The sequence below is a fragment of the Periplaneta americana genome, chromosome 15 (assembly GCF_040183065.1).
Source record: "Periplaneta americana isolate PAMFEO1 chromosome 15, P.americana_PAMFEO1_priV1, whole genome shotgun sequence".
Lineage (NCBI taxonomy): Eukaryota > Metazoa > Arthropoda > Insecta > Blattodea > Blattidae > Periplaneta > Periplaneta americana.
The window spans coordinates 146,975,142-147,093,372 of record NC_091131.1 but is presented as its reverse complement, the minus strand read 5'-3'; the positions used below and the strand labels follow the sequence as shown (position 1 = coordinate 147,093,372).

At 35.1% G+C, this 118,231-nt stretch overlaps 1 pseudogene; it reads left to right on the top strand.

Moving 5' to 3' along the window:
• The first annotated feature begins 12,375 nt into the window (after window positions 1-12,375).
• On the top strand, window positions 12,376-99,647 carry LOC138715747 (uncharacterized protein CG3556-like; annotated as a pseudogene).
• The last annotated feature ends 18,584 nt before the right edge of the window (window positions 99,648-118,231 follow it).

Here is a 118,231-nt window from a genome sequence, read left to right as displayed (position 1 = left end):
AATAGTGTATATTGGAAATCAATGAATGTGGAGTGTTTTAAAACCCTTTTATTACATATCTGTGCATGCGTGCATGCGTGCGTGCGTGCGTGTGTGTGTGTGCGTGCGTGCGCGTGTGTGCGTGCGTGTGTGTGATGTAGTCAATTTCTCTTTAATTTCCTGTCCAGTTTCAGCGTTATTGTTTCTTCACCTATTCTTTCTAGCACTGCTTCATTTCTTATTTTGTCTGCTGTCTCATACAAAGTCACATTCCACCCAAAACTCTTCACTGGTCTCATAGTTCTTCTTCCAAAGTTTCGTAGAAAATGCTCCTTTTTCTATTAGAAACTTCCTTTGTCATTGCTATTCTCCTTTTGACTTCCTGGTAACAGCTCATGTTCCTACACTCCAAGTATCTGAAGCTGTCTACTTGTTACTGACTCATTTCGAATTCGCATATTTATCACCTTTATTTTTCTACCAGTAACCATGGTCTTCGTTATCTTCATTCCATACTGCTCTCAGCTCTCATTTAGCTCCATTAGCATATTCCTTATTATCATCTTCTTTTTCTACTAACAATGCCATGTCATCAGCAAATCTTATGCACTTTATTCTCATGTCAGCTGCTGTGTTGCTGTGAAGAATATTCAGAGAAGAATTTACTTGCTACCTCGAGAGAAGGTGGGTTCATTTTGCCATGTACAATTCTCATTTTGTAGTACAAAGAAAGAACATTGAGAGTTCATATTTAATACATATTTGTACTTTTACCCCATAAAGTACTATAATCAACCGCGAATAATTTGGGTTCTTGGTGCATCCTGAAGTTTGTGGTTTAGAGAGGTTCCTTACAATTGAGACACAGAAATCAAAAACTCCCTAATTCCAATAAGCCAAATTTTACAGGAGAGACAAAAAACTTATCATCTGTCATACTAACTTTCAATATTATACATTTATCTATTAATATTGTGCAAAATTACATTTTTTATCACTTAAATACTTCAAAACCTAATTTTTTTAGATTATCTTACGCTACAATTTGAAATAAACATTGCTGGAATTAGTGATTTTCTGATTTCCACAGTGTATGAATTAAGAAAAGTGAATAAATATGAGCCATGTGAAGTAAAAAGATAAGTATATCATAATTCCCTGATGATACAATGGAATATATGAGAAAATGGAAGTTTATTATTAAGATTAACATTGCTACATTTTTTTTAAATTTCAAATATATGAGACAGAAAATCACAAATTACCATAAAGCACATCAAAATCACAAATAAAACCACAAAAAATATTAAAATGTTAACACAGTCTGATTCGTGTTACAGATTCTGCTCTCTCTCTCTCTCTCTCTCTCTCTCTCTCTCTCTCTCTCTCTCTCTCTCTCTCTCTCTCTCTCTCATGTTCTTCGTGTGCATCTAGATTCTAGATTGTTACTGTCCACAAACAGAGTTTGGTAATTCATCCTACTTTGCTCAGAAATAAACTGCATTAAATTTTGCAAGTCCTTTAGCTTTCTTCTTTCAATGGCAGTGCTGAATTGTACTTTAGTTGACTGGAGAATAATGCATCTGTATTGCATTTCTGGAAGTTAAATCGACTCCATATTGTGCCTTTCATAGTCTTACATGGATTTCATAGATTTCTGTGAGATTCTGAATTCCGTATCACTTTACTTAGCTGGTTGAGCGATAGTGTTGCCACCTACCGGGAAGTTAAGCTTGGAATGCAAAAACTCTTTTATTCCATGGAATAAGTGGAGTTCTGACTTCCACGAGTTTTAAAACAGCCCCCAGAATGCAGATGAATGTCGAAATTTGTGTATTCTTGCCATCCACGCATACGGGGCAAACTAAACAACACATCCAGCCCAGAATGAATTTTGTCAAAAATTGGAGTTAGTGAATTTTTTATCTCCCTATCTCAATTGGTGATTCCTCTGGTTATGTTTATTGTGTTTTCTATATCCAAACAGTGTCAGGGGTGAAAGTTGTTTCAAATGTTGTTGTTGTTTTCTAATGCCAGGCGTTTGACAATAAAGTCATTTGACCTCTTGCACTCCAATACTTTTCAAAGATATTATCATGGTCAGCCACTGAAGCACAGATTTTGAGGTGTTCCGAATCCATTTCTTGGTTTGAGTTGCACAATGGGCAGTTAGGGGACTGATATATTCCAATTCTATGTAGGTGTTTGGCCAAACAATCATGGTCTGTTGCCAATCTAAATGCAGCTACAGACGATTTTCGTGGTAAATCGGGAATTAACTGTGGATTTTGATGCAGAGAGTTCCATTTTTTCCCTTGAGATTGTGTTATCAAATTTTGTTTGTTGAAGTCTAAGTGAGTGTGTGTGTGTGCGTGCGTGCGTGCGTGCGTGCGTGCGTGCGTGCGTGCGTGCGTGCGTGCGTGCGTGCGTGCGTGCGTGCGCGTGCGCGTGCGCTCTGGATTTAACAATGAAGTCATCATCCTTCTTGTTTTCCAATATTTTGATGGAAGGTCCACAAATGTCCCAAGAATTTCACAATTAGCCAGGTGCTCCATCTCCATGTCCTCTTCTCTGGTGCACAGTAAGCATTTAGGTGAATTCAGTACTCCAATACGATGGAGGTGTTTACTGAGGCAATCATGACCAGTAATTAATCTAAACATGGCCACGGCAGATTTTCGAGGTAGATCAGGAATTAGTTTTGGATCTTTGAATGATTCTTTCCATTTTGAATTTTGATATTTTGCCTGGTCGCTGTAACTTATTCTCTTTATGACTCGTTTTATTGATTCATATGGGAACTTGAAATTTGTTTTTAAGTTGATATAAGTTCCTTTCTTTGCTAACATATCTGCTTTCTTGTTACCGTTCAGTCCGCAGTGGGCCGGGATCCATTGGAAGACCACTTTTTTATTTAGCATTTGAATTTGTTTTACCATGCAATGAATTTCTTTTACTTTTTCCATTTTAGGGGATGTAGTTGAGCTGATGGACTGGATTGCAGCTTTGGAGTCAGACTATGTTTTTGCACTGGTTTAGCCAAACAAATACATTTTGAAGTGATGTATAATGGCTTCAACTTCGCCATCAAAATTTGTTGTGTACTTGCCAACATTTTTATAAAGAGAAAAGTATTGGCAAGTAGCTCCTGCTCCAGCTCCTTCATTTTGATCCATGAGAGATCCATCAGTGTAAATGTACAACCAGTCCTTTTGTGGATATTTTCTATTAATTATTTGTAGGGCAATGGCTTTTGCTATTTCTGGATTTATATCTTTTTTGTTGAAGACTTCATCAAGATCAAGGCAGCAATCTACTTTGAAGTTATTAAGTGGATTATATCGAGACATCAAGTTTTCCTTTTCACTTGGTATTTCTAGAATTTGCTTAAGCTTTTCTACCTCTTGTATGTATCCATTTTGGGTCCTCAATGTAAATTTAGAATCTTTGTATTTACTCCATTTATCCCAATTTGGAAGCCTTCTTAATTTTTCATAGGTTAATAGGGCTTGTGTTTCAAGATCTGTTACAACTGGTTTATTAGATGTGATTATTTGCATGGCTTCAATTGGAGTAGTTTTAATTGCACCAGTGATGAGACGTAAAGCTTGGTTTTGAGTGCGTTCTAATATCTGTTTATTTGTGGTTGATGAGGTTATTAGTGCTTCACCACAGTACGTTAAGATATGTGTTGTAGGTTGTGTTGAGTGTACTCTTGAGCTACCCCATTTCGTTCCTGCCAGTCTTTTTAGTAATTTAAAACGATTTGTTGCCTTTGTGCTGATCTGTTCAATGTGATTTCTCCATGTGAGCTTAGTGTCGAAATGTATACCCAAGTATTTTGCATTTTCAGTTCTTTGTAACTTATCATCTCTATAGTTTAGATTTATTTTCACTTGTTTTTTTCTTAATGAGAAGAGTTGAAAATTTGTTTTTTGTGTGTTCACTGACATGATATTATTTGAACACCAGGTTTCAAGTGCCCCTAACGATGACTGGATGGAATTTTGAAGTTTCTCTACTGCGTTGGTTTTATGTGACATCCAAATAACCAAATCATCAGCAAAGAGTGCTGTTTTAGTGTCATACTTTTCCAGCTCTTGTGGTAGGTCGTTAATATATATGTTGAATAGTGTTGTGCTTAATACTGCACCTTGAGGTAAGCCCAAGTGAGTTTGTTTATATTTAGAACTTGCTGATGTATGTAGATTTAATAAATCTTTTCACAGAGTAATATGTAGATTTAGTAACAGGTCTGTAAGTAGCAGTGCTGCCCTTCTTTGCTAAAGCATCCGCATTCTCGTTTCCCAGGATTCCACAATGGGATGGTATTCATTGGAATACAATTCTTTTATTGAGTGATATTAATTGAGAGAGCATTTTAGTTATTTCTGCTGTTTGAGATGAAAGTGTGTGTTTAGAGACTATTGATAGAATAGCTGCTTTGGATTCTGACAATATAACTGCATTCCTAAATTTATTGATGTGGCATAGAAGATTCCTGAGACATTCACTTATTGCAATGATTTCTCCATCAAAACTTGTTGTTCCATACCCAAGAGATCTATAAAGTGAGAAGAGACAGCACATAACACCTGCACCGGCACATTGTTCTCTGGAGATCAAGGATCCGTTAGTGTATAAATGAAGCCAGTTTTGTGAAGGGTACCTAATATTAATTGTCTCTAAAGACAATTGTTTTAGTATTTCAGTGTTTACTTCTGACTTTAGTATTTCTTCTGTTCAATTTAGATTATATTCTATATTTAATAAAGTTAAAGGGTTTGGTTTAATTTGTAGGTTTTCTTTTAAATTCGGGATATTGATTTTCTGTTTAATTCTTGAACAATGGATATGAAACGTTTTTGAGTTTTCAATCTACAGAGAGGACTGTATGAATGCCAATTGTTTCCTGGTAATCTGATAAGTTTTTCATATTGAATCAGTGCTTTTTCTTCTATTGTCATTTTGATGCTGTTAATGTTAGTGAGGAATCTCATAGAATCTATTGGAGTTGTTTTGATTCCACCAGTAATGAGTCTGAGAGCTTGGTTTTTAACATATTCTATTTCGTTTATGAAAGGTGAAGTACCGGTAATTAAAATTTCTCCGCAGTATGTCAGCACTGGCTGTATAAACATTTTGTATGTAGTGTTCAAATGTGACTTTGCAGAGGCACTTCTATGACAATGAGGGGTAGAATGATGGCTGGGATAATTTTAAAGGCAGTAACCTATGATACCTAATTATTTCTTCTCTATGCATGTTAGAACAATAAGTTAACTGCAGTTTGGGGTGTGTGTCAAAGCATTTCTAGTAGAACAGAATTCATAATTAGTAAATCAATCTTTAATATCATTACTTACGGAGATTTTAATGAGTTTTGCCGTTAAGAATCTTACAGAATGTTAGCTTGCAGTTTCAGTTATGATTAAATGATCGTATAAGAAATTCTAATCAATGAATATATTATCTCGACTTACGATGTGGTTACATCATTCTCATGAATCTGTTGTAAATTAAAAATATAGTAAGTCGAATATCAACATGACATGATAAGTAAATAATTACCGTAGCTAACTAAATACCAGTAATTGAGAAGCAAATAAATACAAGTTCTTGAGTGTACATTACTGTACAGTATAGAATATGTTTTACAGTACATTAACAGTGCAGTATATGCTTTAAGTCGAAATATAGTAAGTCAAACCATCGTAAATCAAGGAACATCATTATTAACAGTTGAGAAACGGAGTATGGGTGCAAGTGTATGTAATTCAGATTATTATATATATTTACTGATTAATAAAGAGCCTTGTAGTGGCAAAAAAAAAACCGGACCAATGGAATAATCAAAATCCCCCAAATGAACTGCTGCGCATGCCACGCCCGCATTCACAAGATAGCGAGTAATCTATTGAAATTGTTGTAGTTTCGACTGCTGACGTAGCCCATTTCGAAAGCCATTACAAAATAAGCTGGTAAAATTCATGTTCTGGGAATAATAAGTTAATTAAGTAGTAAAATATCGCTGCAATCGAAAAGTATTGGGAATAAATTTGAATAAGGAACAAAAAAGTTTTAGTATTAACAATATACACGAAATGTGTTAAAAACTTAATTCTATGCATGGAACTTGCAATTCCCTTAATGGAAGTACAAAATTAAGTGGAATATATCCGCGAAACTTGTAGAAATCAATGAAATTACTTCAATAATCATGATATTTTCAATAAAAAGCAGGTTTCGTGGAGAATTCGCACGAAAAAAGACTCTGTCTTTCAAACAAAACGTAATTTTTTTTCGTTACAAGATATACATGAACATTTCTATATATAGGAAAACAGTGTAGTCTACAATTTCATCACATAAGGTGAGGTTAACATTTCTTTTTCTAAATGTGCTGTGTTGTATAAAAATTTAAGTACTGTACAGTGAAACCACTCTCTTATTCATTTATATAGTTTTCTCAAATATGCTACATTTTTTGTTCGTAGAGTCCTGGGAACAGGTCAAACAAGGGTTGCCACCTTTCAAAAGTCAGAAGTAGGGACACTTAATGCAACTATTCGGGGTAGGGAATGGGAGTGGTCCTTCCATGTATGTAGTATCAGTCCTAATGAAAAGTGATTCATATGTGTATGTGTATAATGGATAAAGATAAAGCATAAAGAAGTGTGACCAATTTAAATAACATATTATTGTAATTAGAGTTAAGAATTTTAGATGCTGCGCCTTAATTTATTTTTTTCTGTTGAAATCCCCAAATTGACTTGTCTTGCAAAGAAAACATGAAATAAACTTCCCCAATTGTGTTTTAGTTGCACCTTTTGTCAATGTCACTATCTTTTTGTGCTTTTATCATTTTTTTTTTTTTACAGAACATTGCATGTTTATCAGCAAACTGTGCAGGGAATCTAAATAATTTAAATACAAGTGTATTGGGTTTATTCAACTGAATGTCAGAAAGTAAATTACGTAATAACAAATAATAATAAATAACACAAAGGTTTTTTTTTTCTCTCCCCCCAAACTGAAATACGAAGGGTTGAGGCAGATAAAAATAAACACATCTTACCTGTAACAAGTCTAAGAAATTTCATGCCGCCACCATCTGTTGTGCTCAATGTGCTGACCACGGTTGTGTACTATCACCCGACAGCACAGTTTCCATTGAAGCAGGCTCCTCCTGATATGAGCAAGGAAAATATCTTGCCACACTTCTCTACAGGCTTTCCATAGGCCTCCTACTAGAAAGGTCTCTCTTCGGTAGACCAAAGGCACAGAAAGGATCATCAATATTCCAGTTTCAGCTTCCATTTGGCAGTAGAACAGCAGCGATAATTTCACAGTATGGCTGGATGCCTTGTCCATATGAATGTTTATGTTACTAGGATCTCTGCCATAAAGCCATGGAAAGGTACACTGGTCTCAACACCTCCTCTTGGAAGTAAACTGCATTGACCTTTGCTCTGCTGGCCACTCTCTTAATTTTCAGCTGACTCCGGGAGCAATAACCAGCCACCACCATAAACCCTGTAGAAAACTTTTCCTTGGATTGTCGTATGAAATTAGAGCGGCCTTTTTTTTGTCCACATTTCTATTAAAATATGATTCCAGGTTTATTGGTATCATCAAGATAGATCCATGCTTCATCTAATATCACCACCCATTGCCATCTGTCACCTGCGAGATGCTGTTCATACAGCTTTCTTGTGTTTGAATGTGTTTCCCAGGCGATGATCATATGCTTTGATTTTCATGGATAATGTGTTCGACAGTTCGGGGAGATATTACTTTTCTTCTAGCAATGTTTCTTTGGGTTGGAGTATTTTCCCTCAGATCTTCAGACCTCACTTCTTTAATTATGCTTTGGGTGGGAACTCTTGTTCTTTTAATTTTTTCTCTGAAAGTAGTTGTGCACGAAAATACGAAAGGGGGAATACCTCTCCCCATTCTTTCTTCACATTTTCTCTGCCATCTAGTGATTGCAGACCAAATCGCATCTCATCAGTGATTGATGCTTGCTTTCACTTTTGCATTGTCCAGTCATATTTTCTCGCACGATTCTGTTGAGTGAGTTTTGGACCCTTGGCATCTCTTCTGGAGAGATCAGCTTCTTGCAATTTTTTCAGGCAGTTCTCTTACAGATTTTGGGCTTCTAACTTGCTGAAGTCGATTTCAACCTTCAGTAGCAGTGGTTTGCTGGTTGCAGAGAAACTGTAGCTATAGGAACTAAAACAGATGTTGCTCTTTCTTATTCTGATCACCTTTGAGTAGGGTCATTTTCTCTGTATCTTCGTATAGTCCTAAAAATCGTGAAAGCTGTAGTTCCCAACACTTTTGCATATTAATAAATCTATATTACATCAGTATCTGCAAAAGGGTATCTGTCGGATAAAGGGGGGAGAGCCATTAATCCTTTCCATTGAAGGCCCTAAGAACCAACCTGGACAAATACCTAATGTCCCATCCCTACCTTCCCGTGGTGCAGCTGTTAGTAAGCATAATTTTACAAGCTGAACTAAAGGGAGGGGCTACTCATCAAATAGCACTGGTCAGCTTGATGAGTTAATGACTGAATTTGATATAATTTTCCTCTATTCAATACCTAATTCCCTCTTTACCCTTTCCTATCCAGTCCTCTGACTGAACTCTTACTTTCTTCGACCCCGACGGCTTTAGAGCATTCGAGGCCTAGGGATTCATTTCACTTTCCTTCCTCCTCTTTCTACTTTTCTGTTCCTAGTGCTGACCTGCTATGGCACTAAAATCGTCCTCCAGTGGCTTAAGGAGGGAAAGCTGGTGATCAACAAGATCTCCCAGCTAGGTCCAATGGACCCGTCGATCACAGCAGGTGTGGTCCTCCAGACATTCTGGGGGTTGTGTGTGAATGAAGTAGCCACCAAAACGTTAAAATATGGTGTTCACTTAAATCGGCTACAACTTGCCATTTTCAAATATTGGAGTGCAAGAGGTCAAATGACTTTATTGTCAAACGCCTGGCATTAGAAAACAACAACAACATTTCTATATATTTGACCCTTCAGTATTATGTGCCTGTGACATTTGGCAACAATGTATGCACAGTTTCAAGGACTACTTCCAGGGAACACCGCAAGCAGACAATGGTCATTTCTCTTTCCCGCAACAACTGCCTTTCCATTTAACATGGAATAAGCATATTTTGGCTGTCTGAGAAAATTGCTCCAATGTCTGGTATTTTGAAATTTAATTACCTTACTCGCTTTCCCCCAATTTTATAATTAAATGATCTGATTTATTTCTGCAGAATTATACAGGGTATTTCAGAAGTAATGTTAAAAAATTAAGGATGAGAAGTAAAAACGAAAAGAAGCAAAAAAGTTCCAGTAAACATAGGTTCGCAAATTAACCCTTTACGAGATAATGCCATTTTTTTGCTGCTTGGGACTGCCAGTGAACCGAGCACCTGGACATGGTTAAATACAAAATTCATGTTTTGTACTCTTCCTTCTAAGTGTGAGATGATATATAAATAGACGATATCGTAAACAGTGGATGGGTAATTGAGGATCTGCATCTAGATCACTGGATTTAAATTCTTTGGATTTTTGTGTGTGGGGTTATGCAAAAAGCCTTGTTTACACAATAGACATCACCACACCTGAAGAATTGCAGCATCGGATTGTAGATGTCTTCCAGCAAATGAAGAATGGCCCAGAACTGCTCGAGCACATTCTTGGGTCTTTGCGGAGAAAATTAGACAGATGCATTCAAGTGCATGGTCAGTATTTTGAATACCTGCTGTAAAATTATTCAGTATCATGTTCATACTGTACTGTATCTTGTTTATCTACAAACTTTACTGTTGTTCAAACAAAAAAGTTTCTTTTGTGTGTGTTTAATTAGATTTCTATGGTGTTGAAGCCAAAATTATGAATTTTATTGTCTCTTGATTGATAAATAAAATTGAATTATCATTGCATTTGCTGGAATTAGTACTTAGTAATCAGCGGGCCCCAACCTGCACAAAATGGCATTATCTCATAAACAGTTAATTTGTGGATCCATGTTTACTGGAATTTTTTGCTTCTCTTCGTTTTTACTTTGCATCCCTAAATTTTTTACCATCACTTTTGAAACATTCTGTATATGGATATATGTGATATATGTACAGTTAACACTAAATAATGGTTTCTGTAAAATTATCTTTAGTATATCTTGGGAGTCAGTGTTCACAAAGTTTGTATCATTTCCAAAGCACATAGGATGGGTCTGTTCTATACAAGATTGTCAGATGTCTCAACATGCTTGGATTTTATTTTGCATGAAAAGAGCTCCTTGTATTGAGAATTATTGTGGTAGAATATCGTAATATAAGTATGGAAACTTAATAGATTTTATTTTTTCTGATACGTACACATGCACACACTCGCACACGCGCGTGCATGCACTCACTTGTGTGCACACACACACACAAGTATACTGTGTAAGATTGACAATCATTCTAATACCCTAATGAAATTCTAGAAACATTTTTTCCTTCTTAAAGAATTCACTAATAGACTTGTTGCTAATGTGTGCTTGGTATATTGTGGTCAGTTCATTAGTTCTTTTAGCTTCTGCGTTTACCACTATTCAGAATTCTGGTAGCAAAGTGAATGAGAACATATGTTTCTCTCTACCTTGTACTGTCTAAAATTATTGCACATGCATGAGAATTGTTAATGTCTGGCAATCTGATCTACATTAAAATAGTCATCAATTTATCCACACATACCAGTTGTCACAATAATGACATTCTAATTTAAATACAGTGTTGCTAGAAAGTTTAGGGACACCTTATAATTCTTATGAAATGCTGTCATGGCCTTAAATTAGTAGAGAAACTATGTTTTTAACTGTTGATTAACAATAGCAAAGACTAATTTTTAGTGCAGTTTCGGTATTTATATGATGACTGTTAGTCCTTATCGAGAATTTATAAGTTTTTTCAAACAAAATAAACAGTCTTACATTTTCAGTATTTTACTAAATCTACTCTGTGAAAAGATTTATTAAATCTACATACTTAGACTTCAACAAACAAAATTTGATAACCCAATCTCAAGGGAAAAAATGGAACTCTCTGTATCATAATCCACAGTTAATTCCCGATTTACCACGAAAATCGTCTGTAGCTGCATTTAGATTGGCAACAGGCCATGACTGTTTGGCCAAACACCTGCATAGAATTGGAATATATCAGTCCCCTAACTGCCTATTGTGCAACTCAAACCAAGAAATGGATTTGGAACATCTCAAAATCTGTGCTTCAGTGGCTGACTATGATAATATATTTGAAAAATATTGGAGTGCAAGGGGTCAAATGATTTTGTCAAATGCCTGGCATTAGAAAACAACAACATTTTCAGTATTAAAGTTGAAAATGAATACTTACTCGCTTTTAAGGAACCCGGAGGTTCATTGCTGCCCTCACATAAGCCTGCCATTGGTCCCTGTCCTGAGCAAGATTAATCCAGTCTCTATCATCATATCCCACCTCCCCCAAATACATTTTAATACTATCTTCCCATCTACGTCTCGGCCTCCCCAAAGGTCTTTTTCCCTCTGTCCTCCCAACTAACACTCTATATGCATTTCTGGATTCGCCCATACGTGCTACATGCCCTACCCATCTCAAACATTGAAAATGAATGAGTAACTTAATTAATTGGTGCACTATTCTCAACTGTTGCTGGATGATGTAGGATATATTACTCTTTAAATTAGTAAAGCTCAAATATTTGTAAAAAATTTCTTTGTGAATGTCCTAGCACTTTCTAAGGTTTGAAGTTTTAAAAAATGGGGACTTTTGTTAATAATCGGTTCTTCTGTGACTGCTGAATAGAGACAGTACAGTAATAGTTATGAGGTTTGCACAGCTGCGCCTCCCTACCACTGTAATCCCAAGGAATGCAGCTCCATTCAAGAGTTACAGATGAATCAACCAATAACAAAATGTCCCCTTTTTTTTTTAAACTTAAAACTTTAGAAAGTGCTAGGACATTCACAAAGAAAAGTTTTTTTACAAATAGTTGATCTTTACTAATTTAAAGAGTAATATATCCTACATCATCCATCAACAGTTGAGAATTATGCACCGATTAGTTATTCATTCATTTTCAACTTTAATGCTGAAAATGTAAGACTGTTTATTTTGTTTGAAAAACTTATAAATTCTCGATAAGGACAACAGTCCTTATTATAAGGATTATAAGGTAACAGAATTATAAGGTGTCCCTAAACTTTGTAAAAACACCATATACTTGTAGTCAGGTACAGTTTTGTAAGAAAGGAAAGGAAGTTTATGCTTTGTTATTTTTCATTTGTTTTTTCTCGTTTTAAGCAAAAGGCAGAGAAATATTAATGAACATGAAGGACCTCGTGGAGAAGATGAATTTTCAAGTTATTTATGGTGACACAGATTCGATCATGATCAATACAAACTGTCTGGATTACGATCAAGTCTTCAAGATAGGCCACAAGGTATGTACAATCATCTCATTAAGACTTAGATATGCAACATATTTTGGAATGCGTAAATTAAACTATGATTGTAGGAGATACTTTCATCAATTGACACTTGGAAAAGTGTTTAATATGCAAGGTAATTCGAACAAACCATGTTATATGAACATTGTAAAAATCCATATGTTGTACTATGAATCAAGCTTGTAACATGTTTTCATCTTAATAAATAGTGTGGCCAGACTAAGGAGAGTGAGATTCTGCTGAAACGTGAAATACAGAGAGGTCAGGTCTGGTGACATCAGTTGTCGATAAGTAGCCTAACAACCATTTTGTGATGTTACATTGGAAGAGGTCCCATTAGAGACCAGGCGATGAATGTATTATCAACATGATGGTGTCTCCCTTCACTTTCCTCGTGTAGTAGCAGTTCACTTACGAAAGTACAGACTTGAGAACAATTAGTTGCTGATATTGTGAACACTGCTGTGCTTATCAACTAGACTGAGCTATGAAATGCTATGCTAGTGATTCACATCTGTGCCACAAAGTGCATGAAGTGGAAGGAGGAATATTTGAAAATGTGCTTTCAAACTGAAATTTGCTTAGTTTCTGTTTAATACCAGTACAGTATTTTTAATAATCTTTCCATGGATGAATATATAATAGGATGCGAAACTTAGAGTTTTCCGTAACACATGCTAGAGGTGCTAATGTAGAAACTGATCTTGCTGCCATTTGTTGGACGGTGGAAAAATTATTACATCTAGCAACGCACCTGGTGACGAAAATGTTAAACTATGCAGAAAATATTCCTTCTCTTCCACCCTCATCGATATTCTCAACTAACCCACTTTAAAATAAAACATTTACATTTTTATTTCTCACACCATCTTCCACTGAAAATTCTTACCAGAGCCAGCAGGAAGAGTAAAGAGATGATCTTTTTTACACTACCCAATTAAAATATAACCAAACAGAGACAGAAAATTAAGCAAAAGGTTAGATAATTGGGATTATATTCTTTGGGTATTTAGTGTACAGCGCAATGGAAATTCTGCAAAAACTACTTACATAGTTCAATTTATTATATTACTATTACTTTACAATACATTCAACAACACTATTTTTACAACACACATCACTGTTTAACATACAGTGCTTATACACACACATTTAATATCACTTTATGTCCACTCATTAGCAAGTTTCTGGTTGCCATTTTGTCTTCTCTAGCATCGTCTGTTCGTCTCGAACGAACAGATAAATAAAGAACTCTGGGTAATCTACCCAACACGTAGTTCTAATGTTCACCACACACTACGTCGGGCGCTGATCATCTTATTTGAACCCCCTTCTGTCAGATGGTGCTGACTGCAGTTTCGCATCCTATTAAATATTCATCATGATCTTTCTGTGTAGTTTTAATTGATTCCCATTAATTCTCTTCACAACTGCTTCTACTTTCTTAGGATTGGAATAGCTGTAGTTCCTTAAATATTCATCATCTTATGTATGTTCATGTGACAGTTTTTCTCACAATGACCTATAAACTGATTCCTAATGCATGGGTCATGAATCATCCTGCATAGTACAACTTCTCTTTTACACTTCTCAAGGGACCAGGGGAAACATGGTGTAAATTGAGGGAAAGTGCAAATCCAAGGAAATGATTTTATATAAAATTACAGTAACTTACAGATTTCATAATAACTCACTTACAGCAGTGGCGTGCGGATCCTATTGCATTAGGGTAGGCTCTTCATGTTTGCATGCTACATAGGTATACAACTTACAATATCTCGAACATATTGATAATAATTTTATATTTGATATAATTTTAGTGAGTTCTGACATCAAACCAGAGCAGCAGCCAGAAGGAGGGTAAGAAAACGGAAACCTTCGGAAACTAATGATAAAATAAATTAGTAATTAAATAAATCATACCTTATTTACTTGAAGGTGAACTCCATTTTGCGTCCTTTTTAGAAAACTCCTCAATGACATCGCTGTGGAATGTAGGGGATTTTCGGATTTCTTTCAGCTTTTTCTTCTCAATGGACATCAAGGCTAGACTGCTCAATCTTTCTTGCCCTTGAGTTGATCTTTGAAATGATTTAATCTGCTTAAGGGCAGAAAATGACCTCTCAGTAGATGCAGATGTGCTTGGTATGGTCAAAACCAGTAGGGTCAATTTGTACAATTCGACAAATGCGGTGTGGAGTTCTTTTGATTTTAAATGTGTTAGCAGTTCATGAGGGTATTTTCCACGAAACTCCTCCATTGAATATAGGACTGTCAGTTCATTTTTTAGACGGACTATGTCAAACATTGCACTGTACTTTACATTCAGCACATCCAGGGAGGAATTAGGAAAATTTAATTTATAAGACTGAAATTTGGTTGGATCAAGCAATGAAATGATTTCCAACTGAGGGAGATTTCCAAACCTATCTGTAATATCGTCGTGTGAATGCAAGAACTAGGTAACTTGATTTTTCATATTTTGTGACATTGCCTATTTACTTATTTATTGCACTAAGGAATAAGTCTCGTTTTCATTCACCTATTTGTTATATTGGAAAATAGATGTCGCTGGTATCGTTCAATCAGGTACCAAGTTCTTGCATTACATTTTGTGCGATTTTTGCTATGCTATAAAAGAGCTAACTAAAAAACGCAAATTTCGAGTTACCTAGTTCTTGCATTCACACGACGATATGGTTTGTCACATTGTCTATTATTTCAAAAAATATTCTCCTGTATTTTATGACATCATTTTCTTTTTCGCTGCACTTCTTCACATTCGACTTCATTACAAATGCATCAAATCTGTCTCTCTCGTGTAGAACAATACGTTTTGTTTCATTAATCTTTTCTACACAATACAGAATATCCAAATGCTTCGTTTGAAGAATGTTGTACAGAATATCAGTGTATGCAAAGATCTTTGATAACACATTTAGAAGAAATTTGGTCTCAAACTCTGAAAGGAAAGACAAATATCCACGCACAAGAGCAACAGTTTCACTTTCCCAGTCTGATGAGTTGTTGAGTATATTTTTAAAAAAGTCCACCAGCAATTCACGGTTCTCCTTTACAACATTGACTATTCTGGAAGAGAAATTCCATCTTGTGGGTGCATTTCTTGGAATTATTCTGTTGGAATATTCAGTAAGAGCATGCGCGCGTTTTGTAGACTTGGAGAAGAAGCTACTTACTCCATTCAATGTTTGAAAAAAGATCCGGCACTCCTTAATACTCATAGCTGACTGAGATAAGACTAGATTTAGGACATGACTGAAACAATGAACAAATAGAGCTCTAGGATAAATGTCTTGAACTTTGGTTGTAAGTCCATTAATTTCTCCAACCATCACTGCCGCACCATCATATGTTTGACCAACTAATTTGTCTCTGATATCATAAGATGCCACTATGTCCATTACATGATTAAATAAACCATTAGCGGATCTATCTGCACTCACATCAATGAAGGAAATAAACGTTTCTTGAACCTATGCTGTCTGGTCATGGACATACCTGAGAGTGGTGGATAGTTGTGATTTGTTGCTTACATTGGATGTTTCATCTAAAGTAATTGCAACATGCTGGGCCATGGAAATGTCATTCTTAATAGATTCCATCAACACGCCACTGATAGCAGTTATCAGGTCATTTTGAATTCTGTTCGATGTTAAATGTTAAAATGTTATGTTTTATTTAACGACGCTCGTAACTGCAGAGGTTATATCAGCATCGCCGGATGTGCCGGAATTTTGTCCCGCAGGAGTTCTTTTACATGCCAGTAAATCTACTGACATGAGCCTGTCGTATTTAAGCACATTTAAATGCCATCAACCAGGCCCAGGATCGAACCCGCATCCTTGGGCATAGAAGGCCATCGCTATACCAACTCGCCAACCAGGTCGACAATTCTGTTCGATGTGCCCTTAAATGTTGCAGACGACTCTAGATGTTCTCGAAGAGTAGTGTCGTAGCTGCTCAACAAATGTAAAAGTTCTATATAGTTGCCTTTGTTAAGTGAATCTTCACTTTCGCCATGCCCTCTGAACGGCAGTTCTTGCATGGCTAAGAAGCATGTTGCGTCGATTAGGCGTATCAATATTTCTCTCTTCTTCTTCACCATTTCATTGTGACACGCCACATCCGATTTCAATTGTTGATCAAGTTGGGTGTCAATACGAACACTTCCAAAACAAGAAAGCCGAACAACCGAATGCAAATGACACTGCAATCGTTCGTGTTTGATAATGGCATTGCTGAGATTATTTAATTTATTATAACCCTCATTGTTCCACACACTTTGGTCGTTACAAAATAATAAGCATGGCCAACAAAATAATTTATTAAGATGACAGCATCCGGTTAGCCAATTAGTTTTCACATATTGGTTCACACTGAAATAACGTAAATATTCTCTACTCTTTTCTTTATGTAAAAACTATAAGTTCGGAAGCGCCGGCACTGGTCTTCCCCCCACAGTTACAATTTCAACTTTTTCGCTAAATGATCTACAACCGAAAGGCTTTTTAAAAATCTGTTCAATTATACAGTGTTCTTCTGCCATATTACAACAATATCGCACTAGTTATACCTCACTTTGTTCAAATAAACTCTATAACACACTCACTTTACCACCAGAAGTTCAAATAAACACTATAATACAGTAATTTCATCACCAAAAGCGCTTTCAATAGCGCCTACCAGCCTAGCGTATTATGGCAATGGGCAAGACACGTAAATCAGGGCGCATGCGCCAGCTGTTCTAATGTACTGACTATGAAGGGGAACACTACGCTCACTGCAGGGCCGGGTAGGCTGTGGTGCCAGGAGCTCCACTCTCCAGTGACGAAAGATGACGCGAGGGTGAGCACACAGCGGAAAATAATTCAAATGCGACGTACAGTACCAGCCAAAAGGAAATGAAAATAGGATGCCAAGCCAAAGTTTGCTGAAATTAGTTAAGGACTCTGCAGACTTTCTTAAATTAACAGTATTACTTTTAAATACAAATTTAATAAATTTCTTTCTGTCTGTCTGGGTAGGCGCAGCAGACCTAGCCTACCCAGAATGCACGCCACTGTAACTTGCTGCATACAAAACACGTCGAACGCATTCAATTGCGTTGATTTCATGGAAAGATAATTTGGGATGGCGAATTTCTTTTTCATTTCTGAAAAATGTGAAAGAATGGCAATAAAAAGAGAATTACTTCGAGAAACGAATCTACAGTACATACAGGATGATTCATAAATTCCTACTAGGGTTCGGAAATCGATACCGCAGTTATCATAAGACACAGTAGAAGCAATCGACTCACATTTAGTGAATTTTAAGACACTGGAAATTTTTTACTTTTCACCAGTGAACGTCATGTTTTCGTTATAACTTCCCACCTAGTGGTTAAATTTATAAGTATACTATGGAACCTATTACGAATACAAACTTGGTTAGATTATTATTTACCGATATGAGTGTTTTTGCTGTGTAGGTTATGGTTATTGAGCTATCAACTTACGAAACCCCGGAGGGATTTATAAATCACTCTGTATAGCGTTTTTTTTACCAGGAATTTGACTTGCACCCGCTGAGGTTTGAAACCAGTTCCTTGTAGTGAAGCCAGAATTCTTAATTTTTTCGAGTGAAATCCATTACTGATAGGCGATCAGTAATTCAATAGGACTCGCTGTGAAAAGCTTTAGATGATCGAATCCAGGTCCTTGGTTCTACATACCAAATGCTCTAACCAATGAGTTACGCAGAAGTTCAGTTCACAGCACCGGATTGAATCCCCCTTTTCTAGTGTTTTCCTTTGTGGCCTTACACCATGTTCAACATATAATATGTTGAGATATATTAAGTCAACTGCCATTATACAAGGAGCGCACTCAATTGAGTGGCTTGGTGGCCGAGATTCCACAGTATTATGCACTGTTGGGCGAAGAATCTACGTAAAGATTGATTTTTAGTCCTACAGAATTTATCTGTTATGGTAACAATGGTTATTAGAGGAGAAAAATTAGCTCCAGCGCCGGAGATCGAACCTGGGTTCTTGGTTCTATGTACCAAGCGCTCTAACACTGAGCTGCATATATACTGTGGAATCCCGGCCACCAAGTCACTAAGTTGAGTGTGCTTCTTGTATAATGGCAGTTGACTTAATAGTCAACATATAATATGTCAAACAAGAGGTACAGCCACACGAGCTACATTTGTAGCAAGTTTTCTGCGACAAATATAGCTGAATTATAGACTGCATTGAGTTAAATGCAAGTGGCCACATGGAGCAGTAAATGTAGCAAGTTTGGCGCATCCCAAGGTTGTGTCGCAACTCGAATGGGTCCCGGTCCATTTCTTCTGTGACATTTACTGCTGTTGGGTGGCTACACGTGCAGCTACAAATGTCGCTGAGATGTGCGGTATGTCAGTATGTTTGTCATTTCGTTACATATTGTAGCCAGGTCATCATTCCTTGTAACCTGGAAGTATATGACTTCTCTGCCTTCGGTTTTCTTCGCATAATTGTTGCATCCAAACACGGCACAATCTCGCATTTTGTAGTTATTAAATCATACGTAGGAAAATCTTGTATAAACTTTTTATATACATTTCTTAATTTTACAATAATAATAATAATAATGATAATAATAATAATAATAATAATAATAATAATAATAATAATAATAATAATAATAATAATAATAATAATAATAGCAAGCAATGATCAGCGATAAAGTCATTAATAAAGTGATATTCGTGTGTCTCTTTATTCAACGAAAAACTTTCAATTTATTTAAATATCCTGTAAAGTTATTCTACAAAAATTTCCTCTCATTAGACTACCCACACGTAATAACAATCCATTATTAGTATAAAGTTAAAGTTTAAAAATATGGATTTCATAATAAGAAATTCCTAGTAACTAACAACAATGTTACTTCGTTCAAGGAGGAAAATTATTGGTCATGAATAGGCCTAACGTGTCAGACGCTTGTCCCAAGTTTTATATTATTACTAGCCGAAAGCACTCGGCGTTGCCCGGGTTTTCCTTCCTGCTTCAATTTTTAATTAAACTGCCACTTACATGAATTAATGAACTCCTTAGCCAAATGCCTGCCAGGGTTAATTCAATTTAAAACAGTTGTAAATCAGGCACCGAAAAGAAAACATTTCATCATGTGCCTGACGTTAAACTGTTGTTTTAAATTTGTTTATTTATTTATTTATTTATTTATTTATTTATTTATTGTTATTTATTTATTTGTTTTTATGTATTTATTTATTTATGTTGTTGTTGTTGTCTAGTGCCTTGCATCTGGCAATGAAGCCATTAGCAGTCGTGTTTTCCAATACTTTTGAACTGTAGTTTCTTCTGATCTTAATGCTTCACAGGTCTTCAAGTGATCTTCATTCATTTCTGCTGGATCGTTACACAGGACACATATTGGTGAAGCTGAGATACCTATTCTGTAGAGATGACTTGCTAGACAGTCATGATTTGTCAGTAGTCTGAAGGCTGCAACTGCTGTTTTCCTTGGTTTCTGAGGGATTATATCTGGGTTGGAAAGTAGTGTAATCCATTTTTTGTCTTTAGCATTTGATGCTATTTCTTGTAGGTATGAATGAGAAAATTTTGTAGTGATAAAGCGTTTTATTGAGGAATATGAGAAATTAAATTTAGGCTTTTGTTTTATTGTTGTGCCTTTCTTTGCAAGTGTGTCTGCGGTTTCATTCCCCATGACTCCACAGTGTGCTGGAATCCACTGGAGATGGACAATCTTATTAACTTTTTGGAGTTGTGTTACATTTTGTAGCATTCTCTTATTTTTGTTGACTTCTTTGTAGCATTTGAACATATTCCCTGAATTGCAGCTGTAGAATCTGAAAGAATTACTGTCTTGTTGTATTTATTTAAGGAAAGATTTAATAATTGTCGGAGAGCAATGTGTATAGCCTCTATGTCACCATCATAATTTGTTGTGTCTCTGCCAACAGAATGATAAAAGGAAAAATGTGTACATGTAACCCCAGCTCCAGTAAGGTTTTCTGTGGTGGATCCGTCGGTATATATATGTAGCCATTCTTCTGTAGGGTATCTAGTATTGATCGTTTCCAGTGCTAGAAGTTTTTGTATTTCTTTTGGTGTGTCTGATTTACTTATTTCCTCTGTTAATTCCAAACTGAAGGTAGGTTGCAATAATTCCAATGGATTTTCTCTTATGATAAGTACATTTTCTCTGATGTTAGGAATGTTCAATTTGGATTTAATCTGTGTTACCTTTTCTAGGAAACTACTATGAGTTTTAAGAATTGAAGAAGGGAGGTTCTTTTCTGTCCATTTAGAGTTTGGCAGTCGTAACATTTTCTCATGTTGGAGCAGTGCTTGTTCTTCTATTTTTGTTATTATTGATGGGATCCGTGTTAAGGTAAGCATGGCATCAACAGGTGTGGATTTAACTGCTCCAGTGATTAGACGAAGAGCCTGATTTTGTAGTTGTTGATGTTAAGCATTTGCTGCTGTTATTAATGCTTCAGAACAGTACAAGAGGTTTGGTTTAATATACATTTTAAGGACTCTCCTTGAGCAGCCCAATTTAGCACCAGCTAACCTTTTCAGGATTTGCAGTTTCTTTTCAACCTTTTCCGAGATGTTTGTTATATGAATAATTTCGAGGGAAAAATTGTTCCAGGGCCGGGTATCGAACCCGGGACCTTTGGTTAAACGTACCAACGCTCTCCCACTGAGCTACCCAGGAACTCTACCCGACACCAATCCAATTTTTCCTCTATATCCACAGACCTCAAAGTGGGCTGACAACCGTCAAGCAACCAACATTTGCGTGCACACTAACTCTGTGTGACTTTAAATTGTGGTTTTCTGTTACGTACAGTGACGTGTATTATGCAAATTAAGCTTTCAGGAGTTAAATTTATAACTATACTATCACACCTATTACGAATACAAACTTGGGTAGATTATTATTTACCGATATGAGTGTTTTTACTGTGTAGGTTATGGTTATTGAACTATCAACTTCCGAAACTCCGGAGGGATTTATAAATCACACTGTATAACATTTTTTTTTACTAGGAATTTGGCTTGCACCCGCTGAGGTTTGAAACCAGTTCCTTGTAGTGAAGCCAGCATTCTTAATTTTTTTCTTCGACACTAAGACAAATATTGGGATGAAATGCAATGAAAATGGGCGACGAAGGTAATCCCATTCTTTAAATTTGTTTTGCTGGTACTTCTTACTATTTTCATTTTCTAAATTTTCGTTGTTCTCCTCCCAGGAGCTCTTAGTTCTTTAACTTCGCTGTCTGTAACATGTTCATTGTTTTTACAGATTCCCACTGAAAAAATGATTTGTTAACTAAGCAGTGGGTTTCACAAATGAAGAGAGAGAAATGATTTCCCACAATACATAGTGTTTTGTGCTCCACACATTTCGATAGAAAACACATGTATTTTGTAAATGAGAGGAGACGTTTGTTGCCCAATGCAATAATAACTATGAATAATTTCGAGGGAAAAATTGTTCCGGGGCCGGGCATCGAACTAGGGACTTTTGGTTTAATGTACCAACACTCTACCAACTGAGCTACCTGGGAACTCTACCAGACACCAATCCAATTTTTCCCTCTATATCCACAGACCTCAAAGTGGACTGACAACCTTCAAGCAACCAACATTGAGTGCACAATAACTCTGTGTGACTTAAATTGTGGTTTTCTGTTAACGAACAGTGATGTGTATTATGCAAATCAAGCTTTTAGGTATGACGTGTATTATGCAAATCAAGCTTTCAGGTATAACTCCTTGTAAAGTTGATTTCAATAATTTCGAGGATAAAATCTTAAGACGACTATGTTGAATAATCATATAAAAGAGTACTGCAGTTTTTGTTCTTCATCCAACTCCGCATTTAATACTATAAAACATGTAATTTATTTACTTTTAGGGTCTCCTCAGCATCATGAGGTGGAGCTGGATTTTGAGTTTGCATTTTCTTCTTTGGCTGTATGTAGCTCTGGAGCACATGTTAGAAAACGACAGATACGGTGTCTCCTGGATATCGCTGTAAGGGCCAGTGACCATAATGTTGGTAAGTTATTAATCTTTCATGATAACCTAAATATACAAATTCTCTCTATATGATTATACCTATAAATAATTCCTCATAATTCATGCAAGTATTGTTTTGAGAAAGTATAAAACTTAACTTCGAAGGTGTTTCACTTGAAACATCACCATCATCATCATCAACATCATTATTCATGCACAGCTATGAAGATTCTCGTGCCTCGGTCTCAAATTCCTCTGTTTCATTCACTCTGTTTTTCGAGTAAAATGCATTACTGATAAGCGATCAGCAATTCAACAGGACTCGCCATGAAAAGGTTATGTAACAATGATTATTAGATGAGAAAAATTCGCTCCGATGCTGGGGATCGAACCCGGGTCCTTGGTTCTACATACCAAACACTCTAACCACTGAGTTACGCAGAAGTTCAGTCCACAGCACCGGATTAAATCCTCCTTTCCTAGTTTTTCCCCTTGTTGCCTTATTCCATGTTCGACATATATGTCGAGATATATTAAGTCAACTGCCATTTTACAGGGAGTGCACTCGAGTGACTTGGTGGCCGGGATTCCACAGTATATATGCACTGTTGGGCGAAGAATCTACGTAAAGATTGACTTTTAGTCCTACAGAATTTATCTGTTATGGTAACAATGGTTATTAGAGGAGAAAAATTCGCTCTGGTGCAGCGCCGGGGATCGAACCTGGGTCCTTGGTTCTACATACAAAGTACTCTAACCACTGAGCTGCTTATATACTGTGGAATCCCGGCGACTAAGTCATTCAATTGAGTGCGCTCCTTGTATAATGACAATTGACTTAATATATGTCAACATATATGTCGAACATAAACGAATGCCACAAAGGGAAAAACCAGAGAAGCGGAAGCAGATCAATGACATTTCAGCCGTCATTTTTCTTCTATCATAACCTGTGAAAGAATATTTCAGTAAAATCATAGTTACCGGTATTTTCTTTATGGTATAACTTAACTACTAGAAACAGCGCAGCAAGCCTGAACTTAATTAAATCAAGATGTAAAAATATTACTAGACAAAATGATTTTAGTGGTATCAATGAAATGCATTCCATAATATTTTAATGAATATAAAACGATATGGGGATGGAGTACATATATAGTTAATATGAAAATGAAAGAAAGATTTGGACTAGCCTGGTTCAGACTGGGGTTTTGGAGATTAAGAAATAATAGAGGTAATATACCTCAAGGCACGTGCCCATTATGCGGACATAGCGAAGATGACATTCATATTGTTTTTGAATGTCAATACACAAAATAAATACGGATGAAATTCATAAATGAAAAGTTCCTAGAAATGAATAAAGAAATAGTTGTAAGAAAACTTATCAATAACAATAATAACATAAAGTTACAAAGGCAAATAGGTCTGCATCTTTTTTGGTCAAAAAATTAGAATGGAAAGAATAAATTAATGAAATAGCTAGAATTGAATAAGAAAAAAAAATTGGATAAGAAAAAAGTTAAGTTTTTTAAATAGCACTGTCAATAAATAAAATAAAACATATATGTATTCAAAAGTTTTAAATATACTAGAATAATGGAAGATTTATATGTGATAGCTGCACATTGCAGATTGAAACGTGAAGTTCATCTTAGGCAAGTGAGCAAAGACTAATTGTAACAACATATTAAAATGAGTTGAGTCTTGCACAAAACTAATTGCAAGTGCAAGACAAAACATCTTATATTAAAGAGTTAAGTTTAGAAATTATATTAAAAATTGTATATCTATGTAAATGTAAATTATAAAGTATGTAATGTAAGGCTTCAATGATTATATGTATATATATTTTTCTTTTTTTGTCTATGAACTATAATAAATATATCAACATCATAGTTATTTTCCTATGATCTGCAGAATGCAATAAACATTCCCGTAACTCTGGATACTTCTTAATAGGCGTACTAGTCTCTGATGTAAGTCGCGTATCCACGAACCGAGGCTGCCTCGTGATGCTTGCTGCGCTCAGTGGATAATTTTCCTCACAATAGTGTGCGACTGCCTCACCTATGACTCATAGGTGAGGCAACCGCGCACCAGCTGGATTTGGCTCATAGGCTATGAGCCAAATCCAGCTGGTTTTTGGATGGGATCAAAGATGTCTCGCAGTGATTAACTTGCTCCGTGTGGACTATTCGTTGATAAAGATGACATCAAGCAACCCGACGTTAACTGCTTCAATTCCCGCGCACTAACTGGTGGCTGACACTGCTTCGCATTCCTGCCTCGCTACCAAAAGAACAAAACCGCGAGGCAAACAACAAGAGAGGCTGCCGCAAGAAGCTGCCGCGCGTGACAGCCTCGCTTTGTGGATACGCGTCTTAAGTATTATGTCGAAGTTTTAACGTTGTGTGAAATCCACAGTCATGTATTTGCATCTGCTTTGGGCATAGGCATCTATCCTCTGTCAGCATAATACTACATTCTAGTATATACAGTCACGAAGCTTGAGTTGTGAGGTTGCTGGGAACAATAGATTGTGCAGGTACTATTCCGCATTGTCTGTAATGAGGCGATAGTAGCGATCCTAGTGGTTAGCAACTATCTATGGATGCATATTTACTACGTATTGAGCTTCGAGACTGTATATACTAAACTGTGATAATACCCTGTATATGCACAAGTCAGATGTCGTGCCTGTCTTCCAGCAATTGGGTATAGATAGTCCAATATGTATCGTGAACACCCATGTTAAAGGGTGAATACATAAATACATTTTCGCAAACTATAATGAAGCTATTCTGTAGTACATCAAATTAAAATCAACGAGGTACATGAATCGTTCTTTTGGACAATTATATTAAGTATTTTCATTAGAAAAAATATATATGACCAAAATTTATCATTTTTCTGTCTATTGAGTTATAGTAAACTAGACTGCTGATAGAACTGATAAATTATAAAAAATATTATTATTATTATTATTATTATTATTATTATTATTATTATTATTATTATTATTATTCTTTATTAAGCATGTAATATATTCAGAAGAGCAACAAAATATTTAGGAACACTTGTGTCTGTATGTCTCAGATTTAGAGTAATTATTACTCCAATGATATTGACGTAAGAAGAATCAAGAACTATTGGCAATTTGCACTCTCTTTTTGTTATCTGGTCCCTTCAATACTTGCACTGCGTGTAGGCCTACTATAGAGGATTCCAGATGAAAAAAGCATTAGTCTTACGGGACTTGCCTAGTACACTGTTGCCGTAAGATGCAGGGGCGAAGCTGAAGGGTAATCTGTGAGCCTTAGATTACCCATTGGATTTTGAAGAAATAAGCGCATTTATATTTTCCTGTTTTCATTGGTATAGGTAAATGAAATCTCTAGTTTTCGGTCTAGTTACGGAAGGATTGACGCCAGCTCCACGGCGCGGAACCAGCACGTAACTACAGTGTGGCTAGTGGCTGATACTGCTTCAAACCAGGCTCACGGCAGCAGCTAGAGAAAGCATATGCGCATGCGCCAAGCGGAGTGCTTGCATACGTCACTAATGTTAGACAGCTCTGTGAAGAGCCTAGACTCATCAGCACCAATCTCAGAGTCTGCTTCTGCTACAAACGTCCCGAAATTCAGCTACAAATACCAAAATGAAGCCACACACATTCAGAGAGTAATAAACAGAATCCACGACCTATGCTATAGTTACAATGTTGGAAGGCGGATGTGTTGGAAATGTCATTCATTAATTTAGGGCCAGTTCATTTTTGTTGCACAGGCGACTCCCAATAAAGACACTGTCAGGTGTCGGCGAATTCATGAATCCAAGAATTGATGGTTAAACAATGGGCGCTATTCACATAACAGGAAAAGAAAACCGAAAATACTAAAGCTTTCCTTGCCATAAATAATGGTCGCTGTGTCCGGAATTCAGTCCCACCTTAAATTTTCTGTTATGTTTTCGTAATTTTTTGCGGAAGCGAGAAACTTCTTATGGCTATTAGAGTGTGAGAAAATAAAATTTGATAGAAGAACGTGTTTACACATAAAATTGAGAGTATTCACAAATAGTCATTCGATCGAATCTCATTCGGCTACATTTTGCCATTGGACTATATAGCTAAAAGCTACGTTTACCGAAATCGGCCACGGTTGGCAACGCTGCAGTCTGTCAGTGTGTGAGAAATAATAGGGCAGTATTCATTTTTCGTCGGTCTGTTTCCGTGAAGTGCAGATGTGTTCATTATTATCATGTATCATTCATTATCCACTTACGTTTTTATTCAAATAATCACCTGTGGGTTCGATATTTCGGTACTACGAATACACTTATAGTATAGAATTCGAATTAGATTAACTACTAAAACGAATGTGAAATTGAAAATATATTTAACGGTTGGTAAAGAATACTACGTGAAAACGAACTTTTTCTGACACATTTCGACGCAGGAGCATGACTATTGGTTAGCAGCAGCGTCTTTAAGTAACGACGCGGTGGTGAAGTGAGAGCGGTATTCCAGAGCATGTTTGTGAGTTTAAAAACATGGATCACAAACGTTTATTCTGACCAAACAAAGCATTTGCCTGCAGGTTTTTGCCGAAATATTTTTTGAACAATGGCCTAGAAAAAATCTATCAAGAAACAGTGCGGCTCATAAGACTGATTCTCACCTTTTCTGTATCTACTGCGTCGAGTGAACGAAGTATGAGTGCATAGAAGAGAGTTAAGACATTTTTGGGGAGGTTGTAAGCCCTATCCTCGCCGTTTTAAATTTAGCAACTTCAGGTACACTTATCTCAGAAACTATTCAATCTACATCTATGAAAATTTGCACACCTGTAGTTGTGATCTTCCTTAACCTACCGACTTTTTCTTAATTTATTAGTTCAGCTAAAAACCAAAAAATGTTAATTTTGATCCAAATCAGCTTACAACCTCCCCTTAGGAACTCCATGTCAGATTCTAGACTGAGCAATTTGAGTACTCTGGCTATTGAGAAGGGTTTGTTAAACAGTCTTTTCAGGGGTGACATCTTCAAAGAACGCATCATCGACATCTATGCAGAGCAAAAAACACCCCGACTGGAGTTTATCTACAATATATATATATATATATATATATATATATATATATATATATATAGGATGTATATAACTTTAGAATACCCAGTTGCATGAATGTAGCTTCGCCACTGTTAAGATGCCTTCGTTAGAAGAAAAAGTGAGATATAGTACCTTTGTCTCACTCTCTTCCTAACACGTGCAGTGTTCTCGCAAGTTTATCGCACAAGATAGGTACGCCGAGTCCGCTTAAATGATAAAAAAGATAAATTAATGCCATAATGATTCCTGAAAAAAATATACATTATAAGTAGACTTCAGACATTTAGGCCATTAATCAACTTTTAGACACCTCAACTAGGCTCTAAAGTGATCATAAGTAGGCACTGAAATACAGTTTTAGGTACCTAAAAAGTTAATGGAGTTAATAATAATAATAATAATAATAATAATAATAATAATAATAATAATAATAACCGGTTAGCGCGTCTGGCCGCGAAACCAGGTGGCCCAGGTTCGAATCCCGGTCGGGACAAGTTACCTGGCTGAGGTTTTTTCCGGGGTTTTACCTCAACCCAATTTGAGCAAATGCTGCGTAACTTTCGGTGCTGGACCCTGGACTCATTTCACCGGCATTATCACCTTCACCTCATTCAGACGCTAAATAACCTGAGATGTTGATACAGCATCGTAAAATAACCTACTTATAATAATAATAATAATAATAATAATAATAATAATAATAAAAGAACTGTGTCAAACATCAATACAGTTATTTTATTCGATTAAGAACCGTTTATAATACAGATTTAAGATTATGCACAGCACATGTTTTCCGTCATTAACTGTTCTGTTAAGGGGACACTCTGGATAAAAAAAAATTGAATTTTAGTTTTTTTTTTTTTTTTTTAAATCGCATCTTTATTATTTTGTGAAACATATCCGCAAAGGATTTGACAAAACTCCAATTGTAAGTGTGTTAATAGTAATATGCGTTACAAGAGCAGTACCAGTATGTTGAAGTTTTCATGTTCGAGGAAAAGTTTGAAAAAGCGAAACGTAGTTGAGCTTTTTTAATTTCCGAGAATTGAAAGAAAACATACCGCTCGTATATCGTACATTATTTTGTGCGAAGATCGTTTATTACATACTTGAAAGAGGAATTTCTAATTAGTTGCAATGAAATCTCCATCTTGGTTTCTGTTCAATGACGGCAAATTAGCAAAACAAAAATATCTATCTTCAACATTGTTGCTTTAAAATGTTTTCTGTGTTTACTATACTCCAGCAGGCCGTGATATACGTCTGTCTCCCCCCCCCCCCCATTCTATAAATGCGAACTTAAAACAAACGGTAAGGTTATGTAATGATTTATATTTCATTTTAATATTTTAACAATATTATTTATATAACATATTGCAGTAATTACATTGGCATCTGGAATCTTGTTGATTTTTTCACGGCTTCCTTAATGTTACTTGCATCACGAATGCAATAACTTTAGTGGAGTTGTAGAGTTTACTTAATTTTTGCAAATATTTAAAAACAATAATTAACAATGCAATTTAAGTGAAATTGCAGTGGTAAATTTCCAATTTACAATTATTACTATATTGAACGTCTCTAAAAAATAATATGTTAAAAGCCCAAAGCAGTAAAATCAATATCCCACTTAAACGGTAAGAGGAGGGAAATTGTTATGTGTGTTTGGTTGGGAATACTGAATGTGGAATTTTACACTTTCCGCGGTTTGGTTTTGTGCGGAAACCAAGCAAATACGCACGATCTCGCACAAATATTATTTATGAAATGCTTACAGAGGTGCGGTATATATGACAGCTGTCGTTTTGAGAAGAGCTTGATCTCGGTAGACTCTGTCTCAGTGCCATAGTCTTTTGTTGTATTCTAGTTTTCAACTGTTGCCTATCCTGAAAACGCTACAGTACAGTATCTACATCTGTGTGAGAAGTTGAAAACTGAGAAACAAATGAGTTTGTGGTTTGTTGTGATGTTGTTGGCGCGATATTTATTTTGTTATTGTTTTGCGCAATACTGCTTTCTAATTGTATATGTTGTAAATTATAATTTTAAACCGTTTTCGTATAAATACAGTGATAGGATAAATAGTTGAGAGGCAATACATTTAATAGGCATAGTGTGGATAGTTCACAGGCAGTGTATATAGTACGTACAGAGTAAATCATTTTTAGGAGTATAGGTTAGGTTACACTCACCTCAGATGTAGGCTAACAGTGTATATAGTGTGTATTTCTTCATTAGGTTAGTAAAAACAAGGTGTGTACTGTGCTATCTATTATCTAGTGTATTATTAATATTTCTGTGATGGGAAATTGGTCTAATTCTAAAAAGGCAAAAGCCAAATCTGCAATTTTATTGCTCCCAGGCGGACAAAAAATAGGGTCAATCTAGAGTTTACAACAGCCACCTCCAACGGACTCGTAACGAATATTCACATGTTTATCACTGGGATTGTGGCGCTGGAAATCAATTTTGAACACTTTTATCACAGCCGCTGCTTCTTCTTCGTCTTCTTCTTCTTTCCGACGCTATATCGATCCTTCTTTCGTTTTTGGCTTCGTGAGTGTCTTGTGAAACAATTATCGGATCTGTAATTTGAAAGGATATTGAGAGTCTGACTGTATTTTTTAAATTTTCATTTTACAAGTCTTCATGTGGGTATGTAAGAGTTTTCCTATCTGGATTTCATTTTCAACTAGTATGTCTGGAATCTTCCAGGGTCCAAATCCTAGTTTTTGGCTGATGTCGTGTATTAGTTGGTCTATGGATTGTTTGTGTAGTTGACATTGAAAGAACATATGGTTTATTTCTCCTGACTGTTGTTGACACTCACACAAAGAAGATTCTCCCCTTCCAATGAGGTATAGGTATTTTGGAGTTACTGCTGCATTATGCTTCATTTTGTTAATTACTGAAATGAATGGTCGTGTTAATTTTTTGTGTAAATACCATGGTTTGTCTGCCTGTGTGGCTTCTGTGTTTGTCTTATATTTTGTTTTATTAAGTCAGTGATCTGAATGTTTATTGATGAGGCAGGGTTGGATGTTATGGCTGCTTTCGCAAGAGAGTCTGCAATCTCAATACCTTGTATGCCTTTATGTCCCGGTATCCAAATTAATTTTACTTTGTTCTCCTTTCCTATGTTATATATTAACTGTTTGATGTTTATTACTATCCAGGGGGTCTTCACAGAAAGGGCATTATTTTTATTTTTTGTAATGCACTCACAAGGAGAGGACACGCTCTGTATATCACTGAATGGAATAAGATTGTGTGAGATGGAAGTACAAGACGTACTGTTTAAAGTCATACCTGATATGGGTGGCCAATGACCCCTCGTTTTGAAAATATTGGCTATTGTTTCTGACATACTTCCGTTAGGTGCTCAATAGGGAAGCATTAGACTGTGTAACAGCGTAGCCCATATGGTTGATGCTGAGTTGTCATCCAGGCAACCCGAGTTCGAATCTTAACTGGTCCTATATTTTTTTCTTTTAATAATGATTAATATTGTGATCACAGTTATCTATTTACATACCTATATCATATTTCTCAATGTATTGAATGCTTCATGATGTTTTAAACAAATTACTAATTAACTACATTGTATTGTAAAGGATAAACAATGAAATACTGCTCACGTAGGAAGGTAAGATGTGTCACTGGTGTCTGTTCTATTTCTGTGGCAGCTATTCCATTTCATTTTGTACCTGATTCATTATGATGTCATAAAAACATACATATTTTCTGCACCATGCACAGCAAATGAAAGAAGGTTGTCCACAGTCACACACATTTTTCCGCACTTCTGCTGCGAAACAGATACCCTTCACACTCACAAACACTTCTCGTTCGTTTATCAATTTTGATGCATACAACGCATATTTCAACATGGCTTTGAATATAGGAACTGACAACTGAAAGTGAATTAAAATAATAATAATAATAATAATAATAATAATAATAATAATAATAGGCCCTATCAAGCTTTAAAAAATGAAAAGGCATTAGAATTCGAACTCAGGTTGCCTGGATGACAACTCAACATCCAACCATATGAGCTACGCTGTTACACAGTCTAATGCTTCCATATTAGGCACCTAATGGAAGTATGTCATAAACAATAGCCAATATTTCCAAAACGAGGGGTCATTGGCCACCCATACCAGGTATGACTTTAAACAGTGTGTCTTGTACTTTCATGTCACAAAATCTGATTTAATTCGGTGATATACAGAGCGTGTTCTCTCCTTGTCAGTGAATCCACGAATATGAGTATAGCTTTTTCTGTGAGGTGCTTTGCTGAGATAAGGCCTGCCGAATTGCAAATAATTCTGCTGTGCAGATGGACGACTGTTTGTGGAGTTTGATTTTCCCTCTACCTGCTGTTGTTGTATTTACAAATGCTGCACCCACCCCCTTGTCAGATTTGGATCCGTCAGTGTAAATCTGCACTATATAGGGCTCCTGTTCTTCCATGTTGGTTATAAATTCTCGGATTCGTCCCGTATTTGTCTCTTGTTTATTGAAGGTTATGGTGTCTCTGTATGTATGCTTTTTTGGAAAACCTCATACTGGATGCAATATAGTGGACAGCAAGGGAAGATTGGACAATGTGGAGTGCAGTAATATTCTGTAAAAGTTTGGATTATTTGGGGAATTTGATATCGTATAGGATGTTCGCTGTTATGGATTAAGTGTGTGATTCCTTTGAGCTTGTTGTATATTGGGCCTCTTGAGTTGCAGAAACTGTGAATATGAATGAATCTGTGGCATGCTACTTTCTCGTGTGACGTAACGACTGGTACTGTCATCCTCTGAGGAGTTTAGTGCTGAGAGGAATGTGGTTCCGACTAGTCTAGCGCAATACTGGAGTGACAGCGGCAGTCTGGAAGGAAGTACAATCATACTGAAAACATTCGCTCAATTTACGAGAGCATTATGCCTATTAGTTTTCTAACGTATTTTTGGCGAGACAGAGATACAACCATTCCTACTTACGTGTTCAGAGAAGGCAAGTATTGTAGAAAATTTTATTTATTTATTTATTTATTTATCTATTTATCTATGTATCTATCTATCTATCTATGTATCTATCTATGTATCTATCTATCTATCTGTCTGTCTGTCTGTCTATCTGTCTCTCTGTCTATCTGTCTGTCTGTCTGTCTGTCTGTCTGTCTATTTTGGTGAAGTTAGGGCCATCACACCACCAGAAATACAAATAAAATAAAATAAATCAAAAGAAAAATCATAATACAACTACAATAATATAAATGAAAAGAAGAATCATACTATAAAATTTAGTGATTAGTAGAATTGAATTAAATTTATAAAGTAATCAATTTAAATATACTGTAGGCTACTGCTGAACTCACTTGAGAAGTAAAACTACTTGATTTGTATTAGAAGATGCCACCAACAAATGATTTTCGCATGACATTATAGGAATCTGTTTTTCACGATACCAATCATGCATATTCTAAAAATCCAATGTAATTAAACCAAAAACTTTTTTACAGCATATTTCCTTAAAAATGACTTGTAACGGTGAAATATTTAATATAAGTAATTCATATAATGAAATTTTCTCATGAAATTTCGGCCAGTGTATGGGACCGGTGCCCACCCAGCATCGTGATGCACTTGTGGAGCTACAATAGTTAGTGAAATCCGGTTGCGAATGCCAGCTATAACGGCTGGGGGGATGATCGTGCTAACCATACGATACCTGCATTCTGGTTGGATGATCGTCTACCTCTGCTTCGGCATGTGGGCGTGAGGCCAGCAGCCAGCTGGTCAGTCTAGGCCCTCCAAGGGCTGTAGCGCCACGGACTATTATTATATTAATTCATATAATATTAACATAGCTGACATCAAGGAGATGTATGACAAAAATTGCAACAATACATTTAATATATTAATAACAAAATCATATAGGCCTAGGTAAACAATATGTATATGACATATTCACACACTACTACAAACTGAAGACTGCATATTTTTGGACGATTAATACTTCCCACTCTACTCGGCTCGGCTTGGTTGTAGCAACAAAAGAATCTACCTGCACCCCCCCCCCCCTCACCGATGGCAAGAATACCTCAGGTCCCAGCACTAAACTCGTCGGAGGAAGACAGTAGTTTATTGTCTTTAGTACAGAATGGGTATGTGGTTACAAAAAACACTACAAATTTACAAAGTACACTACAATTTTACACACAGAACTGAATAAGATAATAGTAATAATAATAATAATAATAATAAAATGTAAACAACAAGTAAGTAGAAATCAGACATAATATATAACATACAGAAAGAAAGAAAAAAAGCATAATAAAATGTGAACAGCAGGTCAAAATAAATTAGACATACAAAGTATAAAAAATAACACAATTATTGATAATAATAATAATAATAATAATAATAATAATAATAATAATAATAATAATAATAATAGTAGTAAAATAGTGCAGTACAAAGCATACAATGAATACAATATTTTAACGTACACACAGTAAGGAAAATTACGATTATATATAGCTCAACTTATCACATTGTAGATATACCATTATCGGAAAATATGAAAACAAAAATACAAAATAAATTGAATATCACTAGAACATAAAAAAATGTGAATACGTGGAAACATGCAATACGACACTTGTCATAATAGTAAGTTAGTTTGGCAACTCGTCATAAGATAATTTTATAACTTGGATTTGAAAGATTTCAATGTTTGGCAGCCCTTGACTGCAGGCGGCAGAGAGTATTGGTGTAACTTTTGATGGGAGTTGGATGAAGAGAGAATTTACAAATAATTATGGGATGGGCTGTGTTATAGACATTCTGACAGACCTCGTAATAGATTTTGAGATTCTCTCCAAATAAGCTCACTGCCATAGGCCCTACATGTTTTTTGACAGCAAAAAGTCTTGGCAGTGGGAGTCCAAAATTCCATTTTTGGTATATTGGGCACAAATCAAAGTGTGACGCCTAGGAATTATTTAGGGCCATCTCCAGCAATGGAGGTTGAGGCTGGAGAGAGGCTCTGGGAAAGATCAGAGAAACTGAGTTTCGATATACTATGCTTTTGTCAGATGGTGAGTCCAAGACGTTCAACCATCTGCAGAAACTAAATGTATATGATAATTCACATCCCATCATCAAAGATGAGTGCCTGAACCATATTTCTAAGAGGTTAGGTTCTGGCATAAGAAGTAAAATAAAAAAAATGGAAGACAAGAGGTATAAATTTGGGAGGCAACACTCGGGGTAACTTGAAAGACACTACAATAGTGAAGCTAGGACACTATTATAGGGAGACTATTCTATCCACTATTCCTGATGTTGTAAACATGAAGACTGCTGTGTTGGCCACTCTGTACCATTGTAGAAGCACAGATTCCAAGCCAGAACATGATAATTTAAGTGCCCTAAAGGAGTGAACTCATGGTGCTTCTATGATAAAACCAAAGTGAAGGGAGAAAAGCCAAATTCCCATAAAGAAATGGTCAATACTCCCTTTAATGACACCCGTGTGACTAAAATACTACCTGTATACCAGAGATTGTCATGAGATACCATTTTAGCAGATGTACAGGAGAAATGACACAAAATCCAAATGAGAGTTTGCATAGTGTCAGATGGGCAAAGTGCCCAAAGAAAATTTTGTGTCCAAAAAAGAAAGGTACATCTGGCAGTAATTGAAGCAGTTAGACAATTCAACCCGGGGTCATACCAAAGAGAACTCTCCAGGAGACCAACACAACCTGTGTCAGAAATAAAAAAAGAAAATTTGCAAACAATGAGACCATTGCCGCATCAAACAAAGTATTTGACGTTGTTTGGAGATGGAGAAACACAGAAGACAGAAGGAAAGGGTTGCCAGAATTCACAGGGAGAACGTTTTGAAGCAAAAGGAAGGAAAAACTTATGGTTGTGGTGAGTGCCAATTATTAGCATATAATATATAGCCTACAATAAACTTTAAAACAAATTTCCCGGAACTTTTTTTTTTCATCATTTTGGCATGTACTTTTTATAGTAAATATAATCCAATCGTCTTGAAATTTTTACAGTTAGTAGATACCTTGCCCATAAACATGGCCTAGTATGAGTTTTGCCAAATTTTGATTTTGAACAATTTTAAGATTTTTTCAAAATTAATTTTTATTTAATTTTAAATTACAAATTTAAAAATTAGGCCTATATAGTTTGTAGTAAGACAAAATTGATACTAGGTATTATTCTCCTGCCGTTTTTGTACATGTTAAAACTCTGCAAAATTAATTTAAATTTTTGACCCAAAAGTATGTGTTAAAAAATTATGCTTTTTTTTTTTTCTTCTAAAAGTGTGTGTGTATGTGTTTTTTTTACAGTATATATTTCAACATGCCCCATTACATAGGTTGTAATATTACATGTTTTGACATTTCTAGATAATTACATTTTTAAGATTGCAAATTTACCAGTTGCGTAATCAATAAATATCTTTGTGATAAGATATACGATGAGAATAAAATTATAGTTAAATACCATTCCAAATTATGAATCCTTACACCTTCCTACTTACAAACTTACAAATTACATTAGCATTATTAATTCAAGATTATAAGACCCTTTGTTTCCCTAGTTACAATTTTAAATTCCATTAGCAGCAATAATTTAAGTATATATCACTCCTACATTTTCCTAGGTACAGATTTCAATTCAGTAAGCAATAAACACTCAAAAGGATAAAGATAATATACCAGTAAGTTACACAGATAGATCAAAAGACATTAAGGACATGGACATAGTTCCACAGTATCAGTTTTGCAAATTATACATACAATTAGAATATAATCATTTTAAAAATATAATTACAAATTACCAAACCCCACATAAGGATAGAAACACACTAAATTATAATTAAAAATTATCAAGACTTCACTTTCACTATCCTATGTACAAGTTTTGCAATTTCACTGTCAAGTTTGATGTTTCACAGAATTGTGAAGTCTATACTACAGACGAAGGTCGAAAATATTTGTAGATAGTTGGAGGCCAGTGCTTCGCACGTTGTTGGCCACTTGCCTCCTGCTTCTTGGATTTTTCTTATCGTGTCGTTCCTTTGTCTGGTCACTATGCTACAATCAAATATTACGTGATTGACTGTTTGTTCCTGCTGTCTGCATGGGCATATGGGAGACTCTATTATTCTAAATCTGTGGAGATATGCCCTCAGCTTCCCGTGTCCTGTTGTCATTGCTGTGAATTCCGGGGAAATGGGTACCTTTCGGCTCAACCTCCTCTTGACTGAGGGAAAAAAGGCTTTGCTTATCCTTCCTTTCGTCGAATTGGACCATTGTTGCTGCCACATGTCGAGCCCCCTCTTCTTCTCTCGTGTCAGAATAACTTGTGTGTGTGTGAGTGTGTGTGTGTGTGCGCGCGCGTGCGTGCGTGCGCGTGCGCGTGTGCTCTCTGGATTTAACAATGAAGTCATCATCCTTCTTGCTTCCCAATATTTTGATGGAAGGTCCACAAATGTCCTAAGAGTTTCACAATTAGCCAGGTTTTTCTAAAAGTATGTATGCAATGAAATTGAAATCTTGTGCATATACTTACAATGCATAGCCAAAAATACTGTGAATATTTGATTGAAATCGGAACAATAGGAAAAAAAGTTTCTTATAATGGCAGAGTGTCCCCTTAAGAAGGGTTATAATACTGATTTTAGATTATGTGCAGCACACGTTTTCCGTTAACTTCACACTATAATCAAACAAGAACAATAAACCAATATTATTATAATTTTTTTATTTGTCCTATATAAAAACTTTGTTGTTATTATAACAAGACCTTAAGTTACATACCTAATGTCTTTGTTGTCTTGCTGACAGTTAGACCTAAATTTTATGTAATAAACGCAGACAGTGTTGTATATGTTTTAACAGTGTGCAGTTTAGTCTCAACTCTACCATCCCAACTTGTCTGTTAAATTCCTCAGCGGGATGTTTTGCAAGAAAGCGAAAGGCTATTCCACCAATTTAACTGTTCCCGTTATTCATAAACTAAACATATGATAATTTTAGAGGTGTAACAATATTTTAGCACATGAAATCGCTCTAGTTCTCACTGAAATTATGTTCTATGGATTACAGGAAGCTATTTAATTCCCATTTCTCAAGAAATGACTTATAAATAATTGATGGAACAGGCCCCATAAATATAAAAATTGGAAATTTATCTTTTGAAGAGGTGGAGAAGTTCAAATATCTAGGAGCAACAGTAACAAATATAAATGATACTTGGGAGGAAATTAAACACAGAATAAATATGGGAAATGCCTGTTATTATTCGGTTGAGAAACTTTTATCATCCAGTCTGCTGTCGAAAAATCTGAAAGTTAGACTTTATAAAACAGTTATATTACCAGTTGTTCTGTATGGTTGTGAAACTTGGACTCTCACTTTGAGAGAGGAACAGAGATTAAGGGTGTTTGAGAATAAGATGCTTAGAAAAATATTTGGGGCTAAGAGGGATGAACTTACAGGAGAATGGAGAAAGTTACACAACACAGAATTGCACGCATTGTATTCTTCACCTGACATAGTTAGGAACATTAAATTCAGACGTTTGAGATGGGCAGGGCATGTAGCACATATGTGCGAATCCAGAAATGCATATAGAGTGTTAGTTGGGAGGCTGGAGGGAAAAAGACCTTTAGGGATACCGAGACGTAGATGGGAAGATAATATTAAAAAGGATTTGAGGGAGGTGGGATATGATGATAGAGAATGGATTAATCTTGCTCAGGATAGGGACCAATGGCAGGCTTATGTGAGGGCGGCAATGAACCTCCGGGTTCCTTAAAAGCCAGAAGTAAGTAACAGGCGCCATATGCTCAATGCTTTTTTCTTAACGTGGAATCCTCTATATGTAGGCCTACAGCTACTCTCTGATTCTTGCCACATGGGTAGGCTATCCTATTTCTGGCTTAATCGGGATAAAGATTTCTATGGTAAGTACATTAAATGTTATCGATCATCATGCAGCTATATGATTTTGAGGCATTACTGTTCTATCTTCACCACTATCGCTGAGGAGACGATAGAATTGTTGGCTTCTTTGTAATATCACATACAGCAACTCTATTTGAAATGTCTTTTGCTTTGCGATCAAGGAACTTGTAATACAGTACTGGTAGATTTTATCCAAAACAACATGCTGCACAAAAGAATACTGTATGTTTGCTAACTTCTCACTAAATACACTTCTCAACAGTAATGGAAGTCGGCAGTCGTATTATTTCAGTCATGACCACTTGTACTGATTCTCGTAGTCACTGTGATAATAAAATTAAATAAATTATTTAAAGATTACATTGAATTCCGGAAGGAAGATCAAAACTAATCAAAATGGTAAAAGTTTATATGGATCATTCTGCACTTCCATGCAAGGTTTAGGCCTATACAGAAATACAATCAATCAGTCAAAGGACATTATGGAGCATGTCCACTCCATGTTGATTTCACAAAACGCTTCCACTCTGTTCAGTCTTTTGCTAGTTCCTTTTAGTTGGTAATTCGCATTTCTATGCATTCCTTCTGAATTTCATCTTTCCATCTACTTCGAGGTCTTCCCAGTGGCCTTCTGTTGTTAAAAGTGTTCATATATATTTGTTGCAGTCATCCATACGTATAACATGTCCTGCCCAATTTAATCTTCTGGTCCATATTACATGTACAATTGACGGTTGATTATAAAGTTTGTGAATATCATTATTATGTCGAATTTTCCACTTGTTTCCAAGTTTCAAAAATTGGACCAAAATTTTTCCTCGACACTTTGTTTTCAAAAACTATTAATTTGTGTTTTTCTTTTTTAGTTAAGCTCCATGTTTCCGATTCATATAATAGTACAGGTTGGATTAGTGTTTTGTAAAAAACGATTTTTAAATTTCTGGTCAAAAAATGGGAACGTAATAAGTTGTGAATAACATAAAAAGTTTTGTTTGCATTATGTAGGCTGTTAAGTATTTCATGTTTTCTGTCATTAGAATTGTCTATCAAAACACCAAGATATTTGAACTGATTGACTATTTCAAAAGTATAATTTTTTATTTTAAAACTATTGGGAATCCTTTTTGTTTTAGTGATTACCATATATTTTGTTTTACTCGTTAATATTTAATCCAATGTTTTGTGCTTTTTCCATTAATTCAATAAATAGCTGTCTTATTTCAAGCTCATTCCTTCCTATTAATAATAAATCATCAGCATATGCAAAAATTTTATGTTGTCCACCCAGGTTTATTCCATCTGGTATTAAGTCTAACTGTCGTATTATCTTCTCTAATGCTATATTAAATAAGATTGGCAAGAGAGCGTCACCTTGTTTTAATCCTGTTTGATTTACGAATTCTTAGTATTTAGTATTTATTTATTTATTTAACCTGGTAAAGATAAGGCCATCAGGCCTTCTCTGCCCCTTTACCAGGGGATTACAAGTATAATATGAAGAATAAAATTACAATTAATATTAAATTTACAATTACAATTACAATAAACATTAAAGTACGACAAGATACCTGATTAATGAAAGCTAGAGATTTTATCATAGAATATTTTTGTATTTACTGAATTACAAATTAAACCTAGAATAACAAAATTCTATAGTGATGAAATTACCGGATATTGAAATATTTTGTGATAGATTAAGAGAATTATTTACAAGAAACCATGTCTGAATGAGTCTCAATTACTGATCAAGTGCCTAGTAAGTTTGTGTTTGAATTCAATTTTATCTCGACAGTCCCTGATGCTAGCAGGTAACGAATTCCAGAGTCTTGGCAGGGCTATTGTGAAAGAGGATGAGTATGAGGAGGTGCGATGGGATGGTATTGTTAGTATTGTTTCATGGCGAGAGCGTGTGTTCAGATTGTGGTGGGAAGAAAGGTAAGTGAAGCGAGACGACATGTACGAAGGAATAGAAGAGTTCAAGATTTCGAAGAGAAGAAGAAGTGAATGTAAATTTCTTTTCTTATCTAGTTTAAGCCAACCTATTGTTTCCAGGGATGGAGTAATATGATCATATTTACGAACATTGCTTACAAAACGTACACACAAATTATGAGCACTTTGAAGTTTCGTTTTGTTGTCGCTGGAAATGTCGGTCAATAAAATGTCAGCATAGTCAAAATAGGGAAACACAAGTTTGCACAAGGGACTTTTTTAAGCAAGAGGGAAGATGATCATTTATCCTTTTTAGCACATGGATAATAGAATATACTTTTCTGCAGGTTTCTGTGATTCTTCTGATATAATTCCATTTGTTACTACTTTGCTTACCATATCTTTCATACATATTTTACATAATCTGATTAATTTCAAAGGTATTCCAAATTCGGCCATTATATTCCATAGACTATATACAGTCTATACAGAAATATGGTGTTTGTAATTCAATTTTAGATCAGATTTCAGATTTGTTTGTTTCATTCTGATTGATTGTGATGTGATTTACAGATACGCTGTCTATGGTATTGCTTGCTCTGAACTGCATTGTTCGTGACCACCGGAACCGAAATCTGGACCACTAAGTAAAGAAGCCTAGTGTAGGTCTGGCAGAGCAGCAACATCCTGACGGCAGCTTTGGAAACCTCCACAGCACAGCTCTGGCTGTACAGGTACAAGATCTTATTCAAACATGCAAACCGAAGGTGGATTTTGAGAGATGTGCACAAGAAAATCTCGTTGCTCTTGCACACAGGTTTACAATGATGAGTTTTCGAGGTGGCTTGCCTATATAAAGAATTAATCAATCTGAAATGTAAATTAATTATTCACTGTATCAAGTAATTACGTATATTTTAATAAAATCGATTATTTTAGGGCAGGTACTTGTATTTAACATTGACCATTGTACCGCCTTCACATATTGATATAAATGAGCCGTTCAGAGCAGAAGTGGTGTAAGTCAGGAATGGGTAATGAGGGTTAAAGTAAACATTCTGTAAAATACAGAGCAAAGTAGCAATTAATATTCAGTTTATTTAAACTATTAGTAGTCAGTGAATAGCAAGAAGGACTTATTAATTGCTACTTTGCACTGTATTTTACAGAATTTTTACTTTAAACCTCATTACCCATTCCTAACTTACACCACTTGTGCTCTGAACGGCTCAACTCTACTTGCTAAGTAATTATTTTAAAATGGTAGAGCTGTGATAATTATAAATAAAAGCATATCTGATGATTTAGTGATTACTATGCTTGCATTTCAACTCAATCCTGGAATAGGATGATGGATTTTTAGACAGAAAGATTTTTTTTTTTTTACATTTTCATTTCATTTATTATATTCCATAAATCTTACATTAGCAATGAAGATTTAAGATGTGGAACAAGTTAAAATTTTACAATATTACAATTACAATTACAATTTTTACAATTTTGCAATTTTCTACAATATTTTGGCGAGATGTAGTGAGATGAGGTGAGGTCCGAGGATTCGCCAAAAGATTACTTGGCATTTGCCTTATGGTTGGGGAAAACCTCGGAAAACCCCCAACCAAGTAATCAGTCCAAAGGGGGTTAAATGAAGTGTGGCCGAGGACTCGCTATAGACTATCTGGCATCAGTCCCACGGTTGGGGAAAACCTCGGAAGAAACCGACTTTCGTTGGATGAGAGAATAAATCTGTGGGCCTCATTTACATGGTTAGGTGTATGTAAATGGTATTTTTCTTTGATATTGAAGACAGAATTCTATATTGGTAATATATGGAGTGTCTCAAAAACAGATCATCGAAATAATTGAAGGGGTTTTTTTTTTTTGGAAAAAAAATTAAACATGTCATTTCTTAAGGTGTTACAGAAACTTCGGGAAACTGAAGTACATTTATAACTTAAATTGCCTCATAGAAATATATTATATGTAAATATAGGTAACTGTGGAAAGTGGTTGTTTTAAGAAAAAATTCTCTGTTGTGGCTGAAATGTGCCTCTCCTTTAATCTTCTTTTTCTTTATTACATCCTATTTATTCTCTTTTCGTTGTTTACGTTTCTTCCATGGGGTTACTTCTGCACCTAAAGATGACTCCATAACTAATACAACAATTCGCGTGTTAAAGTTTATTTTTTTTTAGATGACTTTTGCTGTGTACATAAAAAGGAATACTGCCAGTCTACTACAGTTTAAAATTGTATGCATAAATGTTTCAAGATGATATGAATGGGATATTTGTAAATGCTACCATCAACCTGGTCAATGGCTGTGTTCACAAAAAGTCTTTGGACTATGGTTGTTTTATGAAAACCATTGAAAATTTCCACTCCTATAACATAAGACTAAGGTTTTTTTTTTTTTCCACTAACAAATAATTCAGTATAACAGGTGGTTGTGGAACTTGGACTCTCACTTTGAGAGAGGAACAGAGGTTAAGGGTGTTTGAGAATAAGGTGCTTAGGAAAATATTTGGGGCTAAGAGAGATGAAGTTACAGGAGAATGGAGAAAGTTACATAACACAGAACTGCATGCATTGTATTCTTCACCTGACATAATTAGGAACATTAAATCCCAATGTTTGAGATGGGCAGGGCATGTAGCACGTATGGGCGAATCAAGAGCTGGGGAGGCTGAGACATAGATGAGAAGATAATATTAAAATGGATTTGTAGGAGATAGGATATGATTGTAGAGAGTGGATTAATCTTACTCAGGATAGGGACCGATAACGGGCTTATGTGAGGGCAGCAATGAACCTGCTTGTTCCTTAAAAGCTATAAACAACAAATAATTCAGTAGATAGCCACTACAATACACTCACCACATGCTTATTATCTTAAATTTGCAATTTTTGAACTATGGTTCTCTTTTAAAAAGCCCTTCAATTGTAATAATAACCACAGGGTTAAGAAATATGCCAGTAAAAATACCACATTCCTATTTAAAATATTTTTCAAGTTTTCGTTCTCTGAATTTGTTAAGCCCTAGTCCCAATAATGAAAATTAATCAATGTTTGAAAGGCCGAAAGAAGGGCAAAGAGTATGTGTTATTTGTAGAAAAGACATTCCCTATGTTTTGTTAATTTTCGCTCAAATGATTTTCATTTTTTTAATAAGTAAAATTATGCGAAATCAACCTAACTCAAGAGTGATTAAACAGATACGGAGAGCTGTTCTCTGATTGGGCGGCAAGTCAGAAGTTGAACAGTTCAGAGCCAGGTATAACGCTAATCACAAATTATGTTTGATATCTCTAGAACTACCTGAGTTCGAAGATTGAAACCTTCGGCTTTTGTGTGTGTTTTTTTTTTAAATTGAGGAACATTCCGGAAATGTTGTCGGTTTATTTTTTAGACACCCTATATATGATCACAGTAACTTTATAAGAAAATAGTGGGAACATGATTCATAGTCTCACTGAGCTACTGCACTCCATCTGTGTTCTTTACAGGTTTGATGTTAAGTTCCATCATGATGTGCTCATTTCTTCTGTGATCAAATTTGGTGTGACCTGCAATCTGTCTTATGAAACTCATTCCACAAGCTGTCATTCTGCTTATATCCTATCTTTTTAAGTCTAAGCTTCTCTTACATAAGCCTATCAGAGGACAGATCTCGCGAGCGGCTTAAGCGAGTGTATTAATTTTTGGCCTCTGAAGGCTTCAATAGGCCTACATTGTAGATAATACCCATTGTTTTTGTGTATTTTTTAATATCATCTCCACCTTTAATGGCTAGATTATATCCCAAATGATTAAATTCATTCACCCTCTCCAGAATTTTGTTGTCTGGATAAAAAATTTCACTTCGGATGGGTTCTTTACTACAGAATGCCATGATTTTTATTTTTAAGATTAAATTTTCATATTTTATTATTTACTCATTTTATGAAGATTATAAATTGAGCTTGGTAAGTCATTTTCTGAAGGTACCAATAACATTAGATAATTCTCAAAAAGTAAAATATCGGTTGTAATATTTCTGTTTATTCGTATACTGCAATAAGATGTTTGTTTCCATTTATTGATGAGTGCATATATTCATAATAAGTAAGATAGGTGATAAGCCACATCCATATCTTGATTGGTCTCCAGTCTGTTAAAATATCTTCAATTTTGATCCATATTTTGGTGGATTTGTTAGAATTTAAGAAATAAATTTAACGTTAATGTACAGTATTTCAGCTGAAGAAATATAGTTTTCTCTAGGCTAATGCAGAGTCTCTAGATAGACGTTTATCTGTCAGTGTGCATTCGCATGTGTTGCTGGCAGAGTCGGATATTCATATCCCCCTGAGTCAAGCACATAGATTGCTCATACAAATTACAAACTACAATAACCACCTACCTTTGTCATAGAAAATGTTTGAAATGATGTCCTTGTGCCGCCACACATCTTTTAAGAAAATTTGCATTAACACGCATTAGTTCTTCTTCTGAAATTGCTAAAATTTCCCTTCTTATATTGTTTCTCAGGTCTTCCAACGTATGAGTGTTATTTCAATGAACTTTATTTTTAATTTCCCCATAAATAGAAATTGCATACAGTAAGATCTAGGGATCGTGCTTGCTATATTCCCTCACTGATGGCCATATCTTCAAAGATTTCCTCAAGTAAAGCTAACGACAGATCAGCTGTATGCGTTATAGAGCAGGCTTGTGAAAAAATTCCTGTGTACAATCAATGTCAGTTAATTCATCAAGGAATGGTGTGATTATGTTATCCCTGTGCTTTTGTGCATTCACAGTATTTTTTTAATATAATCAATCAATCAATCGTTTATTAATGTCATGAGCAACAGTTTGTTTTAATAGATACAAAATAAAATAATATTTTACATAAAATATAAAAACAGATGAATACAACAATACAAATGAAATACAATACTGGTAATAATAATAATAATAATAATAATAATAATAATAATAATAATAATAATAATAATAATAATAATAGTAATAATAATAATAATAATAATAATAATAACAATAACCAATACTAATAATAATCGTAATAATGAAGAGCAAATATATCTTACAGTGGAGTCAAGAAATTCACTAATACTATAGAATGGATGGTTGGTTAACCAGTTATACAAAACAGATTTAAATTGTATATAACTTGCATGATGTGCCTTTTGTGGTAACTTATTAAACATTGTTATAGCAATAGAATTGAACCATTTTTTGGACTTACTTAATCTAACTCTAGGTTATGAAAGACAGTAATTGTACGAGTACCTTGTATTATAGTAATGAACTTCTGTTTTAGGGTGATAAGTGTTCAGATTTTTCTTAATTTTCATTAGACATTGGAATAAATATATATATATATATATATATATATATAAATTTATGACAGTTAAAATTTTTTCTTGAATAAATAGTGGTCTACAATGAGCGTCATATGCAGACCCTGTTAAAATACGTACCGGTATAGCTTTTTTTTTTTTTTTTTTGTATAATAACAATCTTGGATATACTACTGCTATTTCCCCAAAATGAATACCATATGGTAATATACTATTGAAGAAGATGTAATAAGAATTTATGAGGTAGAATTTTGGTATTAAAGGTTTTAAATGTCTTAATAAGTAAATTACTCTTGATAGCTTAATATTAGCAAATTAATATGTTCATCCCATGCTAGTTTAGAATCCAATACAAATCCTAACAATTTTACCTATGACTGAGCTTTGGCGTTCGATGTATTTTTCAATGAAAATATTATATTTTGAGTTTTATTTAAATTTATACTGAAACCATTCACCCAAAACCAATTTACTGCAGTATTATATGATTTCTTCATTGCTGAATTAAAATTTTTATATCGTGTGTGATGAATAAAGAATTGTATCATCTGCAAATAATACAGATTCACAATTAACATTTTCTGGAAGGTCATTCACCATAATCAAGAATAGGAGTGGTCCCAAAATGGAACTGTGAGGCCTGTAAGGCCCTATAAGTCTGTAAGCATTCACTGCGCACTATACACCAAATGTTTGGTCATGCTATGGCATTTCGTCTGCAAGATCGGGTTTTTCTGCACTGTAACATCTGTTCTGTGTTGCTATGTGACCATGTAAATAAAACCGTGCTTCATCCGGAAAAAAAATTAAATGTGGATCAATAAAGCCATTATTAACATTATACAACACCCAATTACAGAAATTTACTCTATTAATATCACATGGCTGCAATTCCTGAACAAGTAAGGTACATTAGCCACCTGCGTGGCTCAGTTGGTTAAGGTGCTTGCTTGCTGGTCTGAAGTTGTGCTCAGGCGCGGATTCGATCTCCGCTTGGGCTGATTACCTGGTTGGGTTTTTTCCGAGGTTTTCCCCAACTGTAAGATGAATGCCAGGTAATCTATGGCGAATCCTCGGGCTCATTTCGCCAAATACCATCTCGTTATCACCAATGTCATCAATGCTAAATAACCTAGTAGTTGATACAGCGTCGTTAAATAACCAACTAAAAAAATAAGGTACATTGCTATTTTCGAGATCTTACAGTGGATATTCTTGCATTACTGTATACATTTTCTATTTATGGAAGAACTTAAAAAAATAAACTGTATTGGATTAATTCGCATATGTTGAAAGAACTGAAAGACAATATAAGAAGGGAAATTGCAGCAAGAAGAAGAGGTAATGCGTGTTAATACAAATCTTCTTAAAAGATGTGTGGCAGCACAATGAAATAATTTCCAACATCTTCTATGAAAAAGGTAGGTGGTTACTGTAATTTGTATGATCAGTCCATGCACTTGACTTAAGGGGCTATGAATATCCAACTCTGCTAGCAAATAGTGTGCTTCCTGAACTTCTATTTGAAGGCTCTGTAATATTTTCAGTGATAGGACATATACCAAAGTTATACAGATGTAATGCATTTCGAGGTATTTCAGAGTACCAGTAGTTGTTTAGTCAACTGTCCGAAGGCAGGTCTGAACCTCACAAGTGATACAAGAAGGCACCATTTATGAGACAATTAGGCCAGGAAATAATAAAGTAGAGTGGTCAGTTTATTTCTGCCTCCATTGTATACATCACCGACTAGCTACATATAACACTAATCAGACTTTAGATGCATACAAACAATTGTTCTTCTTCTGACATATATCGTCAAATGAGATGTACTGCCTGATAATAGATATACATATCAGCCAGAACTTCAATTAGAGGATTATTTCAGAGTAATAGGGTAAATTTTTATTTTGCCTAGTTTGTCCATTTAAATTTAAAAACTATATTAGGTCCGATAAGCTGTACAAGTTATCAAAGATTTATTGTTAAAGCCATCAAACTTATAAAAAATTACATAGTAATGAACACAAATACTGGTATACAATTATTTACATGTTGGATGAACGTTTTCGGTTCAAAGAACCATCATCAGGTATCTCGTAGACACTACAAACAACTTATGTTATAATGTAAACAAACTGTGTGACATAGATTTTAAATGTGAAATATAATTGTACACTTTCATTGATTATAACAATGCATTTGAATAGGTAAGAAATAGTAATAAAATCTATATATACAGAAATAAAATTGTTAAAATGTGATTAATCGATCAAATATGTGAATTAAAACTATATAAGAGGTGACAGTAAGACCAAATCCATATGATTAAAATACGTATAATAGAAGCAACATAAAGACTGCATTTACAGGATGTCAAGTCGGTGTGCAGGTACAAATGAATGGAAGTAGATATACAGCTTCAGATGTAGATAACAATTTCTATGTCACCTCACATGTTTCGAACGTTATGTTCTCTTTATCTTCACATGAAACTGTACAGTATCTACTTCTATTAACATAACGTTCATGAACATTTGTCGCTGGTCCCTCTACAATACCGGACACACACTTTTCTCAATCATTTTCGTAAGTATTTACTTCATTTGTGTTCCCCCTTATTGCAATTTTTACATTACTTGAATGGGTTATTTATGAAAGGGCCTAAGTCTTGAATACTGAATTGTTAGCAATTAAAGAAAAACTGCTTATAGGCCGAAATTTTGAAATTAAGGCTGAAATAAAAATTGTATCATAAATTGTACTAAGCATTTAGAGTGTGAAACTTAGTCCTCTTCATATCTAAATCAATGTATCTACACCCAAAGAGCAGTTATTACATTACAAACTCATTTTCACAAAATAATGACTTAGGCCCTTTCATAAATAACCCATTCACTTGATTTTCAAAATTTATTAACTCTTGAAATTAAGTTTTCCTAACATAGTAAAATTTCTACATATTATTTCAGAATACAAGACTTCAAATTTTTCGAACGTTACATCCTCTTTGCCTACATATGAAGCTGTATATCTACTTCTATTTATTTGTACCAGCACATTGATTTGACAACCTGTAAATGCAGTCTTCATATTGCTTCTGTTATACATATTTTAACCATATGGATTTGGTCTTATTTTCACTTCTTATATAGTTTTAATTCACATATTTCATCGATTAATCATATTTTAACAATTTTATTTCTGTATACTTAGATTTTATTACTATTTCTTACCTATTCAAATGTATTGTTGTGCAACCGTCACTTAGGTCGCACTGATTGCTAGCCGGATGGCTACTGCGTTCGTCTTCTGCTCATTCTCGTCAGGATTTCTGACATCACCATTGTACACAACAATGGAAAACTACTTTTCGGGAATAACTGGAGCTCTCAGGATACTATAGGAAGCTACATGACTACTAAACTAAGTCTGAAAATGATTGCGTTATTGTACACTACTTGATTTATTCTATATTTACAAATATACAAAGTTACTTACAATGTATTTCATCAGATGACGCCATGCCGCTCAGATTCACGCTCTCTGTGAGTCTTCACCAACTAACCAACTGCCTCACGCGTCTCCTTTCCAACACTTTTTATGTTTCGGTACCCGTTTCCCGCCCGGGTTACCGACCACGCCATCCACCAAGTGAGATGGTCTTAAAACACTTTTGACTTCACGTACTTACAAATATCGTCTTAATCAATCATTTCTTATACTTAATTTTAATTTAGTGCATTATAGTGACAAGTCACTATAATGAAATTATGCGCAAGAAAAAAGTCCAAACAATGCGTGACATAATTTAACCAATTAAAATGCATGCTTTGTCCTACTGGACCAATGGGATTGGGCCAGCAACAATCTGAAGCGTAAGAATACTTTCATTGTAGGCAGTGATTTTACCATACGCCCGACAAGACTGTCTATTAGAGTCGGGCAAACAGCCTCTTACTCCCGCTCGTCTCGTAGGCGAGACTGCTGGCCGATAACGCCAGTTCCGAGAATCGTATTCTCGAGATTGGCACTCTCGGGAACGAGGAATACCGGGTCCTGGCCTGTTATCGCACGGCCGACTTATCTCTACGAAATGCGTACACTGACTGCCGGCTTAATTGCCGCTCATCACTGCAATTCGTGACTCTTTCTGAAATATTAATGTTCATGAAGTAATTTAAGAAGGCACAGCAGTGTGGTATGCAATAATACAGCACATTATGATTGTTGACATTCTTACAGAAGTCACACTATTTTTAATGAACAACACTTTCAGTCGTTACCTAATCCTAAGCTAGTCTAAAACAATAACAAGTTATGGTTGGAGCTATGATATACTTTCTCGCTATCAGTATTTCGTTGACATTCCATATTTAATCATTCGATAGTGTTTTGTATACGCTATAGTAATGGATATCACACGACTGTATTATTATTATTATTATTATTATTATTATTATTATTATTATTATTATTATTATTATTATTATTGCGCGTTCACATCTGGATGTTTCGTTGTTATGCAAGGGCATTGTCATCAGCATGGGTAATTATTGCGCTGTGTAAGGACGAAATAAAATAATTAATACTTATTTATATTATTATAAAGAACCAAAGACTCTGACAAAAGATATTTTTGTTTCCCAACTGATAAAATGCTGAATGTGAAATGGAAAAACTTTTGCAAGGGGAAGGACAGAATTACGAAATAGAGTACATCCTTTCACAAATTGATCATAATTACTTACAAATGCATTTTAAGGAACCCGGAGGTTCATTGCCACTCTCACATAAGCCCGCCATCGGTCTCTATCCTGAGCAAGATTAATTCAGTCTCTACCATCATATCCATTTTTATATTATCTTCCCATCTACGTCTCTGCCTCTCCAAACGTCCTTTCCTTCCGGCCATCCAACTAACACTCTATATGCATTTCTGGATTCGCCCATACATGCTAGATGTTCTGCCCATTTCAAACCTCTGAATTTAATATTCCTAATTATGTCAGGTGATAGTACAATGCGTGCAGTTCTGCGTTGTGCAACTTCCTCCATTCTCCATCCCTCTTAGCCCCAAATATCTTCCTAAGAATCTTATTCTCGAACACCCTTAACCTCTGTTCCTCAAAGTGAGAGTCCAAATTTCACAACCATACAGAACAACCGGTAATGTAACTGTTTTATAAATTCTAACTTTCAAGTTTTTTGAGAGCAGGCTGAATGACAAAAGCTTCTCAACCGAATAATAACAGGCATTTCCCCCCATATTTATTCTGCGTTTCCTCCTGAGTGTCATTTATATTTGCTTTATCATAACAACAGAGAATAAAAGAGGGTTATTATTATTATTATTATTATTATTATTATTATTATTATTATTATTATTATTAAATTAGTTACTTTACGACGCTTTATCAACTGCTATAGATATCTAGCATCTGAATGAGATGATAATGCCAGCGAAATGAGTCCAGGGTCCAGCGCCGAAAGTTACCCAGCATTTGTTCTCAATGGGTTGAGGCGAGAAACCTCAGCCAGGTAAAGGCTGGTTCACAATAAACCGGGAACGGAAACGACAACGAGAAATAATCTATACTAATAATAAATCTGTAAGCGAAATTTTTCTGATAATTTTCGCTTTTCCAAAAATAATTGGTGTTAACATATATAATTAATTGATCATCCTGAAACCGAAAATCGCTTTTTTTTTATTTTTGTTTGTATGTCTGTCTGTCTGGATGTTTGTTACCTTTTCACGCGTTAATGGCTGAACGGATTTCGGTGAAAATTGGAATATAAATTAAGTTCGTTATAACTTACATTTTAGGCTATGTAGCATTCAAAATACTTTATTTAAAGGGACGGTTGTAAGGGGGCCTGAATTAAATAAACCGAAATATGTCGCTTATTATTGATTTTTGTGAAAAATGTTACATAACAGAAGTTTCTTCAAAAATGATTTTCGATAAGTTTTATTGCAGGCAAAATTTTGATAGGACTGATATTTAAGGATATAAAAGAGTTTTAAAATGACAATACAATACATTTCCGCCGCCGCCTCAGATTATAGTGTCGTTGTTCTGTAACTGCTATGTGCAAAATATTAAATTTTTTAGTAGGAAGAAAAATAAATTTATTCGTTCTATAGCAGTAGTGCATAGGAGATCGTGAATTCTTACATTTTTACACAATGAACTCTATTAATTTGGAGTGATTTATTAAAAGATGCATTCAAGACTAATTTAGAAAAATGTTAAACGAGTTATATTTGCACCAAATGAGTGGTCTCTGGACCAAAATGATAGCATTTTAATTATTTAAATACAATTTAAATTAAGTAACATATTAAACGATTTATTCTTCTATCAAACACGAATGTTCCCTGGACCCAGTGTTCTATTTTAATTATGTAATTACTTTATATTTATTTCTAATAAGTGCAGCGGAGCGCACGGGTACAGCTAGTGTTAAAATAAATGTATTTAAATGTGAACATTCACAATTAACGAGAAGATTGCCGGAGCCCGGAAACGGGAACGTGAAAGTTAATTGTGAATACTCACATTTAAATGTATTTATTTTAACAATATTTCCGTTATTGTTGTCGTTTCCGTTCTCGGTTTATTGTGAACCAGTCTTAACTTGTCCCAACCAAGATTCGAACCGGAAGCCGATCGTTTCATAGTCAGGTGTGCTAACCGTTACTCTACAGCGATTATTATTATTATTATTACTATTATTATTATTATTATTATTATCATCATCATTATATCATTATTATTATTATTAGTATTACTGTTATCATCATCATTATCGTAATCAATGGGATGATTAAGATTATGATTATCAGGATTATTATGATGATTATTATTTATTACTGTCTTGTAAGTTATCATTAGGTACAAGTATTAGAAATCTGATTAATTCTTAATTTGTTATTCTCGTTCCTATAACATAGGATAATTATTGTAAATCATATAGGCCTATATAATTTTATATTGTAACATGGCTAGAATACAATAATGATTGTTCTGTAACAATAATTTATAACGTGCACACCAATAGAAAGTGTAGTTTTCTATAGTATAGGCTGGTTCACAATAAACCGGGTACGGAAACGAGAACGGAAATAATGTTAAAATAAATGTACAGTATTTAAATGTGAGCATTCAGAATAGTTAATTGTGAATGCTTACCTTTAAATACATTTATTTTAAAAATATTTCCGTTTTAGTTCTCGTTGCCGTTTCCGTTCTCGGTTTATTGTGAACCAGCTTTTAATATTTTCATGTTTCATATCATTGTGTTACAAACAATTTTTTTATTTAGTTGCTATAAAAGATAGCCTAATTACTATAAAGTGTAAACCATCTTGGACTATATGGGTATAGCCTCATTTTCAACTACCTTTATTAAAATACCAATTAATACTATCTGTACAATAACGAGTTTTCATGCGTTGAAGGGTTCCGTACAAATTTTACGGAACAAACGTTTGAGTCATGAGTCCTGCGCTAACAGGTTAACTCGCCGTTATTCGAGAACCAGTAAAAATTTTGAGTGGCCATCACTTTTAAAAGTAATTTCCATAATTTTTTCTCAACATTTCTCTCGCTTTGACCCCCCATCTAACGTGAAAAACAAAAAAGTTTGCCGCTTACCAGAGGTGAAATCTGAACAGATCAATCTCCATCGAAGTTAATATTTTTTTTTTTCACTTTCCAAAAATGATTTTCAGTTCGATTTGTTTTTCTATGCTTTCCTTATACATTGAGCAATCAATCCAAAAAATTACAGCGCGATTGATGAAGTATTATAGGATCTACGACATGATATATATTTAAAGAACCGGGAAATGTATAAGCCAATGCTTCCTATAGCAGCACGGCCCGAGCGATATTGCTTCCTTATCAGTACTACAGTCCCGCCTAGACGTCCGAGACTGTCGGGAGTGATCTAGTATCGGTAATCTCGGGACCAAGAGAATCTCGTGTTCTCTATCAATGAGTCATTTGGCTGCGTTAAGGTACTCGCGCACTGCTCGGGACTACGGAGATTACGCAACCGAGAACGGGCGATAATATGAGGCAGTCTGCCCGACTCTACTGTCTATACCGCTGGCTAAGCATCCCAAGACCGTGTATTCCGCTGACACTGTTCTGTCTCCAATTTAATACTTCACAGGAAATCATGCCCTGGGGCATAACAGTATCATTACAGTCGACCCATGATATTCATATGAGGAGTGTCCATATTTTGGAGGTGTCCGTAAGGAGAGGTTTCACTTTATAGTAACAACATCAAATTGTCACATTCTTCTGTGTAGCTGACAGAAAAACTATTTTCACATTATAGGCTTTAGAGGCTGCAGATAGTGAACTTGCTGGCAATGGTGGCAACATTGTCCCAGTGTACTGGAACCGCAGCAGTGCTATAAACTACCTGGTATCACGTCAGGCTCCTGATGGTTCATTTGGAGACGTGTTTACAACCACCGAAGTTGTGCTTGGCTTGGGACCACGACTACTCAGCTCTGTTAGAGACCTCAATTGTGGTAGTGGTAATTCTGCAGGAACTTTCACCACTAGTGGTAAGTGTAACATTTAATGAACAGTCAAGTGTTTACAAGCACAAGAAAATGAAAAGGATTCAAGAAATATAGAATCAAATAGATCAATCACAAATAGGTACCAGTATGAATTCAATAAAATTATATTGATATAAAATAGGCTAGGCCTAGGTACTAACTTGTATCTCTAACACTGGTAATGTAATGATTAGGAACTGGATTTTTATGTAATTACATATTATATTCCGTTCAAAAGTATTGGAAAGCACGACTCCTAATGGCTTCATTGCCAAATGCAAGGCACTAGACAACAACAACATATTATATTCCTTTCAACCTAACCGTATATAAATAGCAAATCTTTGCCAATCTTGTAATCACCATTAATATATTAAAATTTGATACTACATATTTTTACATATTTACCCACATTACATATTATGGCTTGGTATTACATAAATCTACATATTTAGGGGTTTTATTCATTTTTACTTCTCTAAAAGGAAAAGAAAAACTTCTGCTGTGGAAGTTTACAATTTGGAATACACAGATTTAAAAAGCCCTTTTACCTACTCAAGAAAGGATATACAATATTTCGGGACAAAACATAACATTCTTAGTTCCAGGAAGTAATACAGGCACTCACCCCATACCACCCACTATAAATATGAGTGAGCAAAAGGCAACCTTTCTCATACAACAAAATCACTCAAAAAGTAGAGTTGCCTTCATGTGGTGGAGTGGGACGAGACGACATGATTTGTCTCGAACTATAATTGTTCTGCACACATCTTAACAAGCCGTTCCCATGCAATTTGTAACCTTACCCGCCCTCTTCCTAATCCTTCCAGGGAAAACCCGTGTCAAGTCTGACATGAGCCACAATAAAGTAGCCGACTTTTGAAAAGAAGCTGGAAAGATGTTGAAAGATTAAAATAAATAGGTTTTCAGGTTATTGCTTGACCTCTTTACTTTAAATTTAGTAGACCTATACGGAAATGGGATTTTCCGAGCAATTAGAAAATATGGTTCTCGGCTGGAATAATCCTACCCTTCTGAATGTGGCAGGAATGTCACTTTTCAAACAACAGTTTGTAAATACCTATGGTTTGAGGTTTTAGTAGGTACTTTGTTTCTTACAGGGAGCAGCTAAAATGCATGTGTCCCACATCTCCTCTTATTTTCTCCTAATCCAGTAAAGCGAAACAGTGCTTGCAGTACTGTTGTTCAGTCATTTCACTCAGTTCTCTAGCTTTAGAATTTACCGTATAAAGTGCAAGTGAGTTTATCTACTGCTTTTAACTAACTAAAATGGCCTCTGTATCTTCATCCTTAACGACAAAAATAAAATTATGGATTGCGATGGACGAAGCTTTCACTACAGATGGAAAAATAGTAATGTGTCAAGAGTGCGGTAAAAAAGTTGGGTGCTCTATGAAATCACAACTGGAGAGTCTTACCTATCCTATACCTGCCAGATATTGATATTAAATATTTTCATGATTTTACATATTTTGGTACATATTCAGCTTATTTTTCTTACATAAATATGTACATATTTCACACCTTGATATTACATAAAAATCCGGTCCCTAGTAATGATAATCAACACAGGTTGATATTTGATCTTTGATATGACGAACATAAAGTAACCTACAGCATTGCTAAGTTCATCCTGTGAACAGTAGTAAATAGTTCAGGAATTTCAATCCCCTTTTTAATGTCTTAATTAATATCGTTTTACATCAACCATTAAGCAAAAAGCTCTACACTAGGGTTTCCCTTATATGGGCAAAAAAAAATATTTTTTATGTATCAGACGCATACCCCCTAATGTTGTTCTATATTTTCACAATTTATGTAAAATTTCGACTTAATTGCATGGCTTTAAATCATGCCGACTTTGCTTTCGAATTTTAACTTCATTTAAATTTATTGATGATTAATGAACAAATCAATTTCGCAAGTTTTCTTTATTTTTCTTCTGACAACCATGGTCTTTGTCTTGTTTGAATTTATCTTCATCCCATACTGCTCACAGTTGTCATTTAACTCCACTATCAAATCCCTTAGTATCGTCTCCTCTTCTACTAACAATAGCATATCATCAGCAAATTTTATGCACTTTAATCTTCTTCCTCCTACTATCACACCTCCCATGTTCTGAAAACAGTTCTTTACCAAATTCTCCAAGTAGATGTTGAACAAATAGGTGATGAAGGGCATCCTTGTCATACTCCTCTCACTATTTCACTTTCTTCAGACATTTCTTCTCCTATCCTGACTTTGACTTGTTGTTTCATATAATTATATTGTTGTTGTTTTCTAATGCCAGGCGTTCGATAATAAAGTCATTTCATCTCTTGCACTCCAATATTTGTCAAAGATATTGTCATGGTCAGCCACTGAAGCACAGATTTTGAGGTGTTCCGAATCTATTTCTTGATTTGAGTTGCGCAATGGGCAGTTAGGGGACTGATATATTCCAATTCTATGCAGGTGTTTGGCCAAACAGTCATTGCCTGTTGCCAAACTAAATGCAGCTACAGATGATTTGCGTGGTAAATCGGAAATTAACTGTGGATTGTGATGCAGAGAGTTCCATTTTTTTTGCCTTGAGATTGTGATATCAAATTTTGTTTGTTGAAGTCAAAGTATGTAGATTTAATAAATCTTTTCACAGAGTAATACGTAGATTTAGTAACAGGTCTGTAAGTAGCAGTACTGCCGTTCTTTGTTAAAGCATCTGCATTCTCATTTCCCAGGATTCCACAATGGGATGATATCCATTGGAATACAATTTTTTTATTGAGTGTTATTAATTGAGAGAGCATTTTAGTTATTTCTGCTATTTGAGATGAAGGTGTGTGGCTAGAGACTATTGATAGAATAGCTGCTTTGGAATCTGACAATATAACTCCATTTTAAAATTTATTGATGTGGCATAGAAGATTCTTGAGACTTTCACTTATTGCAATGATTTCTCCATCAAAACTTGTTCCATATCCAAGAGATCTATAAAGTGAGAAGAGATAGCAGGTAACACCTGCACCTGCATCTTCTAAGTTTTCTTTTAAATTCGGGATGTTGATTTTCTGTTTTAATTCTTGAACCATGGATATGAAACTTCTTTGAATTTTTAATCTACAGAGAGGACTGTATGAATGCCAATTGTTTCCTGGTAATCTGATAAGTTTTTCATTTTGAATCAGTGCTTTTTCTTCTATCGTCATTTTGATGCTGTTAATGTTAGTGAGAAATGTCATAGAATCTGTTGGAGTTGTTTTGATTCCACCAGTAATGAGCCTGAGAGTTTGGTTTTGAACATGTTCTATTTCGTTTATGAAAGGTGAAGTAATTCAAATTTCTCCGAAGTATGTCAGCACTGGCTGTATAAACATTTTGTATGTAGTGTTCAAAGTATTTCTAGATTATCCCCATTTCTTTCCTGCTAGTCTTTTCAGAAGGGAGAATCTTTTTTGAGCTTGTTCAGAAATATATTTCGAATGGTTGCTCAATATTAAATTACTGTCGAAATAGATGGAACAGTATAAAACAGATTGCAATGAAAAGGAAGGAAAAAAAAATTGAAATTATTTAAGCAGCAGCAAGAGCAGCAGCAGCAGCAGTCAATAATAATGAATTTGGAGGAGAAGTATGTGTAATCATTATATTTTACTCTAATAATAATCCGTGGCACTACAGCCCGTGAAGGGCCTAGACCGACCAGCCAGCTGCTGGCCTCACGCCCACATGCCGAAGCAGAGGTGGACGATCATCCAACCAGAATGGAGGTATCGTGTGGTTAGCACGATGATCCCCCCAGCCGCTATAGCTGCTATTCGCAACCGGATTTCGCTACCTATCGTAACTCCCCAAGTGCATCACGATGCTATATTTTACTATATTCAGTTGTATAGCTTAGACAGTGACAATTAACTCTGGAAACACGATTTGTCTTTTGTTCCAAGGACAAAATGAAATGTAAAAAATGACTTTAAAGATCTACATATCATTTTATTCGTTATTTTCACTATAAAATTATAAGCTTCATTTGTTCTGAGACATTCCCTAGTCCTGTCAGAAAATTTTCACCTAGGAATTAGTGTATTTTTCATGTATTAATAGTTCCGCCAACACAAAATTGTGGACAGGTTGAGGTTATTAACCTGGCCTTCTTCAGAGTGGTATTTATTTATTCCTCTATACTTTATTAATTTCTCTTCCTTTATTAGTTTGCATATTTTATGTTTATAATTCTTTAGGTAGATTATATGAATTATATGTAATGTAGTAACAAAACTGTACAAATAATCAAAATGTTTAATTCAGGGAAAGTCAAAACAACACTCATATTTGATAAATGTTTGCTCTTCCAGTAGCTAAACTCCAGCTGTCTACAGCAACAACACTTCCTCCTACTGCTGTGGCAAGTGCGGATTCAAATTTGACAGTGGAAGGCGCGACTCCTCGACAAAATCCTAAAGGAGATGACCTTGCAACTGTGACATATACATTATGGATTGGAACAAACGTGACAGAGAATTTCACCATCAGTGTGACAGCTGAGAAGAATTCGACTTTTTATCACATAATGCAAATAGCTGCAGATCAAGATTCCCACTATGTGTGAGTATCATTTGTTACCACTACTGAAACATAGATAGCCACATTCTGATGCCTCCAAATGTGGTCTGTGATGTAGTCTGTATAGATCCTCCTGAATTCCGATATTCTCTAACACATTAATTTTGATAATTATTCACTTCATTTAAATACCAAAGTAGAGTAGAATTAATTGTATCCGGCAATTGTGGGACAAAGCCAGTGCCAGATAACTGATTTTTCCGGATAATTGGAAAATACTTTTATAGGTTATGTAAAGACACACTGTACTGCACAAACATTTTTTTTTCCGTGTTGAAATTGAGTAATTTTCATATAGATAATTAAAAATAAAGTTTTGAAATACATACAATGTTTATTTTTAGTACTGAATAAGGTAATGTACATTCATCAGTTAATAATTATTGTAATACAGTAATACAAAATAGCGTAAAAATACTAAAAGTTTTCGTAACCTTATGACAATTTTAAGTGGCTGTCATGTGAGTCATGTGATGTGATGAGCAGAGTAGCCAACATCGCAACTATAAAGACTATGAACTAGCACTCGATGATTTGAGCGTAAGAACATTTTGCTTGCATTTTGTGGAATCCATTGTGCAACAGCAGCACTTAGCGGTAATAGCCATGATATTATCCTTCACTCGAATGAAATTTTTACGCATTGTAGGAACAGAGAATTTCACACTTTCATATATAGACTCATCCAACACTCCTTCGCAACTGACAAGTTCAAGTTTTAAATTGAAAGATATTATGCAAATCTAGTCTTTCAGGTAAAGCTCCCTGTAAAGCAGATTTGAATAATTTCAAGGGAAAAATTGTTCCGGGGCCGGGTATCGATCCTGGGACCTCTGGTTGAACGTACCAGTGCTCCACCAACTGAGCTATCCAGGAACTCCACCCGACACCGTCTTTTTTTCCCTTGAAATTATTCAAATCTGCTTTACAGGGAGCTTTACCTGAAGGACTAGATTTGCATAATATATACGTCACTGTGTACATTAACAGAAAACCACAATTCCAAGTCACACAGAGATTGTGTGCACTCAATGTGGGTATCTGACATTTCGTCAGCCCACGCGAGTTGTGTGGATATAAAGGGAAAAGTTGAGACTGTGTTGGGTGGAGTTCCTGGGTAGCTCAGTTGGTGGAGCGCTGGTATGTTCAACCAGAGGTCCCGGGATCGATACCCGGCCCCGGAACAATTTTTCCCTTGAAATTATTGAAAGATATTGCCTCCATGCATTGTTTGCAAGGTCCAAGTGACTGGTACCGATGCTATCCTCTACTCCAGGGACATAACAGTTCTTTTTTTTTTGTTTATTTTTTCACGGGTGAACAGTGTAAAGAGTAAACACAATATTCAGCATGTGCGATCTATGAAAACCACTCACATCTTCGTCAAAAAAATGTTTGTGCAGTACAGTGTGTTTTTTCTCTTTCACATGAATTACTTTTTTTTTTTTTTTGCCTGGCCAAAAGTGCCGTTGTTTTGGTATTGCTGGTTATTTGGGTGCCGGATATGAGAGATTTTACTGTACCTACTTATTAAAACCTTTTTTTATTAAAAGAGTTGTATTCCAAGTAAAATGTTGAGATACAGCACAGTTGCAATTATTCAATTCAGTTGCAGCCCAATTCTTTCATTCTTTCTTTTTCGTAACTCATTTCTTGAATAAAAAAAACTATCACAGAGTGATGTACTAATTGAGTAACGAAAATCATCTCTGAAGATGTGTAGGTATGTTTAATGTTTTCAGTTGAATTTCAATTTTAATTTACTTTTGTGTTTGTCAGACTGTGATTAAGCACACACTAATGTGAATGTTGAAAGAAAACGAAAAAAAGATCGTCGATTTAATAGAAGTTTAAGTTCAGAAATTGTGAGAATTAAATGATGAGATACCTACTAAAGATAAAAATTGACATTGAGCTCGAAATGGAAAGTATCATCATTACTCAAATGTGTTACTCAAATTTCTGAAAAATCTATTTGCATACTTACCGACTCCAAGGGGACTATATTTAATATAATTAAATATGTACCAATTGAAAGGAAGATTCTTCGAAGAATATATGGTCCAGTTTTTGAAAATGGATTATGGAGAAAAAGATATAATGGGGAATTATATAGCATGTTTAAAGAGCCCAATATAATAAATATAATTAAAACCAATAGATTGAGGTGGGTGGGACATGTAATGAGAATGGATGCATCAGAACCTTGTAAAAGAATTATTCTCACAAACCCTGGAGGTCAAAGGAGACGAGGACGACCACATCTGCAATGGATTGATGGAGTGGAGGAGGATCTTTTAAGATTGGGATACAGAAATTGGAGGACTGTTGCACAGGACAGAGACAGATGGCAACGCCTACTGAGGGAGGCCAGGGCTCATAACGGGCTCTAGTGCCAATGATGATGATGAAATATGTACCAAACCTATATGCATATAGAATTATTCCAATTCAGAAGCAAGTAAGTAAACTAAAAGAACTTCAAAAGGAAATAACATTTCAATGGATACCTAGTCATTGTAGTATACCTGGAAACGAGAAAGTTAATAATATTGCAAAACAAGCAACTTATTTGCAACCAAGACCTCTTCAAGTGATATCTCTATCCAGTGCTTTTGCTTCAGTAAAGTCTCATTTTACAAACCTATGGATCAACAATTGGCTCTCTTCTGACAAAGGAAAAATTTTACAGTCTGTACAAAAGAAACCAAATGACCTGGAAATGTACAAAAACTTGCCCAGACATGTTCAAACATTTTTAACAGGAACCAGAACAGGTCGCATTGTCACTCAATTGTATGTGCACCGATTTCACATTTCCAATAATCCTACTTGTCTGTGGCGTAATAATCATGATGAAGATCTGGAACACATTCTTCTATACTGTCCATCCATAAACCACAAAAGAAGTAAATTAAAATCATCAGTACCAGTTGCAGAAGACACAGCCCTGCAGTATATATTGACTACACCCCAATCCTGGCTACTAGCAACAGGCATCTATAATGAACACCAATCAAAATACCCCTCATTTCTCGTGAAAAAGAACAACTGAATGGACTACAGTGGACTATATGTTGTCAGCAAACAGCTGGATACATTAAGAAGATTGATTTGATTTGATCATTAGTTCTTACTGTGGATTTGTGGTTGTTGTATCCAGTGCTGTCATGGAGGCCATACATCGTATGGGAATTTACGATTTATTTAATTAATCATATGGGGAAAAGAAAATTTTGTCTGTATGGAGCCATACGGCATATGGGTGCCTAAGTTTTGTACATGGAGATCTGTACAGATCTTAGATCATCTTTTGCTGTTCCTAATGTATTTCGTTTGATCTTCATAAACAAAAATTGTCCACCTCTGCAGCACTGGAATCCAGAATTATATAAAATAATGGTTGAAAAACAAGAAGTGCTGCAAATACACATTCCAAGATTCATCGAGACAAGTGTGCATCTACAGTGGGGCTACATGGTATATTCTTTAAATCAAGCTTGTTTTACAATTAAAATGTAAAGCAAAACAATTTCTTTACTTCTTCTTTAATATTAAAAAAAAATCATTAAATGATAGTCGGAGAGATTGAGAGAGGAAAGTAAAATATATTTCAAGGGAAAAAACAAGGGATGGGGCGTATAGCCAATGGAAAAATTACCATGACAGCACTGGTTGTATCTAAGCCTACATTCTTTCCTTGTCCAGTGTTTGTAATTTATTACTGCTCTTAGGAATGATACTTCTGTCAATTCAGTCAGTCTTTCATAATTGAGTCTTTTTCTAAATTCAGTTTTCGAAACCATAAAGCTCGAATAACCAATAAGGAAAATATAGACGTTGTGTAGAGGACTGATCAACCCCTCATTTTAACCCTACAGTAGTTGCTTAAGTTACTGTCACATAGTAGTCACTGTGGACTGGCACTGCGCAAGCAAATAAAAGGTTTAAATTTATTTACAGTCCTAAAGAAGTTATGGACAAACATTTTTGTGGAAAATATACATCTTAAAAAAATGATGTGCGAAATCATTCAATCATTGGAGTCTATCTATGTGGATGATAAGAGACAAGATGCTTCGTATGATATTGCTTGCACCCATGTAACCAAAACATTTTTACATGCTTCTCGAGTTTTGTCTTTGTCGCAGCAACACATGGAAGTCATAATATAAATATATACATGTATTAGATTAGATTAGATTAGATTAAATTAAATTAGATTAGATTAGATTAGGTCTTTATTAGCCAATAGAATTACGAGCATATTAACTTACACTGATTAGTGAGGACTAATTGTAACAACAGTAACTGCTGCAGTTTTAACTGACATTACAAGTCGCTGCGGACTCTTTACTTTATTTAGCTAGCTAGTAGCAAACTGAGTACAAATTAAAATTATAAAACAAAAATGTTTCTAGCCACTACTGTAAGAGCCAGGCTCATGTACAGTGTGGTCTTAGTCAGTAATATAACATAAAATTTACAAGGACAGTTTACTAAATACAGTAAGTAATTTAATTCAAACCGATGAATAACACACAAGAGCAGCAAAAAAAAAAAAAGAAATAAATAACGACGAAAGAGAAAAAAAGAGAAAAAAAAACACAATTTAATATAAATTGACAATCAGACAGAAGCCAATGATATTCAATAAAAATATGAATATAGTCGACGGAAATAGAAAGGTGAAAAATATACACATTTGTTAATATTATACATCATGAATAATTTTATAAATTTCTTTTTTAAAAGGTTCAATTTTAAAATATTTCAAATTTGGAAAATGGTTTGTAATTTTATTATAAAGTCTTGGGCCGAAACTAGCATCATGTTTAAGTGCTGCACTTGTATGACATTTAGGCTAAATTAATGGGAAAGTAGACTTTTGAATAACTCTTCTCAGGTTCTCAGCCAGGTGAGTTGGAGATTAGCTTCCAACTTTCGACGGCTAGCTCTGCCATCTTGTTCAGGGAACGAAGTGCTGTGGGACCATGTCTGCTGGTATATATGCAAAAGTAGGGCTTCCCGCTGCGGGCCAATCAGGAGCTAGTTCCTAGTCCCGACTGCCAGGCGCATTCTGGTTGGTGGAAGCTGCAGCCAATCAGGAACTACTTGCTGGTCCCGACTGTCTGCCATGTGCTGGTGGTCTAAGCATATTGATGGCAGGTTTCCATGCTGTACTCAGCTGTAGACCCCCGTCTCTGTTGAAATTATTGCCATCTAGATGGATTTCGATGGCTCCCTTGATAACTAAGTCCCAGTAACCTGATGTCTTGTCCAAGATGGTGGTGGCTCCGAAATCTATCTTGTGACCAGTTTCTAGGCTGTGTTGGGCTACTGCAGACTTATCAGGGTAATATAGTCTTATGCAGCATTGATGTTCCTTGCAGCGTTCCATAATAGTTCGTCCCGTCTGCCCGATGTAGCGTTTCCCACACTCACAAGGTATTCTGTAGACACCAGGTGTCCTAAGACCAAGGTCGTCCTTAACTGGTCTCAGCAAGTTCTGGATCTTTGTGGGAGGCTTATGGATGGTCTTAATCCCGTGTTTTCTTAGCAGTCTGCCAGACTTGCCCGAGATGGGCCATAGAATGGGATGTATGCCATGCCCTTCATCTCCTCTTGTTCCTCGGCAGGTGGTTTGTCCGAAAAGGCCCTTCTGAGGGCCGAGCCGATTTCCCTGTTGCCGAAGTTGTTCTGTTGGAACGTCTTATGTAGGTGATGGATCTCAGAAGGGAGCCATCGAAATCCAGCTAGATGGCAGTAATTTCAACAGAGACAGGGGTCTACAGCTGAGTACAGCATTGAAACCTGCCATCAATGCGCTTAGACCACCAGCACACGGCAGACAGTCAGGACCAGCAAGTAGTTCCTGATTGGCTGCCGCTTTCACCAACCGGAATTCACCTGGTGGTCGGGACTAGGAACTAGCTCCTGATTGGCCCGCAGCGGGAAGCCCTACTTCTGCATATATACCGGCCAGACATGGTCCCACATCACTTCGTTCCCTGAAGAAGATGGCAGAGCTAGCCGTCGAAAGCTTGGAAGTTAATCTCCAACTCACCTGGCTGAGAACCCGAGAAGAGTTATTCTATATCAAACTCCGAGAAAGCCTCAATTCATATAAGTAGATTTTTGTCTTCGAGTACGATATTCATGTCTATTAGATTTGTTTTATTAGATTTCTGTGATAGTAAGTTAGTAAATTATATTTATAAATTTCTTCAATAGTTCATTGTTCCTCAACTGTTGAGAACTGATAAGCAAATGCGAGTTCAGAGCTTAAAATTTGTGGCAATACTGAGAAGTCTTTTGTTGAAAGCTTTGAAAATAGGGAAGAAACTGGGATGACAGGTACACGGGAAAACCATATTAATAGTTCTCAGTGAAGCAATAGTCCGTGCGGAACCACTGGAAGGTTAAAAAAAAAAAAAAAAAAAAAAAATGTTGAAGACCTTAAAGAGAAAAGTAAAGTTAGCAATTCGGAAGCATAATTCAACTTTGGTCCCTTTAGGTCACATTGTTGTGGACCTTGCTATACTTATGAACTGTATTTTATTTTAAGGGTTACAAGATGGATGACACACAGTTATGTCATTCAGCTGGTTTGCCTGAACTGCTTGTTAAATTTGTCACAGTTCATAGAACCAGTTGTTAATTTTTTTAAGTGAAAATGTAAGCTTCTTTACAGAAAGGATAAACATTAATTCGACAAGAAATTACCCAGCGTTTAATACTGCAGTAAACATAATGCAAAAATAAACGACAATATAGCTCGAAGTGATCATATTATTATTATTATTATTATTATTATTATTATTATTATTGTTATTTCTCGACTAAGTATGCAAACAATCAGAACAAGAATATGATAATTATGCCTACAACCTTGAAACCCATCTGCAATTACGTCGACAGTCCTCTACCCCTTCCGCTTCAATGCTAATAGCGCATATAGAACAATGAAATGTAATTAATTGATGAACTAGTGGACTTACTCGTGTTAAATATGAAATATCTGTCTGGCTTACAGCTGTTTCAGTGCTTCACGCACCATCATCAGAGCCTACTAGATCGCGGCGTCATCTCGAACTTCTCTGCCTGTTAGGAGGGTGTGTTTTATTGTTGGAAGGTGTTGAATTGTCGAGTCGAATAGTGTGTACCTATCAGACCCCTAATCAACTACAGACAGGCACCAGCACACAAACTAGCCACACACATGGACAAAATCATCAGAAACAACATAAAATTCAGAGGACAACAATAAAGAACACTATAGACCTCGTCAACAAAACAAAACAACAACACATACCACACAGTGCAACACTAGCATCATTCGATATCACCAACTTATACACTAATATACCAATACAAGACACATTACAGATACTAAAATAAATGCTCACAGATAACAACACACCACAAGAATACATTGAAGAAATCATCGAAATCACAGACATCATAACAAAGCAAAACTATTTCACACACAACAACAAATACTACACCCAAACAGAAGGATTGCCAATGGGATCACCCATATCCAGCATACTAGCAGAGATATTTTTACACAACATAGAACAAACATACATACTCAACAATGAACACAACAAGTATGCAGACAACATAATATACTGGCACAGATATGTAGACGATATACTCATACTATACAAAGGAAACAAAAGACAAATACACAAACTACACCAATACATAAACAAATTACACCCAAAACTTCAATACACACTAGAACTTGAAAACAACAACTCCATAAATTTCCTAGACATCACCATAACAGAAATCGACAACAAACACACCTTCAAAATATACAGAAAACCAACCACCACCACCACACACTTACACAACACATCTAACCACCCCATACAACACAAACATGCTGCATTCAGGACAATGGTACACAGATTACTCAACATACCCATGAACCAACAACACTACAATGAAGAAGTGAACACAATCAAATACATAGCACAAGAAAACGGATACAATCCAAATATAATAGACAATATCGTAAGGAAGACAAAACAAAAACTTAACAAACACAAAAATACACAAAACACAACACAAACACAAGAACACAAGAAATACATCACACTAACATATGAAAACAAAAGCACACATAAGATCACATCTTCATTCAGAAAACAGAAATACAACATAACATACAGAACAGAAAACACACTACAGAGACATCTCAACACACTAAAAACACAAACAAATAAATACGACCACACAGGTGTATACAAACTAAAATGTAATAGTTGCGACAAGTTCTACATAGGACAGACAGGCAGATCATTCCAAACACGCTACAAAGAACACATTAAAGCTATAACCAGAGAACACAATACATCTACATACGCCAATCACATAACCAATACTAACCATACATACAATAACATAAATACGGACATGGAAATCCTACACACACAACCCAAGAACCAAAAACTCAACACACTGGAACAATATGAAATATACAAACACACTAAAACACATCCCGATCAAATCCTCAACACACAGATCAATTTCAGTACACAAACACTATTCGACACCTCAATTCAACACCTTCCAACAATAAAACACACCCTCCTAACAGGCAGAGAAGTTCGAGATGACGCGGCGATCTAGTAGGCTCTGATGATGGTGCGTGAAGTACTGAAACAGCTATAAGCCAGACAGATATTTCATATTTAACACGAGTAAGTCCACTAGTTCATCAGTTAATTATATTCAAGTGTTAAAAGTGGTGTACACAAGATTCAAAATGGAGAATGAAATGTAGTGTTCAAAAACATAATTTAGCGAAATTCGGAGAGAACAACTTTGCTTATGTACGCAGATGATATGGATCTTGTATTGCCACATAAACAAAATCTTTAAAGAGCTTTGAATGCTTTGACAGAATGGGCAGGCAAAATTAATTTATGCATGAATGAAAGAAATACAGTCCAGATGGTCTTTAGAAGAGAAGGCCGACTTGCAAAAGAGGACTCAATAATGCGTAGTGTCAACAACTTGAGATTGTCAACTCCTTCAAGTGCTTAGGGATCACCCTACAGCCAACAACAACGTCATACTGCATTCATATACAGGACAGAACTGCAGTTGCAACAAAAGCTATGTTCGAAATAAAGACCATCACTGTGCTCTCATTGTACACTGCCACGGTACTTTTCTACTGCAAAATTGTCCCTATACTGATAATGAGGTATGGACTAGAATTAATTGGTATAAACTAAGTCTCAAAGACCTAATCACTGTTGAGAAAGTGAAACCTTGGTTTCTCTAAATGTAGGCTACACTTTCCCAGCGATTTATGAACTGGCCAAGGAAACTTTTATACTTGAAGACCTCAGGATGCGACTCTCACCAGCCTCTACCATCCACTCATCAGACCATCTATATATATAATTTGAACTGGTAATGGAAATTATGGGAAAATGGCTGAACGGATTTTAATAAATGATCCCTCATTTTGAAGTTTGAAATCCAAAGTTTTTCAGAAAAATAATTGTTTTCAGTGAAATGTCAATTTTCCTACATCATTTTCCTATTTTCCAAAATCCATCTGTCGTCAGTTTTGAGAAATAATGGCTTTTCAGAATAAAACAAAACACAAACACACTACAATAAACAATATCACACGAAGGCTACGACCTGTAGGATTGCTGACATATTTAGAGTTCAGATGGCTCAGATTCTCTGACATCATAAATATGTTGACCTTCATTTGTGTAACTTTTTCAGAACGTTTCTGTAATATTGGTTACTGAAAGCTTGAAGACTAGCTAAAAAGAATTTACAGGTCAGATTCTCTGGTGTGTAATTTTCTGAGTACAGCTGTCTGTGTATTGGATATTAAAAACTACAAAACTTAAGAATGTTTGATGACATTATTACCATTAAAATGAAATAGGAGAATGCAGAAAGTTACACAATGCAGAACTACATGCATTGTATTCTTCATCTAACATAATTAGGAACATTAAATCCAGATGTTTGAGATGGCATGTAGCATGCATGGGTTAATCTAGAAATGGATATAGAGTGTTAGTTGGAAGACCTGATGGGAAAAGACCTTGAGGGAGGCAGGCGTAGATGGAAGGATAATATTAAAATGGATTTGAGAGAGGTGGGATATGATGGTAGAGACTGAATTAATCTTGCTCAGGATAGGAACCTATAGTGGGCTTATGTGAGGGTGGCAATGAACCTGCGGGTTCCTTAAAAGCTATTTGTAAGTAAGTGATATAGATATTTATATGTGTGATTCTCTTCAGTATTGTCTGGAGGAAGCACAAAAGTTATAATGTCTAAGGAAAGACCAAAAGGTATTACTTACTGATAAAATAAGAGGCCTACAAAATGTTGTAGTGTCCCGATCACTTTAGCAAGATCTCTTAGTAGAATAAAATGATTCTACCCTCTACATTTCAAGATAGTTAACGAAACATGCAGCAGCTATACCAAGATGCTATGTCTATTGTTGGAAAGCAAGGCAAACCTGATATTTTCTTAACTCTCACCTACAATCCACAATAACCCGAAATAGCTACTGCTTCACTCCCACATGAAAAACGGACTGATCATCCTGATTGTTACTTGTATTTTCACATTGAAACTCAGGAACTGAAGATGTATAGGTTCAATAAAAAGTATTTAGCAAAAAGAAAACCTTCAGAAGCATATGGAAGCAAATAACTACCAAAATGTCTGGTATTCCTCATTGGAAATAAATTTGAAAAATTTTAATTTGAACTTCTAATGAACTTAGTTTGCAGTATTTGCTGCACAAGCCACTAGTCTACTAGGAAGACGCCTGAAAAGAGAAGAGATATGGCCAAACTTCTACTGCACAGATGCTATGATGGATAGAGTATGGACACAACCAAATTAAGATCTTTGACATACACTTATAAGCTTTGCAGTTCATGGTTGCCACCACAAAATATGCAAGACAACCTGCTACCATACACCTGATGATGACTGTGTGTGTTCTTCATGTGAATCACATTGCGACAGATACCACATAACAAAATGCAGAAATTGATCTGTATAAAAGAATATAGCAAAGTGTAAACACTCGACAATATGCACGTTAATGCACTCTTCCTCTTTATCAAAAACATAACTTAAAAAATATATAGACTTTCTACTACAAAATACAGAGTCTTTCATAAGTAACGAGTCTATCGAAAAATCAACTGTTTTGGATAATTTTTTGAAATGATGTTCATCCTCACGAGAAAGAACCCTTCCCGGTGCCGTACAGTCGATTTGAAAACAAACTCCCCCTCCCCCGCCGCCACTCAAATTAAGCATTTACTCTGTAGACGAAGTGTTTCCAGGCAGGTGGATCAGCTGAACATGCTCAATCTGTTGGCCTCCGTGATCACCTGATTTAACTGCCTTGGACTTCTTTTTCTGGGGATTCATCAAGGATCTATCTATGCGACTAAGCCATGCACCATTCTTGAATTAGTGGAACGAATTGAACACACAATACAAATGGTTATGCATGACATGCTCACCAGAGTCCATGAAGAGTTGATACGTCGCTTACATTTGTGCATTCAGTGAATGGAAGATAGTTTGAAAATTGTACACCATAATTTGTCAACAATTGAAACTGGTTTTACATTTCTGTGTTTTAATCAAGGTTTAAAACACTAACCATTCTTTCATTTAATAGCTCTGGCAGCGAGGGGAGGGGGTGTTTGTTTCCAAATCGACTGTACGGCACAGGGAAGGGTTTTTCTCGTGAGGATGAACATCATTTCAAAAAATTATCCAAAATAATTAATTTTTCGATAGACTCGTTACTTATGAAAGACCCTATACACTATTAAGTACATAAATAAGATACCATCATCCCATAACTATAGTCCTGGAACACAACTATGGTCCATTCAAATTTTGTACTTCATAACGTAGTACCTCATTTATCTATGTTTTTTCTGTACTGTAGTTTGAAGTCAGGTCACTGCAGCTATCTACAAACGGTCTATATTACTTCTACAATGTTCTTTGAATAGTTGTATCATGTACCATAGTTGTGTTCCCAGGATCATAATTATGGGAAATGACGGTACTTAATTTTCCTGTTTTTACACTTGTCCTCCAATTTTTAATTCCATTTTTATGAAATAAATTCTTTTTTTATTATGAGTATGGTAGTGGCAATACTGAATCTTATGTCTGAATCTCTTTTCTCTTATTTGCAGAGAGCAATCAGTGTAGTGCAATGAAACGTCAAAACATTGATCAAGTTTTTTTTCAGTAGTGGAGGTAGCAATAACACTGAAAAAAGTTGTTGTTTTCTAATGCCAGGCGTTTGACAATAAAGTCATTTGACCTCTTGCACTCCAATATTTTTCAAAGATATTATCATGACTAGCCACTGAAGCACAGATTTTGAGGTGTTCCGAATCCATTTCTTGGTTTGAGTTGCACAATGGGCAGTTAGGGGACTGATATATTCCAATTCTATGCAGGTGTTTGGCCAAACAGTCATGGCCTGTTGCCAATCTAAATGCAGCTACAGACGATTTTCGTGGTAAATCGGGAATTAACTGTGGATTTTGATGCAGAGAGTTCCATTTTTTCCCTTGGGATTGTGTTATCAAATTTTGTTTGTTGAAGTCTAAGTCATCATCATCATCATCCTTCACGAATTAGGCCTCTGTAGACCTGTTTCGGCCCCATCTAGCAGTCTTCTTAACGGTCTTCCTGGTCGACGATGTCCTCTAGGTTTATATTGCATCATAATTTTTGGGATTCTTGAATTTTCCATTCTTCTTACATGATCTAGCCAATTGAATTTGTATCTGCTGATTTTTTCTTCTACTGACTCTACTTCTAATTGTTCTAAAATTTCTTCATTCCTTTTTCGGTCTAAAAGAGTATATCCTGCTGTCCTCCTGAAAAATTTCATTTCCGTTGCTTTGATTCTGTTCATGTCTTTTTTCTTTAATGTCCAAATCTCGCTTCCGTATAGAAGGGTGGGTAATGCTAGTGTATTATATATTTTTATTCTTGTAGATTTTTGTACTAATTTAGCTTTTAATGTATTGTTTATTATTCCTAGAATTTGTGTAAATTTGGTAATTTTCTTGTTCACATCGTTTTTGTTTTGATAAGATATTTCACAACCCAGATAATTGAAATTTTGCACTTGTTCGAGGCATTGGTTATTGTGTATTATCTTACTTCTGACTGAGTCTTGTCCTAAAAATGCCATTACTTTTGATTTTTGTGCTGAAATTTCCATCCCAAAATCTTTTAATATTTTATTTAATGTATACAATTCTCTTTGTAAATTATCCTCTCAATTGGAAATTATGACTTGATCATCGGCATAGAGTAAGGTATTTAATGTTAGAGCATTGGTTATTTTGATTCCTGATGTGTAGATTTGGTTCCATTTTAAAATAATTTCATTTATATAAATATTAAATAAAGTTGGTGATAGTGGACAACCTTGTCGAACTCCATTATTAACTAATTTTCTTTCGGATATACAGTTATTTATTTTGACACTTATTTTGCTGTCTGTGTAGATTTCTATTATATTTTGGAATAGCAAATTTGGAATATTTTTTTCTTGTAATATGTCGAATAAAAGGTCTCTTCGGACTTTATCAAAAGCTTTCACAAAATCAATAAAAGCTATATGGGTTTCTAAATTAAATTCTCTTCTTTTTTCCAACTAAATACTAAATACTAAATAATGGATCTACACATGATCTGCCTTTTCTAAAGCCATTTTGAAGTCTAAGTATGTAGATTTAATAAATTTTTTCACAGAGTAATATGTAGATTTAGTAACAGGTCTGTAAATAGCAGTGCTGCCCTTCTTTGCTAAAGCATCCGCATTCTCGTTTCCCAGGATTCCACAATGGGATGGTATCCATTGGAATACAATTCTTTTATTGAGTGATATTAATAGAGAGAGCATTTTAGTTATTTCTGCTGTTTGAGGTGAAGGTGTGTGTTTAGAGACGATTGATAGAATAGCTGCTTTGGAGTCTGACAATATAACTGCATTCTTAAATTTATTGATGTGGCATAGAAGATTCCTGAGACATTCATTTATTGCAATGATTTCACCATCAAAACTTGTTGTTCCATATCCAAGAGATCTATAAAGTGAGAAGAGACAGCACGTAACACCTGCACCGGCACCTTGTTCTCTGGAGATCAAGGATCCGTCGGTGTATAAATGAAGCCAGTTTTGTGGAGGGTACCTAATATTAATTGTCTCTAAAAACAATTGTTTCAGCATTTCAGTGTTTACTTCTGATTTCAGTATTTCTTCTGTTAAATTTAGATTATATTCTATATTTAATACAGTTAAAGGGTTTGGTTTAATTTGTAAGTTTTCTTTTAAATTCGGGATATTGATTTTCTGACACTGAAAAATGTAAAATAGATGATAGAGTGGTTGATGTTTCGGAAAGTGAAAAGTTAGAGGGTGTAAGTGCATGTGTAGATCATTTTCAGATGTTTCAAACAATTTGTCAGTGTGGTCAGCAGTGTCAGCTCCTGCATATTTCTTAAGAGGAGGAAAGAAGTTAACAGCGCAAAATGACACATTCTTGAGAGAAACATGCTATAAATTAGCCTAAATGCATACATGTAAGACCAGGTAGTGTTAGAGTTGGCCTTCTCTTTTGTATAGCAATAATCTGTTCTTGTAAGCTGATTTTCCTAAATTGTCCAAAATATGTTTTCACTTCCATTCATTGTTGGATAATTGTACAAATTAACAATTACAAGGAAATTCATAAACTCGTAGCATTTTTCGCGCACACTACAGCATCACACGTGTTGGAAGAGACTATAGCTACTAACACATAACCAGAACTGTTTTACGGAAGTGGGAATGGGAAATAATCTGTTAGGAAAGCGAGAACACTGCACCCACTCACGTGGTCTGTGTTGCCACATGTACATTTTACAAGTTCAGTATCACATGCTTTTGAAGAATATCAGTTCTTGTAAAGTCATACCGCTGTGGTCATACTATCATTATTGTTCAAAGCTGCAGGTGACCGATTAATTTTTTTATGTTAAAAATAATGTAATTTGGAGTACTTTCAATTTCAAATATATTTGTACAAAACTGACAACTTGGCTGTTGTCCTGTCTAGTAGACAATGAATGGAAGTGAATTTCAGGGGATCTGGGATACTAACGTAGAACTAACTACTTCCTCCTTGTTTTATATAAATCTAACTTCAACTTTCAGATATTCTCGAAAGTTTCACACCATGAATAGTAGGTTATATAAAGTGCAATGAATAATATGTTTCGTTTTATAATTAAAAAAAAAAGTTTACATGATGTCTTTCATAGCTTTACGTTAAAACTGTTTTTATTGTGCCTCCTCCTAGATGTGTTATAGTCTGGTTGAATGCAGCATCGTTAGATGGCAGTGGTAGCGAGCTTGCTGCACGACCAGTCGGTTTGTATATTTCCCGCCCATGACTGATTCAGAGGAGGATCTCCTCCCTCTCTGTTCATTTACTTGTTTTAAAACTCTGCTTCTGTCTCTCGCCGCTAGTGCGCTGTTGTCTATGTGTGCTAACTGCAGTAAAGGAGGAATGGATTGACTTTCCTCCACACAAACAATCTCACATCTTTCTCACAGTTTTCTAGTAGCACATGATTGCGCGTCGTTTAAAACTCAATCAACCGAGCGAGGTTTTCTTATAGCTGTGTACTTAAAAATTATCGAATCTTCTTCGAATTTCAAGGCAGATATTTCATTTAGTATTTACTTTCAAAAGAAGAAAAATGTGAGGAGGACGTTCCTCCCTTCCCTCCCCCGAGAAACCGCCACTGGTGGTCAGATATTCAAAGCTAGTTGATGTTGCAGATATTCTATATTTCTCTTCTCTCAACATTTGTGAGTTTTTAAATAACTCTACACATAATTCTTCAATAGCATGTTGCTGTGCAGTTTCTCTTTATTTATAGTTGCTTATTGTTACCTTACTTAACATATGATGTTAAATTGTATAAAGTCATTGACAAACAACAAGACGTTTTTGACCTACAGCATGATTTGGACAGACTATATGGAGTATCGATAATTTTCTTCTGTTAAATCTTAATAAATGTTGCTTTATGACGTATTCTAAAAATAAGACAGTTGCTCAAAATTCGTATGAAATTAATGGTGTGAAGTTATATCATTTAAGGATTTGGGTATTTATTTTACACACAACTTATGTTTTAAAATGCACTTAAATCACGTAGTAATTGATGCATATAGAAAATTAGGATTTATAATCAGAAATAGAAAAGAATTAAAAAACATAAATACTATTGATACTCTATATAAAACTCTAGTTAGGAGTAAGCTAGAGTATGCATCTGTAATATGGTCACCTCAGTTCCAGTGCCATCAGATGCAAATAGAAAGGATACAGAAAATATTTTTACTTTATTTATATTTCAAAGAACATCATGTGTCGTCTTATGACAAGCAAATTTCATATAATCAGTTACTTTTTGAATTTAATTATAAAACTTTAACATCTCGACGATTAATAAATAGTCAAATTTTACTCTATAAGACTGTTAATGGTATATTGAATAACTGTGACTTTCTTAAATTCCTTCAGTTCAATGTAAAAAAAAACAGAATTACGTCATAGGCAACTTTTTGTTATTCCCATTCTTAGAACTGTTTACTTCAAGAACTCTCCCTTGTTATGTGTAATACTTACAACTCTCTGTCTTTAAACTGTGATTCTCAATTAGATTTCAGTTTAGCAGTTGAAAAATTTCATACAATATTAAAAAGAATTGTATTTTCTTAGATATTTAAATTATGAAGAAGTGTATTATAATGTTTTTACTCTAGTTTTTAAATAATTTTGCATCATTATATTGACATTTGGCACTATATTAACTGCAATACTATATTCTAGCATCTATTACCGTTATGAATATTTTCTTTCTTTCGTTTGTGTTGTTTGTTTTTTTTTTTTTTTCTTATTATGTATTTTGTGTATGTATCTGTGTAAGCCACCTGTAATTGGAAGCCTGCTTCTGTTGGTTGTGGATTTAAATAAATAAATATTTCATATTAAAATTATGAAATTTGGGTCATTAGCGAAAGAACTCTTTGTTAGAAAATTAGAATGTCACCACTGATTACACATAAAATAGCTTCCTGTACAATTCTTTTTGCAGTTTTGAGGCAACAGAGTGGCCCAATGGACATTATGTACACACCATAGCAGGCTACAAGGAGGAGCCATCTTGTTATCATTATTGGCTGCTGTATCAGGTCCCCACACTGCCTGAACCAGCCAGTCCTCCTGGAAATAATTTTGTCACACCAGTCGGTAAGTTGAATTACTGTGAAACTGATGCTCAGATAGTATATCTTGCTCATATTTAAAAATGGTAGCAGGAAGACCATGCTAAAAGAGATGAAGTTACAGGAGAATGGAGAAAGTTACACAACGCAGAGCTGCAAGCATTATATCCTTCACCTGACATAATTAGGAACATTAAATTCAGATGTTTGAGATGGGCAGGGCATGTAGCACGTATGGGCGAATCCAGAAATGCATATAGAGTGTTAGTTGGGAGGCCAGAGCGGAAAAGACCTTTGGGGAAGCCGAGACGTAGATGGGAAGATAATATTAAAATGGATTTGAGGGAGGTGGGATATGATGGTAGAGACTGGATTAATCTTGCTCAGGATAGGGACCAATGGCAGGCTTATGTGAGGGCAGCAATGAACCTCCGGGTTCCTTAAAAGCCAGTAAGTAAGTAAGCAGGAAGACCATATTGATTTCAGTTTTTAGGATTTTTAGGTTATGTTTTTGAACATTTGAGAGAAAACAAACCTGTTTCATTCATTATACAGTACATGCTCTGGGACCTGGCATGAATAAACTCTGTTCTTATAACTCCTTTCACGACGTACATATCTTATTTTATTTTTCACATCATTTTTGACACAATCATTTACACCCCACCTCTGGCTACTAGCAACAGGCGTCTATAATGAACACCGATCAAAATACCCCTCATTTCTCGTGAAAAACAACTGAATAGACTACAGTGGACTATAGTGGACTTTATGTTGTCAGCAAACAGCTGTATACATTAAGAAGATTGATTATTATTGACACATTCATTCATAGTGTTCTGCCCAAGGGCAAGTCTTTCAATTCAATTTATTAAGTCATTAAACATACAGTGATAGGCTTCGTCACAATACAGAAGGGAGGAGAAAAAACATAGATTACATTTGAAAATACACATATAATTGAAAACAGTAAAGTTTAATTAGAATGAAAACACAAAACATTTTGAAACTCTAAAATTAATGAAAACACTTCACTCCTAATGTAATAATTGTAACTAAATGTAAATAACTTTATTTATTAGAAAACAATTTCGTATGAATTTATGTTAAGAAACTCATCTACAGAGTAGAAAGGATTAATTAAAAGCCAATTATAAAATCTAGCTTAGAAACTATTGGTTGGTAACTTATAATATTGACTGGGAAGCTTATTATGTAATTTCATCCCCATGCCAGAAAAATTTATACTAGTTTTATGTAATCTACAATATGGAATATTAATTTGTTCACTATTTCTAATTTCATGATCATGTATATTGGCTATTAATGAGTAATTGTCTATATTTTGTCGAGTACAAACCCAGCATTCTCCAGTCCTTCCTACTTTCTTCCTTTCTCTTTGTCTCCTCATATGATCCATATATCTCAATGTCGTCTGTCATCTGATATCTTCTTCTGCTCTGAACTCCTCCCATTCACCATTCCTTCCAGTACATCCTTCAGTAGGCAGTTTCTTCTCAGCCAGTGACCCAGCCAATTTCTTTTCCTCTTTCTGATCAGTTCCAGAATCATTCTTTCTTCATTCACTATTTCCAACACAGCTTCGGTTCTTACTCTGTCTGTCCATTTCACATGCTCCATCCTTCTCCATATCCACATTTCAAATGCTTCTATTCGCTTCTCTTCGCTTCATCGTAATGTCTATGTTTCTACCCCCATACATGTTTCTGCTGCACTCCACACAAAGCACTTCACTTCCAGAGATCCGCAGAAGGTGCTCCTTTCTCTATTAAAAGCTTCCTTTGCCATTCTTATTCTCCTTTTGACTTTTAGCATATTGTACTTCTAAATATTTCTTCGCAATTAGATTGTTACAACAGTTTCTCAACAGCAGTATCTTAAAGACAATATATTTTGTCCATTTTCATTCCTACAGAATAATATTTTTTGGGGAAATTCAGCAGATAGTAAAAATATAGCCTTTTCTTATTACCAAAAAGAGCAATTAGAATAGGTAATATTTGGAACAAAGGCTAGAGAATCATATAGACCTTTTTTTTTTTTTTAATGAGAGATTCTGACCTTAACAAATCAGTTGAAGCATTCAGAGCTAAAGTGAATCAAGTCACAAATATTCATAAATTGAGTTTAATTCGTTTTCTGATTATCTGTAGTTGGATCTTTTCCGAGGAGTAATGGATGAAGTCCTAATTCCAAGCATTTGCCGGTAGGTGATACCAGTTACTTTTGGCTCAGATTATTTGTTCACGATGTTCTGAGCCATATTGGATCAAGTCAACAGAGCGTTGCATCAATTAACATCACAATATTATGTATGTTTTATAAATCTAGAATTTGAGAATGAAGCAATAAAATTATTGCTAGTCAAATTAGATAATCCACTAGAGCAAGTTAACTTTAAGTCCTATTATCTCAAAACTACGTCTCATGGACTTGATCCACTTTAGCCCTGAACGCCTTATATATACTTCTTAATAAATTTCCTCTTATGTAATAAAGAAAATTTTCCAACTAATCCAGCCATATGTAGTATATATACTCGCAGAAAGAATGATTTTCATATACCATCGTCATATTTATAATGCTATGAAAGGGGAGTACTGGTATGTTACATGGCAGTAAAAATTTTCAATAGTCTTTCTGAAGACATTATGAATCATAACCAAAACCCTGCATTATTTAAGGTAAAACTAAAAAAATACTTAATATCTCACACTTTCTATTCTGTAGATGAATTGTTGACATTTCACAGTACTGTGTAAATATTTAATATTATTAAATGGTAAACATATTTCATTGTATAATATGTTACTTGTTTATCCTCTTCAAAATGCTCCCCTTCACCAGCTTTCTGACCGGTTTCTCAAAAATGTGGATAAGTTAATTAAAAGTTCAGTGAAGGAAATTTTATGTTTGCCAGGAGACACGCCCGACGCAATGTTGTACACAGAACGTAAATATAAAGGTCTCAGCCTTTTCAATGCTCAATGGAAGCATATTTACAGCATCTGAATATTTGCGACACATTATTGAGAACCTCGAATCCTCTTGTCGTTTCTACAAGGAACATAGCAGCAGAAGAGAAAGTCTGTTCAAGGAAGTTAAAAATTCCACTTGAAGATCTGGATATAAGTAACATCAATGTCCATAAACTACGACAAAATCTTAGGAAACAAGAGTACGATAAATGGTGTGCGCTTCCTCATAAAGGAAAAGGTGTTATTTTATTTCAAGAATATACTCCCGGAAATAAATGGATTTTTTCTAAGGAGGATCTGTCTTCCTCTGAATGGCAGGACGCAATTAAGATGAATGCTAATGTAGCATCAGTGAGAAGTGTTCATGGGAGATCCTTGGATGGTTACCGTTGCAGATACTGCAACGAGATTGAAACCTTAGCACACGTCCTAGGATCCTGTCAGCATGGAGAACTCCTAAGAAATTCACGCCCTCATAATATCCGAAAACTAATAGCACAGGCCCTTAGAAAAAGATCCTTCGAGGTCCATGAAGAGGTGCACTGCTTTGGGTCTGAAGGCGGCAGAATTAGAAGAGCGGACATCGTGGCTCTAGACAAGACTAATAGTAAAGCCTTTATACTGGACCCAACTGCTAGATTTGAGATGAGTCAGACCCAACCATCTGAGGTCAACAAAGAGAAACAACATATTTATGAGCCTACTATTCCGAATTTTCGTGAAAAATATCAGATGGAAGGCACCTGGGAAGTACATGGTTTAATGATTGGAGTAAGGGGCACCATCCCACGATCAACTGTAAACACTATCAAAACATTTGGAATCCATGATATCATTCCAAAAATAATTACTTCTAGCATTAAAGGGTCTGTGGCAATTCTGGAAAATCATTTATACGGAATATCATAATCTCCCCCCTTTCTATCAGTTAGTGTGTGATTGTTACAATATATGTACAAATTTATTAATTCTTAAATTTAAGCTCTGAGTTCACATTTCAATTTGACTCATCTATTTACTGTAATCGTTATTATTCTTATATGTGCATTATTCTGTGTTTTTGGCAACCCAGGATGCCTGGGCAGACTATTTCTTGGAAATAAATTACATATTATATAGTTTTAATTTTGTATATATATCATATTAGCATCCATCCAGAAAACTTGTAACCTTACAGCCACTTCAGGTTCAATGTCACTCCTAATGCTAAAACCTATATTTCCATAAAAGTGTGCTACTCATATCAGAATCACCATTAACAACTTTCAAAACAGTAGTGTCGTCTGCTAAGATAATAATTTTCCCTGGAATGCAGCTGGTAAATCATTGACATCATCAATAAAAAGAAATGCACACAAAATTGAGCTTTGAGAAAGTTCAACATTAAGAGTAGGCCTGTACTGGGAAGGTATTTTCTCCTCAAATTCAACAACTTACTGCCTATTCATAAGATAACCATTCTACTAAGGAAATCTCGTTTCCTTTATACCATAAAATATAAGTTTATTCCTGACGGCCTTATCTCTACCAGGTTAAATAAATAAATACTAAATAAATAAGTAAATACTAAATATCATAAATAGAGACAGTCAAAATTCTTGAATTAAAGGGGCTAAAATTCTTGATTAAAAAGGATAAAAATTCTTGAGTAAACCTGAAATTTTCACTCTGTTTTATTAAATTATTATGTTGCTTAAGATAATTGACAATTATAATTATATATTCAAAGCTTTACGTTGACAACAATTCTAAGATACTTAACATTATTTAACATTCATAGTTATTAAACACTACTCAAACTCTCACAGATTACATCCCAATACCAAAAAAACTGACAAATTTATCAAAAGTGAATTACATAAAAATAGTAAAAACAATATTACTAGTACAAAACCTGAAATATTTCATCAAAATTTTACTTCCAAAGAATTAACTCTAGCTTTACAAAATTTAAAAACCAAGAAATCTCCTGGCCCCGACAACATTCATTCCGAATTTTTTAAACATCTGGGGGAAAAAGCCAAGTCTGTACTTTTATCCATTTTCAATTTGTCATGGAACACCTCAGTTCCTGCAGCTTGGAAAAAAGCAATCATTGTACCAATTCACAAAAAAGGGAAACCTGCTCATGATGTTAATAGTTATCGCCCAATAGCACTATTAAGCATGATAGCAAAAACCATGGAGTCCATGATCTCCAACAGATTAACTTGGTATTTAGAATCCCAAAATCTTTTATCACCAAGGCTTTCGACAACTACACCCTACCAATGAACAAGTCATACGCCTCGGCCAAGAAATAAAAGACAGTTTTAACAAGAAAGAAGATACCTTGGCAATATTTATTGACTTTCAGCTAGCATATGACTCTGTTTGGAGAAATAAATTATTACTAAAACTCCAGAAATTAGGTATCTCCAGCAATATGTTCAGATGAATATCAGAATTCCTTAGTCAACGATTCATTGCCACTAAATTCAATAACTCACTTTCTAGTTACAGACAAACATATCGAGGTCTACCTCAGGGCGCTGTCCTCAGCACAACTTTATTCAATATTTATATAAATGACTTACCCTCCCTATTAGAGGAATCAAACATGAAAACAGCACTATTTGCAGATGATATAGTTTTGTGGACTTCCGGATCTTACAGACATAGAGACAAAATTCAAAATTCTGCTCTTAAAGCTCTAAATCAACTACATGAATGGAATACATCAAATTTGATGACACTTAATTTAAGCAAAAGTAACTACCAAATATTTTCACTCGGTAAAAAAGAAAGAGAATTCAATATCCAATACAATGGCCAACACCTTCCTAGGACTTATGAATCCAAATATCTTGGAGTTATTTTCGATAGTAAGTTAACATGGAGCAACCATTTGAAATACATTTCTGAAAAAGCTCGTAAAAGATTCTCCCTTCTAAAAAGACTAGCAGGAAAGAAATGGGGATGCTCTAGGAATACTTTGAACACTACATACAAAATGTTTATACAGCCAGTGCTGACATACTGCGGAGAAACTTTAATTACTTCACCTTTCATAAACGAAATAGAATATGTTCAAAACCAAGCTCTCAGACTCCTTACTGGTGGAATCAAAACAACTCCAATAGATTCTATGGGATTCCTCACTAATATTAACAGCATCAAAATGACAATAGAAGAAAAAGCACTGATTCAGTATGAAAAACTTATTAGATTACCAGGAAACAATTGGCATTCATACAGTCCTCTCTGTAGATTGAAAACTCAAAAAAGTTTCATATCCATTGTTCAAGAATTAAAACAGAAAATCAATATCCCGAATTTAAAAGAAAACCTACAAATTAAACCAAACCCTTTAACTCTATTAAATATGGAATATAATCTAAATTTAACAGAAGAAATACTGAAATCAGAAGTAAACACTGAAATGCTGAAACAATTGTCTTTAGAGACAATTAATATCTGATACCCTCCACAAAACTGGCTTCATTTATACACTGACGGATCCTTGATCTCCAGAGAACAAGGTGCCGGTGCAGGTGTTACGTGCTGTCTCTTCTCACTTTATAGATCTCTTGGGTATGGAACAACAAGTTTTGATGGTGAAATCATTGCAATAAGTGAATGTCTCAGGAATCTTCTATGCCACATCAGTAAATTTAAAAATGCAGTTATATTGTCAGACTCCAAAGCAGCTATTCTATCAATAGTCTCTAAACACATACCTTCATCTCAAACAGCAGAAATAACTAAAATGCTCTCTCAATTAATATCACTCAATAAAAGAATTGTATTCCAATGGATACCATCCCATTGTGGAATCCTGGGAAATGAGAATGCGGATGCTTTAGCAAAGAAGGGTAGCACTGCTACTTACAGACCTGTTACTAATTCTACGTATTACTCTGTGAAAAGATTTATTAAATCTACATACTTAGACTTCAACAAACAAAATTTGATAACACAATCCCATGGGAAAAAATGGAACTCTCTGCATCAAAATCCACAGCTAATTCCCGATTTACCACGAAAATCGTCTGTAGCTGCATTTAGATTGGCAACAGGCCATGATTGTTTGGCCAAACACCTGCATAGAATTGGAATATATCAGTCCCCTAACTGTCCATTGTGCAACTCAAACCAAGAAATGGATTCGGAACACCTCAAAATCTGTGCTTCAGTGGCTGGTCATGATAATATCTTTGAAAAATATTGGAGTGCAAGAGGTCAAATGACTTTATTGTCAAACGCCTGGCATTAGAAAACAACAACAACAACATTCATAGTTATACGCAGACAACAGTTCTAAGTTTGTCATTGTAAGGTTTGTTCTTCTATTTGTTAGCACACACGAGAACTGTGAAAAAAAACTTTCCCAGTCAACATTAGAAACTGGAACCCATACAGCTTGGAGTGCTCCATCCACAAAATCACTCTGATCTTCATGTAACAACAGCAAACCTTCTCGCACTGAAAGTCCAGGACTATTTTTAACTATGTGCATTTTTCAAACAGAACTTCTAAAATTTCCCGATTTAGATAATGTATTTATTAATTGCAGAAAAATTGCTTCTTTTCGCGAATAACAGCAGAAAATATGCTAAATTCGCGATTCATAGGATTTTTGCGATTTTTCGCGAGCATTTCGCGAGTTGAAACGTGTAAGTATGTGATTATTTTTACGTGAACCATGTTTTAAACTATGTTTATTTGGTTTTTAGGTTTCTCGCGATTTTGCAAGTCACGAATTTTGACTATCTCTAATCATGAGGCAAGCGATCAAATGCCTTACACAAGTCACATAAACAAGTCAGCAAATTCTGTTTTAATTCAAGGATATTGGTATTGAAAACCTATAGAACAACATTTTCTACCATTATGGTAGTTGATTTGCCATATCTAAATCTGCCTAAAACCAACGTATTGCTCATGAAGCAAATTATTTTCTTCAAAATATGTAAAAACTGTCTATTCATGACATCCTCTAATGCTTTGGATAATTGTTCAAATTATATACTTAAGTAAATAAGGATATTATAATGTATCGGGTACCCATATATTCAGATACAGTAGTAATATGACTTCAAAACTGTTAAAATTCCATTCTGTTACAATAAATTTGCCAGTACAGTAATTAACTGAAGTGTATAAAGTATTTTAATTGTTTAATAGAATTTGAATTGAAATTCTAACCAAAATTATTTACAGACATACTGCTGCAAAATTCTTCATAAATATGTTCGAAATAATGTAAACACAAAGTTTTAATCAGCGAAAAGAACATCCTGATTTCTTCAGAGTTTGTACGACAAGATTCTGTGAGAAGTGACAGAGTATATTTTGAAAAGCAATATGACTTTAACCCTACAAGAGGCTATTTAGCATCAGTATTACACTGTGGAAACATGCTTATGTATAGTTTATTTTGACAAATTAGATTTCGTTATTAGAAAACTGACCATATTTGATAGTACGGAAAATTGAAATTACTTCAGACTTCGTTAATAATAGTATTGCTTCCTCATCACTCAATGTTTTGTTTTGGTAATGCATTCTATCATTGTAAATGTAGAATAATTGAACATAAATACTGAGTGGGGCAGATGAAAGTAGCCCATCTTCTGTTTGAATCGGAATGTGATATTTTGACTGCTTGAAATTCCATTATTGTATTCTATCATAGAGGAAGTGCAAACAAAGCTTGCCCATTTGACTGATGCGCAGAGAACGATATTTGGTCCTCGTGCCGCCATGCTCGTTACAGGGCTGATAAGAATCACCTAATGCTGATTACAGGGCGCATTCGAAAGTGCGGTCTTGAGCTGTTTGTATTGTGGAGTGTTGCTGTGCAGAGCGGGTAGAAGCCACCGTGTGCTTTACATATTCTGCATTTTATCCCTACTATCAGGAGTTTTATATAGTTCAAAGTGTGTTTGTTAAATAACAGAGTTCTGTATAACATTCTATGCACTTAACAATGCCCCCATTTCGCTCTAAATTAGGAAGTGCTAATAAAATGTTACACAGTCAAACTAGAGAATTGTTTATAAAGTTTATAAATTTATGAAAAACGAAACAGGCTTTGCTCGTAACATAAGGAGTATATACAGATTAAAATAAACCGACCATAGTACCCTAGTTACCGGAACATTACATAGTATTAGTGTTTTATTACAATGTCAAATATCACTAATTACACTTATAACATCTTTGTCATTTCATTCATTGATTTTATGTGTAAAAAAATTCGTGCTTCTGTATTTTCAAAGGTTATATACGGTATTTCTTATAACATCTTTATCATTTCATTCAGTGATTTTATATGTAATAAAAATGTGTGCTTCTGTATTTTCAATAATTACATATTTCTTACAACATCTTTGTCATTTCATTCAGTGATTTTATGTGTAAAAAAATTCGTGCTTCTGTATTTTCAACAATGTTATGTTATTAGTTGCTCTGCAATAAGGTTTACGTTACGTTACACGTGCTGTGATAAATCTCACTTGAATCATCAAGCCAGCAGACGACTGAGAACTGTTGACAGTTTGTCAATCGAATTGAAGCGAGGTCGAGTGCACCCGAACGTTTCCGAAAGTTCGCGCAGCTTTCCGTGGCAAGCTCTTTTTGCATCTACTCTATCATAACGAAATGAGTAAACAGCTACAATAATGGACAATTTTATGCAATAATCGATTGTTGGCATTCTGCAAAATGATTTACTCGATTCAAGAAAGAGTGGAAATTGTGGAAGCTTATGTGAGAACAGGTTCGATTAAGGAAACTTACGAAATTTTCAGGGACAAGTTTTCTGGATAGAGGACAACCGGCATAGAGAGCAATAGAGGGTTTGGTAAAAAAGTGACTAAGATCTGTTCAAAATGTGAAAAGATAAAGTGTTACTTCAATTCGCACACCAGAAGTTATTGAGGGCATCCGCCAAAGGACTATTGCATAAAATTGTCCATTGTTGTAGTTGTTTACTCATTTCATTATGATACGATATGATAGAACACAATAATGGAAATATCGCATTTACATTCAAATGGGAGGCAGGCTACTTTTATCTATGCCACACTGTACATTTTGCTGTATAATCATCACCAGGGAACGGATTTATATGGACTAAAAATATATGAAATATGTAAATATATATGTAGTTATTTTTACCAAAATATGGAATTAAATATGGATTTTTACCAAAATATGGAATTAAATATGGACTTAAAATTATAAAAAAATGACTATGTACGTTAAATATTGGTACATTTTAATCAAACTAAACAAAAAATATAATGGACGTACCTTATCTTCCAATGTAGTTTCAACAAAACACAATTTTTATTGTCTGTTACCATAACAATAGGTTACAAACATTTCTTTCAAGTGCTGAAAAGTGAATCTTCTTCTATTGTCTCTGAGGATAGATTTATACTGACTAAAAGAGCGTTCGACGTCACAAGAAGTAACTGGTACATAATTCAATTTCACAATGTCTGCTGGGGATAAGTCCAAGTTAATCTTCACTGTTGATTCACCACTCATCACAGCAACAACCTTTTGTAGTTCTTCATATCCAGGGTTTTTTGAAAGTACAGTGTCCACCTTAGCTCTTACTGCATCTGCAACTTTACCTCTACCACGATTCAGTTGTTCCACAGTACTATTTATAATTTCAAAACTTTCAGATAGTGAAAGGTGCCTATTTTGGAGACTTTTGAGCGTTTTTATGATGCATGAAAATGTATGCTGAATGTGAGCTAAGTCATTCTTCACACTTATGTCACAGGTAACTGTTTTCGCAGTATCAATTGAGACTGCATCTTCAGAGTCCAATGCAAGGAGAACATTGTTAATAGAGTCTATATGTTCGGCATAATATTCAACTGCTTCTAGCCATGTACCCCATCTAGTTAAAATTGGCTTTGGTGGCAATGGAATTTCAGGGTACATTTCTTTCAACACGTTAACTCTACTGGGAGCTTTGAGAAATACTTTTTTCACTGATGAAATCAACAAATCTACTTTAGGGAAATTGTCTCTGACCACTTCTGCCACACGATGAAATGCATGCGCCACACAAGTAAAATGAGTCAATTTAGGATATACAACAGATAATGCTTGTCCAGCTTTGACCATATAAGGGGCAGCATCGCTAATAAAGAATAACACATTATCGTACATAATACCCTTTGGCCACAGGATACCCATAGCTTCGTTGAACAGTTTAACTATAGTTTTGTTATTGCACTTTTCTAGAACATCACAATGTAAAAGAATTCGTTCAGAATATTGTTCACTTAACAAACCGATAACTACATTACCAACAAGTCTACCTTCTTTGTCGGGAGTCTCATCAATGGAAACCCAAATTGAACTATCTTTAATTTCATCTCTTATCTTCTGTATTGTCTCATCGTAGATGGATGGAGCATACGTCTTCCTAAGTGTTGACTCATCCGGGATTGTATGTTGAGTATATTTTTCAAGGAATTCCCTGAAGACCTTATTCTTTAGTTTGTAGAGAGGAATATCAGCAGAGATGAGAGAACGGCACAGGTCGATGTTAAACTCAGATCTTACATTCGATGTTGTTGGTTGTGTTAAAAACAATTGTCTCTGCTTGGAATTTAGTTGTTTGTTGGCCTGATGTTTACTAGTTGTAATGTGTTGTTGCACCAGGAACTTTTGTGTAGATGATACTGCACACTGACACAAATTACAAAATAATATTTTATTGTCAGTTGATAAACCATCTTCTTTAAATTCTGAAATGTAACTTGTTAGTTTTGATTTTAAATTGACTGAATGACGTACTTTTGGCATATTTACCGTCTTTATAGTATGATTTACAAAACTGAACCTATGTGTACTCTGACTGGCATTTAACTGTTGAGCTGCACAACTGAAGTCTGTTAAAAATTTTAAATTAAATTAATACAGTTTTGTAACTTACTTTCCCATTGTTGATAGGACTGCTAATTTTCAAATAACTCTGATGTTAAAGGGATTACTGAACATGTGTTTAAATCTCTATTGTTGAAATGTATTTTTAAAAGTTAATGGAATTTTGTTTTGTTTTATTGTTAAACCTAATATAATATGGACTGTTTTATATGAAATATGGAAAATATATGGAAATTAACGAAAATATGTACTAAACTCTAAAATATGGAAAAATATGGAAAATAAAAGTAGGATTTTTCAACCCTACACATTGTGAAACATAAAGATAATGCAAAATATAAATTATATTAGCTTTATAAGTAAATATGTATTTACATATAAATCCTTTCCCTGATCATCACACTTGAAAATTCGGTTATGAAATTGTTTTTCTTTCTCCTAGTCTTTATTAAAGAAAAGATTTTTTTTTTTAGTTCACTGTACCCTTTATAACTGTATATTTTTTTAACTTCACAATTATTACTTTTCTTTTCAAAGAAGCTCGTTAATGTAGAGCCTGATTTTAAACTTGTGGCAACTGCGCGAAAGACGAATTGGCAACCACTTATATGTACTCGCCCAAGAGTCTTGCTGAGGGGTGTTTGAACAGTACGCTCTACGAGTAAGCAGTCACCCATACACACAGAACCCTCCACTCCGAAGCCTCAGAAAGAAGCTCGCACATGTTGGTGCCATGAGATTGAGATCGGGCTCCACCTAGTTCAAGGTTACATTTGAACAGTTATTTCTCCAAATTATGTATAGAGTTGGGAGTCCGAGGACACCCTTTAATTTCGGAGACAGAAGGGAAAATGTAAAATCTCTAAGTACCCCAGGAAAGAATAGGTGAAGGTGCTAACATTTGCCAGTATTTTTGGATTGTGGCCGCCATCTTAGAGCAAGGTCACATATTTTAAATGGTAAGGGCATATCAAATGAGACTAAAATGGAATTCATTGCTGTAATCAGATTTGCCATATTAAGTTATGTTCAAAAGTTATTAACACAGAAATTTGAAATTACTGGTTACGGTATTGACGAAAGAGAAAAAGATAAGATTTATCCTGGTATCTGGAGAACGCAGATGCCATATCATATCTGTAGATTTCAATTCCCGATATCCAGAAATTTAGAGCAACTGGAACTGTTCAAAAGAAGCCAAGTATAGTCAGGATCAGCTTACTTAATACCCTAAGAGTGAAACCTAACCACTTTTCCCCTATAACTACATATGCTAGTGAATTATAGTGATTTTCTAGCTCTCAGATTGAATTTTCTTTTACCAACTTCGTTTCGAATTTCGGGTACTGACAAGTACTACAACTGGTAGTTATTTTCTAACTGTTATTTGGTAGCAATAATTTTAGTTTGCAGTATAGGAAACTGATGAAAATGCAAGTAAAGAAATACGTTTCTAGTTTAGCTCTCATGAATCGTAAACTCTTTAGTCAAAACAATAAATTTCATGACAAAATACATTTTAATATTAATCATACTAGTCCTAATAACTAACATAATATGCGAGAAGTCCAGGAAGAAAATGTATTATTTCATAAATTATTGAATCATTTAGGAACACCTCCCAACATAAAGATGAGATGTGGTAAATATAAGCAAGACATTGTTATTGTTAATATATTATTATTATTATTATTATTATTATTATTATTATTATTATTATTATTATTATTATTATTTCAGTATGTAGCATTGTGATTTTACCCTCTTTGGTGATATAACACTGAAGAGATGACCAAATTAGACTTTTAGGAACTACACTGACGTGATCCTCACTTTAGCAGTTGGTCAAAAACAGCAACCGATGAGAGACTCAACACTAGTCTTGGCCTCATTTGCCAATAGTCCAAAATGCAGTACATTGACATCTTTCGGCAGAAAGTGGTATCAATCAGTTAAATATTGTGTGAATTCTTCATACCAAAGAATGGCACCTGTTCAAGGTCCAAATGCTGCAGAAACTATCAGAGAATGAACCTGATAGATGTGTCGAATTCTGCAAGACCAATGTTGAGGTTTTCAGCCAACTGCTATGTGGCTTGTCTTGAACAGTCCCAGTTGTTCTAAATTTAGATACAGTTCGGCCAGCCGTTCCTGGCCAGTGGGATGCGTGTGACAAATTTGAAGCGAGTCTGACCTAGCATGTGACTTACCCGTAGCTGATCCTTCCGTCCGCCCGCCTCCAAGAAGGTTGAGGGACTGTGAGTACAGTCAGTGCAGTGGAACAGTTGAGCGCCTGCAGTTAATGAAGTCGAACGAAATGTTCGGAATATTTACACATAAGTTCTACGCTAAAATAATTGTTTCTTTTTCACTTATAAATATTATACACAGTTTTACACTAAAACACATATCTCTTTTTCACTTGCACAGATATTTAGACATCCACCAAAATACATATGGAACATTTGCACTAGTAAAGAATAAACTGTTCACTCCAATTCTTCTATCCCTGATATTGCTCCGTCTTCTGACTCGCTGTCATTACTATCACTGCTATCATTAACTGTAAATGCTATTCTTTAGATAGCATCTTCTACCAAACCTTCCATTTCGAAATAATCAGGTTCAACTTTTTCTGAATGGCAGCAAACATTTTTCCACTTATCTACTCCAATTTCTTCAAAGCTTTGCCGACATAATGCCATAACATCGGCTATCTTGAATGTAGTGTTTCTACTGGCTACCCACTGTTTTGCGTCAGCCCAAATCATCTCTAAAGGGTTCAAATCTGGATGGTATGGTGGTAGTCTCAGGACACTGTGACCATGTTCCTCCATTATTGAATCTATGAGATATTTCTTATGTTGGGGTTTGTGCCAAGTTATTAAATCATAAAGCTCGGTCTTAAGCATATTTTCTGTGTACTCAATGCCATTGCTTGTAAGCCATGCTTTCATATCATCTTTCCGAGTGTTTGATGTGAGTGGTTTATTAATCTGTACATTGTGGTAGGAAGCATTATCTACCACTAACACGGTATTCGGCTGTAAATTTGGTATTAATCGTTCTTTGAGCCAACGCTGGTAATTTTCAGAGTTCATGTCATTATGGTAGTCACCTGTTGACATTCCTGATGTAAAAATAAGTAGTGCATTTGGAACGAAACCTGATCGGCCACCTGCATGCACGATTATTAATCTGGTGCCTTTGGATGTTGGTGCCATCAAACCTGCCGTGCTGTCATCACTCCAATTGTTAGGACTTGTGTGGCTACTATGGATATAAGTCTCGTCTTCATAAACAATCGGACGACCCTCTTCTCGATATTTCTTAATAGCCCATAGGTACGCTATACGCATGGACCTGATGTCATGTCGTTCAGTTAGAGCTGCTTGATTGTTTCTCGTTTTCTTCCATCTGAACCCCATATTTTTTAATATTAATTTTAAACTTGTTTTTCCACCAGAAAAATTGATTCCATCTTTCAGCTTACAAAGGAGTTTGCTTACTGTTGGTACGCATTTCTCTTCGACATAGAAGTTATAAATTGTTCGTCGAATGAAATCTGTATTGAAATTATCTATATCAGTGATCCATTTCGGAACATTGTGTTTTTTACCAGGCGTTTCGAATGAAGCTCCCTGTTCTTCAGCACGTTGCCTCTCCTTGATAATCCTTCTCATGGATCTCTCAGACACGCAGGTCGCCGCTACAACTCTCTCCTGAACCCTCTTCAGAGGTATCAGTGTCTCTCCGGCCTCTGATTCACGCTTCATGAATGCGTGAACGTTAGAAACGACTTCACGGCATTGACTATGCAATGTCTTGGATGCTAGTTTCGAAATAACAGGCGGCATTTCAACACGTAGCAACTTTCGTGTATCACTCACTATACTCACTACACTTTACACTCTCGTCACACTGTCCCCACATGGCTCCGGAAATACACTGACACTGCTCATGCGCCACGGAATGTAGGTTCGCACTGTGTGGCGAGACAACAGCGCATCGAGAATCCACCGGCCAAAAAGGAACGGCCGAACTGTATCAGGGATGTGATAGTGTTGTGTAAAATTGGTGGTCTTTCTGGACATTGAAATTTGGGCTATATTACCGCAGCTGCTTTCCCCAAACATCAGAATCACCTCAATCCTCTCCTCTTTTATCATTGTCATCTCCAGTTTACTGAAACTACTTACTACTGCTTATGGCTTTTAGAGAATCCAGATGTTCATTGCTGCCTTCACATGCCATCCTGAGCAAGATTAATCCAGTCCCTACCATCTTATTCCACCTCCCTCAAATCTACTTTAATATTATCCTCCCATCTATGACTTGGCCTCCCCAAAGGTCTTTCCCCCTCCGGCCTCCCAACTAACACTCTATATGCATTTCTGGATTCACCCATACATGCTACATGCCCTGCTCATCTCAAACGTCTGGATTTAATGTTCCCAATTATGTCAGGTGAAGAATACAATGCGTACAGTTCTGCGTTGTGTAACTTTCTCCATTCTCCTGTAACTTCATTCCTCTTAGTCCAAAATATTTTCCTAAGCACCTTATTCTCAAACACCCTTATCCACTGCTGGTCTCTCAAAGTGAGAGTCCAAGTTTCACAACCATACAGAAGAACCGGTAATGTAACTGTTTTATAAATTCTAACTTTCCGCTCTTTTGAGAGCAGACTGGATGACAAAAACTTCTCAACCGAATATTAACAGGCATTTCCCATATTTAGTCTACGTTTTATTTCCTCCTGAGTGTCATTTATATTTGTTACTGTTGCTCGAAAATATTTGAATTTTTCTACCTCTTCAAAGGATAAATTTCCTATTTTTATATTTCCATTTCGTACTGTGTTCTGAAACATAACCAGTAATTTCAAATTTCTGTGTTAATTACTTTTGAACACTTATGTCAAATCTGATTACAGCAATGAATTTCTGAGAAAATTTTGGCCTTATTTGATATGCCACATGACAACCTTCAAATTAAGAAAAAATGTCACATTGATCTAAGATGGTGGCCATGTTCCGGAAATACCCCGCAGAGGTTGGCTCTGTCATCCATCCTTTCGAGACTTGGTCAGATCTTTAATTTTCCCTTCCATCTTCGAAATAGAATGGTGTCTTGGAACTTTTTACTCACCTGGTATTATCATACAGATGAAATTGTTTTAATCAAGTTATGAAAACTTTGCTTTTGCTTTTCTCTTATAACTGAGAATTGTTTTACTAGCTATAGATAACAAAATTGGCATTTCCAAGTTAGAAAGGCTGTCTCTGTCCATAAGTACAAGAATAGTGGAGATGAATACCAATATGTAATCAGACGCACATGTAATTCTCAGTGATGTCACGTCACACAGGACTATATTAGGAGATAGAATCACAGTAGTGATTTGCCAAACACTATGTGAATCATACTGTGAATGAAGTAAAAATGAATGAATGATTACCAGCGGGGTGAAACTGAGAGAGGAGTTTCCGGTAGCAAGACTGTGCAGGCTGTTGTTTTGTTGCCTGATCACCAGAAGCGCTAAACATAAATTTTCTGATTGGATGCTAGTGGGAAATACCATTGTATACGAGATATATCTCGTAGGCAACACAGAACAACAAAATAGCAGCTATATTTCTTTTGAGACGAGAGCCTGATGACTGTTTTATAAGTTGTTTGTATGTATATGTTATTTAATTAAAAAAATATGTGAAAATTTCATCAGAACAATTATTTTATTTTATTTTAAAATATTTAAGATATATTGTATTTATACTTCTTTTTTTTAATTTTTACTTATCTTAATTAAATAACAAACACACAAAAATAATAACATTCATCTTTAACAGTCTTTTTCCTAATAATGGGACATCAGGAGCAGAGTATTATATTCCAAAATATCAAGAAAGTTATTTCATACCATGTTCATCCTCCTCCAGTCTTAACACTGAATTGCTAGCTATTGATGCTGCTCTTCAGTGTGTTACTCAAATTTCTGAAATATCTATTTGCATACTTACCGACTCCAAGGGGGCTATATTTAATACAATTAAATATGTACCAAACCTATATGCACATAGGATTATTCCAATTCAGAAACAACTAAGTAAACTAAAAGAACTCCAAAAGGAAATAACATTTCAGTGGATACCCTAGTTATTGGGTATACCTGGAAACGAGAAAGTTAATAATATTGCAAAACAAGCAACTTATTTGCAACCAAGACCTCTTCAAGTGATATCTCTATCCAGTGCTTTTGCTTCAGTAAAGTCTCATTTTACAAACCTATGGATCAACAATTGGCTCTCTTCTGACAAAGGAAAAATTTTACAGTCTGTACAAAAGAAACCAAATGACCTGGAAATGTACAAAAACTTGCCCAGACATGTTCAAACATTTTTAACAGGAACCAGAACAGGTCGCATTGTCACTCAATTGTATGTGCACCGATTTCACATTTCCAATAATCCTACTTGTCTGTGGCGTAATAATCATGATGAAGATCTGGAACACATTCTTCTATACTGTCCATCCATAAACCACAAAAGAAGTAAATTAAAATCATCAATACCAGTTGCAGAAGACACAGCCCTGCAGTATATATTGACTACACCCCAATTCTGGCTACTAGTAACAGGCATTTATAATGAACACTGATCAAAATACCCCTCATTTCTCGTGAAAAACAACAACTGAATAGACTACAGTGGACTTTATGTTGTCAGCAAACAGCTGGATTCATTAAGGAGATTGATTTAACAATCTTTATAATTTGATCAACAAGACAACCAATATCGCGTTCAGATTTTCAAATGTTAAGCTTCACAGCCAGACCAGACCACCAGGAGTGCACTCTTTGTTCTCTGCTTCCCTGTCGTAACATGTGCCGTGCACTTCTATTATTTTGTTGTTCTGTGATGATTACTATATACTACATCATACTTGGTGCTGCAATAGCAATTGAAGGTGAATTAATTTTAGTTTTGCTGTTCTGAACCTCGACATGTATTGTTTTAAAGTACAGAATCAAATAATGCAAACATGTAGTAATAACTAGACCCCAGAGAAAGTATTGCTTATAGGGAAATGCACGATGTAGTATAGGTAATGTTTATGAACCGAGGACTCTTGCATGCATCACTGTGCAGGTAGGAGTAGTGCCGGCGTAGCTTAGTACAACGCAGTCAAAAGCAGTCGACACGGGTCTTCAGAATGCCGAGACCAAAAGTACGCAAGATAGAAGCACTAAGGGAATATGTTCGTCAATAAAGTGTGTTTTCCATCCATGGTAATGAACTGTTTTGTGAATTGTGTCATGTGAAATTGGCAGCCGACATGGCATGCAACGTTAAGAAGCATATAAATAGCAATAAGCATAAACGCGCATGTAAAAGACAACAGAATTTAAGCAAGGTACAGCAGGAATCTCCTTCACAACTACTTGAACGAACATTTTACAAAGATATGTGTGACGCGTTTATTGCTTCAAATATTCCGTTAAACAAATTAGAAAACGTGAAACTCTGTGGCTTTTCAGAAAAGTACACTGGAAGACAAATTCCTAATGAAGCAACACTGCGGAAGAAGTATATGCAACATGCATATGAGAAATGTCTACGTGAAGTGAAGTGTAAATTACAAAATAAGAAGATATGGGTATCTTTCTATAGATGAAAGCATGGACTCCATTGGACGTCATGTTGCAAATGTGGTTGTCGGTGCCCTTAGTGCGGAATGTTGCTGTAGACCCTATCTCTTAATGAGTGAAGTGTTAGAGAGGGTTAATAATTCCACCATATGTGAACTCTTTGATAGTGCTATGGAGTTGCTATGGCCATCATGTGTGCAATTCGAAAATGTGTTACTATATGTTACAGATGCTGCAAGCTATATGAAGAAATCTGCTAAGTTTCTTGAAACACGTTATCCGAATATGATACACGTTACATGTCTTGCACATGCATATCATAGTTCATTGCAATGCATCAATACGTAAATAATATTATTATCAGTATGTCAAGTACAATGAAATATTTAGATCTCTTAATAAGAATAAATTAGAATTGCACTTTGTAATCACTGGAAACTAGTCAAAAGGACGCACAAATAATGAGACTTTTATGTATTACTTCATTTCTCATGAACCAAACTGTACTACTGCCAGCGTCACGCTGTCTATCATTATTTACCCCATCCCTCTCAAAGCAAGTATGCTATATTGCATACTAAGCTGATAGCAATACTTTTTCCGGGGCCTAGTAATAACAAGTGGTTGACTATACAATTACGAAATTAATTCACTCCTTAGAAAAATCACAACGAATTACGTTGTTGGGACATTATGCCTAATACTTTCAGGTTAGGTGAAATTAAAGTCGACACCCTAACACATTTACTTTTTAAATTTTGTAACAGGAAAATGTAAACACTGCTAAATATAAGAAATTTACTACATAAGAACAGAGTGAAGAGACTGCTTTTTTATAGTTCCCATTTGTTCTGGAAAACTAATAATGATTGTAGAAATTACATGCTGTAGGCCTATCTGTGGGAGAGAATGAAGATTCTGTTAATGTTCTTAAAACATAATTCGAAGATTACAACGAAGGTATTGCAGCCTGAAGGTGACCATTCATCCCAATTTTTCCGGAACAGTCCCAAATTAGATCCTATGTCCAAGATTTTTTTGATAATATGTCGGAACTCGTATTTGTCCCGAATTTTGCCAAGATGTCATTATTTATCCTGGTTTAGATTTGTTTTTGAGAGATGTGAACTGTAAAGTTGCCAAACATTCAGTTGCCACTACCAGTATTGGTAGTAGGCCTATATCCATAGAACAACAAAATAATAGAAGTGCACGATGCATGTTACAACAGGGAAGCAGAGAACAAATGGTGCGCTCCTGGTGGTCTGCTGTGAAAATTTGAATGGGATATTGGTTGTTTTGTTGATCAAATTATAATGATTGTTAAAGATGAATGCTATTATTTTTGTGTGTTTATGTTATTTATTTAAGATAATAAGTAAAAATTTCAACAGAACAAGTATAAATAAAATATTAGTTGTTTTGATGGAATTTTGACATATTTTCTTAATTGAATAACATAAACATACAAACGACTCGTAAAATAGTCATCAGGCTCTCGTCTCAAAAGAAGTATAGCTGCTCTTTTGTTGTTCTGTGTGGCTTTCTATTGCCCACGAGATATATCTAGTGATATATGATAGTGTTTCCCACTAGCATCAAATCGTTGAAAAGTTTAGTGCTTCTGGTGATCAGGCAACAAAACAATGGCCTGCACAGTCTTGCTACCGGAAATTCCCCTAAGCCTATACAGTTGTTAAAGACGCACATCAAAAACAAAAGGCTTTTAAGTTACTATGATATAGTAAACCTTCACAGTTACTAAAGACGCACATAAAAAATAAACATATAACAAAGCAATCTACTGCCCATGTCTCACATCCTGAACCGAGAGCTCCCTAGTGCTTATAACCATGTCCCTTAGGTCTGCTCGGACTGGCATGGCAGCTGCAGTGTGCGGCACAGCAGCATATTACATGTTCTGAAAACATTATCCTATGCCAGTGCAAGGGTTTTTACTCTTTATAATACCAGATACTCTAATCGTGGTTACCACTATCGCTATTATCTCTGATGGCGATTTCCTAAAATGTATGTAGACACTCGGCCACTCTTTGTTCATTATGGACAACTGCTGAATTACCATAGGGCAGCGTTTCTCAATGTATGTTCCGGGGTTCCGTGAGCTCTATATGATTTTAAATTTTATTCCATACTTTTTTACTTGGTTATTTAACAACATTGTATCAGCTACTACGTTATTTTGCATCGATGGGATTAATGATAGCGAAATGGTATTTGGCGAGATGAGGTCAGGGATTCGCCAAACATTACATGACATTCGCCTTACAGTTGGGGAAAACCTCGGGAAGAAATCCAACTAGGTAGGCCTAATCAGCCCAAGCAGGAATCGAACCCCTGCCCGAGCGCAACTCTGGGTCAATAGGCAAGCTCCTTAGCCAACTGGGCTGCTTCGGTGGCTATTTTATACTTAGCTGTAAAAATATATAAATATTACGAAAATATGAATCAATAATATCATTAAACCACCGATAATGATATTAATAATAGTAATAATAATAATATGTTTGATGAAAATCTAAAACGGAAAATACCCGTAATAATTATCACTTTCATCACTGGTTTCTCTGCGTATGTGTTCAGTAAAACAAAATACCGAAAAGACAAAATGCAGAAGTACAGTAAAAATGAGACTACAACTTTCTGCCATACAACCAGATTGCAAGCTTAAAAGCAAATACATTTGTCCCACTGAACAATATTGAGATACTAGCTTTCACTTGTCTCTTAACTGTTAAATACTAATAAAATATTACAAGGATTCCGCAGTTACACTTTAGATTAAAAGGGATTTCGTGGTGGAAAAAGTTTGAGAAACACTGCCATAGAAGAAATATTTTACGGATGTGTACATGTGATAACCTTAATCGCAGTTAGGTCGATAATCTCAAGTAGAGACTGTAGTCTACCACTGGTATTAGTGTTTAGTTACAGGAATTGATGAGAAGGACATAATTTGTTTTGTGAGGGGACAGCCTATACATTCGCTTGTCCATGACTGATCTTGCTCTATAGCTGACGAAAGAAATCCTGAAAAGGCTGATGTGTTGAATGTAGGGTAGTAGGCACATGCGGTACCCAGGACCTCCCACTCTCCCTCTCTGCATCTCACTCCGCAAAGAAACAGCTCAGGAAGTGAGGCACGGGCAGTATATGACTTGTAATATTATTCAGTTCAAAGTTATGGTATTTAATTAGGCCTATGTTTTTACTTCTAAACTTTAAAAAGACTTTGTTTCATTTAATCTATTGAGCTTATTAATAAATGTTATTCGCTTTCATTCTGCAGGAGTCGATGGACTAATTGTTGAAGATGGGGATCATTACCTATTCTGGTACAAGAAGCTCTGAGTGCCACAAGAAGCCACCTACACATCTATACACTGATGAAAAGAAGTTTTCACTTTTATTTCTACCATTGTCTACTCCAGGTTTACACAATATCAAAGATAAAATCATTACAGTAACCTACCAATACTGTACTGCCTGTGACATTTCATTGCAAATAAATGCAAAGATCAAAATTGGATCTACAGCCAGACTGAGAATTTATCTCTATTACCCTAATTCTCAAAATTGTTATGATGGCGTTTGGCAGCTGGACTGAAGAAATTTTCGCACAAATAAAAATATATTAATTACACTTAGAGTACGATCTTATTTTTAAGGAATATGTATCGTAAGTAGGAAACTTTAAGTATGAGTCTAAGAAAAGTACCAATACAGGATTTTTCTTTCATTTTATAAAATCAGCATACTCTCGACACACAAAAACACACTCCAACGAAATTCTCAACACACAACTCAACTTCAAAACACACACACTCTTTGACTCTACACTATACCACAGGAACACACCCTCACAGGTAACAGAACAAGTGGCGCCAAGACCAATAACGACCAGTTCTGAAGATGACCCATAAATAGGTCGAAACATGTAAACGAGGTACGTTGAAATTTAACACAGGAAAGTCTTGCCATACATATTCCGAAGTAATAATATGTTTCCAATCTCTTATTTTGCAGGAAATGTTTCAATCTTTAATTATTATGACGCAAAATTATATTCTAATGAAAACTGTTCATGTTTAAATTTAAATAGTAACAACATTTAATAGTACATTATGCAACGAGCCTATAATGGTAGTAATTAAGACGCAAGTATGATTGCTTATGAAACGAGCACAAGCAAGTTTCATAATTTTCATACGAGCATCTTAATTACCATTATAGGCAAGTTTCATATGACTTTTTATGCTCGACCATATTTTTCTAACTTGAAAGTATTCAAAATTATGGTTATGTGCGAACTGACCTGAATTGCGAGATGTGCGCAGACGCGAAAGTATTGATTTTTTCCGAGGCCGAATTTAATTGACTTTGGCACAGAATAAGATGAACATTACTCTGGTACAACCTAAAAATTGATTTAGAATTGAAAAACGAGATGACAAATTGAATTTATTTGAATATTATTTACAATTAACTCTAATTATTATAGTAACAGAACATAACCTTCTACGACAGTATTGGATTTCCAGCCTCCGTGACTTTTCGCTAATTCTCTTTCGATTGCATATCCGAGAATAATCGATACTTGTGGTTTTATAACGGTACAAAGCTGACTTGTCATTGGCTGAACACCTGTACTTTAATGAGTAGGTGTACTTTAATGACATGCATTAAAGGATTGCTACCAGGTGTATAATTACTACATTTCGGCATGGTCGAACATAAAATATAATAAAGAAGATGTTAAGTTCAAGGAACAGTTCAGATTCAGTCAGTTTCTCTGAAAATAATTTTCCTACAAAAAAAATTCTTGTCCATCTTTTCTTAAAAAAATTATAATGTACGTAGATTGGTTGCTAGTGCATTCAGATGTGAGTGATTAGGAATGACGTGATTGCCTTGGACACCTCATATTCGGAAAGAGTTCCAGGATGTTATAACTGGAACTTGAAATATTCAGGTGGCCCAATTTGTTTCTGGGTGTGTACAATAAATGTACAATCCAAAAGAATTCGTGCTAAGAATTTGTAATGCTTTCAAAATTTGAAAATTTTCGGGTCAGTTTGAATGTATGAATCTCGAAGTAATTTCAAAGATAATCATTGACAACGAAAGAAATTATTGTGTCTGGTCCATTGCTGTGGAGTAACGGTTAGCTTGCCTGATCACAGTATAGAGAACATACAGTAAAGACACCTAAGCCATTTCGTGGGAGCAAATTCTGAGTGCGCATGTCACGAAACCGGGTGTATTATCTGGAACTTCCACCAGATGGATCTCCATCTACGACAGGCTGGCATAATTTAATATTAACTGAAAACATTCATTACTCATCTTCTAATAATTTTAAAGACATGAGGCAAAGGAATGGCAATATAACTATAATAATAATTACTTCCGTATGCAATCATCATGAAAATATTCACTAATTGACGCTAACGTTCAAGTCACTGTTTGAGGCTTATGTTGGTGAAATTGATCCAAGTAAAACATAATACATCATGGCGTCCGTTGCGGTGAAGTGCGAACATAAACGTCAACAATGGATATAAGTATTTTGACTTCCTAGTGACATAATATTAATGATAGATAATATACGTACAAAATTATTCGTATTACTGACCAATAAAATAAATAAATAAATATTTTACTAATATTTTAATAGTGGTTTGATACTAGCGACATAGTTGGATTCATTGAGAACTAGACCTTACTGAGCTTGAATTTAGTACCAACAACATCAAAGGTGCAGACAAGAGTTGTCCCTACTGATTCTTCTTATACTGTGGCCTGACTGTGAAATGAGAGAGCCCATGTTCAAATCCTGGTTGAGACAAATTACCTGATTAGGGTGTTTTCCGAGGTTTTTCCTCAACTATCTGAAGCAGAATTGCTGGTAACTGTCATTTCACCTCATTAACATCATTTCGTGTACCATCTAAATAGTTACAGATCAGCCAGGAGATCGTGACAGACATGGTTCCAGGATTCGCCTACAGGTGTCATCTGTCTAGGGGAACTACACAAATCCCAGGGAGCCATAGGGGCTTCAAGAGAGTGGATTACGACATACCAAAGAGTGTAGTTAATTCAGACAGATGATGCCATGGTGAGTCACAGAATCTACAGTGGCACAGCCTTCTGGGCAAAGGATGCAGCAGAATGCAAGCAAGTGAATTGTGAACAGATGGCATCGATCTGAGGAGATAGCATATTAACAGGGAGATGAGGGACGTTCCTGTTGACGCAGACTCGTCAGAACTGGATGTCATTGCCGAATTGATAAGAAGGCATCAAGCAGTGAATCACCTGCTTGAAGAGCACTTCAAAATCATTACAAATAAGGAGGTTGCATAATAAGCCTAAGGCTGCAGTGCTTGCTTATAGGCCCTCCTCTGAAGAAAAAAAAAGATTATTGTGATCTAATACTATTTTCAATTATTTAGGTCTACAATAATCTGTGTTGAAATTAAGACAGAGTAATGTAATGCGTAACATAATATAATACTAACCACACATACAATAACATAAATACAGACATGGAAATCCTACACATACAACCCAAAAACCAAAAACTCAACATACTAGAACAATATGAAATATACAGACACACTAAAACACACCCTAATCAAATTCTCAACACACAGATCAATTTCAGAACACACACACTATTTGACACAACTCTTCATCACACAAACACACCCACACAACAGCAGCAAAGTTGAGATAGCGCCGAGATCTAGTAGGCTCTTAGGATGGTGTCAAGTAGCACCGAAACAGCTGTAAGCCACACATGCTTACATAAGTAACACGAGTAAGATCGCCATTTAATCAATTATTTTTATTTTTTATTGGATTATCGGCTTCTGTTTTTGTGTGATTTGTATTTGATTCTAACAACATTAATATGTATTCGACTATGTTTATTTTTATTTTATGAGGTTCATTCATTCATTTATTTTATTCCATAGATCTTACATGAGCAATGAAGCTTTAAGATGTGGAACATGTCAACATTTTACAATATTACAATTACAATTTTTACAAATTTTTATAGTTTTACAATTTAGTAATTTTCTACAATTTTTACAATTTTGTACAATTTTTTTACATTTTTTTACATTTTGGCGAGATGTAGTGAGATGAGATGAGGTCCGAGGATTCGCCAAAATATTACCCGGCATTTGCCTTTTCGGTGGGGGAAACCTCTGAAAAATCCAACCAGGTAATCAAATCAAAGGGGACTCGCCATAGACCATCCGGCTTCAGTCCCACGGCTGGGGAAAACCTCCGAAGAAACCAAAGTCCAAAGGGGGATCCAACCCAAGCCCGGACGCAGCTCCGGATCAGCAGCCCAGCGAGTCTGTCGACTGAGCTACATCGATGGCTCTAGTAAAAGTATACAATACATAGCAAATCAGATTATTAAATTTACAAACGCAAACGATCATTCATAAGTTGAACTATATTATAATACAAAACAATTTAATTAAATTTAAGGCATAAACAATTCAACCAGTTGTGATATACAGAAATTGATAATACATATCATGCAAACTACTTCAAATTACAAACAACAAACAATTTATCAGTAGAGCTATATAGATTACTATTCAATTTAAAGCATATACAATTCATCGGCCAAAACTATACAAATATATACAATACAAAGTAGCATACTTTCATTAAGCTATACAAATTTGTGCAATTAATATCTAGTAGATTAATTCAATTTATAATCATAAACAATCCATCAGTTGAGCTATACATATTACCATTCAATTTACAGTAGGTCTATATACAATTCATCAGTAGAGCTACACAGACTAGTAATCATTTTAAGAACATATACAATTCATCAGCCAAACTATACAAACATATACAATCAAATTAGTTCAATTTACAAACTTATTTTCGTTAAGCTATACAATTCATATGAAGTAGATTAATTCAATTTATAAGCTTAAACAATTCATCAGTTGACCTATACAGTATACTATTCAATTTACAGTACATACAATTCATCAGTTATGCTAAACAAAAAATACAATACATAGTAAACAGATTAAGTCAATATAAAAACATATTTTAGTTGAGCTATATAAAATTGTACATGTCATTTAAGTAGAATAATTCGATTCACAAGCATAAACAATTCATCAATTGTGTAGAAGGTATGAGTATGTAGAAATTTGGTTAATTCTTTTCTGAACCTTTTCTCGTTGTTCTTCAAATCTTTAAGATAATTAGGCAGTGCATTGAAGACTGTTATACATGAATAGCGAACTCCTTTTTTAAAACAGCTTAGACTAACAGAGGGTAGATGAAGATCTGATTTATGTCTTGTATTAAAATGATGAATGTCTTGATTAGTACTGAATTTATCTTGGTTCTTAATATACAGCATCATTAGGGAAAGAATGTATTCACAAGGTAAAGTCAAGATTTCTAAGTTTCGGAAAATATTTTTACATGAGGTCCTTTTATGCACACCGGCCATTATTCTTATAGCTTTCTTTTGTAAAACAAAAACGTGTTTAGCTTCAGACGAGTTACCCCAGAATATTAATCCATATTTCATTACAGAGTGAAAATATGCAAAGTATGACATTTTAAGTAAGTTTATATCACCAATAGTAGATAAGGATCTTAATGCATAACAGGCAGAGCTCAATTTACGAGTAATGCATTCTATATGCGTTTTCCAGTTCAAGTGATTATCCAATTCTAAACCAAGAAACTTTGTGCTTATAGATTCTTTGAGATGAGTTCCATTTAATCGAATACTGTAGGAAACCTGAGCACTATTGTGTGTACTAAATTTGACTGCACTGGTTTTATCAACATTAAGTGCTAGTTTATTTGCATGGAACCATTCATTGATTAGATTCAGCACTGTATTAGAAGTGTTTATAAAATGATCGTATTGTTTGCTTGAAATAATTACACTTGTATCATCTGCAAATAAAATTACATGGGATGAATTGTTTATGGTCAAGGCTAAATCATTAATATAAACTAGAAACAACAATGGACCTAAAATTGACCCCTGCGGAACACCATGTTTAATATTTCTAAATTCTGAATAAGTAACTTTATGACTATTTGGTACATTTATTTCTACTTTATGTTTTCTATTTGATAAGTACGATGTAAACCAACCCAACATCTCATCTTTAATACCATAAAACTTCAATTTTTTTACTAATATACTATGGTCTACACAATCAAATGCTTTAGCCAAGTCACAAAAAATCCCACCTACATGTAGTTTCGAATTTAATGAATTTAGTATTTCATCCACCAAACTAAAAGCAGCATTCTCTGTCGATTTTTGTTTTCTAAATCCAAACTGTTCTAAAACTAATATATTGTTGGACTCCAGGTAATGATATAATCTATTATACATAACTTTCTCAAAACACTTTTGAAAATGTTGTTAATAATGATATGGGTCTGTAATTAGCAATAGTACATTTATCTCCCTTTTTGTATATTGGTTTTACTATTGAATATTTGAGTCTTTCTGGAAAAATACCACATTGCATTGACAAATTGCATAGATAGCTTAACAGAGGGGATAATATTTCAGAACAAGCTTTCAGAACTTTACTTGGAATTTCATCATATCCAGAGGAATATTTTGTTTTTAGTTGTTTTATCACATGCATGATTTCTGCTGCGGTAGTGGGAATAAATTTGAGACCTAAAAACTCAGTGTTAAATGCATCAGTTAGGTAACCAAGTGCAGCATCTTCTGCACAATCTGGAATGTTTAAGTTCTGAATAATATTTATATAGAAGTCGTTAAAATGATTTGCAATTGATTTTGAGTTATCTATTTTACTATCATTGATTTTAATGCAAGTAATATTTTCACTCTTTGAATATCGATTAGTTTCATTTTTAATAATATCCCAAATAGTTTTAATCTTATTATCTGAATTTTGTATTTTTTCATTCAGATACATTTTCTTTGCATCTTTTATAACTTTTGTCAAAGTTTTACAGTAATTCTTGTAGTAATTAAGAACATGAGGATCATCACTATTCCTACTCATTAAATATAGATTTCTTTTTCTAGCACATGATATTTTAATTCCCTGAGTTATCCACATGTTTTTACTTTTACATTTTTTCACCACCTTTACTGGAAAACATTCATTGAAATAATTCATAAATGTAGTGAAAAATGCATTAAATTTAGTATTAATATCAATGGTATCGGTACTATATACATTTTCCCAAGATTCATTTTGTAGACATGTATTTAAATGATGAAGAGATTCAGCATTTATAATCCTTTTTTTTATTTTTAGATTAACACTTTGGAATTTTTCACTCATATTGAAAACACTTAGAATTTGTGCATCGTGAACAGACAGGCCATTGACTAATGGTACTGTTGAACAGGAATTCAATCTACTTTTATCTATAAATATATTATCAATGGCAGTACTACTTCCAGCTTGTGTTCTGGTTGGAAAACTTACTGTGTGACTAAGATTATAAGTTTCAAGAAGTGAGTTTAATTTTCTTTTACGTGAGCTTTCTGATAGATAATCTATGTTTATGTCACCACAGATTACAAATTCGGTATATGGTTTATAAAGTCTTTTCAATAATGAATCTAAGTTAGTTGTAAATTTCTTATAATCTCCCATTGGCGCCCTATAAACACATAAGATAATTAAATTTGATATCTTATAACCAATTTGTATTCCACAGATTTCAATATCTTGTTCAAGGCAAAAATCAGATATATCAATTTTACTAAATAATAGATCCTTTCTGATAAAAATACAGGCACCCCCTTTTTGGAAGACATGTCTACAGAAATGAGAACCTAATACATATCCATGTAAAGACAGTTGTAGTATTTCCTGTTGCTTCATATGATGTTCAGTTATACATAATATCTGAGGTTTATGCTTTTGAGTTGCTAAAGAAGTGATCAATTCATCAGTTTTTTGTTTTAATCCCCTAATATTTTGATGAAAAATAGTGAAGTTACTGTGTTCATTACTAGAAACATCAGAGCATTTACAATTTAGTTGAACTTGTTTCAAACACCTTACTGGTGGGAGGTTTAACCTAAAAAAGGAGAAGCCCTAGCATTAACTAACACAGGAATATTACAACTCTGCTTTTTAACATGGCTGCCTCCGATGCTATTAGCAATAAGAACCGAAAGATGCTCCTTACCTCTACCTCAGATGCAGGCCATGTGACGTATATTCATACCTTCTTATAGGGCTTACATCTATCAAACCAATGTGTGATGCCCCAGGCCTCATCAGAGCCCGCTCAAGCCACATATTCACGCTCCGCACCCTCCTGTGAAGATACGGCTTGTCGTACCTGCTGAAAAGACTGAGAAATCCCACATTGGTAAATTTTTATGTAACTATCCCTTTTGATCTCATTATGTACCTAAATCATATCAATATGTAATTACCAGAGAGAGCATTTGATGTACGTAAACCATTGAGTTAACTGCTACACGCACTAAATCGTAATGTATTAGGGAGCAAGGAAGGGAGGGGAGGGAATGTCATCCTGTCACTACAATAACAACGACTGGAGTACAGTTCCTGCAGAAAATTATTTTTACTATTCAGTAATTTCACTTTATAATATTAAATAACCTATTGTTTATATTTAACATTTAGTTACAACATACATAGTTCTGTGTTACATGATATTAATGTAGCTACATAAGAACAATATATTGCATATAAATACAACATAGAAAACATAGTATTTTACTTTGTACTACTTCGCTCTTCTTCATGACTGCATTTGTTACAGTGCACGACAATATACTTCATTAAGCTTTCCTGCTTTCAAATCGTCAGACCACAATAATCGCATTGATTTTTCAAACATAGCTGCAATGGTAACATGATTTACTTTCTCTAGCTCCTCGGATGTCAATAGAAACATTTTGCCCACACCTTCAGTTTGAAGTGCCCCAACAATAATATTAGCAACGGATCTGTTTGCAATATTTGTCATTTTGTCTATAGATACCCACAATTTTTCATCTTTTTAAGGTTTCTCTAATGTCACGTAAGACATCTTCATAACATTTTGCTAAATAACCCGTACGGAGAGTAGATTGTCGGGATAGTGTTCTACCTGTATATTTTTGCAAAAATAATCTGACACATGGGTGTTTCAGTTTTTTAAATGGAATATTTGCCCTAAGGAACATGTGGCCCAAGTCTTGATAAAAATCACATTCCATATTTGAACTCGTGGGAATAGCTTCGACTTTCTTCAAATTCAACAACTTAAAACATTCCTTGTGTCTTTTAGAGTTGTAGTGTTTTTGTACATGGTATCTCTTGTTCCCCAGTAGATCGACTTTACATACCATGCATGTAAGTTTTTTACCATCCGTGGAAAAGTCCTGTGATCCGAACTCCTCAACAAATCGCTGCAATTGTACATGCCGAGACTTCTTTTTTTCCGCATATCATAAACTATGTTGTAATGTAAAGGCAAATAAATGCTTTGCACTTAGGTAAACACAAGTAGAACTAATTAGAAGGACTGCGATAGGAAAAAAGTAAATACAGGAAATAGTGTAGAAGGACCAATAAAGAAGAATATGAAGAAGACAGGAAATTCAAATACGCCAGGAAATGCACAGCTATTGAAAACTATCTAAGACAGCACATATAACATCTGAGAGCTCTGTGCATACAATGACTGTACCTTGTAGGTAAGACCCATTCCCCCACCTCATGACGTAGTCAAAGCTCTCGGTATAGTAAACTTGTGTCCACTGATAACGTACCCCATCTGCTCTCTTTGGTAATTACTTAATTCCGATCCAGTTGTATGTTCAACTATGTAAGCAAGTTTTAATCCTGGTTGAGTGTAAGAGAAGGCCTTATAGCCTTAACTCTGCCACGTTAAATGAAGCCATTATTATTATTATTATTATTATTATTATTATTATTATTATTATTATTATTATATAGCTCAGTTGGTAGAGCAGCTGGCTACGGACTGGAAGGTCCGGGGTTCGATCCCAGGTGGTGACAGGATTTTTTCTCGTTGCCAAACTTTCAGAACTGCCCCGAGGTTCACTCAGCCTCCTATAAAATTGAGTACCGGGTCTTTTCCGGGGGTAAAAGGCGGTCAGAGCGTGGTGCCGACCACACCACCTCATTCTAGTGCCGAGGTCATGGAGCTCTACCTCCATGCCCCCCAAGTGCCTTCATGGCATGTTACGGGGATACCTTTACCTTTAACTTTTATTATTATTATTATTATTATAAATATGTATATTTGGTCACATTCAATTTGAATACACCAAATATACTGTGTTTATCCGTATGTCTGCTCCGAACTATGAAAAAAAGCGTTCTATCTATTTTGTGCCAGTGTGACATATTTTATTTATTTATTTACTCTGGTGGAATGAAGACCATCAAGCCTTCTCAATATTGAAGTGTGTTAGGAATAATAACCAACAGAAACTTGTGTCAGAAACTCTTGTGGATAAATTCGTGAAACCTCTACTTAGTAATGTAGGCCTAAGGAAGTTCCTCACAGAAAAAGTTTTCCAGTTTTTTTTTTCTTTCAAGAGCAGAGAATATAATGGATTAACGAAGAAAAAGAAGAAGGTATTAAAATTGCGAAACAAAGTAATATTATAATTAAATACTACAAACATAAATCCTAGGACCTATATCCACAAGCAACTTCACCAGCTGTTAAGAGCTGCCATCTAACGACAATTTTTTTTCTATTCATGTTAATATGTTTGACCATTGAATGAGCAGACAGTATAAGCAACCATCGGATGTGTTCGAGCAGGCGGTGCTTAAACACAATGAATGAATTATCACTAAAGTAAGTTTGAAGTTCTAGACCAGGTGTAATTTAAAATCCCGCAGCACACTCATATACTCTAAACCATTGGTTCCCATCCAGGGGGGAATTTTGAGGGTTTTAGGAGGAACATATTTACTGAATGGTCTGTGGAGAAACTTCCGGGCTTGTATCGCATTGTCTTGGTGCTAGTGGCTGACGTTTCGACCACTGTGTTGTGGTCATCCTCAGAGCAGTCGAAACCTCAGCCACTAGCACCAAGACAACGTGGTATAAGCCCGGAAGTTTCTCCACAGACTATGTACACTGGCTGCAGAAGCCTATGCTAATATTTACTGAATGTTAATTTTTATGTCACATTCGCTGAAAGTTAATTCTTGTGGACTCACTTTTTTTACCCCTCTTTTCACTTTCACTTTTTTTCCTAAGGCCACCTTTACTATTTTCGTTTTCTCACGGCACACCAGTTGAAAAAGGCTGTTCTAGACTATGGATCTATCAATTTCTTTTTTTTTTTTTTTTTTTAGGAGGGGTATGAAGGCTAGCACTGCGGCCTAAGGCTTATTTACCACTCAAAATAGTTCCTCTCCTGGTAGATATCATAATTCAGCTACGTAGTGTCATCTGTCAATCCAGTAATGTAAGTTCAAGTCTGAAGTCCCACTTGAACATCTTTTCACCCCTTCCCCCCTACAAATAGTGTACTATGCATCCCCAGACTGATAGTATCTGCATATCAGTCACGATACTACATGTAGCTGAAATAATTATGAATAATGAAGAAGGGAGTGACAGCGGAATTATGAAGGGAAATGGGAAAACCTCGAGAAAAACCTGTAGGAACCTTGGCTTTGTTCACAAATATGACTCCATCATCTCCGCGATTTGAATCCAGGTCTGTAGTCATCGTTTGCCAGTGCTCTGTCAACTGAGTTACCAAGGTGATCATTGAATGTTAGGTTACAGCTTGTCCAATGCTACTACGAAAGCAGTAGATGACTTTCCCAAAGCATAAAGAAATTTAGAACAAGTAATAATTAAATAGAAAGTTCCTATTTCTTCAAATAAAATAATAATGGAAAAATAGAGACTTAACAGGAAGCACTACTTACAATAACATGCTGAAGAATTTCAATCTCTCCAAACAGAAATTACGAACTGGAAAACAATTTTGATACAAAATGGAGCATTGCTATATATCTACATCCCTGTATAACAATTAATTAGAAAGATTTTGGCGATCATGTCATCAGACAGGCACTATCTAACAATCTGGTCGCCACAATGGCCAGATCCTAACCTGTCCGACTTTTGGTTGTGAAGGAATTTTCATAGCATACCCAGCAACACTACAGCATCTGAAGAATACAATTTTGTAAGAAGTAAATAATCCGAGACATTTCCTGCAAGATACTGTACATGATGTCTCAGAAAACTGTGCATTTTATTTGGTTACTAAGGCCGGTATTACATTATCAAAGTTCTTTGAACAAAGAAATTTGAGAATTTGATACAAGAACTTGGATGAAAACTATCTTGGACCATTCTTTGACGACTTTCTGCATGTCGTTGCATTTGATCAAAGTTACCATTGAAACAGCTTGAAAATGGCAGATAAACATCAGCTGTTATACGGGTAGGTAAGGAAGTAAAATGACATCTGTCAGTATGACCAGCATAATGTGTCTTCTTTCAATACAAAATAAATCTAACTGAAACATAGAAGGCACTAAAACAACAGCTGAAAATAAAGAGTGAAAATGACAGAAAATTTTAATTATAATGTTGGAGTCCTAAAAATACTTATAAATTCATATGAGAACGAGTTTCTTTATAACTCGAAATGCCTGAATTATGAAAAGTCGGGAACTGTCCATTCACAATTCTATTTCAAAGACCTGCGAACGACATCTTTTCAAAAAGCTAACATATTTTCAACCATCCTCATACGAGTTCATATGTTTGGTAGAGAGAGAGAGAGAGAGAAATAACTCGTCCGGCCTTAATTAAGGATGACCACGAGGATCCGGAAATTAATAGCAAAGAAATATAATCAAATATGAATATTGTTATAAAAATAAAATGTAATAATTAAGCACCATTGATTATCAATTATAAAATAAAATCTTGGAAGATGACTATAAAATTATACTTATAAATAAAAGATTTTATTTAAAATTAGCATATCCTTAATTAAGGCCTTCTGAGTGGTATAAATGAAACTGTATAATCTGCAGGGAATCTTTAAGAATTTGCGAGATGATTTTTTGAATTTCAAAAGATAATATTCATAATTGTTTTAAAAAATGATATGTAAATTTTGGTAAAGAACTCCGAGCACCAAAAAATAAACCTGTCACTGACCAATTGAAGAGAGGGATATTATACTTGGCACTAAGGTAGGGAATACAAGGTTCATAAATGGCCCTCTTTTCCTGATCAACCTTATGAGCTTGGTTTAGATCTCTCTCCATGTGTATAGTTGGATCTATGATAATAGCCTTTTGTCGTTGCCTGTTTATTGCTATTATATCCGCTCTTCTGCGAGAGTCGTCTTCAGAAATGCAGTAGACCTCTTCATGAACTTCCCAACCCTTGTTCCGTAGAAGACAGGCGATAGCTCTACGGACTCTATGATGCCTGTTGTTACACAATAACTCTCCTTTCCGACAAAAGCCCAACACGTGGCCAAGAGTTTCTTTCTCATTGCAGCCAGGTTGACGGCAATGGGTCATGCTGAAAGCTCTGCCAGGAACAGAGCGCACTGCAGTAAGGTTGCAGGATATCTTGATTGCATTAATATATTCCGAAGACGACAAATTTTTTTTGGTGCTGACCCATGAATTGGCTCTTGGATATTCTTCATAGATGACTACACCTTTCCCCTTATGAGGTAACTGACACCAGGATTCAAACGATCTCTTTCGCAATTCATCACGTAGATGTCTGCCAGTAGTTTAAGGTGTTATGCTGGCTTCAGGAATTTTCAGGCGCTTGAGAGCAGTTTTCTTCTCTTCTTCAAGATTCCTGACAAGAAGGAGATGATCATCACTGACTTGTGAGAGTCGTTTACAGATGTTAAAATGCTGAATATTAGCTTCCCATTCAGCCTTAATAAGTCCTAGGTCACGTACTTTTATAGAAGAATATAGCATGTCATTAGATGTATCATCAGGAAGAGAGATCATTTCTTTGACGGCACTTCTAATTACTTTATCTAGATCTTTAAGGAAGCGGTCAGGGAGCTGATCGAGTGGAGCACATTGCAAAGGATAGATGAGCCCAGCCCATATATATTCTTCATCTTACGATGTTTGGTGACGTATATGTCACCAAACATGACTAGATCAGACGCTATGGACAGTACTCTATAACAGAGTCGCCAGTATGAAAGGATAATTCCAAGCCTTTGGCGTGAGACGAACTCGATAGCTCAGTGGTAGAGCACCTGACCGGAGAACAGGAAGTCGCAGGTTCGATTCCCGCTCAAGGTTGTGAAGAAATTTTTCTTTTATACCATGGCATGATTGTGACTATAATAGTATTTAAATTCATCAACCATATATATTCATTCACAATCTTCAATTTCTGATCAGGCTTCAGTAATGGAGCTTGTGTAAGAATGTTAAGATCACGTGTTAAATTTCTTATAATTTTCTTTTTATCTAAGTATATTTTGTCGCGAAAATCAACTCCCAGATATCGAATTGCTTCAGATTTATCATCAGTACTCTATATAGCTTACCCATGAAATGAAATGAGAGCTCCTTTAGTTAAAATACCTCTTTCTAGAATTATACACTTGCTTTTAATAGTGTTAATTTCAAGACCTAATTCATCTAATTTACTTTCAGCCATATCAATGAGAGCTGTTGCTGACTTTTCATCTTTTCCAACGAGAGCCAAATTATCAGCAAATGCGAAAGCACTTAGATTTTGAAGATCAGTGGAAAGTGTAAAACCATATTGTTTGCTAATTTCATGATCTGTTAAATTTTCAAGAACGCAATTCAGTGCCAAATTGAAAATTATTGGAGATAATGGAGATCCTTGAGCAACGCCTCATTTTACGCTTATTGGCTTGGTTTTTGTGTGGTTAGTTTCTATTTGAATTGTATTATTAGTTAATAAGAAACCAATAAGTCTGAACAGGTTCTGTGGAACGTCAGATGATTTAAGGGCTCTAAGAATATGTTCACGGCCAGCAGAATCAAAGGCTTTAGACACGTCCAGAAACAAGCCACAACAGTCCTTATTAAGTTTAGATGATTGAAGACAGCCATTTATTGAAGATGCATTGATATGAGTTCCAGGTATATTAATAAAACCTCTCTGATGAGCATTTAATACAATATAAGATCGAAGCTTAATGCCAAGGGCTCTTTCAATGACTCTTCGAATGATGGAGTGATTGTAAGGCAAACATACAACAATCAACTATTGCTTCACAAACAATTATTACAAATGATTGATAATAATATGGTCATTTTTCATTATATAAAATATTTTATGTACAGTAAGAAAAGTTCCTTGTATTTAAGAACAGAAACAATAGGCTAAACAGTTAATGTCATTTAGATAATATATTTTTGGAAACAACATACAAAAACATTTCTTTGTGGATATTTAAAACTGCCATCTTAGGCTGCAGGGTGTATATATCACGCAGTACCTATATTACTCATACATAATACAAAACTGAATTAGGCCCGTTACACACTTGAAGAGATCTCGCTAGCGAGAAATGTTTGCGAGAAAGAAGCGAAGAGCCCTCCTCCACACACTTGGTGAGTTCTCTCTATGATCATCTATGCACTGCCTTCATGCAGAGAATATTTTTCTGATTGTATAAAAGCACTCATTGGGGGAAATAGTACAGGCTATGTATATTATCATACTTTACAAATGATGTACGGACGCCATTATGTTGAATCTGAATCTTCAGGTGATGGAGATATGAAGGTATATGAACATATTTTGTTAATTAAAAGAAAATGTAGGCCTAAAATTAAAGCCAGAAAAGAATGGATAAGAAATTACATTTATCTCATGAAGATAAAGGCGAGTTTCAGTCACTGATTTCGGTCTTTCGGATTTGGATGATATGTTTAGGCTTTATTTCAGGTTGAATAGATCTCAGTTTTTTGCAATTCATGATATGGTAGAGGATTCTGTGCTATGTTCTGATTAAAATTATGCAAACTGTTGAGACATAGATACAATTTCAAATGTTATAATTAATACTATTAAAGCTCATCAAAATAAAATATAGCCCTAGTTATTTTCAGATAATCTGATATTTGTCTCCAGATTTCTTCTTTAAGTTTAGTGTTTTTATAGTTTTCATCCCATGTATCATATAAATAGGCTTATGGGCAGGGCTGGGCAAAATACTGACATTCAAGTATTTCAAATACAAATACAAAATACTTCAAAGAATAGTATTTGAATTACAAATACAAAACACTTTTAAAAAAATTAACCAAAATACATTTGTATTTCAAATGCTCAAAATACATTTGTATTTCAAATACTCGATACAATATATAAAGAAATAAGAATATTACTGAAAATCTAAAATATTATATTAACATTCAAAATATTTTTATCTCGAAGTTTTATATGAACACCTTAACTGAACATTCTTCCTTTTCCCAGTCAGCAATGAAATTATGCTACATCTGAATAATTACTGCTCCCTTAAAAAAAACAACAGTTTCTCAAAAAGTTCATCAGATGAGGATCCCTTTGCTTGTTGTATGAATAAATCCTGCAAAACAGAACAGTCTTTCTACAGGCGCAGAGGAACACAAACTTGTATTATACCGTACTTTATAAAAGCTTGTTTCACTGTTGGGTAATTCTCTAGAGTGCACAGGGTTGTCCCTTTGCCGTTGAAGAATTGTATGAACTCATACTCCGCAGCAGACAAGTTCTTTTCTTTTTGTTTTTCAAAGTCTTTTGTAAAAGTCTGTTGTACTTGAGTAGAAAACATAAAAAATTTGTTCATCGTCTGAACTGACCAAAAGTGTAGTAGAAAACTGCTCAGCTGATTTCAGACACATATTCTGTATCCTCTTCTCATCATTTGGCGAGGCAGTGTCAGATAGCCTTCTCATCTTAAATGATGGGTAGAAGCATACTGCCAAAATAGCTCAATTTGCTTTAAATTTTGATGAAAGCAAACTTATTAGGATTAGAATTACTTGGAATAGATGGCGTAGATTACTAGATAACAGAATATATAATCTGTTTTTGAGGGAAATTAATGTGGACAAAAGTTGGCCGTAATAACACGTCTTCTCATTTTGTATTAAATCAAGGGCTATGACAATGGGTTTCAGAACTGCACAATATTCTTCAAGGACTGAAACTCAACATCCTTGGCAATCCCAGTTTTTCATATATACTGTTTATATCATGTTTGAATTGCAATATTTGAGAGATTGAGTCATAAAGAGAATTCCATTGAGTTGGGCAAGGAAACTTTAATGAATATTTCAAGATGTCTGATATAATTTCTGAGGATTTGAGTCTCCTAAACGCATTCCATAATGCTGAAAATTTATCAAGTGTTGGGTGATGGATCCTTGATGCTGTTGGAGGTTTCTTTACGGCATTAAGGAAATCAGTTGTGGCAAGAAAAGTAAGTGTATGGCTAGCACATCTAAAATGGGTAGGCAAATAAGACAAAGTTCATTTTTCAAATCCAAATTCAAAACTTGAAGGACAAGAAGAAGAAGAAGAAGAAGAAGAAGAAAGTATTTTGAGTATTTGAAATACAAAATACATCAATGTTATGTATTTAAATACAAATTACTTTCGAAAATCCTTACAAATTACAAAATACAAAATACAAATTTCAAATACTGCCCAGCCCTGCTTATGAGTGACATCACACTAGTTCGATAAGTTTCTGACTACAATTATCAGCCATCTCTCCTCATTGTCAATAAAAACAATACAATTCATCGCCACTTGTGATATTATATTACTTCTTCATCTTTTTCTACATTCAATCGTCATAATGAGTATAAATGTCAAACATCTTCGATAAATGTGTCAAGAAAATTCGCTGAGCTACAGATTTCAGCGGGAAATCGCTCGAGGTTTTCACTTCGAACGAGAATCTCTTCCAGTGCGTGGACGTCCATTTGAATCCATGTTATCTATCTTTGAATTTTCTCGCAACACATTTCTCTTCAAGTATGTAATAGACCTTATGGTGGCTGGTGGAGAGTAAAATTGGAGGGTCGTAAAAAGCATAAACACAAAGAAAAACACATGCAACATATTGTATAACCAGGAAATAAGACAAAAATATCCTGATGCATGTATCTGAAACCTTAATGTTTGTATATCAGATGAACTCACTTTTTTTAGCTGTAGCGAATTCTTCAATAACCTTCTTGTTGAATTCAGGAATGTCACAAACCACTTTCTTCTCCAGAGAGAGCACAGCTAAAAATGTTCTAATATGATTAGAGTTGAAAAACAATGCTCACTTTCAACTGTTGTCATTGGATGGTAACTATTATTTTCAATATGACACATTCCGAGAAAGTGCACGACATGTTATTTTCCCAAAGAATTGTAAAAGAGCAGCAGCACTGGCTGCTCTGTGCAAATCTTGACGTCTGTATAAAACCTGCAATTCGGTTTTCAGTTTCTCGGCATTTAATGTAGGATAAGCTTTGGTAGTGTCTTTGGGATCATTTGCTGGAAAGTAATCGCACAGTACTTGAAATAATTACTAACTAAAAACAATTTTGAAGCACTAAGATGGTCCGAAAATTGAAATCTGTCTTTAATATTGTTGACAATAACATCGCATACTTCAAGAGCATGAGCACGATTGTTCCTTGGATTTGTGTATTCACTGTATCTTCGTTTGTTGTTAGGCTCATCAGCTGTCACCTTCTCTGATTCATAAGTTTTTCGAATTTCAGAAATGGCATCATTAAAGTTATCTAAAAATTCTCTAACTTTAAGTGCATCAATATTTCTTTGTCAAAGAAAATAGCTATGTGAAGCATAACTTCATGGTAAACTTCTAACCAAAAGAGGAACTGGGGGATCCTTTAAAGTACGAGAAAATCCCGCTGCCTGCCCACATGTATGTCTATCATTTATTTCTGTGTCTCGAATATGTTGAAAACATTCTATTAGACTGTCCTGTGCTGAAAGTATCATCTCATCGGGGGAACACAAGCGATCCTTTGAACAAACTGAGCAAGATAGTCCATTCTTTTA